We start from the raw sequence: 143,649 nt of genomic DNA on the forward strand, positions 1-143,649 counted from the left end.
AGGCTGAATCCTTAGATGTGACTCAGACCTTATCAGACCTTTTTTTTTTTTTTTTCCAAAACAGAACTAAGGGAAAGACAATAAGATACCAATAGAGAGGGAAGTATAGTGCAGCCATATCCTTGACCCTAACCCACAGAGCCTCTTATTCTCAGATTTGGAAACATCCTGCCACCAACAGGATTTAATTCAGCAACACTATCACTGAAATGGGCATGGTGATAGTTTACCTGCCTGAGGCCTTTAGGCCATCCCAGCCTCAGCTTTAGAATCTTTCTGAGCACTTCTATTTAACACCAGAGACAGATAAGAGGGGAATATTTGGTTGTGAAATACCACACCGCAGCTCCTTGGGCCCAAGACATGGGACTTGGAAATGAGTGGGAACAGAGTAAAGTACTCTGGGCAGGAGGTTGTCTGAGTCTATCTGGAAAGTCTGTTAATATAGCACCTCTGTTAATATAGCCCTGCTGCGACTCTTGGTATTATAATTTTGATGTAGTCCTTTTGATGTGGGCCCTTAAAGAGATTCTCTTCTACTCCTTGTCCAAAATAGGATTTTCCTAAAATCACAACTTTTAACATTTTTATGGAGGTGTATATGATGATTAATCCCACTCAGTAAAATTTTATTCTGAACACCTTCAGATTAAATTATCAGAATTAATAAACATACATATGTATATTCGTGGCAATGTTCTCTCAAACTTGTTCCTTCCTCTAGTGGAGCTCATACGGTTCATGTGGATGGCTCCTTGTCATCTTTTGGGTCTCAGACAGACGTCAAAGAGGCTGGGCCTGACCACTCACTCTAATTAGTCCCCTCCTCCTTTCCTCTCTTTTGTAGACCCTGTTATTTTCTTTCATACCATTTATCACAAATCTTCATATATTGTGTTCATTCATTAATTCTGTCTATTCCACTAGACTCTAAGGTTCCCAAGGGCAGGAGCCTTGTTTGTTTTGTTCACTTTTGTATTCCTGGGGCCTAGCGCAGTGTTTGACATAGAGTAGGTGCTCCCCAAAAAACTACTGAATATTTCCTTTGTCGTTTCACTTATACTTGTTCCTGCTACTGCACTTTACTTCCCACTACTGCATCGTAACTCCCTGGGGGAGGAAACAACTACAACGCCCCTTCCCTCCATCATCGCGCCAGTAACGAGAAAGCAATTCCCTCGTTGACAAGCCACCGGCTTCTCCCCAGGCGGCTGTCATGCACCCAAAGGTGTCCAGAATTCTGTTAGTGATAGAGTGTCTGAGTCAGGAGAGCTGTCAAATGTTTTTACGGTTACACTCACAGTTCTTGGGCATTCGAAACTGCGAACTACTGTCATTACAATTAAGTGGCAATTAGCACAATATTGAAGCGTGCCTGCGTGCGTGTGTTACTTTGCGTAACCAACCGAGGCGTCCTACACCATCTCTCTGAAATGAAATCCAGATGGACAGACACGTCCTCCCTTCCTTGCGCGCCAAGAAGCTGAGTCTCCTGCAGCGGCAACTCTGCCCAATGGGGGGCGGAAGCATCCCAATAACTCTCTCCTTTAAGATGTGTAGGTGGGTGGAGAGAAATCCGCGTTCAAAGACTTTTTGACTCTATTCGCTCTCCGTAGCGCCTTAGCCCGTTTGAGTTTCAATGCGCGTTGTTGTTTGACGAAGGGAGTACTATACACCGCCCGCTGCTCTCCTGATCATGGCTTCTCCGAGTTCCTTCACCTACTATTGCCCTCCATCTTCCTCACCTGTGTGGTCAGAGCCGCTGTACAGTCTGAGGCCGGAGCACGCGCGGGAGCGGTTGCAGGACGACTCGGTGGAAACAGTCACGTCCATAGAACAGGTGAGGCGGCCGGGTTGAGCGAGGCGCCCGCGCGGGGGCTTCTGGGAGCGAGAGTCCGGTCCGCAGGGCCGTCGGGGTGCGAAACTCACCGGGGAACTACGACTCCCACAGTGCACCGCGGCGCCTCCCCTCTGGGAAGCTCTGGGCAGTTCTGGGCGCCCAGGCTTCGGCTTGGGAATGGAGCATTTGTGGGGCCGGGTTGGGGAGGGGTCGTTCTCAGGGTTGGGTTTGGAGGAGAGGACAGTACCTGGGTCCTCTCTGCTTAAGGAAGCGGAGAGAATAGTGTTCTGTGCCTTGGAGGACTGAAGCACCCCGGGCGGGTCAGGCAGCTTGTTTCATTCCGCCGGGACATTGGGAGGTTCTCGGATGGATAGTGCACTTTCCTCACCTTGCTCGTAGTTTGGGGACATAGAGGGGAAGAGGAGCGGCCAGACTGCGGTCATGCCATTCCATGATCTGTTTAATTACTGACCCACGGGGCCAGATCCTGTAGGGCCTACCTCGTGGGTGGGCATGTTATTTGAGCACCAGCAAAGTATTGGACACACGATGTTCAACGCTGGAAGTACAAAGAAATAAAACCTTTCCTGACCATGGGCATGGCACAGCCTGGTTGAGGAAAACAGGAAAACAGTACTATTTGAAAAGCGCTAATTAAAATGAAATTTTAGACGACTTATCATTCATTGAGGCCTCAAACCTATCACTTTGAAAAGCGCTTGAGGAATGAGTAGTGAACTCTAGTTTTGTTTTCCTTTTCTTTCTGCAATTGGAATTGTTCCCAAGTTCTTGTGGAAATGTTTGCCTGTCCTTAGAAGTGGTTGAGATGGTTCTTTTTAGCACTAACAAATAAGCATCAGGCTGCTTTCTAAATAAGATCTCTTATTAAGATCAGTCTCCAGGCTTAACCTTGGAGGGACCTGCTTTGACTTTCATACCTGAATTTGGAATCCTGTATTTAGGAAAAATTCATAGTGATAGTTATCATATTGTATATTTATGACTATAAGTATAATTATAAATTAAAAACAAAAAAAAAACAAAGACTTGAATAGACAATTATACACATGGTAGCAGAAAGAATATTGTAACTGGAATTTATGCTACATAGGTTTTAGGATTGAAAGGAAACCCTTACCTTTTGAATCTAGCCCCCCAGCTTAGCCCACCAGTGTGTCTTTGTACAGAAACCTTTTGTAAAAGATTGCAAAGAAATCTTCCACCAATGGAACCTACAGGATCTTTGCAGTGTTCCTAAGTAACAGACTGTAGAGTTTATTCAGGTCAAGCTTGTTCCTTGGTATGTGATGTAACACTATTAAGTTACTTTTTATATAGTTAACTGAACTGACTCAGCACTTAAGAATATGGATAGAATACTAGCAGAGAAAAGGGAATCAGAAGTTGGTCTGTTCATTTAGAGACCAGAACAGACTTCCATGTTTAAGGGGCAAGTCAAAAACAGGAACATTAACAGGAGTTTCACTGATCTGCTCTCTTTTTCCTGTACTTTTTTTTTTTTTCAGTGAAGTGCCCCTGCTTAGTTCCTGCCAAGAAACACTAGCACTTATATTTTAAATGTCTAGGCATAATAAGTGATGCAAAAATGGATGCAGCAAGGGGTGCCTGGGCGGCTCAGTCGGTTGAGCATCTGACTTCAGTTCAGGTCATGATCTCACAGTTCGTGAGTTTGAGCCCCGCATCAGGCTCTGTGCTGAGAGCTCAGCGCCTGGAGGCTGCTTCGAGTTCTGTGTCCCTCTCTCTCTTTATGCTCCTCCCCCACTCACGCTCTGTATCTCTCTCAAAAATGAATAAACATTTAAAAAAAATTTTTTTTTTAAATGGATGAGCAAGATTCTGGGCTGCCAAAGGGTCAGCCAAGGCCTGGGCCAGGTGTGGAAGCTAGGTTTCTGATATGGAACATGGTTATAATATGGTGTCTTTCAAATCTAGGCTCTACTGTGTGTTCGATAATAGAGCATCTTATATGTCTTTTCCGTGTCATTCTTCCAGCTCACATTTTAAAAGTCTGGGATAAACGGTTCCAGAGAGTAGGAAGATGATATAGTATCTCATACTAATGGTTACCTCAGTGCCAGCACTAATAATCAGTAGTATCCATTTACTGGGTCCCAGTTCTGTGCTAAATGCCCACCATATAGATTGTATCATTCAGTCCTTTTCCATTTCACAGACAAGAAAACCGAGGCTTAGAGAAGTACTAGTTTGGTAGGTTAATGATGATATATATTCATAAGAAACTTCGTCAGGAAGAGTTGTCTACAGAAGATACTACTGTTATTCTTTCAGTTCTGTCCATTTATTCATAGGGATTTACCAACAGGGTTCAATTTTGTGCCATTGCCAATAGGAACAAATGTTTGTCTCCTGATTCCTATCTGATTATCAGGAGACTTAATTATTTGTTCAACAACACTTTGATTATAGGAATTTAAACCTATAAACAATAAAGAGCCCTTAGCTATGGATTCTTCTGTACTATTCATTCACATTTTTATTCAACAACTACTTGGGTGCCTTCTATGTGCCACGCACTGTTCAAGGCATTGGACATAAGGCAGTGAACAAAAGAGGCCAAGCTGGTGCCTTTATGAAACTTTGTTCTGGGCCAGGGAGGCAGTCAACAAAATGGGGGGAAATCTATCCGTCCATCCATCTATCTATCTATCTATCTATGTATCTATCTAATTTACTTAGAAGTGCTGTAGAGAAAAAGAAAGTAGGATAAGAGACATGGAGTATGCCAGGAAAGGGTCGGGTAGGAGCAGAAGAGTTTTATATAAGGAGGTAAGGGAAGGCCTCTGATGATGTGCCTGCCACTTGCACTGAGACCTGAAATAAGTAAGGAAGCAAGCCCTGTGTGTCTGGGGGAAAAGCATTCTGGGCGGAGAAAGCAGTAAGTGTAAAGGACCTGAGGCCTTCTAGTGCCCGGTGAGTGGAGAGCCACTGTGAGGAGAGAGATTAGTAAACAGGAGAATAGGAGATAAGGTCAGATCTTGTAGGGCCTTACAGACCATTGTAAGTATACTTTCGAATACCCTGATTGTGATGGGAAGCCATTTGGCTGGATAGTTTTCTGTTTACCTCCCCAGATCCACTCTACCCTTTTCCACCCTGTCTACAAATGTGCCCCAAGAGGTCACCTGCATGGACAGGTTCCCTTGCCTTATGTCTTCTGGGTGTATTTGGCTGTGTTTGTATTGATAGGGGATGAGAGGGAGGGAGAATGAGATCAGCACATTTACTCTTTTCCTGCAGGATTGCACGGTCTGCAGGGTGTTTAGAGTGGAGGCACTCACGACTCTTATCAGACACCTTCCATTGGAGCTCCCTGGTGCCCTCTTCACTCCTTCTCTTCACACTTCCATGCCTAGGAGGGGACCGAGTAGCCCTGTGTTGCCTGCCCCAGAGTACTGCACTCTCCTATGGTTTCCCTTAGGAAAGGAGTGTTTGCCCACACCTTTGTAACTAGTTCCTTTATAAACTCTCCTCAAATCACCCACTTTGAATGTGCCTTCTATTTTCCTGCCAGGAGTCAGACTGGTCTATGATCTGAGACTTTTGACTCAATCTGACCAGTATTTTAACAGGCCCATGTAGGTCCCTGTTGAGAGGAGATTGTGCGGAGGTGAGGACAGGTGCAGGGAAACCAGGTAGGAGGCTGTTGCAGTGCTCCAGGTGATGGGTGTCAGGGCTGTGGTAGTAGAGGCAGTGAGGAGTGGCCAAGTTCTGGGTATTTTTAAAGATTTCTACTTTGACAAGCTCTTTCACTGATGGGCTGGGTGGATGGAGAACCTTTTGCAACTCTAGAAAGCAGGATGTGGTCATCTTCCTTTTTTTGTGTTATCCGCAATCACCCCATGGCAAATGCTCTGTGACTCAGGCCATAGGTTAATACTGGCACAGTCTCAGAGGTTTGCCAAAAAGAGTTGTTTACAGAAGGCACTACTCCTGTTTTTCTTTTAGTTTGTCCTTGAACAGGGACCAAAGCATCCTCCACTTGAAATGGCATGAGGTCATTAGACAACATTCAGTCAAGTAACAATCAACTGTGGAGGGTATCTGGAAGGATCATTGGTCTTAGTTCCTGCTCTCACAATTATTTTCTCTTAGGAAAAAGAATATACCTGAAGCAACCACAGAATAATTTACAAGAGCACGTAAGTGCTGAGTTATGCCTGCGTTGCACAAGGGTTTGGGGAGTGGAAGCCAGGGTGTTGTGGGCTAAGGAGGTCGTCAGGACAGTTTCATGGAGAATGTTGGGTTGTACAGGATGGAGTTGGGGGACAGCTATTCCAGTCAGAGGAGCTGTTAGGAGGGAAAATTCCACTTTACTGGGAATGGAGGGAGCAGGTTGGCTGTGGTAGGAAATTAGATCAGCTGGGTGGGTGAGGCCAATGGAATTGGGGGTGGGTGGTGGGGAGGGATGCAGAGATAGGCAGAGGAGTTGGCTTCAAGTGTTGAGATCCACTGCAGATCCTGACCGAGGGGACGTCAAGGGTCCAGGAATGAATCCTGGACACCTACTGTTGACTTGTTTCAAGTTATAATCTCTGAACGATTATGAAATGGGGGTGAAACAAGTCACTAAATGTGATCAAACCTATTAGTTTTTTGTGCTTCTGATAGAAGGAACCAGAGCTTTGCTTGGTTATGTGGTTAGTAGGCTAGCTGTGGTGAATCAGTTTTGCTTTATTGAAATTCAGCATGTACCATGTTGCTCAACTATAAGACAATTCCAAATATAAAATTCCTCCATTTTTCCTATTAAAAAGGACAAAAAAAAAAAAAAAAAGGTTTGGTCCACTTGAAAATATGTGTATTTTTTTAATGTTAATTTTTTTTTTTTTTTTTGAGAGAGGAGACAGAGTGCAAGTGGGCGGGGTGGGGGATGGCAGAGAAAGAGAGGGGGACACAATCTGAAGCAGGCTCCAGGCTCTGAGCTGTCAGCACAGAACCTGACATGGGGCTTGAACTCATGAACCACAAGATCATGACCTGAGCTGAAGCTGGACACTTAACCGACTGAGCCACCCACGCGCCCTGAAAATACGTGTACTTTTAAGTATGTAGGTGAACATATCGAATGCCTACTTGCAAAATTTACATTTTAAATTTAGATACATGTACCTATTTAGAATCACATACTTTGTAAAATCACAGTAGTTTAGAAATAGTGTTTTTCCTCTTTATTTATAACAAATTTTTCTCCAAAATCTTCACATACATTTTTGCCCTTAGTATTTTTATCTTGCTGGAGCCACATTTTGGATCAACCAATGTATTTTTCCAGAGCACATTTTCAGGTTTTTGAGATAAATCCCTTTTGATTATGGGTAAGAATAATTTTATCCCAAGTTACAACTACCCAATTTTGTAACGGTAGAATTCTTTTACAATGTGTCCCGTAGGTGTATATCTGTGATCACTGCAACTCAGCTACTATTTACTTTTTAAAATGATCTTTAAAAGGGTTTACAGTGGGCGCTTAGTGTGAGTTCGTAGCCTCAGGAATAATTGCTAAATCTGTGCTTAATTTGTCATCTTTCCTTCGTACCATCAGCTTATTTTTTATAAGCAGCCCAAACCAGACCTTGACTGAGGTTGTTTTAGGCTGATACATCAACCCCAACTGGTATTTTGTATTTAAAATAAAGGGATTGGGAGGACTTCCTATAGGAAGAGGTACATTGTAAGGATTGCTTATAAAATGACTTCTTTTTCCTGAGGGTTTCCACCCCCACCCCGGGAAATCCTGGCCTTATATTGAATCTAATAATTCTTTCACTCACTGTATCTGCAGCATCAGCATGAGTCTCAGGCAGCAAATCTGCTTTTTGGAAGGGTCCCTCCGGAGAGAGGGAGAGATGTGGAAGAAGGGGCTTGATAGTCCATGATATGAAAGTTAGTGCATCATTAGACCGGCTTTGGATGGAAGCTGTGGAAGAGAAAGTACCAAATGCATTAGTTGGTTTTTACCACTTATCCGTGAATGGAGAGTATTCTGTGCTTCTGACTGGCTTTTTTCTGTCTGGCATTATTTTGGGGCTCCTAACAGTTACCAAGCCAAGTTCTTTAGGACTCAAAACATAAACATCTATTTATGGCTTCTGGGACCATAGTTCTTAGATATGAAATAAGCAGATGCACCAGAAGGTGGGCACTCAATTCTTTAGATTTTAAGGATCCCATTCGTTTATTTATTTATTATTTTTCTTTGACTTAAGCTTTTACTTCATGTGCACATAACAGAAAGCAACAGTACTGAGGAAATGGAACTGTAGACACCAGCAGTAACCAGAGAACTAGGGAGTGGGGAAAAGGTTGAACCAGCAGACGTCAAAGAATGGGGGCTGTGGGCTGATTCCAAACAAAGGGAGACTTGCAGCTGCCACCGGTAGTTCCCCGCATGGAATCTGAAGACGGAACCAAGGGCTGGGGTTTAGAAGTTACTGCAGATTGGCTCATAGCAGGCCCTGTGCATACCGCCGGTAACGTTCAGTCTGGATTAAGCCAGCAGACTCCATTAATGGAGACTGTGGACTAGAACTAGGGAAGGGATTCCAACATGGAATTGCAGATTGAACCAAGGGCTAAGGCCTGGGGCTAGACTGACCAGTAACCCTAGACTGGGAAGCCAATCATGGGGAGCTCCACGGAGAGGAGCCTGCCAGTGGCCCTCAGGAATGGTGAGAAAGACCATGAACTCAAAAGGGCTTGCAGGGCTGTGCTTCTCATTGTCTCCTCATGCCATCACAGGTTTTTCTTTGGATCCCACCTGATCTGTTAAAAACCGCAATTCAGGGGCGCCTGGGTGGCGCAGTCGGTTAAGCGTCCGACTTCAGCCAGGTCACGATCTCGCGGTCCGGGAGTTCGAGCCCCGCGTCAGGCTCTGGGCTGATGGCTCAGAGCCTGGAGCCTGTTTCCGATTCTGTGTCTCCCTCTCTCTCTGCCCCTCCTCCGTTCATGCTCTGTCTCTCTCTGTCCCAAAAATAAATAAACGTTGGAAAAAAAAAAAAAATTAAAAAAAAAAAAAAAACAAACCGCAATTCAGCTGAATAAATTTGAAGATCTAATTGGCTTTATTAAACAAGTCATTAATTGGGCAGCATCCATTCTAGCAGGTAGAAAGGAACTCCAAAGAGCTACAGAAAGGGAGAAGTTTTTAAAAGTAGAACAAAGAAGTCATACACAGAAAGAAAGGTTTATTTTGGGCAGTCACCCTTTCCATGGCCACGTCCATGGAGAGGGCCCATGTGACAAGTTACCTTATTGGCACTGACCAGAAAATGCTTGACTGGTTAAGATTACGTTTCTAGGGGAGGTTGAAAGTGCAGTTAGGTTAGATGATTAAGCCCCAGGTTGGTGACATGGCCTAGCATAAGTGACTTTATTTGGGCCTGTGGTTTTCTTTTTAACACAGTTGTTGATTTTTAAGATCTATTCCCCTCTTCTTGGACAACTGAGCTACTTCTAGATTTTGGATATTAGCTGCTGTCAATGCTACATCCTTGTAGAAGTCTTTTTGTGAGCATATATTTTATTTCATCTCTTGAGGAGAGACCTAAAAGTGGAATTGTTGCATCATGCGGTGGGTGTATGCTGAGTTTTATAAGAAACTGCTGGCCTTTTCCAGAGTGGTTGTACATTTTATACCCTCACCCACATTGTATAATAAGAGTGCTGGTTGCTCCACAACTTGCCAACATTTGGTGTTGTTGGTTTTTTCAACTTTAGTGACTCTGCTGGTGGGTGTGGGTGGTGGTGTGTTCTTTTTGTTTGTTTGTTTTTATTTTTGTTTTTAAAAAATGTTTATTTATTTTGAGAGAGTGCTTGCGCACGTGAGCAGGGGAGGGACAGACAAAGCCGGGGGTGGGGGGGAGAGAGAGAGAGAGAGAGAGAGAGAGAGAGAGAGAATCCCAACCAGGCGACAGAGCCCGATGCGGAGCTCGATCTCTCAAACTGTAAGATCATGACCTGAGCCAAAACCAGCTGAGCCATACAGGCATCCCAATAGGTAGTATTATGAGGAGAAAAATTACTTGTGACACTTGTAAAAGGAAGTCTGTATTCAAGACTTTATTACCATGGTGATGTTTGTGGTAGGGGAGAGAGATTGGGCTCAACTCTGAATACAAGGGAAAGTGGGAATTTATAGTCAGGGAGCAAGCTGGAGGGATTGGTGGATGGAAACCTACTAAGAGGACTCGTCAGGAGAAAGAAATTCTAGCTAACTCAATTTAGCAGGATTCCTCCTCAAGACAGGCCAGGGTAAGCAGACATCACTGGGGGGCAGTGGAGGATGAGGAACCCAGTCAGATACTGAGGATGACCAGATATTAAGGATCGGGGATTCATAAGAGATGAATCACCGGGTTCTACTCCTTAAGACTACGCTCTATGTCTTGGCAATCAAAAAGAATGAAATCTTGCCATTTGCAACTACGTAGTTGGAACTGGAGGGTATTATGCTAAGCGAAATTAGTCAGAGAAAGACAAATATCATATGACTTCACTCATATGAGGACTTTAAGAGACAAAACAGATGAACATAACGGAAGGGAAACAAAAATAATATAAAAACAGGGAGGGGGACAAAACAGAAGAGACTCATAAATATGGAGAACAAACTGAGGGTTGCTGGAACGGTTGTGGGAGGGGGTATGGGCTAAATGGGTAAGGAGCATTAAGGAATCTACTGAAATCATTGCTTTACTATATACTAACTAATTTGGATGTAAATTATAAAAAATAAATAAATTATTAGATAAAAAAAAGACTACACTGTGTGTTAACTTCAGAATTAAAAAAAAAAAGGATGGGGGATGCTGGCTGAACCAATTTGTAGGATTCTTGCTAAAATGGGGTGAGGCAAAGATGGCCACAGAAGTACAAAAGTCAAGGCCAGATTAGGATATGGATGCATTGTATATGTGTCTGCAAATGTATTCATCTTTTCAAAAATCTTTCTTATGCTTAGATAAAGTAGTCATGGTGAAATTTGGGTATTAAGTGTTTTGTTTTGTTTTGATCCTTCATCACGTCATCCAACATTTTATTATAAAAAATATTAAGTATACAGAACAGTTGATAGCATCTGTTTACCCTCTACCTAATTTCTGTCATATAGATGATTAAAGGATTTATTTTATTTTATTTTATTTTATTTTATTTTATTTTATTTTATTTTAAGTTTATTTATTTATTTTTGAGAGCGAGCAAGCAGGGGAGGGGCAGAGAGAGAGAAAGAGAGAGAGAATTCCAAGCAAGCTCCACGCTGTCAGTGCAGAGCCCAACACAGGGCTGGATCTGAGCCAAAATCAAGAGTCAGACACTCAACCAACTGAGCCACCCAGGCACCCCCCTCAAGATTCTTTCTATGTCTTTGTGTGTGTGTGCGTGTGTGTGTGTATGTGTGTGTGTGATTTGAATTAGTCAAAGTTATTTTTTTTTCCAGGCTATTTAAAAATTTTGAAGAGCTAATCCCTTAAAACTAAATCTTCTGGTGACTAATCCTGGTGACGTTTCTTGTAACGTTTCATATAGCAATGTTTCTGAAACAGATCAGATGCTTTAGGCCGTCATCCTCCTCCCAAAAGAGTCATATCACTTTCATTAACATGGTCATGAACTGTGTGCCCTGTGCCCAAGGGAGATGAACCTATGGGCCCTTTGCTATTTATGCAAAAGAAAATTATCTGTTGTTATGTGGCTGTTAATCAGCCTTTGTATTGTCCCCGTTGGTAACTGCCTTGCCTTTTGGGGTTCTCATGCTGAAAGGAGAGATTGACTAGAATAGAATGGTCTGTTCCTTTGGGGTGGAAAGGAAGTGTGGAAATCCAAGATAAAGTGAGAGTTCAGGGAAAGTGGGCACGCTTCAGCATCCCTATGCAGTATTGAAGCTGATTTTTTTTTTTAATTCTGATTTGAGAACTATATATTCAGAGTTTTCATGACTGAGGTAACTTTGGTTTTTTTTTCTTTTAATAGTTAATGTCATTTTTCCTGTATTTAAAGTGAGGATTTTGATAAAATTTTTAAAAGGAACTTGGTTACAGATCTTGCCTGTATATATTAAACAGTTGTTAGGACTGCTTCCCTTAATTCTATCCCAAAGGCTAAATTTCTAAATCTCCTAATGTGTTGGAGGTTCCCAAGACTATCCCTAGTTGATTCACTGCAGGGATTCAGAGAATTCAGTATATAGGTTGTACTCGTGGTTATGATTTATTACAGCAAAAGCCTACAAAGCGAAATCAGCAAGTGAAAGGCTCACAGGGTGAAGTCTGGAGGAAACCAGACATAAGCTTCCAAGAGTCTTCTGCCAGTGGAGTCACACAGGACGTGCTTCATTTCTCGGGCATCAAATTGTAACAACACATGCAAAGTGCTGTCTACCAGAGAAGCTTGTTAGACACTTGGGGCTCATGGTTTTTAGTGGGGATTCGTCACATACATACCTTCTGCCCAGCACGTCTCCACATTCCAGACTCCCAGAAAGAAAGTAGCTGTTCAGCATAAACAAGATTGTGTATGCAGTTTCGGGACAGTGAGCCACTCATCAGTTCTGGGAATGGTGGGGAGTGTCTCCAAATTCAGGTTTCCAGACAGCATCCAAGGGTCAACCTTTCAAGCTGGCCTTTCTAAGGATAGCAGCCTCTGGCCTGCTATGGTAATGCCTTTGTATACAAATAGCTTATCTGCTTTCCTTCTGCTACACAAATCAGAGCAAAGAATGCTTACGTCTTCTCAGTAACAAATTTACTCAGATTTTATATAACACTTGGCAGGCTATGTGGGGAGAAGGGAAGGCAAAAAAGGATGTTGCATGTTGTGGAGATTACTTTGATTTTTCTCTACACCAGATGAGTTCTTTATTAAGCAGGCTCCACGCCCAGCAAGGAGCTGATGCGGGTCTTGATCCCATAATCGTGATATCATGACCTAAGCCGAAATCAAGAGTTGGATGGATGCACGACCGACTGAGCCACCCAGGCGCCCCCTCAGATGAGTTCTTTTTAATTTCTATATTAATCCATTACTGTTTGTCAAAACATTTGCAGGCTAATTGCTAAGCATTATTTTTAAAGTTGTACTCTAGGGGTGCCTGGGTGGCTCAGTTGGCTAAGTGCCCGACTTCGGCTCAGGTCATGATCTCGCGGTTCGTGGGTTTGAGCCCTGCATTGGGCTCTGTGCTGACAGCTCACAGCCTGGAGCCTGCTTCAGATTCCGTGTCCCCTCTCTCTCTGCCCTTCCCCTGCTCGTGCTGTCTCTCTCTGTCTCTCAAAAATAAATAAACGTTAAAGTTGTACTCTAGAAACCATACTGTGAGCTCTAGTGATCCTTTTCTAAGGTATACCAGTTCCTAAAGACAACACATAGAATGGGAGTAAATTTTTGTAAATCATGTGTTTGATAAGGGATTGTGTTTAGAATATATAAGGATTATTACAGCTCAGTAATAAAGGACAACATAAAAAAAAAAAAGAATGAAGTATCTGAATAGACATTTCTCTAAAGATATACAAATGGCCAAAAAGCCCATAAAAAGATACTCAACATCATTAGCCATCAGAGAATTGCAATCAATGAAACATTGCGTCACAGCCACTAGGATGGGTATAATCAAACCCACAGAGAATAACATGTGTTGGTAAGGATGTGAAGAAAGTAGAACACTCATACATTGCCTGTGGAAATGTAAAATGGTATTCCTGCTTTGGAAAACAGTGTAGGGGCACCTTGGTGGCTCAGTCGGTTAAGCATCCAACTCTTGGGCTCAGGTCATGATCTCACAGTTTGGTTCAAGCTCCTCATCGGGCTCTGCGCTGACAAGTAAGGAGCCTGCTTGGGATTCTCTCTCCCTCTCTCTCCGCCCCTCCCCTCTGGCACTCTCTCTCTCTCTCTCAAAATAAGTAAATAAACTTTAAAAAAACAGACAGCCTAACAGTTCCTCAAAGAGTTAAACCTAGAGTTACCATATGATCCAGTCATTCCATGCCTTAGGTCTCTCTACCTGTATCTAAGTAGAAATGAAAACATATGTCCCGTCCAAAAAAACCCGTATAAGAATATTCATAGTGACTTTATTTGTAATAGTCCCAAAGTGGGAACGCAACTCAAATGCCCATCAACTGATGAACGATAAACTAAATGTGATATATCCATAAAATGGAATTTTACTTGGCAATAAAAAGAAATGAAGTAATGGTCCATGCCACAACCTGGATGAAGCTTGGAAACATGCTCAGTGAAAGAAGACAGTCACAAAGGACTGTATATCATGTGATTACATTTATATGAAATATCCAGAATAGACAAATCCATAAAGATAGAAAGTAGATGAGTGGTTGACAGGGGCTAGGGAGGGTGGAGGGTTGGGGGTGACTGTTGATGGGTGCAGCATTTCTTTCTTGGGTAGTGAAAATGTTCTAGAATTGATTGTGGTGATGGATGCACAACTCTTGTGAGTGGACCAAAAGCCATTGAATCATGCACTTAAGTAATGAATCAAATGATGTGTGTGAATTATACTCAATGAAGCCATTAGAAAAATATGCCAGTTCTTGGGTGCTGGGTGGCTTAGTCGGTTAAGCATCTGCCTTCGGCTCAGGTCACGATCTCACAGTTTGTGGGTTTGAGCCCCGCGTCAGGCTCTGTGCAGACAGCTCAGAGCTTGGATCCTGCTTCAGATTCTGTGTCTCCCTCTCTCTGCCTCTCCCCACTCACACTCTGTGTCTTTCTCTATCAAAAAAAAATAAACATTAAAACAAATTTTTTTTCAAAAAGAAAAATATGCCAGTTTTTTTAAGATTTTTTTTTTTTTTAGCATTTATTCATTTTTGAAAGGCAGAGAGACAGAGCATGAATGCGGGAGGGGCAGAGAGAGAGGGAGACACAGAATCTGAAGAAGGCTCCAGGCTCTAAGCTGTCAGCACAGAGCCCAACGCGGGACTCGAACTCAGACTGTGAGATCATGACCTGAGCCGAAGTTGGCCACTTAACTGACTGAGCCACCCAGGCGCCCCAAAAATATGCCATTTCTTTTTTTTTTTTAACGTTTATTTATTTTTGAGACAGAGAGAGATGGATCATGAATGGGGGAGGGTCAGAGAGAGTGGGAGACACAGAAACTGAAACAGGCTCCAGGCTCTGAGCTGTCAGCACAGAGCCCCACGTGGGGCTCGAACTCATGGACCGCGAGATCATGACCTGAGCTGAAGTCAGACGCTAAACTGACTGAGCCACCCAGGCACCCCAAAAATATGCCATTTCTTAAGAGAAGATAAAGGGAATTGTTATTTGTCCATTTTTATGAACAGCTGACCTATAACACTCAGGTATTTATTAGAATTCATAAGTTAGATTTTCAGGCATGATTTCATTACTAACTGCATTGGAATATCACTTGTTCATTCTGCAGAAGAGTGATTAGGAAATCCGAAGAGAAATGACACTGTGTTGGGAATATTTTAAGCACTTTCTGCTTTATGTCTGTCAGGTGTCCAAGTTTAGCGATAAACCTCCATTTCCCTCATCTAGTACTTGGCTGCTGTGTTGTACTAGGGGGAGCTGAGGTGGGTCTCTTGGCTGAATGCTTTTCTTCCTAGGGGTCTCAATGTCAGAATGCTAAGGAAGTGATGGGCTCATCCATTTGCCCTGGAATATTACTAAGTCGTGTGGATTTGTACTGGGGTAAAGGAAGTGAGTTTTCCTCCCACTTGGTTTTGTTTCATTCAGAACTCATCAATTCACTTAGCTCTAACAGTATATTGTAGGCAAATCTTTATGATCTTACTGACGTATGTTTTTTGTATATTTTTCTGTCCTTTCAGCTTATAGCTAAGGAAGGTGTAATTAAGAAATGCAGTCTGTGTTCCATTTAGGCTGGTGCTTGATGTTAGTCCTGTGTGAGTGTCTCGGAAAGGAATAGTGAAGAATTGGGACAACTTCCTCATACCTCCTGAGTCAGATTCTCACAGTGACTTCTGTTTTTTGAAGTATTGTGAACTCTTAGCCAGATTATCCCTCAAACTCATGTTCGGAGGCAAATACCAAAGTATATCCTAAAACCAAGTATAAATGATTTGAGACTGGCTGCCATTTAGATGATTCACATCAGCGCTCCCCTCCTCATCACAAATAATTCTTGCACACACGTCAAGGGACTAGATGCTCTAACTCGGTGGATGATTCGGAAATAAAGAATACATTTTGAAATTCCCAGAGAGGACATTATTATGTGTCTTGAAACCTCAATGAGGACATGCCTCACTACAAAGAACAGGGATGCCAGTGAAGGAGAAACCCTGTATCCTGTTAACCAATCCACTCCTGCATTGCTGGACCCTTTCCTTACAGAAGCTGAACTGTGTGACCGTGTTGTGATAGGTCTTCAGAGGAAATGGGGGATCCGCTTTTTTTTGTGACCTGATTTTCCGAGATCCTTCATGTTATGGGACTGTGGAGTCCTTTCCGTGACTTAGGACCAATGACCAGATGTGCTGTTTCTTTGGTGTTTCAGTGATCGATGATGTTCTTGTAAATCCCTTAGGGAATTTTAATACTGTTCAATCTGTATTTAAACGGTTCAATCTGCCAATAAGGAGTATGACCCTTGGCAGGAATTAATTTTGTATTTGTGAATGGCCAGTTAAGTGGACACCTAAAGAACTTCATAGAGCAGGCGAACGTAAATCTCTCAAGCAAGCCTTGTCTGCTCCCTAAGTAACTGATGCCAGTGTGCCAAACTCCAGAACTGCCATTAGTTTGGATATTTGGATGGTTTACTTCATAAGTCGATTGTAATGCCAGCCTGGTATAGATCATTCTCTGTTTCTTCTGTCCTGAGCCTGTCACCCTGCCGAGTCCCTGTTTCTAGTCTTACAGTATCGTGAAGTACAAAACCACACCAGGCAACTGCAACCAATGGGCATTTGTGGCAACAGGAAGAAAAAGTTGATAGAGGCTCATCGGTATTTGTTTTCTCTCTCTCCCATCTCCTGCGTTCTTACCAGGCAAAAGTAGAAGAGAAGATCCAAGACGTCTTCAGTTCTTACAAGTTCAACCACCTTGTACCAAGGTAAGCATTTAGGAGTTTGAGGGGATCTGGGAGAACACCCCCTCCTCTGTGAGTCTTTCTTCTTTCCTCCATGAGCCTGTTCAACCTTGGGGATAAGTCTGCCATGAGACGGGTTTCTTGACCTTGTGGCCCCCTGGATAAGCATGTGACCCCAAGCCCTTCCTCTGTTAGTGGTTTAGAGGAGATGCTCCCCTCACGCTGAGCCAGCCCGTGTTACGTGGGGGTACCCCTCAAGGCCTGAACTCTGAGCTCTGAAGATGGGGAGAGGAAATTCATGTTTCTGCTGCTCAGTTGTGACCTGCTACTCTGGTGGTTTTCTTTCTCGGATTATACTTTGAAACAGACGTAGAGCCCAAGGGGGCAGCAAAGGATGGATTCTCTCGATGTATGCTGTGATCTGATGGGAGGATGGGCCGAGCTGCGGCTTCTCCCAGCCTGGCCCCTGTTGCTAAGCGTGCAGCTGCTCTCAGGGATTCAGTTTCTGGGGAGAAAATAAACAGCGCCGTTTTGCTTTCCTTGGCACTTAGCAAGTTAAAGTTTTCTAAGCAATTTGATGTCAGAGATTCCAAAAAGGGGATTATAAGCAGAAACTTATTAGTTAAGTTGAACCTGTATTTTCTCTTGTTTCTAGCTTATACCGTATCACACTAGAGCTTTCTGAGGTTCTTTCCTCCCTTTATTAGCATGCCTCTTCCTGTCACGAGTTGTTCCTCTAGAACCGGACTGTATCTCCTTTCCAGCCATCAGGATGGATCAGTAGTCTGAAGCTGTGTGTGGCCATCATTTTACCTCAGTGACACAGCAGGCTGTCTGGACCATCTCTGGGCCAAGGCGAGCGGGGCTGCTGGCTGATTGGCTGTAGGGAGCGGAGGGCAGGTGCCCCTGCCCAAGCCCCTGCGCCTGGGTGCCTTCACTGACTGAAGCGTGACACATGGTTCTAGCCTGAGTGAACCTTGTGGCTTTTATTCCCCACCATTGTAGTGTGCCACTATTTCCTTGAAAAAGAGATTTTCTTCCGGAAGTTCTGATGAGCCAAGGCAGAAAATCATTGGAAAAGGCAAATTGGAAAAAAGGGAAAGGCAGGTAGGAAGGTTATCTTTGTTTTTCTTCCCTGGGGAAAGAAAGAGGGAAATTACCAACTAATGAAAGGAGCGTTTTCCCCCGAACTGCTAAACTAAATCTCTGTGTTAACCTAAAGGTCAGGCCTCAATAAATGAATGCCACAGCTGGAGATTAGGAAATGAAGCTCATTTGTTTAGACAGCTCGGGGGCTGAAACTAATATAACATAATATGTCACCTCTACTTAAATAATAAAATTTTTTAATTTTTTCTTAAACCTTTATTTTTATTTTTGAGAGAGAGAGACAGAGTGCAAGCAGGGGAGGGACAGAGAGAGGGAGACAGAATCTGAAGCAGGCTCCAGGCCCTGAGCTGTCAGCATGGAGCCTGATACGGGGCTCAAACTCAGGAGCCGTGGCATCCTGACCTGAGCTGACATCAGACACTTAACCGACTGAGCCACCCAGGTGCTCTCCCCGCCCCCCCACCCCCACTTTTTAAAAAAATTTTTTAATCCAAAGATTTTTTTTAAGTAGGTTTTTAAAAACATTTATTTTCTTCCAGGTTTTTATTTAAATATGGTTTCTATCTTAGAATAATCTCTTAAGATATATTAAATGGAAAACTAAAAATACAGAAAAATATATGAAGTAATCTACCATTTGTGCTAAAGATAAAGCAGAGTATTTTTACAGAAAAGTAAATAAACAGCTGAAGGGGGCAGGTGGGCACCAACTCTGCCCAGTCCAGGGGAGGCTTCCCCAGAGGCGGAGGGACTTGGTGGTGGTGAGGGGCGTGATTGCTTTCGGTGGCTCTTTGTGTTTAGCAGTTGCTTCCCCGGTGACTCACCTGATTGGGCTGAGTCTCTGTCTACTGTCTAAGGCTCTGTGCACACATACATGTCCCCAGGGTCCCCAAAGGGACCTTTGATCATTTGACATCCCTTTCCACCCACCATCAGAATAGAGCCCTGGGACTTTTCTTTTATTCTGAGGGGGAATGGGAGGTTACATAGTCTGGAAGGAAGAAGTTGTGTTTTGGAAGTGGTTGTGGAGGACAATAAAACCATTAAATCCCTGAATTCAGAGGTCTTAGGTCAGGTGTGGGTGGAAAACAAAAATGTTCCTCTTGGGTTTGGATCCTCTTAGAAAGAGAATATATCAGGGCTCTGGGTTTATTTCAGGAATCTGACATTTCCCATTTTGTCATTGTTGCCTCTAAAAATGAGTGTTTTAAAGGATGCCAGTAAACATTTCATTATGTCACAGCACACTAATTAATGTTAGAGATGTTACATATTTTGCTGAATGGCTGAGTGAATGGTGGATATAAATCAACATATCAATAGAAGGCTAAAGCCAGATATCACATCCTAGAACAAACTTCTAGGATGAAAGAATAAACCTGAAAATTTAGCAAATTTTTAAAATATTCTCACAATTTCAATATTCAACGTTTTAGATGTCAAATGTAAAAAGCGTGACACAATGCAGGAACAAAGCTTCTTTTTTAGCTGAGCTGAATATTCTGTTATTAGCAATAAATCTAAACGGCATGGCTTGTTTGTCTTTGAGGTATGATACCGATCCGTGTGATAGAATCGCACACACACTCAGGACCACTGACCATGCACAGACAGGTCCAGGGATGCTAGGAATGATGCTGAGGGAGACATTTGCCTATTGAACCTTCCAGTGCCACAGCCAGATATCTACCAGATTTGGCTGAAGTTCAAGGCTGAAGCTGAATGTTGATCCATCCTACAATTATTCCCTATTCTATAAATGATTTCCCTCCTTCTCTAAAACTGTGAAACCTGCATCCTGTCCTGGAGTGAGATGCTTTCAACACTTTTGTTTGCCAGTAGCCTGCTTTCCCGTGAAAGTTAATTTTTCATTCCCCGTGGTTATTCTCACTATTCCACACACTTGTGAATTTACTCTTTTCCACTTACTACATTAGCTTTAGTGAGAAATCTGAAGTGCATCAACTAAGCACGCACTCTCTCTCTCTCTCTCTCTCTCTCTCACACACACACACACACACACACACACACACACACACACATATTCACATGTAATTTTCCTCTTGGGAAACAGGGTGGTCAAGGCTGACCCAGGTCCTGCCCCTACTGGGCTCTCAGCCTCATGGGGCAGGTAGCCATTAAACAAACAAATGCAAATACAGAATTACCAATGGGATGAGTGTCAAAGAAGGGAACTGGAGGCTCTGAGAGAAGAACAGAGAGGATGTATTTTAGGTTGGGAAGTTAGAGAATGTGTCTGAGTCTATTCCATCTGCTACAACAATTTACCATAGACTGAGTGGTTTAAACAACAAACATTTATTTTTAGGGCTGGGAAGCCCAAGATCAAAGCAGCAGCAGATTTGATGTCTGATGAGGGCCCACTCCCTGGTTATAGATGACCATCTTTTTACTGTGTGCTCACGTGGGGAAGGGGTGAGGGAGCTCTCTGGAGCCTCTTTTATAGGGTCACTAATCCCTTCATGAGGCTCCACTCCTATGACCTAATCACCTCCCAGAGATGCCACTTCCTAATACCATCACACTGGGGATTAGGATCTCCACCTGAATTTTGAAGGGTCACGAACATTCAGTCTATAGCAGAAGGCCTCTCAAAGAAAGTGGCTCTCAGGATGAGACCCAGAGGGAGAGTAGGAGTTGGTCAGTTTGGGAGGTGGTTGGAGTGTTCCAGGCAGAGGGAACAGCATTAGCTGGAGTCCTGAGACTGCAAAGAAAAGGGCACAAAGAAGGCAGTGTGACTGGAGCTTGGTGAGGGCATGAGTTGAGGTTGGAGAGAAGTAGGTAGAGGCACATCACGAAGGGTCTTGAAACGCAATGGGATTCAAGCCATAGTAAGAAATTAAGTTGTATTTACAATATACAATTACATATATTTCTAAGTTCCTTTTTGGACAGCGGAACTGGACTCCCAATATCTTTAGCATGTTTACTTACTTGATCATTTCTCTTGTGTGTCCCCATCTCTTGTCCCCCTCTGCACAGCCACACAGATGGCCCTCTCATCCACTTGGATTCCCTGCCCCGCCGCCCCACTCCTGCACAGAGCCTGTGTTGTTCTGCTTCACCTAATTGCACGGGTTTAGGGCTGACTTATTCAGGAAGGAAAGGGAAGGAGCCCTAGCTTTTTGGTTTTAACTCGTTACACAGAAAAGATTTTTGGAAGAGGTGAATTGAGAATAAAGGAATGGCAAGGGTATTAGTTTGTTAGGGCTGCTATAATGAAATGCCGCAGACTGGGTGGCTTAAACAACAGAAATTTATTTTCTCACCGTCTTAGAGGCTGGAGGTCCAAGATCAAGGTGCCAGCAGGGGTGGTTTCTCCTGAGGTCTGTCTCCTTGGCTTGTAGGTGGCCGCCTCCTCATTTCGTCCTCACGTGGCCTTTCCTGTGTATGCTCCTCCCTCGTGTCTCTTCCTCTTCTTATAAGGTCACCAGACCTCATTTAACCTTAAATACTTCTTGGTTTTTTTTCAAGTTTGTTTATTTATTTTGAGAGAGACAGAGACAGCACAAGTGGGGGAGGGGCAGAGAGAGAGTGGGAGAGAGAGAGAGAATCCCAAGCAGGCTCCACGCTGTCAGTGCAGAGCCTGGTGCGGGGCTTGAACCCACGAAGCCATGAGATCATGACCTGAACTGAAACCAGGAGTCAGATGCTTAACTGACAGAGCCACCCAGGTGCCCCCTTAAATACCTTTTTAAAGACTGTGTCTCCAAATACAATCATACTAGGGGTTAGGGATTCAACATATGAATTTTGGGGGACACAGCTGAGTGCAAAACAGTAAGGCTCTTATACAATTTGTGGCTGGCCAAAAGAAGTTGGATATATGACCCTTTAATTTAAAACAATCATAAGCCTCAGAGAAGTTGAAATTCAGTCAATTAGCATTGTGGCCCTTGAAGTTCTATATAAACCAAGAAACCTTTTTTTTTTTTCCTTCAAATGTTTATTTTTGAGGGGGGGGGGCGAGTGAGCGCGCAGGCAGGGGAGGGGCAGAGAGAGAGAGAGAGAGGGAGAGACGGAATCTAGTGCAGGCTCCAGGCTCTGAGCTGTCAGCACAGAGCCCGATGTGGGGCCCGAACCCACGAACCATGAGATCATGACCTGAGTTGAAGTCGGATGCTTAACTGACTGAGCTACTCAGGCACCCCAACAAAGAAACCTTTTGCAAGATTTTAGAGTAATCTATACATATCGGCATTAGCATGTATGTGGGTGCATGCCTCTGTGTGTGTATTTATGATTAAGTGGACAAAAATGAAAGAGAATAGTTTCCCTGGTGGAAATGCTTTCCGCATAGAATTCCTCTTTTCCTGCGTGTGGCTGGTCTTCAGATAAAACAAGCCAGAGGAACTTACCAGTTCCCTCCTGGTAGGGCTGCTAGGGCCTGGCTGTGAGTGAGGGTCAGCTAGGAGGGCGCTGTGGGGGAACCTGCCCACAGGGGCCAGCCCAGTGCTGCATAAAAGGTGAGTGAGACTCCCTTCAATTAGGTGTTTCTGGGCATGTGAGGTTCCAAGTGTCCAGAGGCAGGATCCTGAAGAGTCAGTCAGACTCAGCAGGGAAGCATTTGCCCTTGAGGTCTTTCGCTTTGTAGTGACTGAAAGGCCCCTTGCTTGTCAAGTGAGGAGTGCTGAGAAGACAAGGAAAAGAGTTTCTTCTCCAGGCTTCCTGTTGCCGTTTTCCCAGGAAGAGGAGGGATTTACTTAGGTGCACGCTTAGGTGCCTAGTTGGGCTCTCTCAGAATCCTCAGTCCCACCATGAAGGTCAGCTTTGGCCGGCGGGTCTCCTCAGCACGGTGGGTGTGAGCGTGAACGAGAGCCGACCGCTGAGCCAGTCTAGCCGCCCCTCTCCTTGCTGTCTCTGAGTGAACCTGAACTCCCCTGGAGGTTTATCATTCTTTTCAGTTGAAGGGACATATATCCAGGGAGAACAGTCTCATTAGGTCTATCGGAAAGTGTCCTTACGGTGCCTTTATTCTTTCTTCTGTTCATTTGACAAACAGATGTTGAGAGCCTGCGCTGTGCTGGGCACAGGTGCTGAAGCCAGGTGTGAGCTCTCCTCAGAGTTACACGGATTGGAGTGGGGAGGCCTATTGACCGGGGAATCGCAGTACATGCATCCCTTTCTCACCTGGTCCCTTTCCCCCGCATTGTGCTCAGGATCACAGAACCTTCTTTACAGGAGACCTTTAATGCTCTCTGGCCTCCCATTTCCGAATGAGGTGGCTGGTGATCTCTTGGGCTTTCCCTTCTCCCCTCGCTCTGTGGCTTAGCATCTCAAGGTATTTGGTATATTCAAGTTCCCGTGACTGTTTCTTCAACAGAAGAGGGCTGACCTGTAGAAAACCCCACTGTGAGTCAGTCCTTTCCGAGTTAGAAATTGGGCGATCTGCCTCCACTTTCTGTATTTGCCCCCACCTGGCTTGGGGTTTCTCAGCCCGCCCTCACGGATGGCCTCGTGGACCCTCGCGGTTCTCCTCGTCTGCACTCCATCCTGCCGACCCCCCCAGCCTCACGGCCTGGGCCAGCATGACTGTGAGCTGTTTCACCAGTTCCCTGGTCTCGTTCCGTTCCTTCTCGTCCCACCCTCCTGGTCCTTCCCATGGCATCCGTCTCCCTGCTTCTGCTGAAGGGTCCCGTTGAGATTTCCAAGGAGCAAAGTGCTGTGACGGCGCCTGCCGTGTGGCTTCACCAGAAGTGGTACCACCCGCTCCAGTGAGGCCTTCACTACCTCCGCGCGCTCCTCTTATCCTCACCTCTTGTACGTTTCCTAACACGTTCCCCCAGTGGCCAAGCCACAACTCTCCCCTGCTCCTGCCCCTGACTCCTGAGAACTCCAGGTTGTCCCGCATAAGTTTCCTCCCCCCTCCCCCACTTCCAAGTCCTGTATTTGTCTAATTTCACACTCTCATTATGTCTGAGAATGGAGCATCCTTCCTTATTGCCAGACTCTCCTAGACTGCGCACCTAAGCAAATCCCTCCTCTTCCTGGGAAAACAGAAACAGGAAGCCTGGAGAAGGAACCCAGGACTCTCCACCCCAACCCTCCTCCCTCTTCATTGGGGGTCTTTGCTGGTGGATTTTCTCTGGGCTCTTGCATCTTCAGCATCTTCGCTCTCAAGCATTTTTTACCTCTTCTGTGGCTGAACCACTTGCCTTCCCCCCAGTGCCCCATCAGGCTGCCACTCTGTTGTCTTTCTCCCCCCACCCCACCCCCACACACACCACAGACACACTTAGATTGTGGGTTTGGTTTCCTGTCACTAGTCTTACCCCACCCCAGCCCATTCAGCCTGCTGCCACTCCTGCCATCTAGAAAATGCAGATCTGACCATGTCTTTCCCATGCCTAAAATACTTCAGCCACTGCCTTAGAGTTTTTTTACTTGGGGGGCACCCGGGTGGCTAGGTCTTGATCTCGAGGTTCGTGAGTTTGAGGCCCACGTCGGGTACCATGCTGACAGAAGCCTGCTTGGGCTTCTCTCTCTCTCTACCCCTTCCCCACTTGCACTTTCTCTTTCTCTCTCTCTCAAAATAACTAAACTTTAAAAAAAAAAAGAATTTTTTTTTACTTGCCTTTTATTTTTTTGTAACAGCTTTGAGATACAATTCAGATATCGGATATCATATAATTCACCCATTTAAAGTGTACAATTCAGTGGTTTTTAGTCTATTGACAGAGTTGTGCAGCCATCACCACGGTTAATTTAGAACATTCTCATCACCGCGCAGAGAAATTCTGTCCCCCTTAGCTATCCCCCTCCCATCCCTCTGTTCCCCGCCAGCCCCTGGCAACCACTTCAGCTGTGGATTTTCCTCTTCTGGACATTTCGTATAAACAGAATGATACAATATGTGGTCTTTCTGTGACAGCTTCTTTTACTTAGCATGGACTTTTCAAGGGCCATCTGATGCTTGAAGCACAGTGACTCCCGTTTGCTCTTCGGTTTAAAGTCAAACTCCCCACGCATTATAAGTCCTGCGTGGTCTGACGCCTCTGTACCTCTCCCGTCTGATTGCTCATGGCTCACTACCTTGTACCTCTGCTCCCGCTGAACTGACCCTACACAGACGTGCCACATTGTTCCCTTCCTGAAGCGCCTGCCCCATCCCCTTCTTTTTTTTTTTTTATTTAAATTTTTTTTTTCAACGTTTTTATTTATTTTTGGGACAGAGAGAGACAGAGCATGAACAGGGGAGGGGCAGAGAGAGAGGGAGACACGGAATTGGAAACAGGCTCCAGGCTCTGAGCCATCAGCCCAGAGCCCGACGCGGGGCTCGAACTCACGGACCGCGAGATCGTGACCTGGCTGAAGTCGGACGCTTAACCGACTGCGCCACCCAGGCGCCCCTGCCCCATCCCCTTCTTTTTGGCTGGCTAACTCATGTCCCGGGTCTCCTTCGTTTCTTGACGTAGTGCTGTGTCCTTTGGGAAGTTAGTTCTGATCCTCTGTGCCTTCCTGTGTGCTGCCAGAGCCCGTCAGGCTTTCTGTTTGTCGGATGGGGCCCCGGCTGCCAGTGGCTCATCTGTGTCCACCTCTGGACACAGGGCTGTAGCTCTGGGGAGCAGGGTCAGTGTCCACTGATCCGTGCAGGATGCTCGGCCCGCACAGAGTGGGCACTCCCTGAGTCCTGACCCTTGGAGCTCCTTGAAAGAGAAAGTGAGTCTGTCCTTCTCTTCTTCTTTGTGATCTGGAATCTGCTCTCCCTGCTCCCTGAACTCTCCTAAGGTCACCAGCCACTTTATCGTTTGTCCTCTTTTTCCTCAGTCTTGCCGCGTCATCTGCGACTGTTAAATACCTCCATGGAGGTCCCTCCTCCTGTTTCACCTGGGACACAACATTGCCTTTGTCCTCCTCCCACATAGGCAGCGTTCTTTAATTCTCTCCTCTGGCTCCTCAGCCTCTGAGCCCTTAAGGATGGGTCCTCCCCCAGTTCAGCATACAGATTTTTCTCTCTGCTTTGTCCTCTACTCCTGCAGCCTCACCTGTCACCTGCATGCAGGTAAATGACTCCTAGTCTGTCTGTGTCACTTGGAGCCTTCTCCTGAGTCTCACATGTGTTTCCAACAGTGCGACTGACGTCCTCACCCACATAGACTTCCCGTGCCATACAGCCCACCTGCCCATGGGTCACCATGGTGTTAAGCCCCGAGTGCTCTAAGGACTTCTACTCTGGTAGATTCTTGGCACCCGCCTTACCCAGTGTTCCCACCTCATCTCTCTCCATGCTTAGTGCTTTCACTCAGTCTACTTTGTAAATACATGTTGAACGCCTACTGCTGCCAGATAATTTTTCTAAAAGCTTAGTTTTTTTCATTTTTTTTCTCGGCTCAAAGCCTTCAGGACTTCACCTTATACATGGCTAGAATGAAAAAGACAAGAAATAACAAGCATTGGTGAGGATGTAGTGGGAAAAGAACCCTACTGCACTGTTGGTGGGAATGCAAACTGATGCAACCACTGTGGAAGACAGTATGGAGGTTGTTCAACATTTAAAATAAGAAATACCATATGATCCAGTAATTCCACTACTGGGTATTTACCCAAAGAGAGCAAAAAAACTAATTTGAAAAGATATATGCATCCCTGTGCTTATTGCAGCATTATTTATAATAGCCAAGATACGGGGGCACCTGGGTGGCTCAGTTGTTTAAGCGTCCGACTTCGGCTCAGGTCATGATCTCGTGGTTTGTGGATTTGAGCCCCATGTCAGGCTCTGTGCTGACAGCTCAGAGTCTGGAGCCTGCTTCAGATTCTGTGTCTTCCTTTCTCTCTGTCCCTCCCCCACTTTTGCGCCCCCCCTCAAATAAAGAAACATTAAAAAAAATTTATAATAGCCAAGATATGGAAGCAACCCTGAGTGTCCATCAATAGATGAATAGATAAAGATGTGGTATATATACATAATGGAATATTACTCAGCCATAAAAGAAGAATGGGATCTTGCCATTTGCAACAACATGGATGGACCTAGAAGGTATTATGCTAAGTGAAATAAGTCAGATAGAGATATTGGTGATAGATGGTAGCTTCACTTGTGGTGAGCACAGCGTAATGCATAAACTTGTTGAATCACTAGGTTATGCACTTGAAACTGATGTTAACATTGTGTGCCAACTATGCTTCGATAAAAAAATAAACACAGTTGAAGTGGAAAAAGAAAAAAAAAGAAGAAGAAGAAAACCTCCAGGGTCTACCTTTGCCTACTAAAATTGAGTAGAAATTCCTTAGCTGGCATCCCAGACCCCTATAAAAGGGCTTGCATTGCCTTTTTGGCCATTTGTCCTTTATTCCTAATATTCAGGCCAGATTCCCCCACACCTCTGGCACACTTTATACCTGTGCTCCACCATACAGTGGCCATTTGCCTCCCACAGCTATTTAAACTTAAATTAACTAAAATGCAACAAAATTTGAAATTCATCTCCTCAGTCACACTGGTACACTTCATGCGCCCAGTAACCGCTTGTGGCTGGTGGCTGCCTGTTGGACAGCACAGATACCGTTCCCATCATCGCTGACAAAGTTCTTTTGGACAGCACTCGTCTGAACCTGTTCGTTTCTTTTCCTTCTGGCTACTATCTCCTCACCCTCTCTACCAGTAAACATTTTTTCCCTCTACCGTGGCCACCCGCCTTATACTCCTCTTCTTCCACACGACCTTTCCTGATCGTTCCTTTCTTCATGAGATGCCCCCAGCCCCTGGCTTTAGAGCCTTGGTAGTATTTTATCTGTTTCCTTCATGAAATCTACCCATTTGTTTTTTATATTGTAGCCACTTGTGTCTTTAAGTCATTTCCAGTACTGAACTGAGAGACTTTCTGAGGTGAAGACTACATTAATGGCTTTACTCTGAGCATGGAATGGTGGGAGTTCAATAAACAATTTTTGTTTTATTTTATTTTATTTTATTTTATTTTATTTTATTTTATTTTATTATTTTTTTAAGTTTATTTGAGAGGGGCATCTGGATGTCTCGGTTGAGCATCCAACTTCAGCTCAGGTCATGATCTCACAGTTCGTGAGTTCAAGCCCTGCATCGGGCTCTGTGCTGACAGCTCAGAGCCTGGAGCCTGCTTCAGATTCTGTGTCTCCTTCTCTCTCTGCCTGTCCCCCACTCAGGCTCTGTCTGTCTGTCTGTCTCTCAAAAAACAAAACCAAAACAAAAAAAAACTCATTAAAGTTTATTTGAGAGAGAGCGTGCATGTATGTGAATGGGGGAGGGGCAGAGAGTGAGGGAGAGAGAGAGAACATCCCAAGTAGACTCCGCACTGTCAGTGCAGAGGCCGACTTGGGGTTTGAACCCACGAACCATGAGATCATGACCTGAGCCGAATCAAGAGTCAGAAGCCTAACTGACTGAGCCACCCGGGTGCCCCAAACAGTTTTGGAATGGATCACCTAGAAAACAGAATGGTTCTTTTTTAATTTGTGTTATCAGTAAGCACAGGGGATGTCTTGCCGTTCTGTTCTTTTTTCATTCCTTCTGTAACCACACAGGCCTCTTCTGTGAGACCAAGCAAGAAGTGTGGCCCCCTGCAGCCCCTGTCCTTTGCCCTGCTCATGCAGGTGGCCACAGGAGGCACATTCCACCTTACAGGCCAGTGTTGCTGACGTCAGTGCCAAGGAGAGCGGCTGGCTGCAGAATACAATTATGATCCCCCGGCCAGGGTAGTGGGTCAGCACACAGGAGGTGGAATTTCAGGGAGGGAATAACAGACGCACAGCTGAGGGGCAGGCAGGGTATGAACGACCCACCTCGGAGAAGTGACCCCAGAAGAAATGACTGAAATGACAGAGGCTAACCAAGTCAGGAAAGTGGTGAGGCTCAGATTGGGATTGCTTACAGGGTGGGGAACCACAAGATGTGTGTTCACAGTGAAACCCTTCAGGAGCTTTCTGGACGGTTTGTCATCGCCTGGCCTGTGTATTCACTGTGGCTTTTCACTTAGCCCAGAGTCACCTACCATGAAGGAGAGGAACTCACCCAGAACATTTGCCAGCACGTTTTCAGATGTGTTAGGGACATTCAGGTGCTGGCCGCCTCTCTCTATTTTAGCTACCCTTGGGAGCTGAAGGGGATGCTGGTTAAGTACTTGTTGGTGGTAGGGGGGTGGGGGATTGTCCCAAAGCTGGGAGTGTATGTGTGTGCACACGTGTTCTGCAGCGGGGTGGAGATTTTCAAGCTCCATGTCTTTCCAGGCTTATTTTGCAGAGGGAGAAGCACTTCCATTACCTGAAAAGAGGCCTTCGACAGCTGACCGATGCCTATGAGGTAAGTATACTGCCCAGGAGCTCTGTCAGATGGTCAGCCAGACGGTCCTCCTTTTTTCTGTTGGAATGTAAAACACCCATTGGCCTGGCCTCCTGCAGAGTCACTCTTTGTACCACGTGGCTGTGGCAGGAAGCAGGTTCATGGGGAGTGGGGAGCCTGGGCCACAGGGCTGGGACTCCCACTTCTGAAAGCGCAGAACCAGGTCTCTTCCAGTCTTCTCCTCCCCACCCCCCCCCACCCCCAACCCAAGGACAGAGCACCCTAGATGGGGTGGTGCTTTCTTGCACCGTTAGATCACAGTGAGGGGTTCTCGTGCTTTCTGCTGGATGCCCCTTGCCAGCTAGCTGAAAGGCAGTTACCTGTCCGTCGCTAATCCTTTGCCCTATAAGCCGATCTAATTCCTATGCTGGCCAAAGGATCAGCATATAAATCCCAGCGAGGGCTAACACAGTTTAGCACTATAAAAATGCCCACGCTTAGAGTGCATTTTAAATCCCATTCCTCAGAGGGTTCTACCGAGGGGCCTCAGGGGAGGGCAGTGGTGGTGGAGGAGGTGGGGGGGGGGCAGGGTGTTGGGAAGGTGGCAGGCAGAGGACAAATGTCAACAGGAGGGCCCCAGTCTTTCTGCCTTACTTTACACACAGCAGCCTTGCTTTTCATTTGCTTTTTATTTGGGGGTCTACATTTGATTATTTGCAGCAGGGATTGTCCAACTGAAATGCCGGTAGACCCAAGCAGGCGGCATAAATAAGAGAAGTGGGCGGGTGGGAGGGAGACTGAGGCAAACCAAAGGCCCTGTGCTTTTCCTCTGTTGCTGCCAGGTGCTGCTATCCAGGAACGTAGACCCAGGCTTGCCAGATTTCTCTCTCTCTCTCTCTCTCTCTCTCTCTCTCTCTCTCTCACTTTTTTCAAATGAAGCCAGATTTCTGTGTGAATCTCTCAATGCTTAAATGTTGCAACTAATTCTAATTAAAAAAACAACACGCTACAGGGAACAAGCAGAACAGGTCCCCGGGCTAGACCTGGCCTTGGCTCAACATTTTCAATCTTTGCTGTGAGTCCTCTGTAGTTAGGGTGCAGTCAGCCCTGATACAGTTAATACCGTACCAGGGAACAGTTGAACAGAGGGCTGAAAGCTTACCATGCCTTATCTCATTTAATCCTCACAGCTACTAGGTGAGGTAGGTGAGTATTTCTTACAGATAGGGAAACAGGCCGAGGAAGATTAAGTCATTGCTCAAAAGCACATAACTGTAAGCGGAAGAGCTGGGACTGCAACCCAGACAGGCCAGAACCACACCACTTGCTCCCCAGGTGGCGGCCTCACCACAGCCAGAATGATCAGCACATTTATGAGGAGGGCAGCTTGGGCCACTGGAAAGAGCAATGGTGTGGGAGTCCCAAAAACCTGACTTCCTGTCTCAGCTTTGACATTTGATGTCTTTGTAATCTGGAAAAAGTTCATCTCTCTGGACCTTATTTATATAACTTTTAATCTGGAAAACTGGAATAATAATACTACCTGCCTGCCTAGCCTTGAATGCTCAGTACAGGTTTGTGGGTTGAATCAGGATCCAAAGCTGTTCGCATATGACCTTGGGAAGCCTTTCCCAGCCCCCCAGGCAGAATTAGGCTCTTCATGTGCTCCCTCAGGATTCTGCTTCTGCCCATTACAGCATATACCGTTATTCAGGTACATGTATACATGTGGTATGTGCCATCTTGTTCTGTAAAGCGATAAGGTAACTTGTGCTTAAATGCATCTGTCCAGAGCCCTCTTCCTCTGCAGATAAACACACACATTCTATATCCGAAGAACCTCAACAGTAGGAACTGAATTTTATTCATTATTTTGCCCGCAGTATCTAATGCAATGCTTGGCCCACACAAGGACATGCTAAATATTTGTTGAATCAGTGAGTGAGTTAATCCCAGGAAATCCCTTTCTGAGAGTATATATCGACTTGGGTCTGCACTGAGAAGACAGCATCACTTAACTTCCCAGCATGTGGGCACTCCTCTGCTCAGCCTTCCTTAGGTGCCTGTCAGGGAAGGACCCAGTGGGGGCAAGGTAAACTTCTTTGTCCCATTGTCCTTTCTGCACATGTGTTCATTTCAGCTGCTGGCTGGGGCCACAAAGCAAAGTGTCCTTCATTAATTTATTGTTCATAGGGTGCCTTCCTCCCCCTTTCTAAGCTGCTGGGGTGAGACAGATGTTGCCTTGTCAGCAGCATCTTGGAATGATTCTGAACAAGGGGTGTGTTTTCTCCCCTGTGCCTTTCACAGTGTCTGGATGCCAGCCGCCCATGGCTCTGCTACTGGATTCTGCACAGCTTGGAGCTACTAGATGAACCCATCCCCCAGATGGTGGCCACAGAGTGAGTCTGGCTTCAGGGAACCTGGGCTGTTCTCTGAAATTCTGTTTTGAGTTGGGGGGTTCCTTGTGTTTTGTTTCTGTTTTACTGATTTTGAATGAAAAACAGATCATGCTACAAAGAAATCCTTGCCCTCCTCTTGACCCCAGTAACTTCCTGAAACTCCTCCACTCTAGAAGCCTATTGTGAGCTCGTGGGTAGAACAAGACTTTGAACTCCCAAGAGAAGGATTCTGGTTTCTTCTGTGGCCTTTTCTTTTGGCTCTTGCTCTGGTCTTGGAGAAAATTCTTCATCATCAATTCTGAGAGACGTGATTTTGCTAGAAAGTACAGTATGCATTTGAATAGCTTCTGTGAGGAAGCATGTGCCAAGCTAATAAGCAAAAATGCCTTTGCCTTTCATAAACACCTCCATAGACATCCCCCTTCACCAGTGCCTGGGGGATAGTGTAGCTCTTGATGTCCTAGATGGGTTACACCCTTGGTGCCCAAATGCCTTGACTCAGAATATTCTCAAACTTCTGATTTATGAGTAGAGATCTAAGCAACTAAGATTCTTCCCAAACTGCTGGTGCAGATGGTGTTCTGGGAGTGAGTGTGGCACCTCATCGCTAGAAGCTCATCACAATTTATACTTTAAAGAAGAAACTTTAGGGATACCTGGGGTGGGAAAGGGCAGCGAGGAATGGAATCTAATGCTCCAGGTCTCACTGAGAATAAGCACGTTCCCTTGGAGGCATCTTGAGTTCACCTGCTCCCCTGGTGCTCCTGAAGGAGGGGAGTCTGGGCGGAAAGGCCCGCGAGCCAGGTCCGTTTTTCCACAGCACCAGTGACAGCCGTGCAAGGGTGCGTGCAGGCTAGTCCAGGCCCCCCCCCGCTCTGGTCCCCCTGCCCCTGCCTGGGGTCACACTGTCAGGTCAGAAGAACAGAACCACACATTGTCTCATTCGTTCTGCCTTAACAATAACCTCTCATTCTTGCCTTCCTGGGCAGGGTGTCTTGTGATGACTATGGATAGGGAAGATAATGAAGAATTAGACCATTAACCCCTGTGATATGTACGGAGCTTTCTGAGAGAGAGGAAAAATATGCATTGTCCTCATCATGCGGCTGCTGCAAGCCTGGGTGCTTCTGGCTCTGGAAGTAGAATTGGACACAGTTTCTGCAATAACAGGAATTTAATTGTCAAAATAAAGGCCCATGTGTTTTTGAAATACCAGTTGGGGGTTGTGGATTGTTTAGAAAATTTCTCCCCCACACATACACAATCAGGATGCACACTAGGGGAAATGCGAGAGTCGTACACGAGAGAAGAAAAAAAGCGATGGAAGATTCTGGAAGAGGGAAGTATAGGTGGGACCCCGAGGAGGACGTAGTTGCTGAAGAGGAAGCACTCAGGTCAAACTGGGGTCAGCATCGATTTTGAGTTTCTTTCTAGGTTGTATACCTAGTGTTTGATAGGTGAGATTTTGCTGAGGAAATAAGTGTCAGAGCAGCTCTCGTGGCAACATCAGGTAGGAAGAGAGGGCCCCCTTGAAAGGGCTTTTCACAGTGAACAACTAGCGACAACCTAAACATCAACAGTAGGGATGTGTTAAAGTGTATATGAAGTTTAAGTAAAATATGGTACAATACATACAGTGAAATACTGTGCAGCCATTTAAAAACTTGACGATGTTAATTGTACTTATTATAGTGGTCATTTCACAGTATGTACAAATACTGAATTGCTTTGTTGTACACCTAAACTAACACAATGTTGTTTACCGATTTTACTTTAATAAAAACCAAATGCATATGAAGTATATATTTGTATATAAAAATGCATGTATTTACATAGAAAGATACCCATGAATTAAGTGAAAATAGTTAAAAAGATTCAACTTCTGTAGATTAAAAATATAGCTGGTTAGGGGCGCCTGGATGGCTTACTCGGTTGAGCATCCAATTCTTGATTTCAGCTCAGGTCATGATCCTAGGGTCGTGGGATGGAGCTCCAGTCAGGCTCTGTGCTGAGCGAGGAGCCTGCTTAAGATTCTCTTTCTCTCTCTGTCTCTCTCTCTCTCCCTCTCTTTTCCCTCTCTTCTTCTGTCCCGCTCCCCCATTAATGCACTCTTTTTCTTAAAAAAAAAAATATATATATATATACACATAAATATATAATAATAAAAATGTAATATTACATATAATATATAAATATATAAAAACATATAATATATAATATATTATATATAATACATATATATGGTATATAATATATAACCAGCCATATATATGTATGCGTATATGTATATATGGCTGGTTATATGCATAGAGAAAACCAGAAAGGTATATACACACTTGGCAATAGTTATTTCTAGATGGTGAAGTTAAAGGTGAATTTTCTTCTGTTTTTTTTTCCTAAGCCTATTTCCATGTTCTAAAACTTTATTTATTGTTTTTGTACTTAAAAGAATGTTTTTAAAACTAAAAAGCTACTTTGTTCTAATTTCACAAACCAGTTGGTAGTGAATGACTTAAGAATTTCTGCTTTCACAGCTGCCTTAAAATCTTTACGTGTGGTTCTTCTGATTTAACAGACTTTTAAAGAATTACTTAGGCTTTCCAACAACAATGTATTTTGTTTCATGCCTAGCAGACAGTTCAGTCTAGGTCCAGATAATATCTGTTATCAACAGAGCCTAGTAGCTCTGACCTATAAGGAAATGAACTATTTTTAGTAAGATATGAGAAATCTTAATGATTTCTGTAAAAATGCTGGGATTTTTAAAAGGCTCTCTGATATCGGATGTATTTTGCACAGAGAAAGGAAATGCTTTGAAAATATGGTCAGCTTTCTGTCCCCTTCTTCTTCATATAACTATTAAGGTGCAGAGTTTAGCTCTGGAGTTTTATTATTTTCCTGCCCTTTTCTTTCCCCACTCTGCCACTTAGTGCAGGTGACACGCACATACACACACATTTCTCTCTCCTATTCCGTTCACCTTTGCGCTTCTGTTTAGGGAACAAGATGGCAAGCTGAGTTCCCTCTAGTGGACAAAATCACTTTCTCAGCTACTGTGACTGTTAAGAGAAGCCAGCAAGACCAGGTTTTTACTGCTGGTCTCAGATCTTTCAAAAGCAACATATTCATAGGTAGGAACACAGCTTGCCTTTCTAAGAGGTTGTATCCACAAATTGATATGTATGTTTACCTGAAATAAATTGATATTTTGGTACCAAACTAAGTACATTTGTTAATGATTTTAATGGAAGGAAGGAAGCGTCCTTTAATGAGAATCCCATGCTTCGTTATTGAACAGTACTGTAACATAACACACAGAGTAAAGTGAAATCACAGGGAGACCGCTGCATTGTTGAAGTTAGTTTTCTAGCTTCTGTAAGATCTAAAAATTGTCTTTAACTTCATTGTTTTAAGACTTTTCTGCTTATAAAGTTTTTCCAAATGTTCATTAGTTTAAATTTTCGTGTGTCACTGTTTTGCTATTTCCCCTTCAAAAAGTTATTTGTAGCTGATCCCCTGAATAGCTCTTCAAATATTTTTCCTTTTAATTTTTAAATGTAATTTGTTGCCTTACCTTTCTGTGAAGATACCTTACCTAGTCCTCTGCGTTCTGGGCTTTTTTTGGCCAGGTGCTCCTGGTGTCGAGTAGGTAGAGGAGGGCAGGGGTGCTCCCAGATTTCCTCCACAGGTCAGTTCCCACAACGAACAACCACACAGTCCAAAATATCAGAGTGCCAAGGTGGAGAAACTCTGCTCTACAATAACCAACTTTAGACTTGACCTTACCTCCAGAACAGCAGCTTCCAGAGGATGACTGTGCTTGATGGAGTCAGACAATGTGTCAGACTCCATGGGCGGCTCCCGCCTCCTGGAATCGGTGAGGAGCCTGTCATTTCCACCTGCTCACTGCTGTGCTCTGCTAGGGAAGGAGCTCTTCTCTCCCTCCTACTAAGCTGGAGTTGTTTTATGGTATGAAATTCAAAAGCCTTAGTACTAGAGGAAGCTGGATGTCCATGCATCCATCTTCTATTGGCATCTCCCCGCAAGCCGTCCTGCTCAAGGATGACCATTCCTTTCCCAAAGCTGTGATCTTTCTAACTTGTTCTCGGCCTTCAGTCTGTCCATGGTAACCTACTGTGGTGCTGAAGGTTTTCTTAAATCTTCTCTAAATTCTGCTGCTGCAAACTAGCTTCAGTGTTTGTTTCTCTACCAGAAAGTTTGCGTACCTACCCTTTGTATACCTGAGGTATTTTTTTAAACTTAAAAAAATTTTTTTTAGTATTTATTTTTGAGAGAGAGAGTGATACACACAGTGTGAGTGGGGGAGGGGCAGACTCAGAATCCAAAGCGGGCTCCAGGCTCTGAGCTGTTAGCGGAGAGCCCGATGTGGGGCTTGAACCCCCAAGACTTGAGATCATGACCTAAGCCGAAGTCAGATGCTCAACCAACTGAGTCACCCAGGCGCTCCTGTATACCTGAGGTATTTTGCTGGGTAGCTTCCTCATGGTGGTGGTTGCCTGTAATATTAAGCCTTTTAATATTTGGCCATTTTTACAGTTATTATTTTTTTAAGTTTATTTATTTATTTTGAGAGAGAGCACATGCAAGCAAGTGGGGGAGGGGCAGAGAGAGGGAGAGAGAGGATGCCAGCAGGCTGAGCGCTGACAGTGCAGAGCCTGATGCAGGCTCGAACTCACGAACCGTGAGATCATGACCTGAGCCAAAATCAAGAGTCGGACGCTTAACCAACTGAACCACCCAGGCACCTGTGTTTTTATAATTCTAACCTGAACCTCCTTTTAGTTGGAAAATGGAGGTTTGAGCCAAATACAGTTGTGACCAGTGCTGCGTTTATGATGCTCTTAAGTGTTGTCGTTTTTGTCCACAACTCATGGGTCCTAATCTCTGGTCCTCTTTCTCCTGTATCCCTAGTCCTTTCCCGTTGTATATTGATATGCTGTACTCCTCCCCACTCCTGCCATCCCTGAGTATGTTATTTATTACTTGTACTTGTTTCATTTGTTGTATTCTTATGTGCTTCTGATTTGTCTTATATTATTCCGGACTTTAATTCTCACCTTGGCAGTGTTTCTCTGCTCCTTTTGTATTATTTTGCTTGTTCTCTGTACACGGTTTTGAGTACTTCATTCAAGTTGGTGACAGCAATGCCCATAATCTTCAGCCATCACCTGAAAGTCCTAGTAACTCCTTAGAAGTAAATCATTGATACTCTTGCTTTGAACTTGATCTTCTTCCAGGTTTTACATACTTTTTAATAGTTGAATGATAGAGTGTTGGTGTTCAGTAGAACTTCCCACAACAATGGAAATGTTCTCTATTCTGTGGTAGCCACTAGGGACGTGTAGCTATTGAACAGTTGCAATGTGGCTTGTATGACTGAGGAGCTAAACATTAAATCAATTCTTAAACGTAATTAAATTTAAAATTTAAATAGCCTCACGTGGCTCGTCACTACCTATTGGACAGCACAGATCTTTCACATTGCTACCAAAAATGTGATTCCCCACACCAGTGGCATTACCATCAACTGGGGCTTGCTGAAAGTACTGACTTTCTAGCCCATCCAGCCCTTCTGAGCCAGAACTGCAGTTCAGCAGGTTCTCAGGTGATTTCCATGTGCACTCAAGGTTGAGAGGCACTGATACTTGGCTGTACATTGGAGTCACATGGGAATTAAAAAAAAAACTGTGGCCACTTGGGTCTCACCCTCAGTGATCCTGATTTCATTGGTATTGGGTGTGACCTGGGCATTGGGTTTTAAAAAACATCCCCCAAGTGATTCTAATTGCTCAGCCAAGACTTGTGGTTCTCAAACTTTGTGTGTACACACGTCATCTGGGAATTTGGTGAAAATACAGAGGCCCAGGCTTGTTCCTGCTTCAAGAAGCCTGGGCCTCTCTTTTCTCTATTAGCTCTCCTGTGATTGTGATGCACACATTTTGGGTTTGGAAATCCCTAATATAAAAGATGGTTTCCCACTTTGCTGGAACAAAATAGGACTTGCTGACTTGAAAGAACACAGATCTGCTAGATCTTTTAGTCGTGTGACAAAATACTGCATAACGCATGCTCTTTACAAAGTCGACTGCTCTTCGTGTTTGCACCATGTCTCCTGCTTGTGAATTTTTTTTTTTTTTTTTTTTTTTTTTTTTTTTTACTAGTTGGTGAATTTCTGGTCTCTAAGATAAGTTTTTCCTTCCCCTTTTGATAGTAGAAGTCTCATTCACATTTTGGTTTTCAGAGTTGCTGAGAACTCTGCTAATGACGGCTGGCAGCTTCATGGTCAGTTTGCCAGTTCCTTAAGGTGTTAGTTGGAAAGCCTCTGGAGCAGAATGTTCTGTAATATGGAAGCGTCTCAGAGTCCAGAAAAGCCCAGCCCTGCTCCCCAGCATAGCCCCACGGCCAGTCAGATGCCACATATCAGCTGAGGAAGGTTGGCATCGAGGAATGATTTAAAGGTGTCTGGTACATTCAGATCCCAGTTCACCAGACCTTAGGCTACAGGGCCTGGGGTGTTGCATTTGGCAGGATTCTATCTGAGGAACTGTGAAAGAGAATGGGTAACTAGGTGACTCTTATCCTTTTCATTTTTTAGATGTGCTCTTAAGTTTTATATCAACTAAAACCTTTTGTTTTTGTGATACAGAGAACTTTCTGCACGCTAGTGCAGCCAACCTTTGTCAGGACATGAGTTTATTAGCTATTTGTTTCCAGGAAATAGGATATGAATTGATGAAGGTTTGGAAAATATGTTAGGAACAAATTAATTTTCTCCATGAAAATTAATTGCTGTTGCAAATAGGCCACAGAACTGTCTTTCTTCTCTGATGATCAACTTCAGCTTCAGTCCTTATGTTTCCTGTAGTAAAATTGCAGGTGCAGGTACAAGGGAATGAGTATTGTTTTTGAGACCCGGGAAAGCTTCAGGACCCCAGCAGCGAGTCAGCAGCATTTTTTATTGCTGTCGCTGCCAGATAATGGAAGGTCTGAAATCAAGTAATCAGATATGATGTGGAAAAGCAATAGTAAACTTGTGTCCTAGTGGAGATTCACTAGACTCTGTTTGACCCCTCTGGCTGCAGTAGAAAAGAAAGAATAAGATGAAGGAGTCCAAGAAAAGAAGGCTGCCTGAGCACTAGGGCACAGATTTCCAACGTATTCTCTTAAATGGAGGCTTGTCCTAACAGGAAGCCAGTGAGCCCAGCTGAGCTGTGGGGAGAGAGCGTGATGACCAGGGCTTTCCTGGGGCACCCCTTCCTGGTGAACTTCAGAGGACCTCGGATAAATAGGGGCTCCCTTGGTTTGACCTGAGGCAAAAATGTAACTTCTGGGCAACCTGATGCCATGCTTGGAGGCAAACCCTCAATAAGCAGTTTCCCTCAGTGAGGAAACTGGAGCTTCTGTAGATTAGTGTGAAAAATTCCCCAAAAGTCTACAGGCCAGGATGCATTTTTACGATATGAGTCAGCAGTGCCGCAGTTTGCCACATTTGGCATGAGCGTGACAGAAGCCCACTTCTGTTTCGCTCTCCTAACCGTGGGGGCAGAATCCATGAAAAGCTGGTTTGTTGGTGGCGGTAGGAAGAAAAGTCAGAAGCCCCTGGGGCTTAGGGGCAATGGGAGTGAGAAGACATCTCTTTAAATATTCTGGGTAAGCCTAGGTGGTGTCTCTAGACCAGAATGGTTAGCATAGAAAGAAGTAGTTGGGCACCACCACGGTTTGGGCAAAATTCAAAGCCTGGGGGAGACCCCAAAGGCAAGGAGAAGGGGCTGGTTCCACAGATCCAGGGTGGTAAACTGAGTGAAAAGTATGGGAAGAATTTGGTCAAGAAGTATGAGACTTAATCCCAATCCCATGAAAGTCTATTTGTTTCTGCTTGATTTACATCCCTTGCTTTATGGTTAGACAGGTGCTTAAACACAAAACTCAGAAAGATGGGCATTCAAAATAGGGCAGAGAGGCCCTTTTCAAAGGTTAATTATATTCAATATGTGTTCAGGAAGTGGGAGGAGAGGTTTTTTTCCCTTTTGAGGGAGGGGGGGACGTTGGAAAAGGCATAGACTCTGGTGGAGTCTGGTGTTTTGAAATGAATGTTCTCTGACTTTGTTTTTCCCTTTGGCTGTATACCTAGCGTGTGTCAGTTCCTGGAGCTGTGTCAAAGTCCAGAAGGTGGCTTTGGAGGGGGCCCTGGCCAGTACCCACACCTTGCACCCACGTATGCAGCAGTCAATGCACTATGCATCATTGGCACCGAGGAAGCCTATGACGTCATTAACAGGTACAGCCAAAGCCAGCAGTGCCGGACCCCCAAAGGGTCCCCGCCTGCTGCTGCTGCACTGACCATTGCTGTCTCCTCCCTCTCCCCTATTTGTGTCTCAGAGAGAAGCTTCTTCAGTATTTGTACTCGTTGAAGCAACCTGATGGCTCTTTTCTCATGCACGTTGGAGGTGAGGTGGATGTGAGGTGAGTGGGGTTTTCCTCAGGCCACTGTGTCAGTAGATTCTAGATCTTCTCTGTCATTAGAGATGCCAAACCCAAGGAACAACATGGAAAAGCTGCTGCTTTGTCTCACAGAATGACATAGAATGGCGTGTCAGTGACACAGCTCATAATCATTGCAAACATGACACAGATGTCCTCAGGTGTCACTGTCACTTGACCTCTTTTATGTAAGTGTCAGAATATAAGCAAGACAGGAACAAAATCAAATGCTTTTATTTTAAAAATCAAAAACATATTTGGTTGGTATAAAATGACATACCATACATAATATATAATAACGGTATAGTGTAATACAATCTTTCACCTCTCTGGGATAGGAAGGAAGAAGGAAGCCCAGTAGGAACTTAGTAAATATTTTCTGAATGAATTTGATGAACTCGGGAGAATGTTTATCACCTGAATGAGAATTGCTTTGGGAGGTGCAAAAATTTTGGGGGGCCAGTAGAGTGCAGCGAAATAGAGTTTCAGTAACTGATTGGAACCAGTTGGCCCAAAATTATTATTTTACTCTAGAATTGTCCAACATACCCCACAAGAAGCCCACTCATCTGGTGGGAGATTGCTGAAGCATATACGAAATTCACTGAGTCATTTCTCAAAGGCGGTGGATCACTGAGGTTTTATACCAAATCCTTAGAGAAATATGTGTTTTTGAGCTTTCTATAGCAAAGCCATCTTATTGCCTTATTTGTAAATGTGTTTAGCTTCTACACAAGTTGATTAATTTTCTGGGTTAACCGTTGGTTCGAAAGTAAAGGGGGAGAAAAAAACATGTAATGTGTCTGTTTGAACCTAAAATAAGCTCTTCACTGGAAAAACTGTTTCTTACAACACTTCCAACACCAAACAGGTGCTTTTTCCCTCATGTTAAATAATTCTAACATGAACTAACTAGATTTAACTCAAATTCCACAGGTTAAGGGCTCAGTCCCACAAGATCACCCCCACTTCAAATGCCAGTCACAAGTAGTGTGTCCCCAGGTTACCCACACTTCTGTCTGACTTAGCTGCAAATCAGAGGTTCCCATGACCCCCTCTTCAGGTTCAGTAATTTGCTAGGATGGCTCACAGTATGCAAGGAAGCACTTTACTTACTGGTTTATTACAAAGGATATTATAGAGGATACAAACGAACAGCCAGTTGAAGAGGTATATAGGGCAAGGTCGAGAAGGGTCCAAAGCGCAGGAACTTCTGTACCGGTGAGGTTGGGGTATGCCACCCTCCTGGCAGGTACATGGATGCATTCACCAACCTGGAAGCTTCCCCAAATACCTGCATTTACGGTTTTTATGGGAGTTTCATTGTGTAGACATGATTGATGAAATCATTGGCCATTGGTGATTAACTCAATCTGCAGCCCCTCTCGTCAGGGGGGCGATGATGCTGAAAGTTCCAACCCTCTGATGATGTGGTCAGTTCCTTTGGCAGGCAGTCCATCCTCCAGGAATCACCTCATTAGCATAACTCAGGTGTGCTTGAGCAGGCACAGAGCCCGACGCGGGGCTCAAACCCACGAACCGTGAGGTTATGACCTGAGCCAAAGTCAGATGCTCAGCCAACTGAGCCACCCAGATGCAGTTATTATGAATAACTGAAGACTCTCTTATCACCCCTGTCACTCAGGAAATTCCAAGGGTTTTAGGAGCTTTGTTCCAGGAATCTGGGAGAAAACCAGTATGGTAAAACCTTGGTTTGAGAGCATAATTCATTCCAGAAACATGCTTGTAATCCAAAGCATTTGTATATCAAAGCGAATTTCAAGAACCATTGGCTCAGTTGTGATCCTGTGACATCTGGCGTCACGTACTACTTGTATTGCAAGACATCCCTCGTTTATCAAGTTAAAATTTATTACACATGTTTGCTCGTCTTGCAGAACACTCGCAGAAGAAGTTGCTCGCAATCCAAGGTTTTACTGTGTATGTTTCTTATTATATCATAATATCCCAGTATCTGTTGTAAAAACAAACTGAAGCATATTTTTTTAAATGTAAGAGTTTGAGCAAAATCTATTCTAATCAGGCAGCATGTAATCTAGCAGATAGAAATGTACTCTGCGGACCTATACAAAACGAGAGATTTTTATAGGCAGAAAGGAGTGCGAAAAGGAAGTTATACTAGGCAAAAAAAGTGGGCCAGTTATTGTAAGGTTACTTTCCTTTAGGGGACAGCAGGGTTCTGTCAGGCCAGTGACCTAAGTAGTGCTCATCAGGTGATTCCTGATTGGCTGGTTTAAGATTTCATTTCTGGGGAGCTGAAACTGATTAAGATGTGGAGTTCAGCATAAGTGACTCCCTTTGGGACCTGTTGTCTTGTGTTTTTAAACCCTGAAAATGCCAACAAAGCCAATATAACTAATGAAGAAAAACAGTATTCAGTTGACTCTTTTTTAAAAATGTTTTAATGTTTATTTTATTTTTGAAGGAGAGAGAGAGAGACAGTGTGAGCAGGGAAGGGGCAGAGAGAGAGAGGAGACACAGACTTGGAAGCAGGCCCCAGGCTCCCAGCTGTCAGCACAGAGCCTGACGCGGGTCTCGAACCCACGAACCGTGAGATCATGACCTGAGCCAAAGTCAGATGCTCAGCCAACTGAGCCACCCAGGCACCCCTTGAATTGACTCTTCTTAAGGAAAAAGCTAAAAGTTGTCTCACCCCCGCAACCAAAAGACACTACATTTTCATTTCTGTTCTACAGATGGTACAACTGAGTGTGCACAGTCTCGAAATTTAGCTTTTTTAAAATTTCTGAAATTATTAGACAAAAGCAAGATTGCTTTGGCATTATATCACATACCTTTTCAGATACAATTATTTTCTAATTTCGTTGTTCTAGCTCCAGTGTTTTCTGTGTTCTTATTTATATCTGCTAGACAAATGCTAGGAAACTTCTCCACTAGAATCATCTGTGCCACCAAGGAACCCTGTACCTACGCTCTTCCAGTAATATGCTCTGTTCCAGCCATGCTCTCCACTTGCGTAGACTCAGAGATGTGAACGCTTCCGTGCTTTGCTTGGTTCCTAGTACCCCAATTCCCATCATTTCTTGCTTGTTATTTAATTGTCCTTTGCCTAAAAGTGTCAGCCAGGACTCCACAATGCTTGTTGAGTGGGTTTGACTTGGAGAGAAGCAGCAGTGATGGGCATCTGGAGGCTAGCATGTCTTATCCTGGCTTAGAGAGAGGAGTCTCTTGATCTTTCCTGTCTGTCACAGCTCCTAATAAGTGTCTGGGATGAGCTTATTCAAGTGTTTATGGCACTGGAGGGCTGCCGATAATCAGATTGTAGTGAACTCCTAGCAAGTACGATTTTTTCCCGGTTCTTAAGAAAGGAGTAATTATTTATTACTGCCCTCCTAATCCAGGTTTTATAACTTGGAGCATTCTTTGAGGATAGTAGGGAGACAGGGACCCAGCATTTGCAGAAGTTGAGGTGACAGGGAGTGTGTTCAAGGGTGTGTTCGAGAAAGCAGTTTAGTGTTGCTGAAGTACAGAGGGCATGGGGGGCAGTAGAAGTGAGGCTGGAAGAACAGGCTGGGACCAGACTGAGGGGTCCTGGGATCTCCTTAAGAGCTAGGGAGTTTATTTTAAGAGCAGTGGAAAGCCACGGACTAGGTTTAAGTAGGGAGTGACTTGATCTGGTTTTGTATTTTATGACAACTTCTCCAGTTGCAGTGAAGAGATTGTGGTGTTTTAGTAAAAGTCCTCCGGTTTCAGGGCTGGATGGAGAAAGACCAGGCAGGAGATTGACCCAGGTAATGGTGACTTGGATTTGGGGGACAGCAGAGCATATGGAGAGGAGTGGACAAATTTGTGAGATGTGATGAGCAGATGGGTGGAGAGAGGAAGAAACTGCATGAAAAAGGTGTGTTTGTTCCCTCCCCTTTTCAGTGGGGGACTTGTGGCTGCTGGCTTCACATCTCAGTTCTTCCCTTTGTGAGAAGCAAACTACTTTGTTGGCCACCTCCCTACCTCAGAGGTTCCATTAGGGGTCAGGAGCAAATGCTGTGAAACCCCTCTGAGAGGCTGAAACGCTGAAAGAAATTAGCTCAGGCCTCTGAAGTTAGCTTATGGCAGATGAGAACGTTGGCATGGGGGACTCTGGTGTGCTTCTGAGGCCTGCCGGGGTAACTCAGCCTCTGCTGTGCTGTGGCCAGCATGAGCGGGCTGATAAAGATGCTAGTCGCACAATAGGGCTTGCAGCTTCTGCAGAGATTTCTTTTTGGAATACCTCTGTAAGTTCGGCTTAGGAGCGTGTCCATGTTGAACAATGACGGACATTAGACCCTTCTCTTTCCTTCCTTTTGTATTCCTTAGGAGCCCTTAGAAACAGGATCTGTATGCAGAATTAAAACAAACAGTTGTCTTCAGTGTAAAATGGACCTGAGATGCTGGACATTAGAAAAGGGCATAGAAGGGAAGAAAAGACAGTTTGTAGCTATATTCGATAGTAGAGGGAGAAGCTGAAATAAGATGTGTCCTGGGAAGAATTAGGGCTGGCAGGGCAGAGTGGCAAGAATTATTCCAAATCAAGTAGGATAACATTAAAAAAAAAAAAAAAAGACGTTCTCTTTCTTTTTAATTTTTTTAACATTTATTTATTATTGAGAGACAGAAACAGACCGTGAGCAGGGGAGGGGCAGAGAGAGAGAGAGGGAGACACAGAATCTGAAGCAGCTCCAGGCTCCGAGCTGTCAGCACAGAGCCTGATGTGGGGCTCGAACTCACGAACCGTGAGATCATGGCCTGAGCCGAAGTTGGACGCTTAACCGATGGAGCCACCCAGGCGCCCCTCTTTCTTTTTCATTTAAAAATGTGTGTGTGTGTCTGTACTGGTGTCTGTACTGCTTGAAATCAAAGTGCTTCTCTCCCTTTAAAGGCCTAAGGAAAGTATCTGAGTGGACTCATCTGTTTCTGGCCATTAGGGTTTGGTGCCCTGCTTTGGAGTGTCTGTTGCAGAAAAAATATATAGTTAACCTTTAATGTGTCCACGCTATAAACAGAAATCCTGGATCTAAAACATGACTGACATCTCAATAAATGAGCGTATCAGAAATACTTGAATGACACCGTGGAAGTTTGGGAACCATTGGAGGTCTTTGAAAGAGCTAAATTCACTTTGGCTACTATTTCCTCTGATATAGATTTGACCATGTGGAGGTAGGGAGACTAGAATGTCATGTTCTTTCACTGAAGCCACGCTGTGAGCAGCCCTATCCAAATAGAATGTCACACCTCTCAGTTGGAGACCCAGGAGGACTGACCGTGTGCCAAGAGTGAGGACAGGAGGTGGTTACAGTTTACCAAGCAGAGGGCAACCCGCCTGAGAAGCTCTGTGAACCTTATTTCATCCCTTTCTTAAAGCCTCACGTTGTCCCCGTGTGTTTCCATCCTAACAGAAGTGCATACTGTGCTGCTTCCGTGGCTTCTCTGACCAACATCATCACCCCAGATCTCTTTGAGGGCACCGCCGAATGGATAGCGAGGTGAGAGATGCTGGGGTCTGTCCTGGCCTCTTAGAAGGCAGGTGGTCAAGATTCTGAAAAAGTAAAGAAAGTGGAAAAAGGAATGGAAGGGAATATAAAATGACAGGAGATGGATTAGGGTTGTAGGATTGTGCATTTCAAACATACAGTAAAAGTTTCCTTTTTTCTGAACTTTCTTCAGTGTTGTGTAATTGTATGGATTGGCAAGGCTCAAAACCTTGGGCGAGCAGTGTTTGTGGGCATCTAAGTGGATTTAACCAGTTTGGGGAGGATTTCGGTAATAAGATGCCCTTGCTGATGCCCCAGCAATCCCACTTCTACAGAAACTCACACATATGCATGAAAGACACAAACATATGACGTGGTTGTAATAGCAGAAACCCAGGAACTAGTTAAATGTTCATAAGCACGAGATGGAGAAGTAAAGTGTGGTAGGGTCACATGGCAGTATAAATTGGTTAAAATGAACAAACCAGAGCTACATGCATCAATGTGGATAAATCCCCAAAACAACACTGAGTTAAAATAAAGGATGTTAAAACATGCGGATTAGCACATTTATTTAAAATTTGAAAACATGCACAATAATTCTATATTGTTTATGGAAAGAATCACATGTGGTAATATAAAAACATGCCTGGGAAGAATAAACACCAAATTCAGGATGGCGGTTACTTCTGGGGGGAGAGCAGAGGACATGAAATCAAGAGAAGTTTACACATCTCCGCAGGAGACTTCAGCTGTATCTGTAATGGTTTATTTCTTTAAAATAAAAGAAAGACTTGAAGCACATATGGCTAAGTTAAAGCTAGGTGTTAGATGCATGGATGTTCTATATATTTGCTAGACTTTCCTAGATGCTTCAAATATTTTATAATTTAAAAGCAAGTAAAGAAAATGTATAGTAGATACCTATGTACTTGATATCCAGGCTGTATTATTTTGCTTTTTACACGTTTATTCTTATCAGAGTAGTACCTATTACTGTGAAAATATAGTTTGCAGGTAAATCAGATGGTAAAATATGATCAGATTTACTGTCTTACATAATTTTTATTTTCCTGGAATTAATCATTACCTTTTTTTTTTAAATGTATAGATCATGGACTTATTCCCAGATTTTCTGCCAGAGCTATAAAGTTACTCTCAATACAAACACTTTCGGTGATGTATCAGTTCTGTGTGTGTGTGTGTGTGTGTGTGTGTGTGTGTGTGTGTGTGTTCTGAGTTATCCTTCCTGGAGCCCCCTGCTCTCCTGCTTCAGTCTGGACAGATTGCTCTCAGCTTGCTGCACAGCAGGCATCCAGAAGCTTCCTTTCAGCATGAAATTCACTTCACTTCTCTCCTTTGTTGAAGCCTCTGTCCTCTTTTTTCTTGGCTTACTTACTCATTTTAATGAAGCACATACTCTAGTAGATTCCAAAAGAGAGCACTTGGGAGATGAATTTTTAAGATTATGCATTATTTTAAGATTAAGATTATTTATTCTACTCTCACACTTGATTGATAGTTTATTTGGTGAGAGATTTCTAAATTGGAAACTGTATAAATTGACATCCTTCAGAATTTTTTAGCGTTGCTCCATTATCTCCTGGCTTCCAGTGTCATTGTTAAAAAGGCTGATAATACTAATAACCAACATCTGCTGAAGACCTGATATGTAATACTCACTAGTAAGGTAGCTAGAGATTGGTAAGGTAGTTTAGAGATTGGTAAGGTAGTTTAGAGATAGGCTTTTGAGCTAACCTGCCTGGATTTGTTTCTTTTTTATGCTTTCTGTTTCTCAGTTAAGATTTCCCGTCTTTTTATTCTTTATAAGTATATATTTTTTTTCCTACTTCCCTGAGGTAAATATATAGTTATAACATCCGCTTTAAAATTCTTGTGTGGTAATTTCAGCATCTGGGTATCTTGGAGTTGGCATGTCCCATTTCCCTGATTATGCATATGTCAAGTAATTTTAGGGTTGTGTTTTGGACATTATGTTGTTACATTATAGAGACTAGTTTCTGTTAGATTGCTCTAAAGAGTGTTGTTTTTGTTTAAGCAGGCAATCAACTTGGTTAGATGCAAACTGTGAATTGTCACACCTGCACTGGGCTGTGGTTCAGCTCTTTGATCAGTTCTTGGGTCAGAAGCTGCTCTCATTTTGCCCAGCACCTGTGTGATTGGGAGTCATGTAGAAACTTCGTTGAAGTTTAAACGTGGAATTAGGAGTTTTCCTTCTCTGGCTCTTTCTGGTACTCCTCCTTAGTTTCTTTCAGCCTGGTTCTTCTTATCAGAAAAATGGTGGGCTTTCCATTAGTTTCGGCTGCCTTCCACTGACCCCTCTGACCTGCTGCTGCCACCACTGGGTCCCACAGCCATCCTCAGGGCAAACTGGGAAGAAAAAAATAGGGGAGGGGAGGGGAGGGGAGGGAAGAGACTGCCTGCCTGCTGTTGTCTGCTCCAACTTTTAAATCCCCACCAGAATCTGCCTGCCTTTTGTCAGTCTGCTGAGCCCTCAGGAATTGTTTCTGTGTATTGTGTCCAGAGCATGTAGCTGTTATTTGCAGGAGGAGAAAACTCTGGGTTTGAATCCCAGTCTCGTGATTTACTAGCTTTGTGCCTTGGACAAATTATTTCACTTCTCCATGTCATGGTTTCCTTAAATGTCAAATGGCGGGATATTGAATTTGATATTAAGCTGAATTACAAGAAATTTAGGTGACCAAAATCTGTTATGGTAACCACTGTGCTTTACTGCCTCCCAGTGCCATTGTGTTCCCAATCCGTTGTATGTTTTGGTTTTGTTTCTCTTTTTCTCTTTCCCACCTTATCCCCCTCCCTAGAAGTTGTTGGAATCTGTATTCTTGAAGTTTGGAAACTTCAGGCTGATGAACCATGATACGGATTTTTTTTTCTTCATTTTTTGGGTACTCAGTATGTATCTTCAATCTGGAATTGCAAATACTTTAGTTCCAGAATCTTTATTATACAATATGATTTCTTTGATAATTTCTTTCCCTCTATTTTCAGTGTTTGCTCATTTTATAACCTCCTAGCAGTAGGATTAGTCTTCTAATTTTTCACAATTTTTTGCCTATTTTTTAACCCTTAATCTTTCTTACTGTACTTTCTGGGAGAGTCCCTTACCTTTTATTTTCTAATCCTTCTGTTGAGTTTTTATTTCTGCCATTCTATTTTAAAATTTCCAGAGCTTATTTTATCCTCGTTTATAAAAGGAATACTTCTTTTTTTTTTTTTTTAATTTTTTTTTTCAACGTTTATTTATTTTTGGGACAGAGAGAGACAGAGCATGAACGGGGGAGGGGCAGAGAGAGAGGGAGACACAGAGTCGGAAACAGGCTCCAGGCTCTGAGCCATCAGCCCAGAGCCCGACGCGGGGCTCGAACTCACGGACCGCGAGATCGTGACCTGGCTGAAGTCGGACGCTTAACCGACTGCGCCACCCAGGTGCCCCAGGAATACTTCTTTTTTACATACTTTCCTGTTCTTGTTTCAGGCACATTTTATTCTTAAAGTGTTTTTATTTCATATAATATTTTATCTAAAGATACAATTTTAAAAAGTTTCCTTCTGTTCCCTACGTTATTTCTCCAACGTATTTTTGTTCATCTGTTTTGGTCTCTCTCTTCCATATTAGAGACTTTGTTGAAATGTCTCATATTCATATTTGGAAGCCAAGGGCTAAAAAGCTGATGGGGAGCTACATGTGCCAGAGTAGGCTAGGTTCAGCCTTTCACCCCATTGGGTTTTTCTCTTGGGCTTATCAGCTTCCCTTGAGAAGGATCTTCCAGATTTCTGGTTGGGGTATGAGGTTGGCAGCCAGCTTTGTAAACTAGTAGGAGGAAAAGGGGTAGGGGGTGTTTGTGCTCAGATTATAGATTCTCACTTAATCCCCTGCTCAGTGTGGTGCCTCCTTCCTGCTCTGCTGTGCTGGACATCCTGGAGTTCAGATCCTCTTGATTAAACTCCTGAAACTTCCTGTCCTCTGCTGCATACCCAGAGGTCTCATTGATTCCTATATACATTTGCAACCAATTAACTTGTTTCCAACTCATCCCACTTCTTTTTTTTTTTTTTATTTATTTTTGGGACAGAGAGAGACAGAGCATGAACGGGGGAGGGGCAGAGAGAGAGGGAGACACAGAATCGGAAACAGGCTCCAGGCTCCGAGCCATCAGCCCAGAGCCTGACGCGGGGCTCGAACTCACGGACGGTGAGATCGTGACCTGGCTGAAGTCAGACGCTTAACCGACTGCGCCACCCAGGCGCCCCTCATCCCACTTCTTGAGGCATCGTGGTGCCTCTAGTTCCTGGGCCTTGCACTGGAGCATGTCGTCTTGCTTTCTGCTGCCTCCTATCCCCGGGCTGGTTTAGGTTTCTCTGATCTGTTAAGTCCGTTAGTTCTTATCTTTCCCCTTTTCTGGCTTTCGAAATTTTGTTATTTCCTGTCTGTATTCATATCTTCTCCTATGCTCTTTACCCTTGTGGGTTTATCCCTTTTTTAAATTCTTTTCATTTTATTGGGCTTGTGCTCAGTCTGTTAGGGTTAGCTAGAAGACATTCCCAAAGAATTTTACTAAAATTACTAATTTACAATTATTAAAATTGCTCCCACGTATAAAAGGGAGGGAAAGTGGAATGTAAATCGTGCGTGTGTGCGTGTGTGCATGTGTGCGTGTGTGTGTGTGCGTGTGTGTGTGGAGAGAGAGAGAGAGAGAGGAGGAGACAAACTGACAGTGGTCACTGCTGGTGAGAGGGACTAGGAAGCCAGCTTGGGCAGGAGATTTACTTTTCATTATTTACTTGTTAACACTATCTGTTTGTTTTTTTTTTTATTCAAAAAAAATTTTTTAAAGGTAAGTTCAGAAAAGTTAAGAAAAAGGAAAATGTTAAGAGGTGCCCATCAGATTTTTCAAACTTGACTCTTCCTCTGCTCCACATAGCCAAGTGTGTTGGAAGGAAAACTCGACACTTAGGCAGCAGCAGGGTCATGGGATGGAGGTGCTAAAGAATCTGTACAGGGGGTGGTAGCCAGTTTTTGACTTGGCGCCCTGCTCTGTGATGTCCCTGGGCCTGCGGACTGCTCTGAAAAAGGCCTGTGAGTTCCCAAGATGCAAGGCCTCCAGGGAGAGGTGCCTGAAAGACAGGCGGTATCATTGCTTGTTTTCTCTGCCATCCGGAGGTTCTGCCGGCTCTCGGATCATGTGCCCATCCACCTGTGCACCTATACCGCGGTTGGGATTGTGAGGCAGACACACCTGTAGAGTGTGTACATATTCGGAGATCATCAGAAGTAAAGTCCTACACTGTCATATGAATATATACTAAGAAAAAATGTCTTTATTACACAGAAAAGCATATTTACTAAAGATGAGCACAAAGAAGAAAATCTAAGCCACTCGTAATCCACCATCAACCACTCTTTTGGTGTATGTCTTTCTAGAATTCCGGGAAAATTATACAGTACCTTACCATTTTGTAACTTTTTTTGATTGGGAACATCTTTAAATATCCTTCGTAGCATTATTTTATTTCATTTTATTTTACTTTAGTGTTTTTTATTATTTTTGAGACAGAGACAGAGTGCGAGCGTGGGAGGGGCAGAGAGAGAGAGAGAGAGAGAGAGGGAGACATAGAATCCGAAGCAGGCTCCAGGCTCTGAACTGTCAGCACAGAGCCTGATGCAGGGCTCGAACCCATGAACCGTGAGATCATGACCTGAGCCAAAGTAGGACGCTTAACCAACCGAGCCACCCAGGCGCCCCCATAGCATCATTTTAAATGTGTAGTTTTCTATAGTACAGATAGGCCATAATTTATATAACCAGTCCCTTACTGTTGAGTTCCTGAGTTGTTTCTAATATTTCACTGTTATATTATAATCTTATCTTTGAACACATTTTAACTTATTTCCTAGGATGAATTCCTAGAAATGACCCTATATTGCTGGTCGCAAGATGAAGCGTGTTTTTATGACTAGAGAATACACTATTAATATATAGTCTAACCCCCAAAATAATAATTGTTATAATAGTAAATGAGTAATTTGTTTTTTTGTTTTTTTTTTTTTTTAATTTTTTCAACGTTTATTTATTTTTGGGACAGAGAGAGACAGAGCATGAACGGGGTGGGGGCAGAGAGAGAGGGAGACACAGAATCGGAATCAGGCTCCAGGCTCTGAGCCATCATCCCAGAGCCCGACGCGGGGCTCGAACTCCCGGACCGCGAGATCGTGACCTGGCTGAAGTCGGACGCCCAACCGACTGCGCCACCCAGGCGCCCCAGTAAATGAGTAATTTGAATATATAGGAGGTTATAATTTAAAAAATAAGTTTACTTCGATAGTAATAAAATTTTATATGTTTATTATAGCAAGCTTTTGAAAATATGGAAGAATAAAGAAAAAAAATACCAGCAATAGACCTGCCCTAAATAGCAATTATTTTTCATTTTTATTCTAACCTGTGGTTGTCATACTGTATGTATGATTTTATTACTTTTTTCCTAAGAGATTTGAGGTACTGTGCATAAGTAGACTGTTTCTCTGAGTTCCGCCCCCCCCCCCCGCTTTTTTTTTTGGAGGAAAAGGCATTTCCAAAAGTTAATTAGCTGGCATCTTTCCATTCATAGTTGTGATGGTTCATGTCATTATCTGAACAAACTCATTCTTTGCCAACCTGGGTGGTTCTGCACTTGTGCCCACCCACTCTACCCGGCCACTCATGGGTTGACACCTACCACTCAATCTGCTCTTCTCCATCTCCTCCCAGGTGTCAGAATTGGGAAGGTGGAATTGGTGGGGTTCCAGGGATGGAAGCGCACGGCGGCTACACTTTCTGCGGCCTGGCCGCACTGGTCATCCTCAAAAAGGAACGCTCCTTGAACTTGAAGAGCCTATTGGTAAGTGTCTGTTGACTCCTCTTCTTCTCAGGCCCCAGGCTCCTGGTGATGTGACTGGTCAGACTCACAGTGCTTTGGGACTGTTTGGCTGTGGGAAGGACCAACAGAGTTCCTGCTCTGAGCCCACGAACTGAATGACCCGTAATGAAGCTTTTCAACGTAATTGCTGGGGCGCTCAGCACTGGTCGGAGAAAGTGGGAGGAGTGGGCGTCTGCCTGGGTCTTGGCTCCTTTCTTCCTGCCTTTCCATCTTTCCTGATCTGAACTTTCTATAGTATATTAGGCCAGCTCCACAGTCTTCCTGAGTCCCTCAAACATATGCAATGAGGCAGAGTACCTGCCTCCTGCTTCTGAGACTGTAGCTTCAGTCTCTTAAATTTGGAGGTCATCATGTATCTTAGAAGGAATCTGCTAAGAGAAAAAGTCATGAGAAGTGCTCTCAGGCCTTTTGAAGCCAAGCTGTTATTACCAGCTGCAATATGTGAACATTTAGTAACTACATTCAAATGAGCTGGGCAGAGCACAGTGGTTGCATCGAGCAGGTAGCCTTAGGCATTTATGTCTGGACTTTAAGCTCCTGATAGATATCGAGAAGGAAAGCTGACTGCATTCTGATTCACTAGATTATTCTTAAATTATCATCAGAGGCCTAGTGTACAAACATACACGCATGCAGTGCCACCGAGACGTCTTTTGGGAAGCATTTACTCCCAACCATGACCTCAAAGCAAACCAGCTGCAGTGGACATTCATCTCCTCTCCCCAAGCTCAGATGTCAGCTGCTCATCATAGGAACTGTCATGAGACCCATCATGAGCTTCCAAGAAAGTTTCTGTTAGACTCTACGGATATACGACCAGTAGTATTTTGTCCTCACCCACAGGATGCCTCCTATAGCACACTTTCCTTGAAGGTTCATGCTGAAATGGCCAGCTAGACATTTAAGAGTCTGATTACCAATAAGGCATGAAATTGAAAAGCCCCATTTCCTGGGAAGAAATAAGGAATATAACTAGCAGAAGGCTCGGTTACAATGGCAACACTCTAGATTTGAGCCTTGTCTCTCCCACTTCCACGCGACCTTAGGAAATTTGTCCGTTTTAACTTCAATTTCCTTTGTCCTCTGTAAGGTAGAGATAACAGTTCTTTGAAGGTTAAAGGAGGGGTTAGAACTCTGGACTCTGAAGGTTAAAGGAGATAACATATAGTAGGTGCTCAATAAATGCCAGTGTCCTTACCCAAACCACTCCATCCCCTCCTTTTGCTTTGAGAGAACTAGGACCCATATCTGAAGGATTTTATGAATTCATATGGCCGAAGGAAACAGAGTAAACCCGTGGGCTTAGACACTGGAAAAAATTATGTAGTCCAGCTTAAAAACCCTTAGTCTGGGCAAAAAACAAAAACCAAAAACCTTTGGGGCACCTGGGTGGCTCAGTCGGTTGAGCATCTGACTTTGGCTCAGGTCATGATCTCACTGCTCATGGATTCGAGCCCCGCATCAGGCTCTGTGTGCTGACAGCTCAGAGCCTGAAGCCTGCTTTGGATTCTGTGTCTTCCTCTGACCCTCCCCTACTTGTGCTGTCTCTCTCTCTCTCTCTCTCTCTCTCTCTCTCTCTCTCTCTCTCAAAAGTAAATAAATAAATAAATAAATAAATTTAAAAAAATATTAAAAAAGAACACCTTAGTCTGTGGTGTAAGTGAAAATGAAGAATGGACTCCCCACTGTAGTACCTGTTTTCTCTTTTCTTGAGTGATGCTTCACCGCTTTCATTAAATGGCATCATTCCTAAAGCACTGGCTCATTTAAGACTCACTGGTGATTTATTAGTGCCTACACCTGCAATGTAGTTTTTTTTTTTTATGTCTTTCTTCTAAGAATTTGGGATTTGACTCTTACGGGTGAGTATGGCCTTGAACAGGGATATAATCTAAACTCCACACTTGGTAACTTAAAGACATCCCCTCCCCCTTCCAAAAAGGGTCCTCGGTAGCTCCTTTCAGGAACTCAGTCAAGTAAGAGCCTAGGGGTGGGGGGAGGGGGAGACATCCTACTCTGCACCTTTCCGTTGTGAAAGCCCGTGGCTGGTGTCTGGAACTGCCTGGGAGGGAAATGGAGATGTCATTATCTGCTCAGCCAGTCGGTTCTGCTCGCTTCTGGAGGACGAAACCCCTGGCTATCTTGATCTTGGTAGCAGAGTGTGTTTAGAAAACGTGGAGATAAGCAGGGATGGGCAGCAGCATCATGTGTGACCGCTGAGTGACATCAAGAACCATCTTACAAGTTCAGAGTAAAAGATTGTCTTCTGTTAGCTAACCAGGTTTCCCTGGAGACGCAGAGAGGCTAGAGCTGACAGAGCCGTCCTTGGCGGTTGGGATAATGGCTTCTGCTTCTGGTCCTGCAAGTAACTTGCTAAGAAACCTTGGATGAATTTCTTCAGGTGCCAAGTCAAAGTCAGGAACAGTTTGAGATCATCTACTGAGACACAGCACACAATTCCATTTATCTGCTTTTAATAAACCTCCCTGAGAAGGGAAAGTGGTTAGAAATGAGCCACTTGCCTTCAACTTCCTCGTTAAGTCTTGTTTATTGAGAGACATTTGCAGGTCTCCTTATAGGCCAACTTGATGTCTTTATTCTGTCAGCATCAGAACCCATTTGAAACCCGGGAAAAGGTGGTTAGTTGTCCACTGGGCACGAAGCAGAGATCAGTACTGGCCGCCCTGCCAAGAGTCCAGCTTAGATGGTCCAGTCCGCATCCGCGGCAGTGAGGGGAAGGAAGGAACAGCCCCAGGACTAGAATTCCAGTGCCAAGAAGCCCAGAGATGGGAACTTGGCCTACACCCGCCTTTCCCTTCTCTGTCTCATTCTCAGCAATGGGTGACAAGCCGGCAGATGCGGTTTGAAGGTGGATTTCAGGGCCGCTGCAACAAGCTGGTGGACGGCTGCTACTCCTTCTGGCAGGCGGGGCTGCTGCCCCTGCTGCACCGCGCACTGCATGCTCAAGGTGAGCCCGGGGAGCTGCTGGCAGGGGCTGGGTGACTTCCCCTGGCTGCTAGCCCAAGTCAGGAAGCCAGAGTGTTTGTCTGTCTGTCCTGGATTTTGAGTGCCCTGTGTGAACCGCCCCCCCGCCCCCGCCATGTCTCCTGCACGCACATGCAGACTAGGCTTTAATTCCAGTGGTTTAGTTGAGTCACGGTTGCTGCTGCAAACTGTCTGTGGCTAGGAGGAGGTAGGTGCGTGTCCGGGCCCCAGGGTGACTGCCACCTCAGCCGGGTGTGAAGCCACAGTTTCCAATGCAGCGTCCCGTATCGGTCATATCGGAACTGAAAACCCACACTGTGTGCGTCGCGGTCACAACAGTGACTGAGAAGGCGATGGCACAAAGGGGCAGAGAGGCAGAACCCCAGGAGAAAAGATCCACCAGGTCTGACTGGCTTTGTAGTTGCTGCCGTGAGCACTGTTGTATTTTAAATTCATTGAAGAATCCTAAATGCAAGTCTGTTCCACCCATACCACTGGAGTGGAGAGACCTGGGTTCGTTTCTCTGGAGTCGCAGATCGGAAGGCAAAACCAAAGCAGTTAGACAGCAAGCACAACTTCGGGGAGCCTTCCTTTATTTGATCATTTGAAATCTCAGGTTGCCCACTGACTCCTGAACCATCTTTCTTATTTATTTTATGTGAGAGCAGCGTGTCTCTGAGGAAATTGGTGGGGGGAGGGGAAGTCATGGCTGTCCCGCTGGGTGCTGATGTGTTCTTGGAGTGAGACCCCTTGGCCCAGAGGGAAGGTTTTCTTTGGACTTAATAATTGGGTAATTAATTGCTCAAATGTGGAAGATGAGATTCTTTCCTATTGTCTGGCCCCCTGACCCATGCTTTTCTTCCTTCTTTGGCTGTTCTTTCTGAGCGCCTTTCTTTAGTCTCTTCGTTTCATCTGAGTTGTGGCCACTTTGGATGCTGAATTGAAGTAAACGCAGTCTCGGCCCTGTCTTCCCATTCTTTCTTTTTTTAATTTATTTTTTACTTTTTTAATCTTTATTTTTGGGAGAAAGAGAGAGACATTGCAATCTTTATTTCTGAGAGAGAGAGACAGTGTGAGCAGGGGAGGAACAGAGAGAGAGGGAGACATAGAACCCAAAGCAGGCTCCAGGCTCTGAGCTGTCAGCACAGAGCCCAATGCAGGGCTCGAACTCATGAGCTGTGAGATCATGACCCAAGCTAAAGCCAGACACTTAATGAGCCACCCAGGTGCCTCCCATTCTTTTTTTTTTTTTAATGTTTATTTTATTTTTGAGAGAGCGTGAGTGGGAGAGGGGCAGAGAGAGAGGGAGACAGAGGATACGAAGCAGGCTCTGCACTAATAGCAGAGAGCCCGATGAGGGCTCGAACCCATGAACCGTGAGATCATGTCCTGAGCCTGAGCCAAAGTCGGATCCTTAACCAACTGAGCCACCCAGGCGCCCCCTTGGCTTCCCATTCTGCCGGTGTCAGTCTGTCCTGAGATTCCTTGCCTTGGGCCCCTGGGCTTAGGGTCTCAGGGCGTTAGGATAGATCATCCCCCTGACTCTGGAGCCTGCACGGTCTCTGGCTTGACCACTATGATTGGGAGGTCAAGAATTCCCTGAAACTTCAGTGTTTTCAAAGCAAAAATAACTTAGAGTTTTAGTGATTTCTTTATTTGAAACTAGTGAGGTCAAGCCCTTGGTAAAATGGTCAGCCTTTCCCAAACCTGTCCCTGGCAGGGATGAGATGCCAGGAAAATCCAGGAGAGCTGTGAGAAGAGTGCTCCCTGCCAGCATCTTCAGAGGGGCCCCAATTGACATTCTGTTTATTGTAGCACAGGTCCTGGAGGAAATGACATTCAGAGCTTTGCCTGTGGAAAGCGCTGCCTATGAATCGTGGACCTTGCAGCTTTTGTCAGGGCCCAGGAGAAGGCCTGTGTTGGGCTTGAAGCTCACCCACTTCTCAGCAGCAGTGGGAAGGGAAGGGCAGTGTCTTGAGTGGTGGGCAGAATACTGACGTTGGGAGTCGCAAGGAGACGATGTGTGTGAAGATTTTCATGATACACTGTGATCAAAGGTTTCAAAGCAGTCTGTATATAATTCCATTTTTAGCGAAGAGTGGACTCCAAAAAATTACGAGAAGGCACCTGGACTGTGAAGCGACATGCAATATTTGTTTTCTTTCTTTTTTTATGTGTATTTTCTGATTTTCTACAATTAATTTGCATAAAGAAAAAGAAAATTCTTTTATAAAAGAAGAGAAATTCTATAAACAAAACAAGTAGCAAGGTAGGACAAATTATTTGTGACAAATGACAAAGGGCTAAATTTCTTTTAGTTGAGAGGCTCCTAAATCACTAAGAAACAGATGAACAGCCCCACTGAAAACCAGGCAGAGGATCTGAACGGGCAGATTCCGGACGGGCAGGAAAGAGCTACTACTTGTGTTACCCCCTCTACGACCACCGCTCCTCCCGGCCGCTGAGGCTTGCCAAGCGCTCAGCCTCAGCCAGGGACTGAACGGAGTCCTCCACAGGTGTTTTCTCATTTGATCCTCTGAGCAGTGCTGTGATAGGTGCTGTTGTTATCCCCATCTTACAGATGAGGAAACAAAGACCAGCAAGGGTGAGCAACTTGCCTTATAATGCCCGATCGCCACCTACGCCTCCGTCAGAGCCTTGCTTCTAACCAGCACAGGCGACATGCATGAAACGAAAAGATGGCAGTGAAAGAAATGTGAATAGAATCAGTGGGACACTGGTCGTTTTTACTGTCACGTTGGCAGAGAGGAGAAAACGCGGTACCCGATGTTGGGGAGAGTGTGGAAAAACAGGCACTTTTGTACTGTCAGTGTGGGTGTAAATAGCTGTATCGGTTTTTTTGGAGGGTAGTTTGGAGATTTGTCTAAATTACTTAAACCCAGCAAGTACACTTTCGGGAATTTACCTGCAGAGATATTAGCAAAGGATGTGTGTTGAAGTGGAGTTTTAATGGCAAACAACCAAATGCTCATTAAAAGTTTAATAGTTGAATAAATTATGATCTCCCCATCCCGTGGTTAGATGCAATGAGCTAATATTGGAAAACTCTCCAGGACACAACATAAAGTGTAAAGGGCCAGGCCTAGAGTGGTCTCTGTGCACACGGACCGACCTCTCCACAGCTTTTCCTGGAAGCGAGCAAAACCCCTTTAGCAATGGGCACCTTTGGGAGGAGGGTGGGAGATGAAGGGAGGGAGACATACGTGTTGAATTGTTTTTCCTTCTGTACTACACTCTGCCTTTTTTGTTGCTGTTGTTAACCACGTGCATTACTACTTTTATCTTAGTAAATGACCAAATAGATTTTGTAAAGGCGATGATCACGTTGCTGGCTAAAGAGATAACAAAGGACCGACACACGACCTCACTGAGCAAGTGGCCGTTAGTGGTTCCATGCAGGTGGCTGCCTTATGTGTATAGAAGACAGCAGTTGAGTAGAAGAACGAATTTTTTTTAAAAATTTTTTTTTAATGTTTATTTATTTTTGAGACAGAGACAGAGCATGAATGGGGGAGGGTCAGAGAGAGAGGGAGACACAGAATCCGAAGCAGGCTCCAGGCTCTGAGCTGTCAGCACAGAGCCCGACGCGGGGCTCGAACTCACGGACAGCGAGATCATGACCTGAGCTGAAGTTGGACGCTCAACCGACTGAGCCACCCAGGCGCCCCGAAGAACGAATTACTAAGATCTTAAAAATATTCAATGCTGACTAAATTAGTGAGTTATTTGGTTTCTGTGGAGCAGTAAGAAAGCAGCAGGCCCGTGAGTTTGGGTTTAGATTGATGGTTACTCGTTGCTTGTGTGTTCCTTGGGACATACTCCAGGCCTGGATTTGTCCACCTGTGAAATTGAGCGGCATGTGGCTGAACCTGTCAGTTACTGTTTGGGAAAACTTTTGATTTCTTAGATAAAAGGAATCTTTGAAAAGCAAAATGACATAATAATGGGGATTTGTAATTGAAGGGAGAGGTATAAAGGACTAAAAGGCCAATTGTGGTGCACAAGCAGCACCCGTCATCACGCCTGCTTTCATCTCTGGTTGTGTGAGCTGCTGTGCAGATTCAGGACCCCTGGAAGCTCCTGGTGGAGTTTGTGGACTCGGAGTTTGTAGATTTCCATAAGGTAGCAGGCAACCGACCCACTCTGTAATCTGTCTGATAATAAACATAGCAATTTCTTTTCAGATTCTGCTTTTAGCGACAGGTTGGCACTTACCTTATAATAGTCTTTTATTTCCTACAGGATATAGAATAAAAGGATATTTTGTACAGATGTTTAATGCAGTGATCCTAAAGTTTAGTAAATTTGCTTTTTAAAGAAAAAGTAACAGCTTTCTTGAGATAGAATTTACATACCATACAATTCACTCACTTAAAATATACAACTCAGTGGTGTTTAGTGTAATCAGAGTTGTGCAGCCATGACCATAATCTATTGTAGAATTTTCATCATTACCCCCCTCAAATCCCAGTAGCTATTAAATTTGCTTCTTTAAAGAAGAAATTACAAGGCAAAAATCAACAGTATGATAACAGCATAGAAAAATGTATGCCTATAGTGTTAAATGGAGAATGCAAAATATAAAATTATAATAACTATATAGAAAAATGCACAGAAACAGACTGGAAGAAGGAAAAATTAGCTTTTAATTGCTATTTACAGATTACTTGCTATCTTTGTAGTAGCCCGAGTATCCAAGTATAAAATTGACCAAGGACTTAATGCATGTGTATATTTAAAAAAAAAAAAAAAATTCCCACGTAAATGCTTCTGGAAGCATCCATCTGTTGGCAGTCTCTGTCATCTGCATTTGATAACTATGCAGCCCACGGAATTCTCCGACCATACTGATTCAGCTTCAGAATGAAGAAGGCCAGTTGCTTGTTCATACATGAGCGTTATTACCAGAACTGCCAGTTTCTGCTCCTGCTGCCATATTTTTTTTAAGTTTATTTACTTATTTTGAGAGAAAGCACAAGCAGGGGAGGGGTAGAAAGGGAGAGGGAGAGAATCCCAAGCAGGCTCCCTGCTGTTAGTGTAGAGCCTGACTCAGGGCTTGAACTCACAAGCTGTGAGATCATGATCTGAGCCGAAATCTAGAGTCAGACACTTAACTGATCCACTCAGGTGCCCTACCCTATTGTATGATGCAGAAATCCTGGCGGTTCCTAGTAATCCTTCTTAGGAACAGTTTTTGAGGCCAAGAGAGGAGTTGGAGGATGCCCTTTGGAGATACATTAAGTTGAGTTTTAGAAAAGTAGAAGGAACAGACATCACCCCTGTTGAGAGTTCTCTTAGCCAGTTAGAGTCAGGGATGTGCTAGAGGAAATGTCTTAAGAGGCCCAGAGGAGGGAGTTGTGGACTGAGTCAGGAGCAGTGAGAGGGTGGATCTGGAAGGCAGAGATAGCCAGCTGGCCCACGCCTGTCCATGATGTGGTTTAGGACAGGCATTCACAGTAAGGGCGTATACCCCAAGGTATCGTTCTGCACTGCTGCTCTTTGACTCAAGTCAAAGGTCGGGAGAAGGGACATATCATGGGACGTGGGCGTAGATATCAAGTGTCCCAAGAATGTAATTTTCAAAATTAGTCCAGGAATAATAGAGGGAAACCTTAACTGTCCCCAGTGGGTAATAAAATACAAAGACGTCATTCATACCGTGCTGGATGCCCACCGGGCATGCCCTGCCCTGACGCTATGCCTTTCTGCAGGCGACCCTGCCCTCAGCATGAGCCACTGGATGTTTCATCAGCAGGCCCTGCAGGAGTACATTCTTATGTGCTGCCAGTGCCCCGCCGGGGGGCTTCTGGATAAGCCTGGCAAGTGAGTGCCTTCTCTTGGGAGAGGGAGGGGCAGGGAGGGGAGAGATGGTGTGCCACTCAAGCCTCCCCAGAACCAGAGGGTGACAGCCGCTGACCTTTAAAAGCCTGGGGGGCAGGGGGGAGGGGGCTCCCTTTCCATCCAGCTGCTTGGTGCTAGTGTGTTGTGGGAAGAAGCCTCCCAGTGGGAGCACCCCTTCCAGTGCCATCCTGGCACCCCCCAGTGCCCATCTTTTCCCCCAGCTTCCATGCAGCCCCCTCTCTGGGTAGGTACATAGATTGCCAGGTTGGTGGCTTTTCTTGCCTTTTTTTTTTTTTTTTTTTAAACGAAACTGATTTAAATAGAACAGGATATAGGACTTTAAAACCCTTGAGTGTCATAAACAGAAATTATAATCACAACTATTGCAGCATAGATTAAATACCTTGAGGCGCCACAGTAAAAAGAAAAGGGAAATCAGATAAGTCCTGTTCCCTTTGCTACTGGGCCAGCACACACCCTGTGACTGTCAGCATCCAGGGGAAGGCCCAGCTGAAGGCTGGTCCCTAGCAGTTTGTCAGGGAGAATTTGGCTCATTTCTAGGCATTTTGGTAGGATTTTTTTTTTTTTTTTTGAGAAATACATTAATTTAGCACCAGCACTACCCTGGAGAGTCCTTTCTGGAAGACAGCTGGAGGAGACCCTGGGGGGACCGACTACAAGTCTACAAGACTACAAGGGTGCAGGGCTGAAGAGTGGGGCTCAGAAATGCCACGGCTTGACCTGGGCCTGGGATGTGGGGGTGTGCTCCAGGCCTGAGTCTCCTGTTGGAGGCTGTGCCTGGGGGGATTTGTGGGAGTGGAGGAGTCCCTGCTCAGAGCCACCTTGTCTTTGTAGGTCTCGGGACTTCTACCACACCTGCTACTGCCTGAGCGGCCTGTCCATAGCCCAGCACTTCGGCAGTGGAGCCATGTTGCACGATGTGGTCCTGGGTGTGCCCGAAAATGCTCTGGTAAGGCCGGGTGGGGGGCTTGATGGCGCTTCTCCACAGGGTCCCCAGGATGGGGGCATACCAAGAGAGGGGAGCAGCCATGCGTGTCCTGCACAACTATCCATGTGCCTCCTGTGGGCAGGCCTGTGAGCACGCAGCCCCCACCCTCCCTCCATTGGCAGCCGCCCCGGAGGGAGCCTGGGACCCAGGAGGGAACTATCTTAAGGCAAACTCAGGGTTCCAGGTGGGGGCATCCAGTCTGAGACAGAGGTTCTGTGCCTTTATCCCTGCCTCAGACCCAGACCTCTATTCATAGTTCCATTGAGGAAATGTACTAAGAGGCAGTAGGTTTCTGGAATCTGCAGCCACACAGTCCTCGCTGCATGGCTGGCTGTCTTCTGGAGCCTACAGTGACGTGCCGTCTCTCCAGAGAAGATTCCCAGACCACCTCTGTGAAGGAGGCCTCCCTACAGTGCTCCACCACCGCGCCTTGTTTGTGCCCCTTGTGGTACTCAGTTGCAGTTTGTAGCGTGTGTTTAACTTGGTTTTGTCTGCTGCCTCCCAGAGCTGTCAGCCCCTTGCGGGCAGGATGTTCAGCCCCACATCCAGCCCTAGACCAGCCTGGCCGCGGGAAATACCCCTGAGCCTAGACGTGAGCCTGTGACATGAATCCAACTAAGACCGTCCACGGCCATCAAATCACGGGGCCCGTGCAGACTGTCACAGAATAGTTCCAACAGAAGGAACACAGATGGCCAGTATGGATAAAAAGATGCTCAGCCTCACTGATAACCAGACAAAATCGGAGTTGCAACCACTCAGCTTTTTCAAGTCTTAACATTTTTCCATATTCGCCTCCCATGCACCCCTTTTCCATTTGTCAGTCTCCTTCCATCCCCAGCATCACCTTGTCCTAAGTTTGACATTTGGCATGCCTGCAGATAAGTTTTGTGCTATCACTACATATGTATGTATCCATAAACAATATAGACAGCGAATGTTTTCATGCCTTTTAGGACAGTAGCTATTGGATCACTTATTGTGCATTGCTGTTCTTGCTGACCGTTACACTTTTGAGGTTTACCCGCGTTCACATATGTGGCTCTACTTGAACATTTTAACAACTATATGGTATTCCCTTGTATAAATGTACCCCAACTGATTTTTCTTCTCCTGTTGGTGAACATTGAGATGGTTTCGGTTTGTTCCATTGCAAACGGAGTCACAGTGCACATTCTTGTGTTAGTTTCTCTAGGAGAGACTTGCTGGGTTGAAGAGCACACACACCTTCATCTTCATAGATAACACCCCCCCCCCCGCCACTGCCCGTGTGGCTTGTGTCGTTTTACACTCACACAGTACTCAGATGAGTTGCTCTGTGGTCCAACTTTTCCTCTCTGCCATTTGATAGATGGGAAATGGTATCTCAGTTTTATTTTTACATTTCCCTCATTCGTAGTAAGGTTGAGCATCTTCTCAAATGTTCGTTGACCATTTGTGTTATGTCTTCTGTGAATTGCCTGCCAGCTGCTTGCTTGCTTGCTGATTTGTAATTTTAATCGTTTGCCCTTTTCTTACACATTTGAAGGCGTTCTCTGTGTGTTCTCAATACTAATCCTGTGTCGGTGACGTGTGTAGTAAATCTCTTCCAGTTCGTGACTTGTCTTTTCACTTTTAGTGGGTTATTTGGTTGTTGAATAGAAGATTTTTAATTTTATAGTGAACAGTTTTACTGCCTTTTTGGTTTTTGAGGGTGGAGGGGTACTTAAGAAATCTTTCCCGGGGGTGCCTGGATGGCTCAGTGTGTTAAGTGTCTTCAGCTCAGGTTATGACCTCATAGTTCATGGGTTTGAGCCCCACGTTGGGCTCTGTGCTGACAGCTCAGAGCCTGGAGCCTGCTTTGGATTCTGTGTTTTCCTCTCTCTCTGCCCCTGCCCCACTCACGCTCTGTCTCTCTGTCTCTCAAAAAGGAATAAACATTAAAAAAATTTTTTTTAAAGAAGTCTTTCCCAGGGCACCTGGGTTGCTCAGTCGGTTAAGCATCCAACTTCAGGTCATGATCTCATGGTTTGTGAGTTCGAGCCCTGTGTTGGGCTCTGTGCTGACAGCTCGGAGCCTGGAGCCTGCTTCCGATTCTGTCTCCCTCTCTCTCTGCCCCTCCCCCGCTCATGCTCTGTCCTCTCAAAAATAAGACATTAGAAAAAAAAAAATCTTTCCCTACACTGAGGTCATACGTATATTTTCTTCCAAACCATTTAAAGTTTTGCTCTTCCCATCTGGATTTTTAATTCTCTTGGAATTGATTTTTGTCTGTGGTGAGGGTTGGATATAATTTTATATTTTTTCCATGTAGATGACCAATTGACCAATACCACTTACGGAAGTTTACAACTTTCCTACTGATGTGTGTCACATGTCTGTCACGTACTCGAGTTTCTGTATATGAGGTGACTCTGTTCTGTTCCTCTGGTCTGTTTGCCTGTCTGTACTCTCTTAAGCAAATTGTAAATGCAGGTAGGCAGGTCCCATCCCCTTGTTCTTTTTCTTCAAAATTGCCTTGCTATTCTTTCTTTTTGCTTTTTCCTATGAATTTTAGGATCAGCTTATCGAGTTCCACAAAAAAAAAAAAAAAAAAAACATACTATAATGGAATTTTTATGGGAATTGCATTAGATTTAAGATTAATGGGAGAGAATAGACTTCATTTCAATATTAAGGCTTTCCATTTGTGAACACGATTTTTCAGATTATTTTTCATGTCCATCAGTGGTCCTACATCATTTTCTCCATAAAAGACTAACACATCTTTTGTTAGACTTATGTCTAGGAAATTTGTACTTTTTGTGTCTATTGTGACTGGAATATATTTTTATATTTGTGACTGGTTGTTACTAATGTACAGAAATGATATTTATATTTTAATTGTATGCAGCCACCTTGCTGAACTTAATAGTTGTAATAGTTTGTAGAATCTCTTGGATTTTTTTATTTAGCATGTGATGTTATTTTCAAATAAGGACAGTTTTGCCTTTTTCTTTCTGATTCTTAAGAATTTTATTTCTTTTTCTGCCTTGGGATATTGGCTAAGACCCCAATAGAGTGTTGACTAGAGGTGGTCATAGGGGGGGCGCTCCTGTCTTGCTTCTGGTTGTAATGGGAAGGTGTCTATAATTTCAGCATTACGTAGGATCCTTACTGCAGGGTTCTGATAAATACCTCCTATCAAGTTAAGGATGTTACTTAACCCTCTCTTCCTGGTTTGCCAGGTTGTTTCTTGTTTGTTTGTTCCAATCATAATCTAATATTAAATTTTACTGAGGGCTTTTTCTACATCTGGTTTTTCTCCTTGACTGTGCTATATTTTGTTAATAAATGTTCTGATGGTAACATTACATTCCTAGGATCAGCCCTTCTTATGGTCAGAGGACAGCGTGATTGTGTGTGTTTAATACATTGCTGGATTCAGTTTGCTAGTATTTTTTTTAAGTTTATTTATTTGGGGGGGGGGCAGAGAGAAAGGGAGAGAGAGGATCCCAAACAGGCTCTGCACTGCTAGCACAGAGCCCAATGTAGGGCTCAAACTCACAAATTGTGAGATCGTGACCTGAGTCAAAACCATGAGTTGCACATGCAACCGAGACCCCCAGGTGCCCCAGTTTGCTAGCATTTTTGACTGGTATTTTTTTTTTTTAATTTGAGAGACAGTGCGAGTGGGGGAGGGACAGAGAGCGAGGGAGGGAGAATCCCAAGCAGGCTCTGCGCCACCAACACAGAGCCCAACACGAGGCTCAAACCCACGAAACCACGAGATCATGACCTGAGCTGAAACCAAGAGTCAGATGCTTAACTGACTGACTAGTATTTTACTAGTATTTTTACCTGGGCCACCCAGGTGTCCCTGACTAGTATTTTTATTTAGGATTTTTTTTTTTGCATGGTATTCATAAGAAAAGCTGATCTGAATTTTTATTTTATTGCATTGCTCTTTCCAGTTTATATTTCAGGATAATATCACAGCCTCATAAAATTAGATGGGTACTTCTCCACCCCCACCCCTGCCTTTTGTTTAGACTTTGAAAAAGTTTATATAAGTTAGAGATTATGTTTCTTGTAGGTTTGGTAGCACTTGCTTGAGAAACCATCCAGGCCTGCCTGATATTTTGGGGGAGGAATGGTGGAGCAGAATAAGCAACTGTTATTACTGATTTAATTTATTCATACAAGTTGGGGCGGCTCAGTTGGTTAAGTGTCTGACTCGATTTTGCCCCAGGTCGTAATCTCATGGTTCTGTGAGTTTGAGCCCTGCATTGGACTCTGTGCTGACAGCACAGAGCCTACTTGGGATTCTTTCTCTCTCCCTCTCTCTCTGCTCCTCCCCCCACCAAACTAAATAAATAAAAACTTTAAAAAAAATGTATTCATACAAATTTTAAAGAATTTCTTTTGAAAATTTATATTGTTCTATAGAATTATTCAGTTTATCTGTACTTTTATAGGTTTTGGCATAGAGTTGCTCATAGTATTCTCTCTCTCTTTTTTTTTTTTTAAACGTTTATTCAGTTTTGAGAGACACAGAGAGACAGAGCGTGAATGAGGGAAGGGCAGAGAGAGAGGGAGACACAGTATCTGAAACCTGATCCAGGCTCTGAGCTGTCAGCACAGAGCCCGACGTGGGGCTCGAACTCATGAACCATGAGATCACGACCTGAGCCGAAGTCGGACGCTTAACCAACTGAGCCACCCAGGCGCCCCCATAGTATTTTAAAAGTAGTTTTAAAACCTCTCCTGCATTTCTGTCCCCTCCTTCATTCTCCCAGAGTGGATGAGTCCTGAATATTGGCCTCCAGTTGTGCCCTGTCTCAGACCTAAAGTTTCTTTTGGATTTCTATGATGTAGTAGACTACTATAAAAGAGTTTAAATATGGCCTGATGCTTTTACTGCATCATAGCGTTGTGGTCCTTTTCCTTGATTACAAATGTAAATAAAGACATGTATGTTTTAATAATTAGAATATATACAAAAGTATAAGAAAATATCATGGGACCGATTTTGGCGTATGTCCAATTTCTGCCTATAAATCACATCTATAAACACATTTTCAAAAAGTAAGTTTGGGATAACATTATATATACTGTTTTCCTCACATGATACATTATAAGCATTTGCCCTTACCATTAAATATTTGAAAGCATGTTTTTAAACGGCTGTGTAATATTCCTTTGTATCCCATGTAGCGTTAAATGCTTTTACTAATACCTTGTTGTTGAACATCAGGGCCTGGGGTGATAAACCTCCCTGTGTATCTCTGATGATTCCTTCTTCTGATAAATTCTTACAAGTGCATGTAAAGGTTTCAAGTCTGTGCACGGTCGCAAGGACCACTGGGGTGATTGATCGGCATCTGTTCTCTTTGCAGCAGCCCACTCACCCTGTGTACAATATTGGACCAGATAAGGTGATCCAGGCCACCATGCACTTCCTGCAGAAGCCAGTCCCAGGCTTTGAGGAACATGACAACGAGGCACCAGCAGAGACTGCCACCGACTAGAAGACCCAGGGCCCCTGGCTCTATGTTCACCCACCTCCCCAGTCAGACCCAGGTTTATACATTTCGATACATACTGCATTCCGTGCTGCGGAAGCCTTGGCCACTAGGGAGCTGTGGTCCTTTGTCCTTTTCTTGTCAAACAAAACAAAACTGATGGTCCTGGGTTTGGAGAAAATAGTGGCGTGGTTTTTAAAAAATTCTTTCCACTTCCGTCAAACCAAAAATCTGTCAGCCCGTGCGGCATCTAAACCCGGCTCTGGCCTGGCCAGGATTGTTGGGGAACGGTGCATGCTGGGCAGGACCAGTCCCTCGCCGCCAGCTCTCTGGCCCGGACAGTCGTACTGAAATGAACGGTGTCTATGAGTCACTGCTGCGATTCCCCCCTGCACGCCACCATTAAGTCACCAGGAAGGTGCCCTCCCCTGAGTGGAAATAAGTCTATTCCGTGCCGAGGGGGAGGGGGAGCTTTGGTCCCATCACAGTGAATTCTCTAGAAAAAAATCATGGTGGGACTTCACTAGGAGATGCCCTACCTCTCACCTTCCACCTCAGTCATTTGCAAGGGAAAGGAGCTGGGGGTGGGGGAGAAAGATCTCCTTGAGTTGTGAGTCCCTCCCCCTCCGCACTGGAGAACTGAGCCACACTTCTCCCCAGGGCGGGACTCGCTTCAGCCACAGGGGTGGTGACTTAGACCCAGGAAACCAATTATGAGTGGAAAAGGAACCTCTAGTTCACTTCTGTGTCCGAGGAAGCAGCCCCAGTGCCCGCCCCCCATCATGTATGTGAAATACCCTTCTCGTGTCCTCAAGGCCGCACCCGCAGCCTGTGGCCATTGTGCGTGTTTCCATCTTTCTTCCCTCAGACTCCCAGCCCATCACCCTCCGAGACGGTGTTGTCTTCTCTCATCTGGAGTATTAACACTACTAAGTCTTTCACCTTAATTTGACTCAGGATTTATTCACATCCTGCCCACTCTAGTCTCACAGAGATAAAATCAAGTGCTAGATAGGCTGGCTGCTCAGCCGGCTGCGGCAGGGCTGAGTGCCGCCCGGCGTGCTCAGCCCGGCAGGGCCTCTGCTGCTCACGGGGAGCCCTTTCTCGGTCAGCGGGGCGTTGAGTTGGGCCATCTGTCCGCTGCTACAGTCACGGCACACTCCGTGCGGCTGACCTGGCCTTCACGTATGCAGCCCCGGACTGCGAGCAGACGGGAGCCTGGAGGTGCGGCACGGGGCTCTTCTCAAAACTCTGGCCGTCTGCTGCCTCTCATTCCCTATTGCTTTGGCGGATTGGGCTATGTATTACCTCCTTGAAATAATAAAAGAATAACATTTTCTCTGATGTCTCTCATTTGTGGACTGGTCCCAAGAACATTCCCTCAGAGTGTCCACTGTCGGGAGTTACTGAAGATTGCTCGCAGATTGCCGGTCTCCCGTGCGTGTGACATTTCAGACCTTGCAGGGATCTGACTTGGGTTCCACCCTCAGACAGCTGCTCCAGTGTATGCCACCGTGGGCCCAACAAGCAGTGGGAGAAGCTCTGTCTCCCAAGCTCCCCAAACCAGTTCTGTTTACTTTTGTCCCAGCCCTCTGTACGCCGCGTCTCATGGTGTCTGTGTGTCTGTCTGATTCTGAGCAGAGACTGTGCTCCTGAGTCCGAAGGCGAGAATTCAGCAACAGGTGGAGGTGGCTGTCCTGACCAGAGGCGGGGGGACTGTCACAGAACGGGCCAGAATCCTGTGGTCACCTGGCTTTCCTTCTCATCTGGTGAGAGACTCTCTCTCAAGGGAGGCCAACAAGGCAGATACTCCGTGTCCTGACCCTCCATGGACGAGAAGAGGGTATCCTCATCTTGGAATATAATTCCTGCCCCCGTGCTCTTTTTGCCCAGATAACAAAACAGTTTGGGCCACAAAGCAGCACATTGAAATGCATCCTTCCCATGACTGTAACAAAAGGCCAAACCCTCTAACACCAGCAGCCTCAAGGTATTAGGGGATTAATTGTAGTAATTGATGTGATTAGAGACAGAAGGGATTGCTTCGGTATGAGTTGGCTTTATACCAAGGGGAGAGGGTTTGAGCTGGCCCCAGGATTAGGTGAAGTTTGCCTAGGTAGAGGAGAGAGGGTCATTTACTGGTATTTAAAAAATTTTTATTAGAGAGAGAGGACACTATTGGGGGTGCAGAGAGAGAGGGAGAGAGAGACCCAAGCAGGCTCTGCGTGGCAGCACAGAGCGCGACATGGGGTTCATTTCATGAACCGTGAGATCATGACCTGAGCCAAAATCAAGAGTCGGATGCCAAACCGACTGAGCCACCCAGGCGCCCTGGCATTCTTGTCTCAGGGGGTTTACACTGGCATAACCATGAGACTCCCTTTCTGCTCCCAGTTGGGTCTGGAGGATTTCTTGACTTTTACAGCATTCAAAGTGGGTGCTGGAGATAAATTCTCAGATAAACAGATTTATCATGTGTATCCTTAAGTAGAAGGCACTTACGTAGCATTCAAGATGGGTTACCCCAAATATCTCCCTCACCAATAAAGAAATACAGAACTACCACAGATGTCCAGATGGACCCCAACTGCCCCCTTGGACCCATTTCAGACCCACGTTGAGTCCTGTGTAAGTTGGGAGGCCTGCTAGCTCCTCGTGTGAGCAGAAGGGGAGCCTCCTGGATAAGCAGACGCTCCTGAGATAACAATACCAGTCAATGATATTCCTAAACTGCCTTCTCTTCGCGGCATCATTTCTGAGTTAGAAGCCAATCAGATTCTGGCCACTGTGTTGGGGGCAATGCTGTACTCTACTTGATGAAGCCACTTCTCATGAAGACCGCCCACAAAAGCATATGCCATAATATTAAATAACAGCTCCACGATGGCCTTCCGTTGAGGACTAGCCTTAGATCTTGGTATGTTGCTTCCTGGTGACTTAACTTAGCAGAGAGATGGAGGTTAGAGACTCCTGGCAAGGTGGTTGCTTATGTGACCTTGGCGACTGCATCAATGTTAACCATCTATTGTACTTGTGTCAGGAGCTTGATAGAATTAAGAGTGGAGCTCTGAGTGCTCCATATTGTTGGCAGCAGTGGAATCCATTGGCCTCAGATGGTAGATGTACAGATAACGATGCTGACATTCCATTATAAAACGAAGAACTGGTCTCATCTTCCAACCAGGTTTTCATTCATCCAACCTCCTTATGGAAGTAGGTCACTGGGCTTCCTGCAGGAATTCACCAGTAGCTTCAGCATCCCAACTCTGAGAGAAGGGTAATGGTCTGGGGTGGGGAAAGAAATGTTCTTTATGTCTGCAGGCTTCCGAGGCACTCTTTGGCCAGGACTACTGTGTACGATGTCTGTCATTCACTGTCTGGGATAAATCCAGTTCAATGAAAGTTTGCTTTCTTAATGCTAATAATCAGGCCTGAGGTTAATGATACAGATAGAAGTCTATGATGGAGGGCTACTCAATGTTGCTTCCATTTGGGAGCCCAGGAATAACTTGGGGGTGGGGGGAATATTTGCTAATGTTTTATTAGTCTACCATCTACACCAGGGGGCAGCACATTTTCTCTGTAAATGGTAAGTATTTTAAGCTTTGCAAACAACTACTCAACTTTGATCGGCCATGGTAGGACAAAACAGCCATAGACAAAGTGCGGTCGTGTTCCAGTAAAACTTTATGAAAACAGGTGGTGGGCTAGATTTGGCCCATGGGCTGTAGTGTGCCTACCTGTGATCTAGACCAAATCCCATCCATATCCATTCAGCATTCTTCCACATCTTTCATGGCTGAGATGTAATGTAATACTATGTCCATGTACTGCTAGTCTCAAAAGGCAAATGGGCTTGGTAGAATTTGTACCAAATATTCCAGCCACCCACGTGTGCTGCTCGGGCATTCACTGCCACGAAACAGGAAGAACTGAATGATTTAAGACATTGTTACAACTTGCTTAAAACAAAGAGGAAACGTGTTGACTTGTAAACTGAGACGTCCAGGAATTAGCTTGGCTGTATGGCTTTAGCAGCTTCCTCGGTCTTTCTGTATCAGCTCCAACCTCAGGCTCTCTCCATGTGACTGTCAAATGGCAGCAGCAACAGCTGCAGACCATACATCCTCTGAGGGTGAAGTTCAGCAGACACGAGCAGCTGGCACTGTCCCAGTCGTCCTTCCCAGCAAGTGTCACTGCGTCTCACTGCCTTTGATCAAGCCACGTGCTTTTCTGAGAAGCAATCCAGTGGCCAGATTGAAGTGCACTGAATGACCTAAGTCTTGATCACATGCTTCTTGCATGAGTGGGAAATGGGGCTCCATCAGAAGCACACAAAGAATGGGGAAGGAATGAAGCCCCGAGTTCAAATTAGGGTTGTAGTCAAAGGGGCGAAATGGATGCTAGAGAGACAAACCACCACCGCTGTCTACAACAGTGGATTATTACTGGGATAGAAACCTGTGGTGGACACGGTTGGCATCCATTCCTCCCCTCCCCAACTATGGCAGCCAATAGGCTCGTGTGAATGTGATCCCCTTCTGACCTCCAGGACCAGGCCCTGATTGGCCTAAGGCGATCATTTTAATCCATCCCTCTTTGGCAAGAACAGAAGCCTACACCAATCAAAGGGCTTGCCCTGGCCTCATTGATTGATGCAGAATAGAGCATGTGGCCTACAAAAACCGGAGAGAAGCCCAGGACATTTGATGATAGAGGAAAAGCACCTCTCTCCTGTTAGGGATGGTAGAATGTGTGGCCTGGGACTCCTACAACCATTTTCCTACCTACAAGGAAGCCAGTCTCAGAAGCCAGTACACACAGACTCCCTGACTCACTAAGAAGCATGGCCAGAACCCTGATCACCCCTCTCCTGCAGTTTGTCTTGCTTCTGGGTTTTTCAGCTACGTGAACCAACCTGAGGTGGATTTACTCTGACTCGCAACCAAAAGCATCCTAACACATACAAAACTCTATCCGTGAAAGTTCTTACCTGCTGCCTGAAGGGCACGGATCACCCTTGCCACATCCACCCGAAGAATAACCCCTAAGAGAGTTCCTCCTGGTCTACTGCCTCTCCTCATTTGATCCTTGACTCAACCTCACGAGGTGGGTGAGGCAGCCGTAGTATCTGCGTTTTACAACTGTCGAAACAGGTCAGAGAGCTTACGTGAATCACCCAAGGTTTCTGGCGATCAAGGAGTGGAGTCTGAACCTGAACCCAGACCTGCTGCCCAGGAGCTTCCAACCCCCCAGGTGTCTAAAGGAAGGTGGAGTGCATGGTCTCGGGGATGGAGGCAGTACCGAAACGTGTGTGGGTTACCTCCGGGGCTGGATGACAGAGACCCCGAAGGCCAGCCCCCATCTTTTACCAGGACGCGCATGCTGACAGCAAGTGGCCGGGGTAGGCTGGCCTCGCTCTTCGGTCTTCGTCTCCTGCTCTGCCAAATCTTCAGCATAGAGCGACGATCCCCACACCAAATGGGTGCCACCCCAGTGCAGAGCGAGGCTATGGTGAGTCAGTCTTTCTGGTAGCTCTGAAGACAGCCCGCCCCCTGCAGCCTGGCCCGGCCTGCCTAACCGGTTCCTGGACTGGACATCCTCTTTCACTTCCCGGCAACTCTGCTTTTCACCAGCTGGTGCAGGAGGTTCAGAGAACGAGGCCAGGTGGCCGATGCTCCCCTCCCACTGCTTGCGTACGTCCAAGAACAGCCAGGCAGGCGGGGACACAGTGCTCATCCCTCACCTGGCTTAATGGAAAACTTTCCCTGCCCTCTGCCCCTCCTGCATAAACACCGCTCCTGCAAAATAATCATAACGATGCATTTAAAAAAGACGACCTTTTTATTTTAGGATAGTTTTAGATGGACAGAAAAATCGCAAGGATAGTAGGTCCCTATGTCCCTTAAGCCAGCTTCCCCCACTGTTGCCATCTTACGTGAATATGGAACATTCGTCGAAACTAATGAACCAATGTTGATACGTTACCATTAACTAAAGTCCATAGTTTATTTGAATAACTTAGTTTTTACCTAAATGCCCCTTTTCTGTCCCCAGATCCCATCCAGGACACCTCATTACATTCAGTCAACTCTCCTTAGGCTGCTCTTGGCTGTGACAGTTTCTCAGGCTTTCCTTGTTGTGGGTGGCCTTGACAGTTTGAGGAATACCGGTCAGGTATTTTGTAGATGGCCTCTCACTTGGAAATTGCATGAAAACATTCTCATGTCGGAGTAGGGCTGTGCGTTTTGGGGGCAAGGCCACAGAGGCCAGGTGCCCTCTCATCACATCCTGTCAAGGGTGCGTGTGGTCCACATGGCTTGTCCCGGGGGCTTTTAACCTTGAGACCTGGCTGAAAGCATGTGTCAGGCTATCGCACTGCAAGATTCCTCTTTCTTCCCCTTTCCAGACTGTGCCCTTTAGAAGGAAGTCCACGTGCACAGTACACATTTAAGGAGCGGAGAGCTATGCCCCACATCCTTGAAGGTAGGGTATCTACATAAGTTATTTGGAATTCTGTGGGAGGTTTGTCTTTTCTCCATTTATTTATTTTTCTACTCATTTGTTTATATTGGTATGGACTTGTGAATACTTATTTAATGCTTTGGGTTATGTTCCATACTATGTTGTTTATTTTATTGCTCAAATTATTCCAGCTTTGGCCATTAACTCTTTCAGTTGTTTCCTGTGTCCCTTTGACATCTCCACACTTCCTTACTTATAGCGTCATCATCATCATATCCTCATTCTGTCGTCCCTTTTCTTTCAAGAAGTATGGGCCTGTTGATAATCGTTGACACTGGATAACGGGTGCATTGGGGTTCAGTATACTATGCTCTTCAATCTTTGGTCACATTACATTCTGTCCAGAATAAAAAGTACTGCACGCTGGTGATCTTGGATGTGAGACTTCATGCCATCTGCTGTACCTGTGTATGGCTTGAGCTGATAGGACAAAGGTGGTGATAGAAGCCTAGGACTTCAGCTCCCGAGTCAGAGCAGGCTAGATGTCATAGTCTTCTCAAGGGGAGGACCAGGGGGGACCCTGGGACTGTAGGGGGCTCTGCCCCCGAGGCGTGCGGACTAAGTGCCTGGCAGGAAGGTGGGGAGGGTCCTGCAAGTGGCACCCCCAGAGGGGGATGACAATGGTATGATGGAATGGGTACCCGGGAGAGCTATGCTGTGCTCCCGGGAAGGCTGACGCTTTGCTGGCTCATCCACTCAAGTCCTCCCCTCCCTCTTGGGAGCAGTGGTGGCCATGGTCTGGATGCCAAGCTAGCCAGTGAATGTGGTGGAATGTGAAGGGTGATCCTGTCCCCGCAGAGTGGAGGCTCTGGCCCACCTTCCCTTCACCCAAAGCCTCTGCTGGGCTCTTGTGGGGAGGGAGGAAGGGGGCACACCAGAGCTTGGGAAGCGATGGCCTGGCCCTGTTCCTTGCCAACTTTCTCATCGCCACATGCCAACTTTCTCATCGAGGGCCCAGCTTCAGAACTCCTTTGGTATCCATGTGCTTGAGTCTGGTTTCTACCTCCTCTGAGCTTTCTGCAGGCAGGGCCCGGGCTTCATTAGCTGCCTGAGTCTCCCCAGTGCCTGGCACAGTGCTGGGCTGAGGATATGGGCTGCTCAAACACCTGTGGGTTGAACTCAGGTAGAGGCAACCCCAGAAGTGACCTAAAAGTGTGCAGAAATGAACGTACACTGGGAGGCTGGAGTCCCTGGGCATGCACTCATTTGTGTATTTGTAGCGTACCCAGTGACAGACCAGGCACTGTGATAGGGGTGCAGCGGCGAGCATTAAGACCAGTCCCTGGCCTCATGGGAGCCCCCAGTTGGAAATGCCTGCCTAAGTGTTCACGGCCCGGACTCATTTCCTGCAGGGAAACCTAGTCAAGCTGTTTGAACCAGAGTTCCTCTAGCTGAAGTCTCCCGCTGGCTTTGTGGTAGGTATTTGCTGTGGACGTGACATTCCTTCTTTCAGCTGGCTGGCCTTGCCGTGGCCTTTGGCCTAAAGCCATCGGCCACTGTCCTTTAGCCCCAGATCTGCCCCTGCCACCTCCGAGCTGTTGATGGCACCGGGAGATAAGAAACAATGAAGCTCTCAAGCATGTGCGTGGGAGCCACGTTGCCAGCTGGACTCCTCCGGCTGGTGAGGAGGGAGGGCGTGGGCGGCAGCTCTGCACGCCCATTTGGTTATTTCTTGAACCAGACTTTGCACAGCTCATTGGGCCCTTGCAGGAGCCAGCTTATGGTATGTACCTTTCTCTACTGGCCTGCTATGGTAGCCGTCAGCTTTCTGGTTTTCTTGGCGGGAGGCTCAAACTCTTAACCGTGTTCGGCACTGGGGTGGAAGGTTGTGGCACAGATTTCTCAACGTTGGATCCTTGATTCTTCCCTCCTCCCCCGCCCACGGCCTTTAATTTACTGGGAAAAATTAATAGACACTGTGCTGGACAATTTTGCCCAGAGACGGCTCTATAGGTATGAAAGGACCCCACTTCTGCCATGGACATCAGAGGAAAACAATCCCAAATGGGGCCTGGCAGTCAGAACAGGCCTGCTGGTGCAGCTGGCATCCAGCACAGGGCACAGGAGGGAGCCTGCCCAGCTGGTTGTGAACTGTCCAGGGCCACCTGTTCGGCTCTTTTCTAGACACGCCCATCCTGCTGGGTGTGCGTGTGTGTGCACAAGGTATACACGTGTCAGCCAGCGTGAGCTGGAGCCCGTGGGCCCTGGGGTCTAGTCGTCAGACCACGTGGCGCCAACAGGCTAGGCTGTGCCCGCCTCACCCCTCCAGGCAGCTCTGCTCATGGTGCCCCAGGAGGGAAGGCTGAAAAACAAGGGCTCAACCACTATCGTAACCAGGCCCTGGCAGGAAACATCCAGCAGTCACAAGATGGGCTTTTGCAGTATCTCTGGGCGTGGCATGATGTGGGCCAGCAGGCACTGCAGAAATCCAAATTAAAACCAGAATGGAGAACGGGGAGAAGTAACCGGTATGGTAATGGTAAATGGTTCTGATCCAGCCAGCAAGGATATATTTCATTTCCCAATTCCAGATTTTTTTCCACAGGGAATAGATCTGTGGTGTTGCTAGAGTTCCATCAGAAGTCGCCCCTTGGTATTCAACATGTATTTACTTCCTTTGAGGAATTTAAATTCCTTAAATTTAAGTAAGTAAATTTAAATTTACTTTCCTTTAAGGATTTTAATGCGCTGAAAGACAGAATTTATTCACTCCGTATTTCAACAAAACGCAAACAGAAATGGTTGCACGGCCCAGGACCTATGATGGCAGCCAGACCTAAGTACATCGGAGTACTCACCAAGCGCCAGGCACAGTTCAAGGACTTTCACACTTAGGCCTTTACGCCTCACAATGGCACTTTGTGCCACTGCTGTCTTCATGTTGTGCCTCAGGAAACCAGGGCAGTGTCACCCAGAGCCAATCCAGATGGGCAAGTTCAGAGCCTGTGGCCTAACCCAGCCAGTCAGGCGCTAGCCCTGAAGCTCCTCGGGCTTCCCGCCCCACCCTGACTGACCCTGATGAAGCAGTGACGACACTTAGCAGCTGGTGATGGTTTGCTGGGAGAGCCTCCAAAACTCAAGTGGGGGCCTGCCTGATGCCGTCACTCCGGTCCTGGGTACGGTTAAGCCTGCTTATCCAAACTTGTCCAGGAATAGGGTATTTGGCCAATTTGACTTCTACCTCAGGAATTAACTAGAAAATATTTTTGTTGTTGTTGTCTGTCCCCTTCCCAAGGACAGCCCGGCGCTGTACGAATTAGTCCGTGCCTTAGTAAAACCCCAAACGCTGAGGGACGTCTCTCTTTGCCTGTTCGTGATCCACGCTTCAGGACCCTTCAGAAGGGGCCCAGTTCTCACCATGGGTTTTTGGTACGGCCGATGTAGAGGTTGGCAAACTCCCGCTCCCTACCCAGGTTTCCTCCTCAGGCTAGAGAAACTGTTTTGAACAAAGAAAGGCTCTAGTTTCGTGTTCCCGGAGGCTGTCCAGAACGGAGCCTGGCAAACAGTCCTGAGACACTGCCTTGCTCTGGCTGGCCTGTAGACCTGCCCGGCAACCAGAGAGGCGGCCGCCAGCGTGTGGCATAAAAACGGGTGTGGCCCCGTGCCATCGCCTTTGCTCGGGGCTTCAAAAGTGGGTGGCTAGACAGCCCTCAGCCGGCCCTCAAGAGTGTAGAGCCCCAGTGGGACAAGGGCAACATCATCAAGGCAGTCCTGTCAGGTGGGTGGCTCCCCAAACCCCTCTTCCTTCCCCCCGCTTTTCTCCCAAGTGTAGTCTTAAAAAGAGCCTGGCCTCACACCCACTTGGCTAATTCAGCTCGGCTCTGCCTCTTTCCTCAACAGCTTTTCATTCTCTACATCATTTTGCTTTTGGGAGTCAAACCTTGTAAGGACAGGGCACATCTTGGGGGGGGGGGGAGACACCAAGATACCCACCCTCACGTACTCCAGGGGAGGCTGACCGCAGGAGATAATGACCGCCAGCACCTGAGTGCTCCTGTGGACCTGAGGTCAAGCACATCAGAAGCATTCTTTCATTTAACCCTCACGGCCACCTTGTGAGGGTAGCACTATTATTCTCCTCACTTCATGGATGAGGACACTGAGGCTGGGAGAAGGGACTCCCCGGAGACTACCAGCGACGGACAGAGCCAGGATTTTGAACTCAGGCAGTCTGCCTTCAGAACCCAAGCATAAAGTACTCTCTTATTAGAAACAGAATTCTGCTTTCTTCAGCCAGGGTCAGAGCTCCACTCCGATCATCTACTTAGTCTCGTTCTTCAAACCTCTCCCAGCTAAGATGATAACTCTGCGAGCTGAGGTAATTCTTTGCTAAACTCACAACTACTCTACATATGGGATTAGCATACCAAGAACTTTGAGGGAGCGCCTCGGTGGCTCAGTTGGTTGAGCGTCCGACTTTGGCTCAGGTCACGATCTCACGGTTTGTGAGTTTGAGCCCCACATCGGGTTCTCTGCTGTCAGCACAGAGCCCGCTTCAGATCCTCTGTCCCTCTCTCTGTCTACCCCTCCCCCATTCACGTTCTCTCTCTCTCTCTCAAACATAAATGAAAACATTAAAAAAAAAAAAAGAATTTTAAAAACTGGGCCATTTTAAAAAAAAACCCTTGCACTCAGGGCAATTGTAAAGGTAGGAAAATATCAAGCTTACCATTGCAAACGAACAAGGGGTGGCTTTCAACAGGACCCTCGGTGAAGCCACCTGCTACAGTGACCAGGCAGGTCACCAGGTTCTCTGGCTTTGTGCGGGCCTGCCAGAGCACCATGACTTGCTGTGAAAGCAACCCGTGGTCAAACGCCGGTGTCCTGGGGGGGTACATACACTGGCTTCCTAGACAGACCAGAAGAAACTTGGCTGGGACTTTGGGTCATCCCCTGTAGCGAGCAGCTTGGGTCTCTTACCTTGCTTTCCTTTCCAGGCAGCTGCTCCCAGCGGCACCGGCTTTCCTCCACCACTTGCCAGTCTGCTCGGCACGTCAGTCAGTTGGATCAAATTTTCCCCAGAACCAGCTATCCGTTGTGGCCCTTTTCTTCCAACTGGTTTACTGAAATTTTGAGAAGCCTAAAGCTCAACTTCTTTGAAAGCCAGGCTCTCAGGGACATCACCTATCGTCGTGCTGGCTCGACTGGTCTTCGACCTGTTCCCCACCTCCTAGGAGCCCAGCTGTACATTCCCTCCATGTCGGGACCACGTTTTCCTTCACCTGCAGCTTGCTTCTAAGGCCCACCCTGACCAAGCTAGCTGTGTCTGAGATTTATAATTAAGGCCGGACATATAAAGAGATATGGTAAAGGGCAATAAAAAAAAGGAAGGCATCCTAACTTAGAGGGCTTACTACCCTCTTCGACCTTATCACTCGACTTCGTTCCCATTTTCTTATTCTTGTCTCTTTCCTATCTTAGAAAGGAGTGCCTTTAATATATGGGATGTTGTTCTCCCAGTATCCTTGGTTTCCTAATTGCAATCATGGTTTTGGGGGCTTGGTTTGGTCATGTTCCAAACTGCCTGTTGTAGAAACACAGCCTACGTGTCAACTCCCATTAACTAAAAAGAGATACTCTGAGTTTGACATCTGGTTGACAGAAGCCCCAGCATTACCATTCTAAAGACAGGGACAAATCGAAGAACTGATTTAACTTCACTCCCTCCCTTGGTCTAGGAATAGCAGTATTTCTTGTCAGCCAGACAGGAAAACCAAAGCTGAGCTGTGTTCCGGCCATAAACTCTCCTCCTTTCGAGGTCAAACGAGTTGAGGCCAGTGTTGGTCCCTAGGCCGAGTAGAGCTAACTCAGTGCTGTTGAAGCGTCCTTTACCACTAGTGCTTGGCAGCTCTGCTGCCTCCTCTTACTGTGGTGGAACTCTCTAGAAACTCAAAGGACCTGGAGAACACCAGTCACTTCTGAACTGGGCATTCATTACCAGGAGAAACCCAAACACACAGCTCTGGGCTACCAATTCCCCAAGGGCCATTTATTTACCAGGAGCTGTATCTAGAAATGTTGCCCTGGTTAACCCCATCCCTGTTGAAACTAAAAAATCTTCTATCCAATGAGCAAAGTCACCACCACTGGTTTACCCACTCCCTGGCCGGCCCAGCGGAGCTGAGCCCTGAGAACAAAAAGGGGGGTGCTCTGGCTTAGAGGAGCTCCTCATTCTGCAAGCCCACGTAAGTGACCTCTGCTTCTCTCTCAGGTTTCCCCCCATGGCCTCCAGAGGGCTCTTTCCTTAACCGTCTTGGCCTCTACAAGGGCAAGAAGACACCACCACCAAGAAGGATAAAATAAGTTTTTATTTATAGTCTTATAGTAAAGGGGAAAGCCTTAACTTGCAAGACAATTCTTGGGCAGTATGTACAACATACTTTTTATTTCCATGGAATGGAATCAAACACGGACTGAGACTACAGAGTACACACTAGAAATCAGCAAATGCCAGGAACGGAGTAGGAAAAAGACAAAGAAATGAGGCCTAAACACACAAAACCCTTCACTGGGATCTGCTGACCGCAGCCAGGACCAGGGCTGGATCACACAATGGGAACGGGGTCCAGGACAGTTGGAACAGGAATGGGGTCAGGGTGGGGAAGGGTCCGCACTGGGGTGCGGGTTTAGTACCAGGTAAATTGCTCTTGGTATTTACATACAAAATCAGTTGGCTCTATTTCTTAGAAATACACACGGAAAGAAAGGAAGATTTGATCATTACTTTATGAATCTGTCGCTTTGCAATACCGACGTCATCAGAAATAGGGACAATTCACTCAGATTCAAATTTCAGTAGCAGGAAATAAATATCAAAACATCATCACTGGCCCTCAATACAAAACCTCTACCCGACCCGATCCTCCCTCCTTGTCCCACCCCCTACCACCCCCTGGCGGCTACCACTTCACTGCTGCCCGCTGTCCCCCACACATACCACACGAGTGTCACGCAGCCCTCCCTAAGGTTGGCTGGGAGAAGCAGGAGTGAAACAGGCCAAAGACTCTGTGCTGCAAATCTGTCCCCACTTGTATTTATACCACAAACTTCTTCAAGGATCTGGCCTTTCAATAGGAGCGATAAATAGCTTTTTAGAAAAAAACAAAAACAAAAACTTAAAAAGAAGGGGGATTAATTCTGATTACTCCAAACTGGTCATCTTCTTAAAGTAGAGCAGTCCACAGATTCACAAAGTCTATCAAACGGAGGTGAGGGTGGCCTGGGAGGAAAGGCCTGGGAGGGGCAGGAGTCCTCCGGGCATGTGCCCGGCGGGGCTGGAGGAGCTGGTGGGTGGTCAGGACACCATGTGCTCAGAGGTCCGGCCGGCCGTCTGTCCTCCACAGAAAAAGCTGCCAAGTTGGGGTATTTTGGTTTAAAAATTCCTGGTGGGGACAGGGAATCCCTGAAGGGAAACATTAAAAAAAAGCTTGTGGAAATGGGGAAGGAGAACGAGAGCTGTTGTCCAAGAGCTTCTACGTAAAAATAAAATTAAAAAAAAAAATAATAAGAGAAAAGAGGAAAACAAGAGTCTCTTAAATGGTTCTGAGGGTTCTAAGGATGAACTGAAAGGAGGATGGGACGATGGAGGAGACAGACAGTTTGTATTGCTGGCCTGCCCCGCGGAGCTTAGCTGGCCTCCATCCGGAGCTTCTTCCTGCTTTGGGGCTCTTCGGGCTCCGACTCCGAGCTGGAGTCTGAGCCTCCATCGAAGGCAGAGATGGTGCTGCCCTTGGCGTTGGTGTAGAGGCTGTTGTCTGAGGAGGGGTAGTTGGTCTGCAGTTGGGCACTCGACCTCGCCTTCTCCAGTGCACGGACTGAAAGGCAACCAAGCGAGCGGGTTACAGCCTTCTGGAGACTAGGGAAGCAACCGAGTCTCAGCTCAGGGTCCAGCCTGTTCTTCCGAAGGGCTTGCTGGCCCCCGAGGCTCAGGGTGGCTCAGAAGTAACTCCCTTCTGGTGCCTGTTCCACCCACACACTTCATTTCCTTCCTCCTTTCCCAGCCAGACCTGGGGGCCCAGTGGACATGGCCAGCCACTCTGCAATGCCTCCCAACCCTAAAGAGAAGGCTTGTGATGTCACCGTCCTGCCATGGAAGTCGACTGTAGAGACAGGAGCATACGCTCCCTGTGGGACCCAGCAGCACAATGACAGAGAAGATGGCCTGGCGATGCCAGGCTCCACAAGGGTGTGAAGGCCACACAACAGCAGGGAAGGATGACATAAGATGTCGGCCAAAGAAAAGTTCTGGCTTAGCTCTCTCGTACAAGATCCACTTGGAAAGACAAGCTGGACACTTGGAAGCAAGTCGCCAATGCACACAGCATACCTGGGCCTCTCGACACACAGCCCCTCCATGCAGGCTGCGTGGCCCAGTAACCAACCCGATACTGCCCCCCACTGCCCATCCCTCGGGGTTCAGCTCATCTTGAGCCTGGAAGGTCAACCCACTCATTTTATCTTATTTTATTTTATTTTATTTGAGGTGTTCTAACCCAGGTGGTTACTTGCATTTCCTTTTACTTGCATCTTCCATGAGGGAGGAAGAGAAGTGAATTCCCCAGGAACAAAGAACTTGATCAGCTCTCGCTTTCCCCTGTGGTTGTAGGAAAAGGTGGGTGTGAGCATTGGAGAACAGCATGGGCCTGGCCCATAGGCTGCCCTGATTGGACTACCATTGACAATGGGGAGGGCTCACTGTCCCTGAAAACCTGGAGTTTCTGGTACTTACAAAGCACACTCCAATCCAAGGACCTCAAAGCTCTTTTGAGACACCTGATGCCAGGTGTGACCCCTACCGCAGGCAGAGCACCTGAGCCCCAAGAAGGGGAGAGATCAGGTCAGAAAGAAAGTCTCCAAATGTCCAACCCCTAGACTCCACTGTTCCCTCACTGGCGGCTCAGGTCCTTCCTCAGGATGGTTCTAACACTCAACTATTCAGGCCCAAGAAGCAGGGCTGCCGCTGCTTATGAGCACGCGCTCCGTGACTGGTTCTGACTCTGCAGGCCCAGGTGCGAAGCCCTGACCTGGCAGGAGCACAGCAGGGCCGGCTGCCCCACCGGCTCACGTGCTCACCTTGCTGCTCCAGGAGAGCATTCTGCCGCTTGAGGTCATCGATATCTTGCTGGTGTGTGTGGTTTTTCCTTCGCATATACTGGATATACTCTGTGGCTTTGTCTAGGATTTGGGCCCGGGATGCCTGTTGCAATATGAAAAAAAGCAAAGGGGACAAAATAAAGACCTAGTCCAAGCGGTGAGGAAACCATGCCTTTCTGCAACAGCAGCACGGGGGAATGGAAGCAGGAGGGTGAGGTGGGACAAGGCTGAGGAAACACAGGAATCGCTGCTAAGAGCCTTCTTTGTGCCAGTCAAGGCGTCAAGTGCTTTATGCAGCAGCACTCTCTGAGAGGCGGCTCCACCAGGGACCCGAGGCTCAGAGAAGTTTACTCGGTTAGCCAAAGTCAACAGCTAGATAGTGGCAGAGCCTGGAATTCGAACTCGGATCCATCTGACTCCTGAATTTGTACTCCCCCCATCCCCTTTGGTTCTTTAGATTGCTTTCAACTTTCGGCCTGGCCATGTCTGAAAACACTGAACTACTACTTAGCCGAGAGCTTGGGCTACTCACTCTCTGCTAGGGTGTGACTACGGGCAGCTGGTCCAGTGAGACAAGAGCAAGATCTCGGTGGGAGCCAGCTCGGAGTTGGAGGAGGCTCAAAATTTTTCCCCAAGGTCCCTAGATTTCAGACAAACCCTGACTGTGTTACCTATTTCCAACTGAGCTGTGCTGCTGTGTCACCATTTCAGCCTTCCTGGCTAAAGAGGCTTTTGTGAAAGCTGTCAGAGCTTGATGTCAACACAGGAAGGGCATGAGATTGGGCCATTTCAGGAAGCAACCACACCTTTACCACAGCCGTGGGCAGCCTAGGCACTGCCCTGTTAGAGGAACAAGTTGATAAGCCATTAAAATGGATGTCAGGTTACTCTGCCCCTGAAGGCCAAACATGCCTGGAAGATTCCCTCCAGGTTGCAAGCATGGCCAGAGTTACTCACGGCCAAGCAGCCAACTAGCCAAACAGGTAGAATGGTACAAAGCCAAGAGGACTGATGCCCAAGGCAGGGCAGTCTAGAAGTTGAGTGTGGCATTCAGGCCACCGAGGCTTCTGAGGAGTAGCAAAATTTCTTACTCGGGGTAGGGCAGTACTCGACAATTCTGTGTTACAATCCTGGCGGGTCCTTGACAACCAGAACACAACAGGGGGGAAAAGGCAGAGAAAACATCCACACTCAGGATAGCAAAACTAAATCCACTTGTATTAAATCCTGACAATCTCAATTTATATACCTCGGGCTGGGCTGGGCATCAGAGAAGTTTGCAAGGCCTGGATTTATTCACCAGTCCTCACAAGTACTAGAATTTCCAGGCTTTCCTCTTATAGCATGCTTAAGGCAATTTCCTCAAAAGGAAATTGTTCATATTCAACCATTTTTATCTGGTGCAAATTATATGCAAGGAACTGAGCAGACACTGTGGGGAAACAAAATGTATTAGTCATGACTTCTTTAGCTCAGAAGCTTACTTACTATCTAGCCGAGGAGATAAATATATCCATACACAGACAAACCACAGGGCAGCACCAACAACTGTAACTTGAGTAGCACAGATTAGAAAGGCCATGGGAAAGATGGCTTCTGGCTGGGGTGATTACCTACTGTGTGCCAGGCATGGGCCTCGGCCTCTGTGTGTGCGCAGGCGCACACGTGAGCGCTCCCATCTGAAACAGTGAAGCCTGGTCTAACCCAGGGTGACATCTGTGGCAACGGGTCACTGTGGGCAGGGAGAACAGCACGGCATAGGCATGAGAGTGGAGACTGAGCCAGGTGTGCTTCTTGAATAGGGCACCTTCCGTAGCAAGAATGAGAGTACCGTGCCACCGGGGCTTGGAACTCTGGCTGCAAGGCTACTTCAGTTGCTGTTCCCCATTTCTGCTGAAGGGGACTTATTAGGTCTAATTATTAGGGGATAAAAAAAAAAAAAAAGGGGGCACATAATTAGAAAGGAGTAATGAAAATACTCTGCTTCTCTAGATACTACGGAAGGAATTTTTTTTTAATGTTTATTTTTGAGAGAGAGAGAGACAGACAGAGTGCAAGTGGGAGAGGGGCAGAGAGAGGGAGACACAAAGCAGGCTCCAGGCTCCGAGCTGTCAGCACAGAGCCCGACATGGGGCTCGAACTCACGAGCTGCGAGATCATGACCTGAGCCGAAGGCAGACACTTAACCGACTAAAGCCACCCAGGTGCCCCTAGAGATGGAATTTAGAAGTAGCACTGTAGGAAAGGTGGCAGAGTGGCAAGGAAGAGTTTAGGCATCCAGGAGACAGTTGCATTCTGGGCTCTGTCATTAATGCGCTCTGTGACTGCAGATATAATCTTTCTCTCTGTGGCTTTTTTTTTAAAGCTTATTTATTTGAGAGAGAGAGAGAGAGAGCGTGAGCAGGGGAGGGGCAGAGAGACGGGGAGAGAATCCAAGCAGGCTCCATGCTGTCAGTGCAGTACCCGATGCGGGGCTCAATCCCAGGAACTGTGACATCATGACCTGAACTGAAAGCAAGAGTCGGATGCTGAACCAACTGAACCACCCAGGCGCCCCTCTCTGTGGCTGTTTCTTATCTGACTAGAAATTCTCTGAGACCCCAATCAGCCTTCCAAATTCTATGCACCCCATCAGGATCCAGTTGCTGTGCATATTCACATCCCAGTCTCTAAGTCTGCCTATTTTTCCCACTAACAGTTCCCAGAAAGCAACACTAGCCCTTATTTAACTACTCATTTGCAGCTGGGACGAGGGGAAAGAAGCAAGATTGAAAATGTTTGGTGAGGACTCTTAATGAAATACCACACTGAGTAGCAGCCTGTGTGCGACCAGTTTCTTCTTCACATATTTACACATGAAACCATGAAGTGAAAGTGAGCAGTAAGCAGAGCACAACAAACCAAAAAGGGAAAAAGATCCTGTGAGTGGTGCAAGTTTCCATTCCAGGGCAGTTTTCACATGAAGATAAAATTCACAGATGCTCAGAACACAGAGGTCCCCAAAGAAGGATTGGTATACACCCGGCTCAAGGCCTCCAGAGGGCTAAGCACAGCCCTTCCATTATCGCCTGAAGGCAGAAGCGTCCCAGGCCACCTCTTAGCCAAGTCCAAAAGAATGGTTCAATTAATTTATTAATTGTGCCCTTCCCAGAGTACTCACCAAGTAAAATCCAACGAGAGAAAACTTAAAGCACAGAATACAGAATTCCCCCAAATTTACATGCGTATCTAGTCCGGGGTGGGGGTGGAGGGTTGGCGCTGGAGGGACTGCAAAAGGTTGAGATGAGAAAATGCTACACATCTAAAATCCCCTCTTCCTGACTTTCCAAACCATATGATCACATGCCTGGCCACAAGATTAAGGTGTGGGCAGGCCCTTCGCGCCTTTAGGAGTTTCTACTATGTGAACAATAAAAAGAAACAGACAAGAACCTTGGGCTTTATGGTAGGACTGTGTGCGGCCCCAGGCTTTAGAGCATGGACTATGGAATGGCCCGGGGCTTTCGGTTTCTGTTTTTTGAAATGCAGGGTTAGCTAAGTCAGCAATCTGTGAGTGAGTGACTGAGCAGACCGAACTTGGTAAGTCATTGTGTCCACAGATGGACTGTTGCCTTTGGATACCTGTTAGGAACTGGGATAATTTTCTCCCTGCTAGGTTTTACAGTTAGGAGGCACAAATTCTGATTCCGCCTTTCTGAGCAGAAGCCGATCTCTTTAATGGTCTGGACACAGCCCTGAGACAGCACACACTGTGGCTGGGGGGACCAAAGAGGTACTGGGCCTCTTATGTGACCGTGCGAGTCAATTTTGTAAAGTGGCTCCTCGGGTTCCTCCTTCACCTGTGGGAGCCATGCAAAAATTCACTGGACAGCCCTGCCAGGTCCTGTTCCAAAGCCCCAGCTGCATTACAGCAGTACAAATGATGACGATGATAAGAATGGCAGCAGCTAACACTTACTGAGCACTTATTTAATGCCAGGTGTCTTCATACAACCTTCTGATGTATTACGTCCCCTATTTTATAAATGAGGAAACAGAGGCACAGTGCTCTAACTTGCCTAGTAGCAGGTAGTAGAGTCAGGATTTGAACCAAGGCCTCCAGGACACCTCTATTTTGGGAGCACAGAGGAAACTGTGGAAGTAATAAAAAAAGATGGACAGAAATGCATTGACAGCATGGTCTGAGAGAAGAGTCTGAGCAGGAGGGAAAGGACTACGAAAGAGTCATGTGATTTGTCTACACTGATGTCGATAAAGACCCAGGGAGGATGGTTTCCTTGGAGGAGTCAGAGTTTAGGTAAATCACCTCCGCACAGTTAATGAGTGCAGGGATAGAGCTGAAGCTGAAGACTAGTTTTTTAAAATTAGGTTGACAAAGTAAGAAATGAAAAAAAAGTAGCTGGTAATAACAGCAGCATTGAAGGAAGATTGTTTTTCTTTTTCTTTTAAAGACAAGTAAAAACCAAACAGGCTTCTAGCAGAGAAGAAACAAATAGAAAAAGCCTAAGGATGCAAGATAGCTTGCATCTATCTAGGACTGAACCTGACCCCGGAGGAGGGGAAACACCAGCCTCAACAGTGCGGTTAGCCTCGTTACCTAACAAGGATAAAACCAATATGGACAAAGAAGACCCACTGTGGTGTGGCCAAGGGGCCTAGCAGGTTCCTGCCCCTTTTCCAGCTTGTGCCACAGCAATAAGGAGACAGAAGAAAGGGTCAACTCAGCCTCGAGAGGCACCCACTTGACTAGAACTCCATTTGGGAACACAGTGCACCCACCTCATGTGTTGCAAGAAGTGACTACATTATTTCACAAAAGGATCCAAACCCAAGAGTTTCATTCTAATTAGAACCTTCTTAAGGCCCCAAATGTTTCTTGAAGTAGTTAACACTGACATTAGGATAAAATCCAAGGTTACTAAATCAAAACTTTTTACATAAGGCACAGTTCCACATGTTTCTGGAGATGTAAAGCTTATTACAGTAATCTGGATTTGTGTAAAAAGCCACGTTATTTTAGAACGCAGGCGGAGAGAGGTAAGGAAGAGAAGAGTAGTGCTAGAATGTTCACATTAGAAACACCATTGCTATTCCCTGGGGTTCTAACCCTGACTCGAGAAGTAATCACCTTAGTCGTATTCATCACTTTTCCTCCTCCCTCCTCACTGTCAAAATCAGATGTTACCACTGCCTTGCTCCCTCAAGAACCAAAATGCCACATCCTGGGGAATGAAAAAAGAACTACTCATTAACTGACATTTGTTTTGCACTACATATTTTAGGAAACATAAAACCTTTATTTTCTGACACCTTGCACAACCTTTTACACATATTAAGGTAAAGAGAAAGCTAGGGCAAAGCCTATATACATTTCCATTTGAATAGTCATCTTCTGAAAATAAAAATTAAAGAATCTGCACAATAAATCTGGGCCTGCATTAAAGTGGTTCATTCCAAAATGGAACCCCCATCAATGCCAACAAGGGAGGCTGTGGGATCAGAGCCACCCTCAAAGCTTCCTGCTACCAAGCCCTCCCCAGACTAGACTATTTTGTGGCTTACTATGGGAAGGCATCATACCCTTTACGGGGCTTAGTTAAAGCCAGGAGTCAGACATTTGTTGAAGAGTCAACACAAATCATGTTTCAAACATGTTGTGCCCTTGGTAGTTTGAGATGAGGGTGTGACACTTATTCATCAAGGTTTCACCATGAAGGACAGGAGCACACATTCCCCAAAGAGGAAATACAACTAGTAAATAAACATGTGGAAAAGGATTTAATCTTCCAGGTAATAAACAAAATACAAAATTAATTACTAACTCTGCCTACTAAATTAATTCCCCCTCTTCAAAAAAATTCCAGTGATGGTAATACTGGTACTTTCAAAACACTGTCAAAAGACTAGTCTTTTGTTTTTGTTTTTGTGTTTTTTTAAATAAGGTGTCTATTTATTCTTTTTTTTTTTTTTTAATTTTTTTTTTTCAACGTTTATTTATTTTTGGGACAGAGAGACAGAGCATGAACGGGGGAGGGGCAGAGAGAGAGGGAGACACAGAATCGGAAACAGGCTCCAGGCTCTGAGCCATCAGCCCAGAGCCCGACGCGGGGCTCGAACTCACGGACCGCAAGATCGTGACCTGGCTGAAGTCGGACACTTAACCGACTGCGCCACACAGGCGCCCCAATTTATTCTTAATGTTTATTTATTTTTGAGAGAGGCACAGAGTGTGAGTGGGGGAAGAGCAGAGAGAGAGAGAGGGAGACACAGAATCCGGAGCAGGCTCCAGACTCCGAGCTGTCAGCACAGAGCCCCACGCGGGGCTCGAACTCACGAACCATGAGATCATGACCTGAGCCGAAGTCGGACACTTACCGACTGAGCCACCCAGGCGCCCCTAAAAGACTAGTCTTTTGAATTTGCTTTAAAGAATAAGAAAGGAAAGAATGAAGACATGAAAACAATCCTCTCTAGAGGAATTCTGGCAACAAATGGCAAAACCCACATGTTCTTACTCCTAGACCTAGCAATCCAACTTCTTGGAATCGACTCTATGGAAACAGTCACCTGCAACAAAATGGTCATCACTACATTATTTATAAAATCAAAAAATGAAAAGCAACCTAAATAGCCAACAGAAACATGCCTAATGACTAAATATATGAATACATCATCAGCTGGGCAAAAGGCATGGTACGTGAAAACAGCAAGCTGTAACATTTCTCCCATGTAAGACGTGCAGAGGAAGAAACCAGAAGGGAATACACAGATTGGTAATACCATCATCTCCTTGCTTCTTAGATGCCATCAATTATTCCATGGATTTCATAATAGCAGCTTGTTGGGGGAGAACTAAAAAAGGCAAGTTTCTTTTGACGTTCACTTTAAGATGGCACCCAATGTCAGTCATATTAAAGTGGGGTGTCCAGTGGGGAGACAGGTCTTTAAAGTGCATGGTCGTCCAAATAGCTAATAAGCACTTGAAATGTGACTAGACTAAATTAAGCTGTGCTGTAAGCATAAAATATACTGGATTTTGTTGAAGTCATATTTATTTTTGCATACTAGGTTAAATAAAATATATTATTAGAATTAACTTCATCTGTTATTTTACTTTTTTACTGTGTCAACTAGAAAATTTAATTGTAGGGGTGCCTGGATAGCTTAGTCAATTAAGCGTCTGACTTAAGCTCAGGTCATGATGTCACGGTTCGTGAGTTTGAGCCCCACATCAGGCTCTCGCTGAGGGTGCAGAGCCTGCTTCAGATCCTGTGTTCCCCTCGCTCTCTGCCCCTCCCTGTTCACTCTCTCAAAAAATAAACAAACATTAAAAAAATTTTTTTTTAATTGTATCTGTGGCTCACATTAAACATCTGTTGGGCAACACTTGTCTTCAAATCTTAGAACAAAAGAAAGCTATAGGTTGGAGGAAGGGGAGGTTTTCTTCTTCCCGTTTTTCCTAAACTTTTGTAATTTTGCTGCAAGGAAAGAAATGCTGAAGGGAAGCCCCGGAAACCAACTGGGTATCCTTCAAATCTCAAGATGGAAAAGCATTAGGTATGGTTTCCTGGCTCTCTAGTCCTCTCCATAGGAGTGAACCTTCCCCTGCTCTGCACTGCAGAGACTTCCAGAAGAGTGGACAAGGCTTCTGCCCTCGAGAAGCACACCCTTTAGCTAGGTGATAAGATGGTCACAGAGAAAAGGGAGACACAGGCAAGGCCCCATGAAGCCCATGACCACTGGGGCTGATGGGGGAGCAATACTGTAGGGTTCTCTGGGTGGTGAACTGCTTGATATGAGCCGTGAAGGCAGGCAGGCAGACAGGCCCAGGCAAAGAGAACATGGAGGCACTCCAGCAGCCAAGAGTGCACAGGCTGGGGGGCCCTTGTGAGTGGGTCTCTTCACTGTGAAACCCTGATGTCATCCGGGTGGTAAGGCTGGAGTTGGGCCTTGAGAGAAGGAAGGAACTCCAACAGATGACATTTCTGGGGGAGAAGAGGAGGGTGTACACTGCTCCACAGTCAGGGAAGGGGGAGAAAAAGCAGGAGGGCAAGGTGGGCACCTTCTTTAGAGAACATAAAATACCAATCCTTACCTTGAGGGGCACTGAAAAGCCCTGGAAAGGTTTTCAGTAGCACAGAAACAGTTTACAAGGAATTCAATAAATCAGTACACTTACATTTGCTGAACCCAGGGATTAATGGAGACTCGGGCAACCACGGACAATAAATTTAACGTAGAAAATTAAATTTTTGAAAAACCTAGTTGTGAAGCAAATTATTGCACAGGTTGGAGTCTGGTCAGGTAATAATGAGTAAGGTGGTGAAAAGGGCAGGGATGTGGTTTACTTTCATCTACAACATAATCCCTTCAACAGCCCCATATGATGTAGAAACAGTGTTGCCAAATGAACTGCACGCTTTAAGAGGCGCCCACCAGAATGAGCCTCTCCCAGTATAACGTGGCCGGAGTGGATGGACAGGGGGCCTCTTTGCTTTAGTTAACAAATACTCTGCATAGTTCCTGTGCCAGGAACTGAGGGAAGCAATATGACCAGAAGCTGTTTTCCCTGCCTTCATGGTACTTCTTATGGTGTAGTGTGGAGGACGGGCAGACATTCACCGGGTAACTACACAAACAATTAGAACTGGGATAAGTGCCCTGGTCACAGTGCTGAGTGACTTTAACAGGACACTGACCTTCAGCTATAAGAACTGTCAGGTTCCCTGTCACAAGTGAGTTATTTGACAGACGCCTTAACATGTTAAGGAAGCGGGCTTTCATGGAAATGAAACAGACTAGCTCAGTATTTTAACCTCTCCTTCGATGCTCAGCACGTTACCTTATTATTGCTAGGTATTACATATAATCCTCTCTCCCAACAAGGGAGCAAGACCTTCAAGAGAAGACACTATTATACCTTTTAAACCTTTACAGCACTCACATAGGTCTTGGGTCTTAACTAAACAGGTGAGCACAACCATGTTGGCTGATGTTCTTTTGTTCAAGGACTGAGCAAACCCACAGTTTCCTCTGGCACTCTCACTCCACAGCTACGTACTGGGAATTACCACATGCCAGAGTCTATAGCAGGAGCTGACTGGGGCGGTGCCCTCATGCTCTCATCCAAAAGGAAAGAATTCTGAACTTAATGCTCACTAAAAGAAACCCCGATTTTATTTTCATCTTAGGTTATGTTCTCTTTTTAACACAGCTCTATCCAGAAAGGAGAAATCCATAGCACAACTGCCTGAAACCAATCAACATTAAGATAAACACATTTAGGAAGAGACTTAAAAGATGAGAAATTTCTATAAACCACCATACAGCTACAAATGGCAATGTTGCAATAGAACCTTTTATCACTAAAGTCAACCACGCTAAGGAGACAGTGTGATTGGATGCTGGGGCTAACTTATGGGGTGGAGGGAAGAATTATATCCCCATGTGAAGGCAAACTAATGGGCTGGCCACCAGGTCTTGAATCTACATCAATAGGATGAGTTCAGTGCCAGCAAGCCATCAGGTAACCCTCCCTAGCACCCAACCTACTGCCCTTAAAACAAAGAATAATTCTGTTCCAGAAAAGTAATGTCTTCCCAGAGAACAGTCGTTACTCCCTTACTCTGGTTGACTGGCTGATGGTTCTAATTCCATCTCATCTTTCCCTGTGGGATGTCCAGTGGAAGAACTACATGGGAAACAAGAAACTTACACAACAGAATTCAAGAGTCTACTTGCTAACGCTGCGACCTATGGCAAAACCCAAATGGACCACCAACTACAATGGTCTATTTCTCAGAGAAGCTATGTGGACTCAGAAAAACGTACAGAGTTAAATGATCCTCAACTGTCTGCACTTCAGTGGCACCTACATATACCACCTCAGAGGAGAGTATTCTAGCAATAGCCCCTGAATGACATACTGCCAAGAATACCGGCTCTACCTTGAGGGAGCTCCCAACGTAAAGACAAGATATGGTAGAAAGACTGACCTTGGCAATCAGCAATCCCGCGTTCTAGTCCCTGTTCAGCTACAGACAGGGACCATGATCTCAAGTTGCTTCCTCATCTCTGACACAGTAATGACGGCAGGAACAGCAGTAATAGCAAACGTCCAATTCTATTAGCATAATACCTCAGAGAACCGTTGTGCTTACTTTTACATTGCATCACAGATGTTGATTACTGATTTTTTTTTTTTTTTTTTTTTTTTACTTACACAGAAGGTGATCATTTTCTATAATGTTTATGATAACAGTATAAATAAAGGAAGCCGAGGATAGAGTTTGGGTCTCACATTTAAAGCTATTTTTTTAATACAAGTATCCCCCATTCTTGGTTAGGATCCAATTCATTCAGTACTGGTTTTGCATTAAAAATCAAAAGGCTTAGGACACGTGACAGATGATTCAAATATTGAGAAGTCACATGGAAGTTAAAAATGCTCAAATCAAAGGAGCCTGGAGGCTTTCCTGCAAGAATCCACTTGAAGCTCACCCAAACTCACGATTATTTACACAATGTCACAACCTTAATTACTGCAATCCAAATCAAGAATTAGCCAATTTCCTTTAGGTTCAAATACCGTATTTTTAAAAAATTACAACATTTAATGAGCACAGGGAAGACTGAGAGACAAAGCACTCTTCCTGCTAGACTCCCTACAGTATCTATGAAACAATGCTGGCAGATAAGGAAAACAATGTAGACGGTGGAATTCAGATGCGAAGGGGCTCAGGGTTACTTTACTCATGCTGCGTGTGAAATATCTGGATTAGAACACAGAACAGGACTCTGAAATTAAAAAGGCACCTGGTAAATTCCCACACTAGGGCTTTATTAATGGGCTCCACATAACCTGGCCCCTTGACTGCTCTTCTCCCCTATTCCTGCTACTTCTCTGACCTCATTTCCTGTCACCATCCCTGCAGTTCCAGCCTGGCCACTCTGGCCTCGGCTCTGGACAGGCCCGGCAGTGCTCCCAGGTTCCTGCCTTGTGGCTACTACACTTGCCTTCCCTTGGCCTGGACTGCTCATCACCAGATAGGTACACGGTTCTTTCTTTCACACTTCCTTCAAACCTTTGTTCAAATGTTGCCCTGCCAGTGAGTTTTGTCTGGCTTATTGAAAACTGCAAACCTTCCTTCCCTGTTTAATTTTCTCCACAGCACTTAACTGAAAGGCTATATATATTTTACGTTATTAGCTCATTTTCTATCTTTTCCTCACCAGAATAAGCGCTTCTGCTTGTGTGTTTTGTTCATGGCTGTCTCCCTAGTATCTAGAACAGTTCCTGCCATGTAGAAAAACCTCAAATAAGCATTCGATGAACAGACTGAGTGAATAAATGAACTGGCCACAATGAATGACTATTCAGTTTAAGAAGCTACCAAATTCAAATCATCAACTTCATTGAAGAAAGGAGACAACAGATTTAGGATACTGTGATTTTAAGGACTTAAGGAAGATTATTATGGTAATGTAAAATAGGCTGGATAAGGAAAATGGTACAGCTGAGCTCCTATGACCAACCTCTCCCAAAGTGTCCTCAAACTTAAGAATGTCTAAGAGTCAGTAGTGAATCTGACATGAGTGATCCAAAGGCCACTTCTTGGGAAACATTGCCTTGGTGCCACTCCTGGTTAGATGTGAGACCTAAGAGAAGGGAGCTCATTCCATTTAATTCACCAAAGTCGTTTTAATCGATACCATGGCATATGAGTAAGCACTGACTGTCAACAGCTCAAACAAACACAAGAGATAATCCTTTGCATGTGTGTACTTTGACGAAAAGAATGAGTCTGTCTCCCCATCATAAAGATTTCCTGTGCTGCTTAGACGGTGTTGTGTCTAGGAATGCTGTTATCCTAGGTAAGCACCTTAGTTCAAGGACACTTAAAGCAAGTCCACGTTAAGTAGGCCTAACCCATGACAAATTCTGGTTTTGCAATACTAGGTATTCACTGGCCTGTTTTGTTTTTTCATAAAGGTCAGACTTACTCCATGCTTCAGCCACATACAAGGCCACACCTCAGATAAGGTATAAAGCACATGGTTTACCAGAGTGACAGTATAAACAAAGTGAAACTATAATGGTTCCAAATTTGGCTCTGGATAACCAAACTCAGGACCCCCACCCACAGAACTGAATCAGGAGAGCTACGGAAAGTATACCTGAGAGCAATGATTTTTCTTAAAACAGCTGTTTTTTTAAACACTGTATCACTAAACAGAAATACACAGGTCCTCTTTCCAGTCCGCCATTTCTACCACTGAACTGCTGCAGAGAGCAGCTGGCTACGTTCTGTGTTCAGGATATAACTAACTGTGCAAACAGATGTTTTTTCCAAATTCCAAGAAGTGACCCCAACCCATAGGCTTTTTACTCAAAGCTTCCAACTTTGTTTTTCAAATGTAGAAACAGCTGGTGCCTACCTCTCCAGGGAAAACATTAGTTTCTGGAAGGCCATCAGTGGGGCGGAGGGAAGCAGGAGAAGATCAGTTACTATTTTCCCTCCATTTCGTATGAACATGTCTCTTTCCTTAAGTCTTTTGTCCCATGGCTTAACACGCTCTTTATACGCCTTGAAATAACAGCTGTTGGAACTGGGAGATCACTAGTGTCCAGGTTGGTTCACATACATTCCTGAGAGGTCTCATTTAAAAGAAGTACTAACTTCGAACTATACAAAAGAAATTCTCATGGAGGTCTAGGGAATCACTAACCTCAGAAATCCTTAGTGTTATCCCAAACTTCTATGGGCTGCTCCCTATACTATAGTTATAATAAATTCTTGAAGGAGTAATTTTTTTTTTTTTTTACAAGTAATACTGATTTTAAAAGAGAACTCCTACTAATGTCTTACAAGCAGCTCCATTTTGTCTGTCGTTATTTGCTAAGGACAGAGTAGGTGTGTAATGATACCCCAAAAATCAAAAAGTAAGGAAACCATGTAATTTCCTTCCAGATAGGTGAGTGGCCTGGTAAGCCCCACAGCAAGTTCCAAGTTAGTTGTGGCCATCAGTTTCTCCATAAACTCACCTTCTCTCCTTGGAGTGATGGGACCGAGTCCCGCAAACTGTGAAAGCTGTCTTTGATGTGGTCCCTACGTTTTCGTTCCAGTGCGTTATGATGAGCCCGTTTGTCAGCCTAGAAGAATGGGAAAAAGAGCACATTAGCAATGTCGTTCCTTTTGCTTGGTATAGGTGGGTGGGGAATAGCCTGGAAGTATATGCTGTCAGCGCTGTCCCTGGCGATTGGGCTGGGAAGGATTTGTCGAGGTGGGCAGTTAGGAGTCTCCAGAATTAGGATCTGCTAAAGGGGGAGAAAGGGGTGAGCAAGGCTTGCGACAGGAACATCCAAAGTAGCTCGATGCATCCAGCTCATGCATAAGTAAAATAAAAGTTATTCATGGGGACAAAGTGCAACTCTCCTGCAACATCAGTCTTCCCCCACAACTTACTTATGTGACAGAACAGCCGCCAGTCCATGGTTAGGAAGTGACCAGGGAAAAGCTCCAGAGGGGCCCCTTCATAAAATGTGATCACCCCCACTGTAAGAGATTCCTCATGGTGGGTGCCCAGGAAAGGAGTAAAGTCACTGGTGCAGTGCTTTTCATGTGAAACCCATCACCATGAGTCTGCTCTGGGCTCCAGCTTGCTAAAAGGGACTAGTTTAAGACCTGCTCACCAAATCATACAATCGAAACTAAAACCTCTAGAAAAGCCAGATGCGTGAATCTGAGATTATGACAGAGATGATAAAGACACCAAGTACATTCTGAGTTCCTGTTTTTTAAAGTGGATCCACGGTGCCATCCTGCCAAGGGCTTCCCCTCACACAGGCTATGCCAGAAAGTTTGTTCTTAGACAGCAAATCATCTGACACTCACAGGCTCTGAATAAATTTCCTCAGGCACCTGTGGCAGGTCAAGCTTATTTGGCAGTATCTAAATACCCACAGACTGGACCGAAGTCTTTATCCTGTCCTGCTTAGAATCACAAAGAACTATCAGCTGGAGAGCGACAAAGACTGGTGACAAATCACAAGCGGCAAAATACACTGGCTTCAGGCAAAAGAGAGTGCTGGAGAGCACTGCAAGAGAGCTTCAGCAGGTCCCTACTAAAAGAGCATTTCCTCCAAATGGAACACAGACACTTAACTTAGTCTAAAGCAAGAACCTTGATCACTTCCACACTTTGGGAATTATGGAGAATAATATACTCTGAGAATTTACCCTGAATACACAAGGTTGTGCTGAGCTACTCAAAGAGCAAGTCTGTATATGGAAATTTCGGGTAGCTTTAACCTACCCAGACAGAGCACCGGGCACTTTAGATATGAAGCAACAAGAGTAAATAACTTGGCTTAGACAAGAATGCCTCAAATGAATCCTTGTACTAGACAAGATGCACAGGCAAAAATCTATAAAGACAAGTCATGGGAATGAAAGGACTTAGAATTCTACTGTATAAGCCTAAGTCTGAGTCATTACAGAGGAAGAGGAGGCTGGGAGGAGCTGTGGTAACCAAAGTCCCTTCCTGGTGTCTCAAGCACAACACCTCACCTCTAGCTCTGCTGAATCGGACACCTGGTTCCCATCATGGCCATGGTTCTTTCTACATGGCATGGCAACTCACCTTCAGGGCAGATGCCTGGGCACTTCTAACACCCTCCTAACCTTGTTAAAGTCTGAATTCGTGGTAAAGTGAGTGCTTGCTGAACTCCAATGACATATGAAATCTAGGGGGACACCGAGGGAATGATCAAGCTTGGACACCAGATAACTTAAGGCTAGAGGCAGGTGTGCTGCACCACACAGCATTAGAACAAGAATGCCGATGCCTTCTAACAGCAGTATGAAATAACTTGGAAGTATTGAACATATTTAAGTACCCAGTCCTTTCCTAACTTACTGTCCCCTCTAGTCACCTACACAGGTAAGGTGGGCTGGGTTCTAACCTTGACTCTACCTAAAGCACTGAGAAGGTGGAAATGACATCTGCCTCTCTGGCATTTGTTACCTACTCCCTAAGATGGTTTATTTACATGCAAATTAATTGCACAGCTTTGGTCTCCAGCAGCAGCCCAAGATACTCCTGTCTACTAAATCACCCTGATTCCTGGCCCTCCTCCCGGCTTAAGAGCTGTGCACAGAAGCAGTGACAGCAGAGTTACCCACAATTCCTCTCGTTGATACAAATAAAATCCTAATTGTCTGTTTTCTTTCTGGGAGAGTCCTGCATATCTCAAAAGGTTAGAATCAAGTTGAACTTGGTTTCACTCAGGCCTGCACTAGACAGGTGGAGCCAGGTATAATCTAACACCAAAATCATCCCCACAATGCACTACCCCTTCCCATTCACTGAGCCTTGAAAGGACTCAAATGGACAAGTCTTTTGGTTAGAGGATTGTTAAGTGAACTTGGCTGTGGACCATCAGCAGAAATCTTGGCTTCTTATCTGGGGAGCCAGCCAAGTTTGAGAAGTTGGCTCAACAAGGAAAGGCAGCAGTCCACTGCCTGGTAGAAAGCCTAGGCTGGGGACTGTTGTTCTCGAAGTAGTGGATGGAATTTCTGTGGTGGTTCCAGGCCCAATTTAACTAGCAGAAGGGTAGAATCTTAGACCAATCCCTGTTGCCATGTCCATCCCAAGCAGTTACTCTTAACCAGAGTCAATTTCAAAGCTCTCAGAGACAATGGCAATGATGTATTGTCTCCTCCCTAGGCCTCATCTGAAAGAGCAAATTAAAAATATGCAGAACTAACATGCCTAACTCCAGGCAACTCTAGACTAAATGATACCTCTAGTGGCTTGAAAGACCATATGAAAAACCTTTACACAATGCTGAGAATTCTGTTCAGGAAACATTTCCAAACCACAGAGATCCATCCAGCCTGATAATAATGTTCCCCTGCCCCCCCCCCCCCGCCCCAAATCATCCAAATGGAGGGCCAGTTGCCAGGCTTATCACTACTTTGTTAACAGTCTTCACTTGCTGGAAACCTTTTTCGAAAGAGCCAAGATTTCAGAGTTGAGAATGAAAAACAGGGTAAAGACTTCCAGTGTAAAGCATCTGAGATCCTCCCACAAACTCAAAACTAGTTTAAAACAAGGGGGTGGGAGTGGGGTGCGGGAAGGGCCAAACAACTGTGTGTCTTAAATAAAGCTCAACTCAAGAAATCAGCCAGCTTTCTGTTGCCCATACTGAGATGTTAGAGAATGAAGATGAATGGGACCAAACAAATTCTAGAAGACAGCAGAGGTTTTTCTGGGCTACACAGCTGGCCCGCAAATGCCTTCCTCCTTACATCCTATAGGAGCAGTGGCTGGATGCTGCCACTCTTCAACTACACTCAATTTGCAGCTTCTGCCAAAAAACCTTTCCTTCAGGGCATCCCAGGCTAACAGAAATCCTAAAGGGTTGTGCGATACTGAAGAGTGGCCCACAGATGCTCAACAGGAACTCCAGCACCAAATCGCTTCCAGCTTTGACATCTCTGCCAAGGTTTTTATCCAGCCTCTCAGTTTTATTTCCACCAAACTTTCCATACTGGCAGCCAGAGTAAAAATCTTCACCTACAATTTGTCCACCTCTGACACTAACAAGCACGTGTATCTTAAGTGTTATTATATGTTGAAAGCAAACATTATTTTGCTAGCCAAGAAGTTGCTAAACTGGCAGGAGGTCATTCAAGCTAAGGAGGTGTGTTCAAAATCAAGGGAAATCTCTTTAAATTATTTCCTTCCAACTTACTGCACAGAGAATGTATCTTCCTTCAAGGCCTTACATCAGTTAGCAGCCTCATTTCCTACAAGTTCTAGGTAGGCAAACAGCAGGGGGAAATAAATGCTCCATTATTCAAGGATGCACAAGGTTTTCGAGAACGATGCCATTTCCGGGCTATCTGACATCTAACCCCACCTATAAGGAGAATCTTCTTAACTCCAATACAAAGAATGCTCAGCATATACTGAAGTTGCTCACTAAACACGTACTGCCTTTAAGAAATTCAAAGATTGCATTTTAGAGGAGAGATAATGTTGCTTATTGTTAATAAGCTACTCTTATTAAACACAACCATGGAAAATACACAGGTTCAAAATTCTCATCAGAAAAGATCTATTTATTACTTCTGATGGGAAGCAAATAGGAGAAATAAAACTGAATTTCTAAGCAACTTAACTCATTTTAATCAACATGAAAACTGCAACATGAAATAATGGGCAGCTGCGACGAGAAACCACTAAGGTCCTTAATAGGAAGATATAAATTTCAAGTTCCCAACACCTCTCCTGCTAGAAGCCAAATGCCTACTATACATTTCTAAAATCAACTAAATACATGTGTTTTTGAGGTTTTTTTTTGTTTTTTGCTTTGTTTTGTTTTGTTTGGCATCATTTGGTGCCTAAAAGAACTTGGGAATGCTATTATCCAAATATGCTATCAAACTACAGCCATTTGAGAAATTAAAAATGCCTTGGTCATGAAATTTTAATCGAAAACCAAGTTAGATTCCACGATCAACAATTTCGCCATTACGGGCATCTTGAAAAAGGACTTTAAAACATAAGAACACCCTTTAGTCTAACAAACAGGCGTATTTAAGAAGCAAGCCTGGCATTTCTGTACCACTGTCAACACTCTGAAGCACACACAAATTACATGCAGCGTGCAGCACTTCTATGCAACTAATTCCAGGTAAAACAGACAGTGGCTTCCAAGTAAATTCCAATCTCAAAGACGACCGAGCTCATTCCCTTCTAAATAGACTGTAATTCCCAACAAAGCACAGAGCACTACGAAGTTAAAAATATTTAATAGGAGGAAGACCCAGACGTGAAACTGCACAGATCTGTTTTTACACCCCTTAACAGATATACTGTAACTCTAACACCTCCAGCTGATATGGATAATAAGCCTTGAGTTTCCTAACACACTAATCCTACATTTCTCGTCTACTTTCACTTTTTTCCAAAAGTAACTTCCCAAACAGAAATAAAACAAAAGGATTTACTTCGTATGAAACATACCCGTCCCAGAAAAGTTTCTCTAAAATGCAGATTTTTCCCTCCAAAAAAGAGTAAGATAATACCAGTGGGACTGTGAGATGCATAAAATTTAGTAATAAAAATATTATTTCCTTTACAAAGCTTACTGGTCACTGGAGAAGCTGTTTTCCGTTTGCACTGAGGCAACAGAAAAAAAAATTCACCAAATCAGTTTCACTTTCTGTTAGAGTTAACCTCACTTCCTAACTATTCTTGCAGAGAATCTTAAATTTCTCACACAGTAAGGCTGTATCTACTGTGACCTCATAAAAGACAAATGAGGGTCTCTTTTTACATTAGGACCCACAGAACCTTCCAAATAACTTGTTAGAAGTTCTTCTGTAGTCCTGAATATTTGGTTGTTCACAGTCCACAACCTTTTCTGAATACAAAGCTTATGAATAGTTCCCTCCGAATTAAAAAATATATATATTATCTATACTAAACGACAGGAAATAAAGTGATGTATTCACAGAGAAAAGAACCCCAAAATCCTTTTTACCCTATTTGTTCATGATAATTGTTTGATATGCCATAAAAATTTATCGGTTGCTTCTTCTTTCCATGCTCTTATGATTATTTTGTGCCAGATAATGTTTAAAAGTCTCGGCAAATAGGCATGCCTGGATGGCTTAGTTGGTTAAGTGTCCGACTTTGGCTCAGGTCATAATATCATGGTTTGTGAGTTCGAGCCCCACATCGGGCTCAGTTCTGACAGTGTGGAGCCTGGAGCCTGCTTCACATTCTGTTCTCCCTCTGTCTCTGACCCTCCCCAAACCGCGCGCGCGCGCTCTCTCTCTCTCTCAAAAATAAACATGAAAAAAATTTAAACAAAAAAGTTTCAGCAAATAGATGTGTCAAATTAAAAACAGAATCAAATCCACTCCCACTGCCCACTTCCCAAAATCAAAGAGAAAGATCTTAGGCACCTTAACACCAAACTAAAAATATCTAAGAAAAACAATGACATTAGCATTCTAGGAGAGTGGAAACATTTTAATAATTTAATAAAGCAATTTACATCAATACCCATGTGGATGGATATTTTGAAAAGCAGAAAGCTTTCAAGAACTGTAAGCCAAACTTTCACAAAGAAAACTCTCTCACTGGAAAGCCAATGTAATTCTAATTCAAATAATGATTCTGCAAAGGAGGCCTAACCAATCCCTATCCTCCAACCGTGATCAAGCCCTGGAATACATTTTATAACTGGAAACTTGGGGGGGGGGAATGTTTTAAAAAAGACTGGGTTCTAAACACGAAACTCAACATTCACACCATTAAGGGTAATAGTAACTAAAAAAAAGGAACTGAATTTCCAAATACATGTGTAAAGGTAAGTATCTGACAATACTTCAAGGAAAAATAGAGCAAAATCTTTTTTGTGACTATTACCCAGGGATAATTTTTTAAATCTTATGGAACAACTTCATACTCCAGATTTTATGGAAATATTAGCTCTCAATAAACATTTTTCTTAATGCCTATCTGCTTGGAGAACCTGCAGAAACTTTGCCTGCTCTACTGAACAGTAGGTACAAGGCAGTGGACATGCTTTTATCCTGTGATAACAGAAGCATCAAAGTGGCATCCTGCAAATTCCAACAAGTCCCCAAACATCATGTCAACAATCAGAAAAGTAAAAAAATCTGGATTTCTAATCTTTCTTCAAAACAGGAAGATCTGGCAACAGTGAGCCCTCACTCCCACATAACAACAACCCACTGGAGTTTAATGGCTGTCTTTTCAGTAAAGACATGTGCTGTCCAGAGCCCTAGTCCTCACCTCTGCTCTCTACTTTATTCCTGATGATCTTACTGCCTGGGCCCCCCAGAGGCATCTGAATTTTTGACCCCCCATTCTATAAACTCTGTACCATTCCCATTTGTCAAATGTTAAGACACTCTGATGTACTTCTCTTCCTCTGACTCTGATTTATTTTGTGTCTATTCTTTTTTTCTTTCTCTAATCTCTTCATGGAACACCCACCGCACTGTCCCAGACTGGAAAGGCATGAGATTAGTGTCTATCTAAATCCACAGAACATCTACTGAGAACATTAATATCAAAACCCTGAGAAATTACTGATAACATTGTATGGTCTCAACCGCCACCTTTTAGCAAATCTGTCTCTACAATGCCACGCTTTCCTCAACAATTTTTCTATTTTCTTTATACCTCTCCTTCACCGCAAATAGACCACAATAAGCTGTTTGTGACACTTTCCTATTCAACCTTTGGCTCCTCTACATTTCTAATTTCTGCATTAGAAAAATACCAGGTTGTGCTAGACTCTATAGGCCTATAGAAATCACATGACTTTTGGTTAAAGATGATTTTTCACATGTGCCTTCAGCCTCACACAACTACGCATGTATTGTTTAGAACCTACTGTTCCAAAGTAAATCTGACAACTTTGACCCAAAATAATACAATTTACTTCAGAATGACACATTTCTCATTTTACACTTACAAAGTGACAGCTAGATCACCCACGTGAAAACTACTGAACGATTCATTTCTTTGCAAACAGCTCCTTTCACTCACCTACAGTCCACTGAAACTTATCACCTGAGTCTAGAATGATGAGATTTGCAAACCCGACCCCCCCACCTAGAACCCCAGAACAAGGCCCCGCCTCACCTTAGCGGTTAACAGGAGAGTTTACTACAATATTAAAAATAATAGAACAATCTCTTTTTCTCTCTGACCCCAAAAAGGACTAGAACTGAACGGAAATGAAAATGAAATGGAGAGTAGGAGACGTACCGCAGATTGAAACCTCGGTTGCTCTTCCTGGAATAAGAGAGAAAAAAAATAGAAAATATAGAAGTTATTTTTACACTTCACATTCAATAATAAGAAAGAAAATGCCGGCGGCGGAGGAAGCGGCGGGTGGGGAGTCGGCCCGACCCCCCTCCCTCCCTCCCCACCCCACGCCGACATCACCCCAGCGGGATCCGGTAGCGGGGCAGGGGGGTCCCGAGCGCCGCCCCTCCTTCCAGGATCCGACATCAGCCGGAGGGGATTTAGAGCACTGTCTCCTCCCCCTCGCACCCAGCTCGGGGTATCTGGGCACTCCCAACCCCTGTCCGCTCTCCCTCACCCCCCAGGATCCGCGGGTCACGGGAAGAGGGTGATCGCGGACCCAGGGGGCAGGTCCTGAGCGTCGTCCCCTTACCCGGGATCCGGACAATGGGATCCCAGGCGCACCCCGTCCCAGTCCCCCGGATCCTGAGCGGGATAGGGTGGGAGCGGGAGGCCGCAGCACCCTCCTCCACGGGGGGAGGTGGGGGTCCCAAAGGCCGCGTGTCTCCTCCCCACCTCCAGTCCCAGAAGGCCGCTCCGGCTAGGAGCCCGGAGGGGAGCGAGCCGGGAGCTCGACAGAGGCGGTCCCAGTCAAGGGCGGGGGGGGGGGGGGGGGGGGGTTGGGGGAAGAGGAGGAGGCTGCCCGACCCCCTGCCGCCGTCGCCCCGCGGAGAGCCCCGGCCGCTGTCCCCGCCTGACAACCCGTACGGGAAGGAAGAAGCCCCAGGACTCACGTCGCTCTCCACCTCGATGTCATCGTTATCGCTCATTTCCTACGGCCCAGGGAGCGGCCACTGCAGCGGCGGCGGGGAAAGGGGAGGGGTGCAGGGGAGGGGGAAGTCACCGACAACAACAAGCCGAGTCCCCCCACACACACACTCACTCACTCACTCACTCGCTCTCTCACTCACACTCACACACACACGCACACACACACACAACACGGGCGAGAACCACCTCCTCACTGCAGCACCGGATCAACGGCGGCACGCACGCCCGGTCGGCCCCCTGCCACGTGACCGGGCCCGTCACGCTGGGGCCGCCGAGACTTGTAGTTGTCGTCCCTTTGACTGACGGCCCAGCTGGAGCCAGTAAAACTACAAATCCCATAAGGAACTGCATATAGTCGTCGCCAGCCCAACCTGTTGACGGAGCCCAGGGCGCCTGCGTGTCCTGTGGAGGGGGCGGAGAGAGAAGCGGCGCGATGCCTGCTGGGAGTCGTAGTCCGCAGACCGCGAGTTGTCAGGAGGTTTTCTTCCCAAGGCAGCAGAGGAGGCTGCTGGGAAGATAGGACACGTGGAGGGAGTTGGGGCTCCAGGAGCCGGGCTTGGTCTGAGCGCTGGGCGCCGGGCCCAGGGGGCAGGGTGGAGGCTCTGGGGGAGTAGCCGGCTGCCTAAATAACGATGCCTCTCCTCGTGCGACTAGTTTTACTTTGTCTTTTTGGTGCCTGAGTTGCTCTGCATTGCGCCCTGGGGCGTAACCCACTAGGGCCGGGGTTGGGCGGAGGAGGGGAGGGGGGTGCAGATCTTGCTGCTGCAGACTAGGGGGCGCGGCTCCGAATGCCCGTGCGTACCTTTGGGATCTGGCTGTGGGGAGGTGTCAATGGCAGGTGTTAAGTGGTGTTACAGGACGGGCAGGATAACCGGCCTTGCTGACGGACCGCTCCCAGCCTTGAGAATCTTGTATTCATTCACGCGGGGTAACCATGCCTGCTACTCATCGTGAGGCTCCTGCATTCATTGACCCCATTGGTTCATCAACCGTTTACTTGAAAGTAAAACCCCTTCTGAGTTTGTCGTCGCCCACGTAGATTAGGGAGTGCCCAGTTCAGAGTGCCGTATTTAAGAATTGCAAAAAGTATCAAAACGGGAAACCGCACTCTATCCAGTTAAAATCATATTGAACACCTGGGGCGCCTGGGTGGCGCAGTCGGTTAAGCGTCCGACTTCAGCCAGGTCACGATCTCGCGGTCCGTGAGTTCGAGCCCCGCGTCAGGCTCTGGGCTGATGGCTCGGAGCCTGGAGCCTGTTTCCGATTCTGTGTCTCCCTCTCTCTCTGCCCCTCCCCCGTTCATGCTCTGTCTCTCTCTGTCCCAAAAATAAATAAAAAACGTTAAAAAAAAAATTAAAATCATATTGAACACCTACGATGTGCCAGCACGGGGATGTCATAGTGTATGAAACTGGACGGGTCCCTGACTTCATGCAGCTCACATCTGTAGAAACAAAAACAATACTGCGGCGCCATCATTTAAAGAGTGTACAGCAAGTCCTAGAGGAAGGAAAAACAAGACACTTTTCAATCCTGAGGTAAAGTAACAACTACTCCTGTACATCCGGTGTCCAAAATGAAGGACATTTCGAGCTTTTCCGTTAAGTTACTGATTCCCTAATGAAAACCATTTTATCACTAACCTTTGAATCCAGAAATTTGGAGATATGTGACATATCTCCCCATGTGAGCATATCATCAGTGCTTAAAAGACAGATGTCAACATGGTAATCTTCCCTTTACATTTTTCCTTTAAATAGCTGTTGTATTTTTTTACTTAGTGATTCAATCCTAATGAAGTCTGCATATCCTTGCAATTAAACTCATCTTTTCTAAATATTTTGGTCTCCTAGTCTTCCTTTCACATCTAGTGGGGGAATACAGACCAAAGCAGATCTTTGTAAGAGCTGAGGGGCTGTAAGGGAGACAGGGAAGGTAGTTCTGGGTGAGTTAATTAGCTGGATATTAGAAACAAGGGCTAACTCATATTAGAAACTAGAACAAACAATTATTTGGTGCCAGTTATGTGCAAAGCATTATAGGACAGCACTGGCTACAAGTTAAAGTCACTCTGGGGCTATTAAAAATTCTGATGCTCAGGCTGTACCCCAAACCAATTAAGTCAGAACCTCTGGGGGCAAGAAGCGGGCAACAGTATTTTTTAAAAGCTCTCCAGGTGATTCCAATGTGCAGCCAAAGCCACATTACCTTGGCACTTACTAGAAACACACCCCAGACCCACTGAATCAGATCTGCAATATGACACTAGTCCCAGGTGATTCATCTGCACAGCAGAGTCTGAGAAGCTCTGATGAGGGACGAGGGGTCAGCCAGTGGGGAGGGCAGACTACCTCCATTTTCTCCTGAGCTCTTCCACAGTGTGGCTTCCACTCCATCACTTGGCTAAAATCACTCTTATCCAGGCCACCAGCTACCCTGTATTGCTAAATCCACCACTCCTCTTTCTCAAAGGCCAAGAACTACCCCCCTCCTCAAACCTCCTTATCTGCCTCCTCTGACTCCTCCCACTCTGTTGTTTGAGTTTCAGCGGCTCTACAGTGGCTCTGGTGGCTCTCCCTCTTCCCCTCCTACCCTCTGCCTCATGGGATCCTCCGCCTCCTGCAGCTTTCACGGTCATCTCTCTGATGGTGACCCCAAGACTGAGTCTCTTCAACTTTAGATTGTTATTTTCAATTTGTTTCTGGACACATCTACTTGGATTATCCCACGGGCAACTCAGAACTTGAGGCTTATGGATGAGTGAGAAAAAGTAGGTTTGATACAGCATTTGGAGTATGACTCACTCAAAATTGAACCTATCTGTAGGAGTATATATCTGTAGAGAAATGTGTAGAAGGATAGCCAGCAAACATTTAATAGCATTTGTTTCCGGGAGGTGGGATTTCCGATGATTTTTCTCTTCTTTTTAAGTGAGCGGCATCATTCTCATTCAAACGGTAGGGCTATTAAAAGACAACCACTATCTCGGGAGGTCTGTTATCTTTCCTAAACAGCAAACTTCTCAAGCCATTATCCTTAGGAAGACTGTCCCATCCTTTTCCCGAGTCACTTATGCTTGCTTTCTCCTTATTTAGGGGAAAGGGTATAACCTTGAGGGGCTCAGCAGGAACCAGCTGGCACACTCAAATTAGGATGTTCAAGGAGCTTTTAATAACAAGGTTGTTTACAAATATGTGGGCAGGGTATAAAGAAACCACAAGGAATTGCACGGAACCCCTGGGGTGCCTACCCCAGACCTGTAGGGGAGAGAGCATGAGTGGTTATCAGAGCTGGGGTGGGGGCTGTATGAAGAGGGCCCTCTGAAAGGAGTTCAGACCCGGGGCCCAGGACAACTGGATCTGGAAGGTCAAGACAAAGGTTTCTAACACTGCAAAGGACACTTGATTCCTCTTCTTACAATTTCAGAGAGGGCTGGAACCTCCAGTCCTTTTCCTGCCTATTCCCCACTCCACAGCCCAGATGGATCTATCAGAAATGAAGTATCTTTACTCTTTCTATTAAACCTTTCTATCCCTCTCCATGACCTCAGGATAAACTTAGACTCCATAGTTTAGCACCTAAGTCCCTTTGTGATCTGGCTCCTTTGCCAGCCTCATCTCTTAGCTCCTGTTCTCTCACCCTCTACAAATCCAGCCATGCAGAATGTCTTGCCTGTTCCCCCAAGGGCCATGTTTTTTTCTGCATCCAGGGATTTCCACATACTGCCCCTTCTGCCCTGAGGGTTGCCTCCCCTAAACTACTACCACTCACCCTCCTTTTCTTCTCATCCTTTGGGGCTTAGCCAACACCTCCTTTAGGAAGTCTTCCTGGATTCTGAAAAGCTGGATTTAGGAGACTGGGCTGAACCAGGCAGCCAGTTTCTCCTCTCAATCTGCAAGCCCATGAGTCATTCCTCCTCCCAGGGGGAATAAAAGAGGGAGTAGAAAGGCCAGAGTATTCCTCCCATACATTTCTTCCCTGTAGACTAGACTATGCAGTTCCTTGAACTTTCAGCCTCCAGAACGGGGAACAATAAACATCTGTTGTTATAAACCATCTAGTCTGTGGTATTTTGTTATAGCAGCACGAATGGACTAAGACAATCCCCTATCTGTTTTGATTTGGTGTTTGTTGACTTATTTATGGACTCTCACTCCACTAGACCATAAACTTTATGAGGTCAGGGACCATGCCCATTTTGTTCCTACGCATATCCACAGCACCCAGCACCGTAGCTGGTGAGTGGTGGGGGGGTACAACAAATAGTGTGGGAACTGAAGCTTGTAATAATTTATTTCAACCCCATCATACTTTATAGACTACATGGATAAATGTTAATGCACTCTTGGAAGTGTCTGAGAAAAAAAATCACGAAGATTGTACTATCTGTATTACCAGCCTTGGGGGCTGCGTAGAGCTTCCCTACCTGACCTAAACATCCCTGGGTTGATGGACAACGATGAGACTGTTTGGGTCTCCACTCCACACAGTGTGCTTGGGGCAGGGCGGTCCCTGCTAATAATGCCTGGCTCTGAATTCTTCTCAGAATGCGTTCAACAATTCAGAGGACTTAGGGGTCAAGATGGAGAGGAGGAGATTATGTCGAGGGCCAGTCTGTGTTTAGCCTATACTTTACTTGTAGTCCTTGAACTAATTTGATTCCTTTGTCAGGAAACCAGAGGCATTGGTTCATAGCTTTTAAAAGAAAGAGCCAGCAGGGGGTGTTTTGTTCTTTCGCGCCAGGGTTAGCCTCCTCGTTGACATCGGAAGCTCTTTCGTTGATTGGAATTCGTTTCGTTGATCATTTTGGCTGCTATTAGCGATATACAGGACTTCACCATTTTCGTTATTTCACAATTTTCATATATCATGATTTCAGGGTTTATATCCTCTAGGAGAAATTTTAATATAATGAAACGATTTTACATATATTATTCGTTCCATCATGTAATGAAAGCCCCAGTTACAAAGAACAAACAAACAAAAATCACAGGTTTTTAATGGAGAGGTTTGAGGTTGAATGGGACAATAACCTATTTTAAATAATTTAATCAGTCTCCATTGTGACACGCTCCAAAAGGCAAAAATGTATTCCAAGAGGTAGTTTGGAAGTCAGTGTTTCAGTGTGACAGATTCTGCAGCTTTGATCCTGCTGCTCGCTTGCCGCTTACCGTAGCAAGAGTATTTGCCTATTAAGCCCCAGGTTCCTTTTACTTCAGGGGAACGTGCATGCCCCAGGGCCTGTGGGTCCTCCAAAGGGTGTCCTGGGTCTCTTCCTCGTGACAAAATTAGAGACCTTGGAAGAAATACGTTTTTCTGAAGCTTTGTGGAATTCAGATACTCACTGCCAAAGTTTTAATTAACAAATTCATTGATTAATTATTGGCGTTATTTAAGTGGATGGCTTAAAACATTAGACATTCATAGGAAAGGGAGGATGAGAGAGAGACATACAGGGGCTACAGCACTGAGGCGTCTGATCGAGTCAGAATGGAAGTAGTTCCAAGGAAGGAGCCCTGGGGTCCTGGTTCCACTTTCCTACATCAGCCTCACCTTCCTGCAGCAAAAATGAGAGAACTTGGCCCAGGTGATGAGGATGTGGGAATAAAATGAGAATATGTGTGCACCAATATTTTCTTTTTTTTTTTAGTTTATTTATTTTTGAGAGAGAGAACGTGTGTGCACGAGCAGGGGAGAGGCAGAGAGAGGAGAGAGAGAATCCCAAGCTCTGTCAGTACAGATCCTGACAAGGGGCTCGATCTTGCGAACTGTGAGATCATGACCTGAGCCGGAACCAAGGGTCGGACACTTAGCCGACTGAGCCACCCAGGTGCACCTGATTTTCTTTTAATTGAGGTATAATTTACATAAAGTATAATTTGCCCTTTTTAGCATATATTTCTGTCAGTTTTGACGATGGGTATAGTCATGCAACCTAGCACCACAATCAATATATAGAATAATTCCATCACCCCCTAAAATTCTCCTGTGCCCCTTCCTGGTCAACCCCTTAGACCTTGAAAACCACCACTGACCTGTTTTCTGTATCTATAATTTTGCCTGTTCTAGAATGTCACAGAAATCACATCATACATTATATAGCCTGTCGGCTCTAGCTTCTTTCGCTTTGCATTTGGGACTCATTCATGCATAGGTCACTGGCCCATATTTTTGACTGCTAGGTAGTATTTCACTGAGAGAGGCACTAGTTTGTTTAGCCTTTTACCAACTGAAGGACATTTGGGTTGTTTCCAGTTTAGACCAGTTTTGATTATGAATAGAGCTGCCATAAGCATCTGCAAACAGGTTTTTGTGCAAACATCAGTTTTCGTTTCTCTTGGATGTATACCTTCAAGTGGGATCATTGAGTCTCATGGTATGTGTATGTTTAACTGTATCAAAAACTGCCAAACCGTGTTCCAAAGCGGCTGTACGATTTTGCTTCCCCACCAGCAATGGATGAGTGTATGACAACATTTTGAAGAATAAAAATGTCTACGTAGCACTTATAAAAGCGGGTGGAAAGCAATTTCCCCAGGATTGAGAAGGGCAACTGAGAGACAGCTCTGAATTGTTTGCCAAACTAGCCCACAGAACCCGCAGAAATCAGCTGAGAAGGTTTACTGAGTCTTTGGAGCAAATGCTACAAAGAATATTGTTTATTTAGGAACACAGTGAACGCTAGCAGACATTTATTGAGCCCTTACCATGCCCGGGGCCTTGGGTTTCATGCTCTATGGGAATCTTCACAACGATCCTATTTATTATTCCACCTTACAGGTCAGGACACGAGGCCCAGAAAGGGTAAGCAACATGCCAAACAAAAGCAACCCAGCTTATAAGAGAACTAACAGGGAATAAAATCCAGGTGTATTGGATTCCAGACACTGTACCCTAAAAACTGCTCCCTTATGCTGGCCTTTTAGCTCCTTATAATTACTAGTTATTAGCGTTCATCAGAGTCTCCCTTCTGCTTCTCCTTGCACACAAAAACCGGGCCCAGGAACATTGGGCAGAACTTAAGTTTTGTGCCTGGCAACTCTAGACCTTTCTGTTGCTGTTCTTTCCATCCAAACCCACAGGGCTTCCCTACCAGGCTCAGTCCTCTGCTCTCAGCCTTCCCAGCTTCCTCCGAATCATGCTATAAGTCACACGTCATTTCTTTGGAGAATATTCTGGGAAGAAAGCCTCTTGCCATTGAATGCAGCAAAGTCCAATGGAATGACCTTTCCCTTCCAGTTTGAGAAGGTCAGGCTAAGAGTCTTCTGCCAAGAGCTGGAGCTGGTTCTCCCTCTCCAGCTCTTGCTTCTTTAAAAGTAAATTAAATTAGTTTAGTTAAAACTTTTTTTTGATGTTTATTTATTTTGAGAGAGACAGAGAGAGAGAGAGAGGGCCAAGCACGCGTGTGAGTGGGGGAGGGGTAGAGAGAGTGGGGAGACAGAGACAGAGCATGAGCAGGGGAGGAGCAGAGAGAGAGAGAGAGACACAGAATCCAAAACAGGCTCCAGGCTCCGAGCCATCAGCACAGAGCCCGATGCTGGGCTCGAACTCACAAACTGTGAGATCGTGACCTGAGCTGAAGTCTGACACTCAACCGACTGAGCCACCCAAGCTCCTGCTTTGATGTGGGTCCATTCCTGCCAACACACAGAAGCACAAGGAGGCAGAGTTTTAGGGGGGCAACCTTTCATTGTTGGTTGCCTCAGAGTGTCTTGGAATCCTAAGGGCCATTTAGCTGTGATTTAGAGCTGACAGGGACCCTGTAAATCACACATTCTAACCCCTCAGACCCACAGCATCAATTCACTGTGGAACTGTGACTCTATCAGTTACTGGCTGTGTGACCTTGGGCAAGGTGACTAACCTCTCTGTGCCTAAGTTTCTCCGTCCATAAAATAGGGAAGTGATACACACAGGGTGTTTTAAGGACTGAATGAACAACGATTAGACCACAGTGCAGGCAAATCGTAAGTGCTTAATAAATGATAGATTAATATTGATACAACACAGACACTGTAAGGGATACTTCTAATGTCAATGTTTTCTCAGAGCAGGGCTAGAGTTAGGCTGTGTGGTACCTCAAATGAGATGCTTATCTGGGACACAGGAGAAATTTGAGGCTAAGAATGGATTGGCAAATTAGTTAGCTTTGTGATCTTGAGCAGTCCCTGAACTTCTCCCTCACTTATCTTCAGTGATTACCTCTGACAACTGCTGCTTATGGCTGCCACTCAGATCTCCTAAAGTAAAAAAATAAAAAGAAACTGACCAGTCCTTTCCTTCAGATGATCACATCCTCCTTTATTCTACTCAGGATAGTTTTAGAAGAAAGGATCCTTGCAACTAGAAAAACTTTCTGTGTGTACTCCCAGAAAGATGAAGCTCTTACTGTGTAATAGAGATTGTAATAGCCACGGCACCGAGCATTTCCTCTGAGTTGGGTGCGGTGCTAAGCCCTGCCCAGCGAACATGACAGAAGCTGGAGTTGAGCAAGGTCAAGTAACTTGCCCAATGTCATTTAGCTGGTAGGTGGCAGAACCAGGGTCTGAAACCAAGTCTCTCCGATGCCAAAATGTGTGCTCTTCACCGCAGCACTGCTGCCTTGATTAGGAACATAACAGAGAGCTTTAGAATGGAAAGGAACCTTGGAAATGACCTAGTCATAGCACCCCAAACCATTCCTTTTAATCAACAATAGCATAGCTGCCGTTATTTCTATTAAGTTACTCCCTGCTGGCTCCAGTTCGTAGAATAGCGAGTTGGAGAAGCGCGGCTTGCAAAGGCTTGCAAATTCCTTGTGTGGCTTGAGACCCCTTCTGTGGTCAGTGTAGTTTGAAGTTGTCATGCACTTGACAGAGGTGGCCATTCAAGGGGTGTCAGGGTATTGAAAGGCAGCAGTTGGAGATGCTGGTTCCCTGAAGCTGCGAAGGAGATCTTGAGGTATCTAGAGCATTCAGATGCTCTTTCCAGGGGTGAGTAGGGAAAATGCTGCTGGAGCTGTCATATAACTTTCCAGAATCCAACCATTTCTTCCAAATGTCAGCGCTGAACTCCGTGCTTCTGGCATTCTGCTCCGGGCTTGGTAGGGATGGCAATGACTGGCACAACCTGTTGCTGGCTGAAAACAACACAGTCACCCCACGCTCTTCCTTCCCGTCACTGCCGGGGCCTGTGTGACCTTGAACAAGTCTCTCGAGGATCAATTGAATAGTTCAGACTGCAAGCATACTGATTAAAATAAATAGATAAATAGAAATGATAATGTGTGAACAATTGTTCTGTATTTATAGAAAGGTATTCCTCTAGGCCACACTTCCCCCACCTCTGTAGCATGATTACAGGCCAAATGTTGTGGCAATTCAAGGAGAATGAGAGGAAATTTGCTTTGAAATAGGAGGAGAAACTGACCTGGCTGGTTTGGTAACTGGTCCAAAGAACACAGTGTCCTCTGGAGGCTGACAGCTGCTGGAGTAAGTCTGTTCCTCTTGACGGTCAGACCGACCCTCTCTGGCCAGTTGACTCATGGCAAGCGGAGAAGGTCAACGACATTTCTGGAAAGCCCACTCTATCCTTCACAGTCAGATGTGCTGAGGTGGGAGACGATAGAGATTTTTATGTATTGATGAATAACGGGAAGATGTCCACAGTGAAAAGTGATTCCAATGAGGCAGGTTACAAAACAATACATGACATAGCATCACATGTAGATTCTTTTTACAAAGGAAAGAGCATGGGTAAATTATCAGAAAGAACGTATACAAATGGGATTGAAGAAGGCAGAGTGGGGATTTTCATTATTTTACTGAGTATACTTCGATATTATTTGAATTTTTCCTAAAGAGAATGCATTGCTTTTCTCCCCCCAATTTTCTTTGGTATTTTCTTTAAAGTCAGTTTTACTCACTACTAAGTATTTGTCCAAAGGACACAAAAATGCTGATTCAAAGGGACACATGCAAGCCAATGTTTATAGCAGAGCTATCAACAATAGCCAAATTATGGAAAGAGCCCAAATGTCCATCAACTGATGAATGGATAAAGAAGATGTGGCGTATATATAGACAATGGAATATTACTCGGCAATCAAAAAGAATGACATCTTGCCATTTGCAACAACGTGGAAGGAAGTAGAGGGTACTATGTTAAGCGAAATTAGTCAGAGAAAGACAAATATCATATGATTTCACTCATATGTGGAATTTAAGAAACAAAACAGGTGAACATAAGGGGAAAGAAAGGAAAAATGAGATAAAAAGCAAGAGGGAGACAAACTATAAGAGACTCTTAAGTAAAGAGAACAAACTGAGGGTTGTTGGAGGTGTGTTAGGTGGGGGGTTGGGCTAAATGGGTGATGGGCATTAAGGACGGTACTTGTTGGGATGAGCACTGAGTGTTCTATGTAAGGGATGAATCACTAAATTCTACTCCTGAAATTGTTGTCACACTGTATGTTAACTAACTTGGATTAAAAAAAAAAAAGAATTATAAAGAAAATAAAATCAGCTTTACTGAAGTCAAATTTACATATAATTACCAAGTAATTATACATATATATGTAAAAACACTCTTTTCAAACTGTGTGGTCACATGAGTTTTGGCAAATCTATACAGTCATGTAACCACCATCCCAACCAAGATATGGAACATTTCCATCACCCTTGAAAGTTCTCTTCTGCCTCCTTGCAGTCAATCTCCTACCCTTACTCCCTGCCCCAAGTGACCATCGGTCTTATTTTTTAAAAATGGTAGGGGCACCTGGGTGGCTCAGTTGGTTAAGCGTCTGACTTTGGCTCAGGTCACGATCTCGCGGTCCGTGGGTTCGAGCCCCGCGTCGGGCTCTGTGCTGACTGCTCAGAGCCTGGATCCTGTTTCAGATTCTGTGTCTCCCTCTCTCTCTGACCCTCCCCCGTTCATGCTCTCTCTCTCTCTGTCTCAAAAATAAATAAACGTTAAAAAAAAATTTTTTTTTTAAATGGCAATAAATGGGATCATACAGTATGCAGGTAGCTTGTTATGCCTGGCTTCTTTCAGTAGCTTAATGATTTGAGATTTGGCCATGCAGTTAGTTCTTTTTCATACTGATTAGTATTCCATTGTATGATAGTTTATCCATTCACCAATGTGGCTTGTTTTCTGCTTTTGCGAATTACAAATAAAGGTGCTGTAAACATTTTTGTACAAGTCATTGTGTAGATACAAGTTTTCTCTTGGGTAAATACCTAAGAGTGAGATTGTTGGGTCATATATTAAATGTATGATTAATTTTATAAGAAAGTGGCAAACTATTTTTCAGAGTCACTGTACCATTTTGCATTCCCACAGTGCCCCACATCTTCATCAGCTTTATTTATTACCAGTTGTTTGGATGAGTCATTCTAGTAGGTATGTAGTGTTATCTCATGATGGTTTTAATTTGCATCTTTCTAATGACTAATAATATCGAACACCTTTCATGTGCTTATTTGCCATGTGTATATTATTTTCAGTGAAGTGCTTCAAATCTTTCATTTATTAAAAAACTGAGTTATCTTCCTAATATGGAACCGTAAGAGTTCTTAATATATTCTGGATATAAGTTTTTTTTTAAGTTTATTTATTTTGAGAGAGAGAGAGAGAGAGAGAGAGAGAGAGAGAGACAAGCAGCGGGAGGGGGGGGTGCAGATGCAGGGCTCAAACCGTGAGATCATGAACCACGAGATCATGAACTGAGCTGAAACCAAGGGTCAGAGGCTTAACCATCTGAGCCACCCAGGCGCCTCTGGATATAAGTTCTTTATTATAAATGTGTTTTTGCAAATATTTTCTCCCAGTCTGTACCAGTTTTTCCATTTTTCTGAATGTTGTCTTTTGAACAGCAAAGGTTTTTCATTTGGTGAAGTGTAATTTATTCTTTTTTTTTTTTTTTTTTTTTTTTTTTTTAGTTTGTCCTTTTTGTGTCCTATTTAAGAATTATTTGCCTAGGGGTGCCTGGGTGGCTCAGTCAGTTAGGTGTTGACTCTGGCTCAGGTCACCATCTCACAGTCTGTGAGTTCAAATTCCATGTTGGGCTCTGTACTGATCCCTCAGAGGCTGGAGCCTACTTCGGAGTCTGTGTCTCCCTCTCTCTCTACCCCTCCCCACTTGTACTCTGTCTCTCTCTCTCTCTCTCTCAAAATAAATAAAACATTAAAAAATTAAAAAAAAAGAATTATTTGCCTAACCCAATATGACAGATTTTTTTTCTGTATTTTCTCTTAGAACTTTATAGTTTTAGCTCTTACATTTAGGTCTATGATTCATTTTGTGTTCATTTTTAACAGCTTTTTAAACAGATATAATTCACATACCACACATTTAATCCATTCAAAGTGTACAATTCAATGTTTGTTTGTATAGAGTTGTAGTCATCAGTATAATCTGATTTTAAACATTTTTATCAAAACAAAAAGAAACGTCATTACCCATTAGTAGTGTGACTTCATATTTCTCCTCCCACACTCTTAGGTCTAGACTTTCTATCTCTACAGACTTACCTACTGAGTTAGTTTTTACGTATGGTAAAGGTAAGGGTCAAAGTTCATTTTCGTACATGTCTGTCCAATTGTTACAGCATTGTCATTTGCTGAAGACTATCTTTTCTCTAGTGAACTACTCTGTCATCCTTGTCCATAATCAATTGACCAATATGTGTGAGTCATGTTGAACTCTCTGTTCTGTTTCATTGATCTATGTGTCTGTCCATATGCCAAAACCACACTGTCTTTATTAATATAGTCTCGTAAGAGATTTAAAATGCAATAATGTGAGTCCTCCAATTTTGTTCTTTTTCAAAATAGTTTTGACTACATTCTTTGCATTTCCATATAAATCTTAGGATCAGCTTGTCAATTTCTTAAAAAAAATAAGCAAGGCGGGGATTTTGATTGGGGTTTCTTTGAATTTTTAGGTTAATTTAGGGAGAATTGACATTTTAACAATATTGAGTCTTTTGATTCATGAACATAGTATATCTCTCTCTCTTTTTTTTTTTTAGGTCTTCTTTAATTTTTCTCAGCAATATTTTACAGTTTTCAGCAATAGGTATTACATTTTTTCTTAGACTTATTCCTAAGAATTTCATGGTTTTCCGATGCTATTGTAAATGTTATCTTTTAAATTTTAATTTCTGATTGTTTACTGTTAGTATCTTGAAATATGCTTTTTGTATATTGACCTTGTATTCTGACTTTACTAAACTCACTTATTTTATTCGTTGTTTTATAGATTCTTTGGGATTTTCTACATGGATGATAATATTCTTGTTTTTTTCTAAAGTATATGTCTTTTATTTCTTTTTTTTGCCTATTGCACTGTTAAAGAGCACTGATTCAGTGAGAACAGACATTTTGCTGAGTCCCTAATTTTAAAGGAAGAATATTTTTTTCACCATTAAGTTTGATGTCCTCTATCAGCTTGAGAAAGTCACCTTCTATTCCTACTTACCTGAGTATTTTTATTATGAAAAGGTTCTGGATTTTGGCAAATGCTTTTTTTTTTTTTTTTTTTTGGTGTGTATGTGTGGAAAGTTTATTTATTTTTGAGAGAGAGAGAGAGAACGCGTGCGCATGCATGCATGCACATAAGTGGAGGAGGGGCAGAAAGGGAGAGGGAGACAGAATCCAAAGCAGGCTCCAGGCTCTGAGCTGTCACAGCTTGATGTGGGGCTTGAACCCACAAACTGTGAGATCATGACCTGATCCAAAGTCGGATGCCTAACCGACTGAGCCACCCTGGTGCCCCTTGGCAAATGCTTTTTTAAAAAATCTATTGAGATAACCCTATGTTTTTTCCTTTTTTAGTTTACTGATATGGTGACTTTACACTATTGATTTCTTTGAATGTTGAACCAACTTTGCATTCCAGGGATCAATTCTGCTTGGATAAATATATATGTTTTTTCCCTGGATTTGATTTGCCAAAATTTTATTAAGAATTGTCATGTTTAGACCTCCCACAATCATGTCTGGAGAGTGGTTGGTATTCTGCCAGCTTTGGAGATGAGAGGGAAAACAAGCTTGGCAGAGGTACCCATTCCATTCCCAGCTTGCTCGGTAGCTGGTGTTTGGAAGACTCTCTGCAACAATGTTCAAGCCCTGAGCAGGAAAGCCTCCTTCCAGGACTCTTTGACACCATCTCTGCCTCGTTCTTGAAGGCATCATGGCTGCCTTCAGACCTCTGGTGAAGCCCAAGATTCTTAAAAATAAGACCAAGAAATTCATCTGGCACCAGACTGATAGGTCAAAATCAAGCGCAACCAGCGGAAACCCAGAGGCATTGACAATAGAGTGTGCAGAAGATTCAAGGGCCAGATCTTGATGCCCAACGTTGGTTACAGGAGCAACATGAAAACAAAGCACATGCTGCCCAGTGGTTTCTGGAAGTTTCTAGTCCATAACCTCAAGGAGCTTGAGGTGCTGCTGACATGCAACAAATCTTACTGTGCAGATTGCTCACAATGTCTCCTCCAAGAACCACGAAGCCATGGTGGAAAGAGCAGCCCCGTTGGCCATCGGTCCCATTGCCAGGCTGTGCAGCAAAGTAAATGAACAGACAGCTTATGTGCATGTCGTATTTGTGTTAATAAAACCACAAACCTACAAAAAAAAAAAAAAAGAATTGTCGTGGTTAGATTCATAAGCATATTATCTCAGAGTTTTTGGTAATATCTTTTTCTGGTTTTTATATCAGGATAGTGAAGGGAGACGTGTTCTGCCTCTTCTGTTTCCTGAGAGGGTTTGTGTAAAATTGGTACTATTTCTTTATTATTTTCTTCCTCATTTTTTTAGTTTGAATACTTCTACATTATTTGAATCTTGCCTAAAGAGAATGCAATAGTTAAAACTTTTTTTTCTATTTTGAGATAATTTTATACTTACATAAAAATTGCAAAAAAACAGTATGGAGAGCCCATTTATCTTTCACCCAGATTTTCCTAATGTTAACATTGTACATGATCATCAAAACCAGGAAAATAACATTGATGTATTACTGTTAATTAATTTATATATCTTATTCAAATTTTACCACTTTCCCAATAATGGCCCTATTCTTGTCTAAGATTCCACAGTCCATTTAGTTGCCATGGACCTTTTTCCCCTCTCTCCTTTCAGTACTTTTGAATAATTTATTATAAAGCCATTAGCTTGTGCCAAACAAAGTATTCATCAGTGGGGAGTGGGAGTTTCAGAGACCTGTCATAGACATAGGAGCCCAAATGTGGTGAGGCACATCAGTGGATTGGAGTGGTGAGGGCCCAACAGGATTGTTAGGGACTTAGTTGAGAGAGGAGGGCCCTCTATGCAAGGGGAAGGGGTAAGGATGGGCCCAGAGTGGGTGAGATGATGAGGGCGTCTGTACAGGGCTATGATGGTAACAACAGAAGATTGGTTACACATGGGGCTTGATAAAATAAATAAACATACTGAGAATAATGAAAGATAGGTGTTTCTCTATCATAAAAGGCAATTATGATATAGAGAGGAAGGTAACTAAAATGAATGAATCTTGTGGTATTGGAATAGAATTGAAGGTAACTGTGTAGACTTACATTTTTCACATGTATCAATAGATACAGAAATATAGATCTCCCGAGCTTCTAGCCTCAGAGCACCTCTGGGAGGAGTAACATCCCAATAGCAATAAGCATACCTACTACCCAGATCTTGACTTCTAAATAACATTCTCCACCAAAGGAAACCTAGGCTCTTTAGACAAGTGACTGATTTAAGGGCTAGGGCAGGGAAAGTATAAGATGAGTCTGGAATATGTTTTTGCGTCAGAAATTAAGGAGTTCTAGAAGAATAATGGAGATATGTCAAAAGAACAGAGAAGCCAGTGTGATGGGGCTCCCACTTGCCAAATCTGAAATAATTTGAGCATCAAGATAAATAATAATAATTGCAGATCATAATCCATTTAATAAAATGGAAATCAGTGAGTCTATGCTGAAATAAGTCAATGAATAATAAAGAGGGAGAGGGAAAAGCTCTCCTTTATCATGGAATGCCAACTAATGAATGTAAAATAATGATAGAATTAGAAAATCACTTTGGCAACCAAAATAATAAAAATAATTCAGTCAAGAACCCTCATGAAATGCATGCTGGGTGAAAGTTGAGTGAGGAATGATTTATATCACTTCAAAATACCTCCCAACAAATATTTGATGATTAAGAAGGAAAAAGAGGGTAAATTTACGATGGAGAAGTCTGGCACAGAGCACCTAATCAAGTGATCAAGATTAACGTCACAAGTAATGGGACGAATGGGCTTTAAGCACTTGTGATAGAATGTAGTCAAGAGCACAAAGCATCTCTTTTATGATATCCCTGGCAAAAATGCATAATCTAAATCTAATCTTGAGGACACATCAGGCACACCCAAAATAAGTAACTTTCCAGGAAACAGCTAGCCTATAATCTTCAAAAGTTTTGAATCTGTGAAAGACCAGAACGACTGGAGAACAATTTCAGATTGAAGCAAGTTGGAGACACACAGTAACTAAATGCTATGCACGATCCTGGCTTGAGTCCCTTTGCTATAAATGATGATATTGGGACAATTAGTGAAGCTTGAATGGAGCACGAGAATTAGGTAACAGTAACGTATTGATGTTGGTTTGCGATTTTAATGGTTATAATATTGTAAAGAGAAGATAGTCTGGAAAAAGAAGCAATTTGTCTACTCAAGACCTGCTACTTCTCTGGTATTCTATATCTTAATTGGCATTATTGCCATCTATCTATCTACCCAGAAACTTAAGCTTAAAACAAGGGAGTCATCCTTCACAGCTTTCTTATAACCTAAAAGTCCATTTGGAGTAATCTAAGTATCTATTAATAGATCAATAATATTATGAAACATCTGTGCCTTGGAATATTATATGGTTATTCTGAAGATTGAGGTAGGTCTATGTAGCAACATAAAAATAAAAGAAGAAAGTCGTAAAATAGAATATGAAGCAAGACCCCTTTTCTGTCAACTTTTGTACATGCAAAGATCAAGAGAATGTATTCTTTTTTAAAAATTTTTTTTAATGTTTATTTATTCTTGAGAGAGAGAGAGAGAGAGAGAGAGAGAGCCTGAGTGGGAGAGAGGCAGAGCAAGAGAGAGACACAGAATCCAAAGCAGGCTCCAGGCTCAGAGCTGTCAGCACAGTACCCGACGTGGGGCCCGAAATCATGAACTGTGAGATCATGACCAGAGCTGAAGTCAGATGCTTAACTGACTGAGCCACCCAGGTGCCCCCAAGGGAATGTATTCTGAAATGTTAAAGATTAGTATCTCTTTGAGTTGGAATTATGAATTTTCTTCTTTTCTGTTCTGTTTGGGTTTTTCTTAGAGTGACATATTTTTTTAATAGAGAAAGACAGAGGGAGATGCATGTGCACCAACGGGAGAGGGACAGAGAGAGGGAGAGAGAGAATCTAAAGCAGGCTCCACACTCAGTACAAAACCTGAGATCATGACCTGAGCTGAAATCAAGAGTTCAACATTTAACTATCTGAGCCACTTAACCATCTGAGCCACTTAGGTACCCAAGAGTAGCGAATTTTTATTTTATTTATTTATTTTTAAAAGTTTATTTCTTTATTTTGAGACAGAGAGTGCGAGCAGGGGAGGAGCAGAGAGAGAGAGAGAGAGAGAGAAAGAGAGAGAGAATCCCAAGCAGGCCGTGTGCTGTCAGCACAGAGCCCTACAAGGAGCTTGATCCCACGAACTCTGAGATCATGGCCTGAGCTGAAATCAAGAGTTGGACGCCCAATGGACTGAGCCACCCAGGCACCCCAGTGATGCAGTTTTAAAAAGAACAATAAGATATTTTACTTTTGAAAACTTTTTAATATAAATGATGTGGCAGAGACTTACAAAGGAGATAGAAGCCATTCATCTTCAAAGAACTTCAAATCTAATAGGACAGTGTAAAAATTATTTATGTGGCACAGAATACTTACAAAAACAACACAGAGAAAACACAAATGTAGAGGCAAACTGCAGCTCTAAAAAATGTTTGAAGATATAAGAAAGAAGAAAGATGTATGGGAGGACTGAGAGGGACTGAACAAACAAGGCACAACTGGAAAGGTCTTGGTTATGAGATGGATTTTGAATAGGAAGGGATCGCAGGAGGCAGAGAGAAGACTGTTTCCTGAGAGTTGGGGATTAGGCCCCTGGATCAGAGGTTTGAACCAGGAGGATGGCTAGAGGGAGACCCTTAGGGGACATGATAAGCAGATTCCTTCCTCAGTTTTTGTCTTTTCTTTAATTTCTCTCATTTTTTATTCCTCCTTCCCTACTGTTCAGAGCCCTAGGGAACATGCACCCCTTTCACTCCAAGGGAAGCATGGACAAAACTCCCTTAATAGAGCTGAAGGAGTTAATATGAACAAAATTTTTTATAAAAAAACAAGGTACTATATAAAGAAAATAATGTCTGATAATACAACATAAAAACAAGCCACCCATGTCTGGTTTCTTATTCTAAATAAATTCTGTGAAAATATCTGAGATTTGTACGTAGCCAAAAGTTCCCTGCACTTAAAATAATGTCATGTTAATTCTTAAAGGCCTTAGAATCACTTTGCAGGCATCTGGTTTGGCTTCCTCTCCTCCCAGTTCCTCTGTCTGAACTTAGCCATGTGGTCACTGTGGTCGCCATCTTGTTTCCTAGTCCAGGGAAACTGGTCCAACAAATGCATCTGGTTCCATGTAAGGACAAACTCTAACTCCATTAAAACCCAACCTTGCGGAACCTCTAGAAGCTTCTCATTCTCTTTTAGTACAAGTTAGTAATAAGGGCACACCTAGTTCACAGCTGAGCTGTCTGGCAATACTGATGGTCATCTTTAAGTACTTCCTACTTAGGTCTTCTGAGATGATTCACTCAAATAAGTCTCAGTACACAAGGAAGGGTCTTGTAAAAATCTGCCAATTACAGTTTCACAACATGGTAATAACTGCATAGTAAACATCCAATTCACACAGTATGAATTACTATATTTATAGTACAAGGATGGTCATTCTCATTTACCCAGTGAGGTGGTGAAATCTTGCCTGGAGGGCTCATGTTGGGCAGATTGGGAATAGCTTTGCAAGCAAGTGAAAGCTTGAGATACTGTTTCCAGCAATTTTCTCAACGAGGTGGTTTAAAGATTAAAAAACAATCGTGTGAATTTCATCTCCATAAATTAGTTAAAAAAATACCCAGTTGTGTTCATGTCCAAATCAATATAGGGATATCTGTAAAACCCACCTCAAAGTACAACTAATTTAAATTCCTTCTGTTAAAATAATTACTGTTTATAGTAGTTTCAGGGAGTAATTCAATTTGTACAGGGCTTATGTGAGGGTAATTTTTGCATAGCTTTTTCTAAGATGAAGGTCTACATCAGGTGTTGTTTTAACTCCGTGACTTTGTTCAGCTCTGTGATGCTGACATTATGTCTTTGAACTTCTGTTATGGGACACCCTTAGGAAATCGCCTATGGGGCCTGAGCCCTCCTAACACTACCAAGAAATGATTTTAATCTTATTGTGGGAGGCATATAATATGAATAGACTTGTAATTATATATTAATTTTACAAACTCTTTTATAGTACTAACTATATCCTTAGAATTGTATAAATGGTACCTCATGCAAACCTCTAATAGCTCTCTGAGGCGAGACTGTCATTAGTTCCATACAGGTGAGGCACAGAGAGCTTGTGACGTATCCAAAATATCATAGCCAGCAAATGGCCGAGCCAGGATTTGAATCCAGTCGGTCCAGTCAGGCTTCAGAGTCTATGTTGTTTAAGCATCATGTTATGGTGCTTATCCATTGCGATTGAACATGGAACTCCAAGAGCTCAGTGCCCTTCCCAGAAGATAGGCTGATAGTTGCCATAAAAAAAAGAGAAACAACGTCTCACAAATTTCCTGTTAAAATAGCTCTTTGCTTAGACATCATACATGCCTTACATTTTAAAACGACACTCATAGCTTGTCAGGTCCCAATGTGGTGTGAGAGTTTGACAGAGTCACCATGGGAGGACAATCTCTGTTCTGAGGAAAGTGATAAGTGGAGGCAGACCAGCTCTCCTCCTGACAGGTATGGGCTGCCCCCCTTTGTCCTCCACCCCCAATCCCAGTGAGCTGCCTAGTTTTGGGACCAGGGACCGTGCAGGTAATGGAAGAATCCCACCCTCAGGCAGGGGACAGGGAACAGTGTGGATGTTGCATTTAATACATTTTGATCAGCCTTTGTCTCGAGGTTCTATAATGCCCACCTTATTCCTATAAATGGAAATGAAAGCACCATCTAGACCAGAGCGGACAGTGCCTCTCATTTTGCCAGTCCTTAAAAAAAGCCACACCGAACATATCAGCTGTATATATTTTGAAACTTAGAAAGAAAAATCTTTATTAGCTGGTGGTATACTCATGTGGTTCGGTCTATCTGGAATAGACTTAAGACACTGTATTGAACGCAGTCATAGTTTTTGCCCTCCACCACATCACATCTTGCTATGAAAATAGCAGGTATGCATTAAACATGGTTATTGATAATGCCTTTGTTATAACGGTTTTTCTGTGGCTACACAATTGTCTTCACCTACTCTCCTTGCCACTGTTCGGAAGAGAATTTTTAAAGCAGGTCAGTTGGGTTTTATTTGAGAGATCAAAGTGGAATTTTACATGGCATTTGATGAGGACGAAAGCAGAAGAAAAGAATGGGCTCTGAGAAGTCTGACTACCACAGAAAAATAGAGGAAGCTGCGTGGTGAGGGGTGTCCTGCTCATTTTATTTCTGCTTTGCTGTCAGTGACACAAATTGTCCCATAAGCAATAGAAATCTCATGTTCTCCTGGCAACAGCAAAGATGGCTGATAGGGCAGCTCCCCGATGCTTGTGACCCACACCCTGAGCTTCTCTGGAAGGGAGATGCTCAGAAGTGGCTTCCTTCTAGGAGCAGAGGGTGATACTGGTGCCTTTTTTTTTCTTTTCTTTTCTTTTTTTTTTTTTTATACTGGTGCCTTTTGAAGGCAACCAGAACAAAGGAAGGATTTCCTCAGTACATGTGGCTGAGAAGGTGGAGACGAGGGTGAAATGCTCCACGTTGTAGAACGGCATGTAGCTTCCTTCATAGTCCAAAGACACTGGAGTCTTCCTGGGTCTGTCTTCTGGGAAGATGTCAGTGAGGAGGTCTGTGAGAGCCAGATAATGACTCCGTGGAGCCCTATACCCCAGGCTTCTTCAGGTTTTAGTTGAAAATCTTTCTTTTTTACAAAATTTTTTTTTCATGTTTATTTATTTTTGAGAGACAGAGAGAGACAGAGTGTGAGCCCGGGAGGGTCAGAGAGAGATAAAGACACAGAATCTGCAGAGGCTCCGGGCCCTGAGCTGTCAGCACAGAGCCCGACGCGGGGCTCAAACTCACAAGCTGTGAGATCATGACCTGAGCCGAAGTCGGACGCTTAACCGACTGAGCCACCAAGGTGCCTCAAAACAGTCTGTCTGATACACAGGTTCTTTGACCATGCCAAGCCCCCAGGAGATGCCACAGGCCACCTCTGTGTCCTAGGAGTGTCTATGTGAGGAGACCCCATAGTGTCGAGGGCAAAGAAGCCGGAGTAGCACTGCGGGTTGGAAGGCACGGACAGTCTGCCCCTGTGTTCATTCTGCTCAGGTCACCCACCACTTGAGGTACACACTGGCTGTTTCTGGGGCTGGGATCACATCCCCTGGGAAGAGAAGAGCAGACGGAGTGCCGGGCAGGCAGCTGAAAGTAGGGATGAGGTCAGTTTGGGAAAGCAGACTTGAGTCCCACAAGGCTGTGGCCCGATGAGTGCTCCTCCGGAGAGGGAGGCCTGCTCCAGGCTCCAGGAGCCGCTGGCTGTCAGAGGACTGCTTCTCTGCGGCAGCCGTGCCTTTTCCTCTCGCAGGACAGGGCACACCTGGGAAATCCAGGGGTGTGTGGTCAGCATAGGGTCCCAGAAACACTTGCTAGGCAAGGGCAGGCAAGCAGGGTGCCTAGGGCGTGGAATTTAAGGAGGTGTTCACTGTTGGGAGTTGGGCAAGTGCCCCACGTCCCCTGGGTTCTGGCTCCTCTCCCAGCTGAGTCCTCAGGAGTCAGTCTTTCTCAGGCTTGATCTTTACTGCCATCCTGAGGCCAACGGCTCAGCCTGACCGCTGTGCCCGCACCCACTGCTCACTGCTCCTTCTCCCTGGGCCTGATTCCCTGCGTTGTCCCTCTTCACCGTGAGTATTAATAACCTAGGTGCTTTTCTGAAGGGTTTCGGGACACTCTGGGATTGTAAGAAATGTGAGCAGGAGGCCTGCCTGGAGCCTTCTCTGCATACTCAGGGCATCAGACTACTGTCAAACCTGTCCTCATTTCCAGGGTTTGCCAGATATTTTATTCCCCTTCCCTTCCATAAGTAGCACAGGCTAGTGCCCATTTAGATAGCTTCACCGGGCTTGTTATCCTGAGCAATCTCTAGGGACAGAAAAAGGGAAATGCTTTGAGCTCCAGCCAACAGGTGCCTTCCACATGTATCTTCCCTTAGAGTTAAAAAAAAAAAAAAAAAAAGAAGTCCGGGCTGCTTCCCAGCTGCAGGGAGAAGTCTGGCCTCCCTTCTCTGTTTCTAGATCAACAGTGGCCACCCCAAGAGCAAGCAGGAATTTTCATTACCTTCAAACTTGTGTAGGAGATGACTGACTTGTTTGCTCTGACACAGTTGTTTACTCCAAAGTGTTGGTCCTCTGGCCCAGTAACTTGGGAAATAATGGTTTAGCTCAAATGTTTTCACCCCTGGGAGTACCTCTTAAAAATGAAGGATGAGCTGATTTTCTTCTTAGGTATAAGAGGGAGACAGGCAAACTGAACACTCTGCCTCCCAGAAATGGCATACAGAAGAGAGGGGTGCAACCGAGGAACAGCCCCGGCCTCACATTTGCAGGGCCCAGAGCAAGAGATCCTCTCTGGGCCCACACACCATATGTCTACCTCTTTAAAAGTTATACATCAAGCCGGCGACCTGCTTCACAAAATAACACGTATTCATGCCACAGATACTTTCATAACAACCTAGAAGGTCAGGTTCAAATGGAAACAATTCTTGGACTTCTCAGGATTCTGCACAGGGACACAGCAGCCCAGGGAGTGCCTGCCCAGGTCCTACACCACCACCTCCTTCTCTCCCCCCCACCACCCCGTCCTGGCTCTGCTCTGCCTTGTGAGAGGGCCTGTGTACATGTGTTGTAGACACCCCCGCCTACATGTCCAAGCTCCTTGGCCACCACTTGGTGGCCTTGGGTTGGGGGACTATTTGCTCGAGTGCAGTTCTATCCTTAGAAGAGCAGACCCAAAGAAGGGGTGAATGCAGGTCCTGGAAGCAGGCTCAGGGCAGTTTGGGCAGGAAATTCTGGGTTTGTTTTCTAGAAGAGAGGGCTGGGTCTTGGGTATATGATGAGCACATCTCTTTGGCTCTGAGGGAGAGCAGCTGCCCATGGAGGGCCAGAGAGGGGGCCAGAGGGGGCAGTCCCTGCCAGGAATAAACAGCTCCCCTTCCAGAACCTCCTCTTCTATGGAGACCACAGTTTTCAGGTTCTTACACTCATGTGTTCTGGACTACCACAGAAGAAGTCCGGAGGGAGGCCCTGGTCCAGAGTTCAATGCCACATGGACACTAGTCTAAAAGGAATTCAGTGAACCATCTTCTTATCAGCTCCAGGCTTCCAGCGGCTGATAATGACCAATACATTGGATTAGAGCCACTACTCCAGTGGAACAACGGCCATTCCCAAGTTCTATGGAATCCGGTCTAATGCCTTAAATGGAAAGGAGACAAGGGAGGTGTTGTTAATCATATCGCAGCCTGCCAGCCTAATTGTTCATTTTCAGATGGTTTCACTCTCTAGATTGGGAAGCAAAAGCAATTATGACATCTTGATGACACCACAGTCCTTCCCCCTTGCCCTGCCCCCGCCAATACCTATTTAAGATGCTCCCTGTCTTCTATAAAGCCAACTGATGGTTCCCAGAGGGGAGCAAAGTGTGGTGCGAAACAGGTAATGGGGATTCAGGAGTGCATTTGTTGTGATGAGCACCAGATGAGTATGAAAGTGTTGGACCACTACATTGTACACCTGAAACTAATATAACAGTGTATGTTAACTGGAATTAAAATAAAAAGCCAGGAGCGCCTGGGTGGCTCAGTCAGTTAAGCATCAGACTTCAGCTCAGGCTATGATCTCACGGTTCACGAGTTCGAGCCCCGTGTCAGGCTCTGTGCTGACATCTCAGAACCTGGAGCCTGCTTTAGACTCCGTGTCTCCCTCTCTCCACCCCTCCCCAACTTGCGTTCTTTCTCTCTCAGGAATACACATTACAAAAAGTTAAAAAGCAAAAAATTAAAAATAAAGAAAACATATTAGGCTCAGGTAGCTGCCAGTGGCAACCCCAGGCTTGTTTTGCATGAGACCCCCTGATTTTTCCTAGATAATCCACAGCCTTCGTAACAAAGTAAACCAGCATTCATCCTGTGCCTTTGCTTCATAGTCTCTCTTATGACTGGAAATAACCTGCTTATTGTAAGTTTCTCTTGTGGGATTTGCAGAGGTGTTATCTGTTCTATTTTCCTTTTTCACATGTTTATTTAACTTCCCTCATTACTCTGCAAGAACATTGCATATTCTAAGTCTTAATTATATAAGAAAGAAATAGCGCCCAACAGACACAGCTCTTCTTGTATTGATTAAGGTTTTCTTAACTTAAAAGGTGGGGTTTCTCCCTCCTTGATAGTTCTTCAGCTTTTAAAATATATTTTCTCTATGAAGTTCTAGAAATGGCTCCTAAATGTGGTACATTTGAATCTGGGCTTCCAAGGCCGCAAAAAGCTTTCTTCAAGGCATAAACTCAAGTTTATTATTGCTCTGGAGTTTTACAAACTATCTTCTTTGCGTGGGAGGGACAAAAGTACATTCTGGTTTTCGTTTTTCTCAGTTGCTAACTCCAGCTTGGTTCCTGACGTCCATATCTGTCTTTGACCTCAAATTGTTGAGAAACCCTTTCAACCCCTTGCCTGGCATTTTTTGTGTATGCTTGTGTAAAATATATGTGATGTGTAATTTACCATTCTAAGCATTTTTAAGTAAACAATTCTGTAGTCTTAAGTAGGTTCGCAATGTTGTATAACCATCACCACTGTTTTCCAAAACTTTTTTATCACCTGAAACAGAAATTCTGTACCCTCTAGGCAATAACTTCCCAACCCTGGCATGGTCCCTAGCCTGTCTAGGGTTTAAGCGAATGCACTTTAGAGTCAGAGAATGCCAGCTGGAATACTTGTTCTGCCCCTTACCGGCTCTGGGACATTGAACAATTTGCCTGATCTCTTCAAGTTTTGTTTTTCTTATCTGCAAAATGGAGCTGATAAGAATCAGAACAACAGCCCTCACACGTTTGTTCTGTGCACATAATACCACCCTCAAAGGAATATCATCAACTCTCAGTAAGCACGCTGTCTCCTCCTTGTTGTCAGTGTCTTCATTGCATCTAATGAGAGTTTTCTGCTCACATCCCCCCAATTCCCAGATCCTCATTCCACCTGGGCTAGACCTGGCTCTCTCTTTACCCCTTGAGGTAGGGCTAGGAGGGCATTTCTTAATCTTCACAAGAATAACTAACATTTGTCAAATGCTTACAGAAGAGAAAAACCAAACCCAGAGACAGAGGCTGAGTAATGTGAAGAAGGCTCCCCAGCTTGTAGGTGAAAGACAGGATTTGGAATCTGTCTGGCTCAGAGCCCATGTTCTCCACCACTGAGCTACAGGGCCTTGATATGCTAATAAGCATCTTAGGGAAATTCAAGCTTAGCCAGCAAGTTAGTGGCACGGTTAAGGTGACAGTCTCTGTCTTCAGATTCACCACCCAGTGCCCCAGCCACTCATCACAGCAGTGGTTGTGCTGAGATGTAATTATTCTGAGAGTGGTATGTCAAAAGTGATCAAAGAGTCAGGTATTCAAATTCTCCTTCCTTCGAGTGAGGTCTAAGTTCTTCAGGGAGATTTAAACATGGATAATACCAATGGCTTCCCTCCTGGAGTATTGCTTTGATGGTTTCCCTCATATATCTTTCCACAGATCAGCCAAACCACATGCTTGCCTAAAGATAGTGAGTGTCACCAGCCAGCCACCCACCCACTGCTGCCATCCTGATTCTCAGTCCCCCAGTGCACCCTCCTTTAAGACTTTATTGACTGAGCGCGGGCAGTGAAGGAGACACCTCTCATGTAAGTCTTTGTTCACATTTTCATGTTGGTTTCTTAAAATGGCTTTGTGAATGCCTCTCAGGACAGATTTGTTCTGCATCCTTCAGGAATTGATGGAGTTTCTCAAACTGACGAGTGACTTTCTGTCATTCAATTGCTGTTGGTGTCTAAAGTAAGTAGAGATAGGGGCGCCTGGGTGGCTCAGTCGGTTGAGCGTCCGACTTCGGCTCAGGTCATGATCTTGCAGTTTGTGAGTTCGAGCACCGTGTCGGGCTCTGTGCCGACAGCTCAGAGCCTGGAGCCTGCTTCAGATTCTGTGTCTCCCTCTCTCTCTGCCCCTTTCCTGCTCATACTCTGTCTCTCTCTGTCTCTCCAAAACGAATAAACGTTAAAAAAAAAAATTTAAAAAAATAGAGATAAGATGCTGCATGAACACTAAGGCAATCACATACATCTTTCCTTTTCATCCCGCCCAAAGATGCTGCCCTATAATTTCCTCTGTGTTTGATTTTATTCCCATCACATACCCACCATAAGGAAATTAAAATGAGAGAAAACATAAATGTACTCAAGCACTTTACAGTGTATATCATGCAGTGTAATGTCAGACTGAGCTTGTGCAACTTCAAGGACATCTTCAGCTATCTTAGGGGATCATCTTAATTATGAACTTCTCAGAAAATTAATTTTAATTCATTTTGGTTCAAAAATAGATGTGCCCATGTATTACTAAGAGGAGAATGGACTGTGTCATGAAGTCAAGAACACGTGTCTGTGGGCGTAATTACGAAAAGACTGGAAATGAGCGAGTTCTCCGCAAAGCATGTGGCTGTCTGCCTTGTGGTTTGCTTTGTTGGCCCTGGTGTTGGGCTCTCGGGGAGTTACCTATCTTTAGATGAGCAAATGGGGAGAGATCAACGAACAAGACTACTTCTGCAGCATCCATTCCTGACAAGTAACAGAGCAGCTCCAGGGCTAGAATGAAGAGGGAACATGAAAGGCAGAGGCAGGCCGTCCAAACAGCTATCCTGCTCTGACCAGGAGGGAATGTGCTGAGTGATAGCTGCAGACGTGAGATAATTAAAGATTAACCACCAGGAGCTGAAACCATCTGAGCAGGAAATGGTAAAAATGCTGTAAAAAAAATTGCCAAAATATAAAATGATTAGTTAGAAAAAAAATCAAAATCAGTAACAGTTAAGGTAGAAAACTGTATCCAACTTGTGTTTCCAAGTAACTCTTTTTCCTTGGTCTTCTTCTAAGTTGGGGATTAGCAAACTACTGCTTGCTGGCCAAGAACCACCCACTGCCTGTTTTTGTTTGGCCCTTGAGCTAAGAATGGTTTTTACATTTTTAAATGGTTGAAACAAAATCAAAAGAAGAGTATTTTGTAACATGTGAATATAATAGGAAATTCAAATTTCAGTGTCCATAAATAAAGTTTTTTGTAACACAGCCAGCTTATACATTGTCTACAATGTCTATGGTTGCTTTTGAGCTACAAGGGTACAGGTGAGTAGTTGCAGAAAATGTATGGCCCTAAAAGCCTGAAATATTTACAATGGCCATTTTCAGAAAAAGTTTGCCAGTTCTATGGGAATGCTTGCAAAGTGGGCAGTTAGTAGCTATCCCCTGGCGGGGGGGGTGTGGGGGGGTGGGTGGGAAGAGCTCCATGGACAAATAAGTTGGGAGATACTATTTTAAATAAAAAAGACAAACGGTTCTTTTAATAAGCTAATGCGACTTGGAAATCGACAAAAAGTGTCAGGAAGGAGGAAAGCAGAGTATTTAGTGTTTCCCAAACTTATTGGCTATGGAATCTCTTTTTCTTTCTTTCTTTCACTTTATTTTGGTGGGCTCTTTTGTGGGACTAATGCTTCAGGGAATATCACTTATTAATTTTTTTAATGTTTATTGATTTTTGAGACAGAGAGACAGAGCGTGAGTAGGGGAGGGGCAGAGAGAGAGGGAGACACAGAATCCAAAGCAGGCTCCAGTCTGTGAGCTGTCAGCACACAGTGCGACGCGGGGCTCAAACTCACGAACTGCTAGATCATGACCTGAGCTGAAGTTGGACGCTTAACTGACTGAGCCACCCAGGAACCCCATCAGGGAATATAACTTATTAATAAATACTGCTGAAAAGTATTGGTGATTTCCATCTAGACAATCGGGAAAAATCCTGCTACTTAAAAATCTTGCAGATATCACTTTACACCTGTCAGAATGGCTGGGATAAAAAGGATGAGAAATAACAAGTGTTGGTGAGGATGTAGGGGAAAAGGGGAAAAGGAACCCTTGTGCACTGTTGGTAGGAATGCAAAGTGGGGTAGCCACTGTGGAAAACAGTATGGAGGTTCCTCAAAAAATTAAATATAGAATTATCATATGATCCGGCAATTCCACTACTGGATATTTACCCAAAGGAAATGAAAACGCTAATTTAAAAAGATGTATGCACCCTTAAGTTTCTTGCAACATTAGTTATGATAGCCAAGATAAGGAAGCAACCCAAGTGTCCGTCAACAGAGGAAAGGATAAAGAAGATGTGGTATATATACATACATATAATGAAGTATTACTCAGCTATAAAGAAAAGAGATCTTGCCATTTGCAATAACATGGATGGATCTAGAGTGTGTAATGCTAAGTGAAATAAGTCAAGGGAAGAAAAATACCATATGATTTCATTCGTAAGTGGAATTTTAGAAGCAAGACAAATGAACAAAGAAAAAAAAAAGTGATAAGCAAAAAACCAGAGTCTGAAATACAGAGAATGAACATGGTTGCTAGAGGGAAGGTGGATGGGAAGGATTGGTGAAATAGGTGAAGGGATTAAGAGTACACTTATCATGATTGGCACTGAGAAATGTACAGAATGTTGAATCGCTATATCGTACACCTGAAACTGTATGTTAATGATATTTCAAGCAAAAACCAAAACAAACACAACCAGACTCGTAGTAGAATTTCTGTCAGAGGGAACCTTGTTTTTTGTTTCATAAAGCACTCTAGCGGGTCATCTGGTCATGACACGTTAGGTTCCAGGAGCTGATCTGGAAGATGGAAAATGAAAACAAAGAGAGCATTAAGTAATTCTGCATAGCGCTGTGGGGGTGATTTGGAGTTTGGGGCTAGCCTAGGAGGAGGGATTGAGAGGTGAACAGGACAGAAAAAGAGGGAGATGAGGAGGGTCTATGGGACTTTGGGAAGCATCAAAGTAACCTGGCAGGGAAGTGGACCAGAAACTCCCGACGGGGGCAAAGAGGGCTACAGAACATCAGAATGATGATGGCGGGGACTGGCTGGATAATTGGTGGAGCCCACTGCAAGATGAAAATGTTCAGAAGGCAGCAAAGGTTGCTGTTAGAGGTACCAAAATACAAAGCTGTTTCCTTTCAACTACAATCTCTTTCTTTATTTGTCATGCTGTTTTTAATTTGCTATGTAATGTCAAGTCGGGCATAGGGAAACCATGAACACAGATGGTTGCTGGCAGCAGGGGTCCACTTCTGGGACTGTGGTGCATGTGCGCGAAGTTCACTGACTGAAGGCTCCCCCTACACCAGCTTCAGGACCCACATGCGTCACGCCCAAGGCAGGAGTGGGGAAGTCGGACCAGGCATCTCTCTTTCCCAGGTGCCCCTCTGCCCCAATGCATGGTGGACTGAGGAGAGGTAGGAGGTGGAGGGCAGGTCAGTGGGTGAGGGTGGGGAGGAGGCTGGGGACACCAGGCAGAGATGAAAGATCATTGTGGGTCAGCTGAAAAAGATCCAGAAAGGTCTCCCTGGTCCAGAAAGGCAGGGAGTTGGTGACAGGCAAGACGGAGCCTGAGTCCCGGGCACACCCTCCACTGACCTATCAGACTTCATTTACAAACACCAATTCAAAGATAAAACTATGAAGACTTCAAGATAGTGGCAATGGAGCCCGAAACCCCAAGCGCGGGACCCCTCTGAGCAGAAGGCCCTGTGAAACCTCACTAGTTGCACACCCATGAACCCAGCTCTCCTGACGCATAATCACTTTTCTTCTTTTTATTTAAAAGAAAACGTCCCCACACCTTTATTTCCATACCCTTGGTAGAAAGCTGCTGCACAAACAGCCTTGTGTTGGGCCAGACGTTGCCTTGGCAAATTAAAAGCAAAAGGGACTGCTTTCCTTGTTTGGGTTTATGCCAGCTGAGGGAATGAAACAGTAGTAAGGAGGCAAAGCTAGAACGAGACTCAGATTTCAGCATAAACAAGGAATCGGATGAAAGGTGGCCGTGAGAACATAGTCCCACTGGGAGCACGCGGACCTTTTGGGTTTCCAGTCACGCAAGTGACCAGAGCCAAGTGGAGGATTTGGAGACAGCCAGATGGCCAACACTTGGGTTCCCCATTGCATGACTTATGCTTTACGGGAAGCATGTTGAAAATATGTAAAAATCATCTGTGGAAATTTAACAGTCAATTTTTACTGTGTGCATTTCTCTATGCTAAAAGGAAATCTAACTATGGTCTTATGCTCCCTTAATTTGTCACTATTAATCACTGATGACAGGAATCAGCAAACAAGGATAGTAATAGATCTTAGCTCAAGTTCTGGTTCCTACTTCATGCTTCAGCAGCCATGTGACTTGGGGGGAGAAGTTGGTCATATGCCAAGAGGCACTCTCACCAAATAAAGAATATATAATGCATCATTTACAGGAAAAAATTCAAGACAAAGGGGGGTAGAATCTCTTCTGCCTGATCAACCTGGCTCTGATCTGAACAAAGTGATGGAGAACATGGGGAAAAGGAGGCAGTAACTAAGTTTAGTTCACCTGTCCAGGCTGAAGGCTTCGAATGAATAAGGAATAAATGATTGATGTCAGTGACTGTTTATTGAATACTTTCCAAGTGTCAGGCATTCTAAGTCATTCTTGTGTGTTATCTCACCTAATTGCCACACTGATCCTATGAGGTGGATTATTCCTTATTTTACCAATGAGAAACCTGAGACTCAGAATGGGGTGCACTTATACGTAGAGCCAGTAAATGCTGGAGCCCTGCTTTAAACCCATGTCTATCTGCTTGCAAAGTCCAACCTCTTCAGTCATGTCTTTTGCTAAGAGATGAAACTCTTCTTACCCTTAAATGTATATATCCAGAAGGTCCCGAAGCTGCTTTGAAGATTTGTTAATAGTTATAACCTAAGATAAATCACTTTTCCAAACACCGGATATAAACCAGAGTCAGTGGAAGGGACTGGTGGTATTACTATTCAAACACTATTCTTTCGATTTGAAGTATTTTACACCAAAGATTGAGGGCTGAGGTCAGTTCTCTCATGCCTCAGTTTATCTTCAAAGTCTTATGCATAGCAGTCACTCAAATACTAAGGAACATAATGCTTAGAGAGAAACCTTGAGAGTGTTGATCATCTTCTTGAAGCTTTTGGTAGCTGACATGACAAAGGGCTGTTTTAGGAAAGATAATAACTTATGAGGAAAATTTTGGCTATCATTTGTTATTAAGAGTTAATCTGTAATTTGTTTATTTATCTATTTATTTATTTAAAAAGTTTATTTATTTTGAGACAGAGAGAGAGAGAGAGAGAGAGAGAGAGAGAATGAATGGGGGAGGGGCAGAGAGAGAGGGAGAGAGAAAGAATCCCCAGCAGGCTCCCCACCATCAGCACAGAGCCCAGTGTGGGACTCAAACTCACAAACTGTGAGATCATGCGCTGAGTGGAAATTAAGTCAGAAGCTTAACTGACTGAGCCACCCAGGTGCCCTGTTAATGGGCAATTTAAAACAAAATGGTTTTTTTTTGAAATTTAATCCGAATTTAATAAAATATATGTAAAGCCCCCACCCTGGTATGATGCTTAGAACATAATCTTCGATAACTGGTGGCTGTAATAGTTTTTTATTTTCTTAATTTTTTTCTGCCATATCTCTTTTATTATTATTATTATTTTTAAAATTTAAATCCAAGTTAGTTGGCATGTAGTGCAATAATGATACCAGGAATAGAATCCAGTGACTCATCCCCTACATATAACACCCAGTGCTCCTCCCAACAAGGGTCCTCCTTAATTCCCCTTGCCCATTTAGCCCATCTTCCCACCCACAGCCCCTCCAACAACCCTTCGTTCTCTATATTTAAGAGTCTCTTGTGTTTTGTCCCCCTCCCTGTTTTTATATTATTTTTGCTTCCCTTCCCTTATGTTCATCTGTTTTGTACCTTTAATTCCACCTATGAGTGAAATCATATATTTGTCTTTTACCGAGTAATTTTGCTTAGCATAATACACTCTAGTTCCATCCACGTTGTTGCACACATCAAGATTTCATTCTTTTTGATTGCCAAGTAATACTCCATTGTGTATATATACCACATCTTCTTTATCCATTCATCCATCAATGGATATTTGGGCTCTTTCCATACTTTGGCTATTGTTGATAGTGCTGATATAAACATGGGGGTGCATGTGCCCCTTCGAAACAGCACACCTGCATCCTTTGGATAAATACTTATAGTGCAATTGCTGGGTCATAGGGTAGTTTTATTTTGAACTTTTTTGAGGAATTTCCATACTGTTTTCCAGAGTGGCTGCACCAGTTTGCCTTCCCACCAGCAACGCAAAAGGGTTCCTCTTTCTCCACATCCTCGCCAACATCTGTTATTGCCTGAGTTGTTTTTTTTTTAATGTTTTTCTTTTAATGTTTATTTATTTATTTATTTATTTAAAAAAATTTTTTTTTTCAACGTTTATTTATTTTTGGGACAGAGAGAGACAGAGCATGAACGGGGGAGGGGCAGAGAGAGAGGGAGACACAGAATCGGAAACAGGCTCCAGGCTCTGAGCCGTCAGCCCAGAGCCCGACGCGGGGCTTGAACTCACGGACCGCGAGATCGTGACCTGGCTGAAGTCGGACGCTTAACTGACTGCGCCACCCAGGCGCCCCTAATGTTTATTTATTTTTGAGAGAGACAGAGACAGAATGCAAGTAGGTTAGGGGCAGAGAGAGAGGGAGACACAGAATCCAAAGCAGGCTCCAAGCTGTCAGCACAGAGCCCGATGCCGGGATCGAACTCATAGAGCTGTGAGATCGTGACCTGAGCCGAAGTCAGACGCTCTAACCGACTGAGCCACCCAGGCCCCCCTAAATTTTTTTTTTTTACATTTATTTATTTTTGAGAGAGAGAGAGACAGAGCACAACCAGGGGAGGGGCAGAGAGGGAGACACAGAATCCGAAGCAGTCTCCAGGCTCCAAGCTGTCAGCACAGAGCCTGACGTGGGGCTCGAACCCACAAGCTGTAAGATCATGACCTGAGCTGAAGTCGGATGCTCAACCTACTGAGCCACTCAGGCGCCCCCTGAGTTGTTAATTTTAGCCATTCTAACTGGTGTGAGGTGGTATCTCTTTATGGGTTTGATTTTTATTTCCCTGATGATGAATGATGTTGAGCATTTTTTCATGAATGTTGGCATCTGGATGTCTTCTTTGGAAAAGTGTCTATTCATGTCTCTTGCCCATTTCCTCACTGGATTATTTGTTTTTTGGGTGTTGAGTTTGATAACTTCTTTATAGATTTTTGGATACTAACCCTTTATCTGATATGTCATTTGCAAATATCTTCTCCCATTCTATCAGTTGCCTTTTAGTTTTGCTGATTGTTTACTTCCCCATGCAGAAGTTTTTATCTTGATGAGGTCCCAAAAGTTCATTTTTGCTTTGGTTTCCCTTGTGGGGACATGTTGAATAAGAAGTTGCTGCTGCTGAGGTCAAAAAGGATTTTGCCTGCTTTCTCCTCAAGGATTTTGATGGCTTCCTGTCTTAAGTTTAGGTCTCTCACCCATTTTGAGTTTATTTTTGTGCATGGTGTAAGAAAGTGGTCCAGGTTCATTTTTCTGCATGCCACTGTCCAGTTTTCCCTGCACCACTTGCTGAAGAGACTGTCTTTATTCCATTGGATATTCTTTCCTGCTTTGTCAAAGATTAGTTGGCCATACGTTTGTGGGTCCATTTCTGGGTTCTCTATTCTGTTCCATTAATCCGAGTGTCTGTTCTTGGGCCAGTACCGTACTGTCTTGATGATTACAGCTTTGTAATATAGCTTGAAGTCTGGAATTGGTTTTCTTTCTCTGGATTGCTTTGGCTACTCAGGGTCTTTTGTGGTTCCATACAAACTTTAAGATTGTTTGTTCTATCCCTGTGAAGAATGCTGCTGTTATTTTGATAGGGTAAAATAAAATGGTTTTAAACAAAAGTGATTTGAGATGAAATAGTAAACACTTAAAACAGAAGTTATCCAGATTACCTTCTTCGTATAGCAAGGTAACAGTTCTGCAGGGGGCAAGCCGCCAGTCTAGGTCTCCTACCCAAGTCTCCACACTGACTCGCCTGTTACTTCACTGAGGATACAGAAGTCATTCAGGCTCAGTCCAGAAATGTGGCATTTGTCCTCTCCTTCAAGCTCTGTGTGCACCTGTCACTAGGTTCTATTGTCTAAGTATCTCTTGAACCTGTCCCTTTCTTCCCTTTCTCATCGATTCTTCCTGTTTTCACCCATAGTCCAAATACTGTGTTGGTCCCCATGCTCCAATGCAGCCTGCACACTTGGGTGTGATATTTCTGAAATAAAAAGGTGGCGGCTGATACTGAGAAGCAATTGGATCGAGGCAACCAAAGGGGTTTTGAGGCACTACTGGGTGAACACGGGGTGCGGTGTGAAGCCACAAAGAAGCAAGGGTTTGTTTTACTTTAGGGCATCTGTCTCGCGGTAGGCCACTTATGTTGGTGGCATACAGTGTGGTGGCAAAAGCATGGGTCTGGGGGCTGGAACTGAAGTCTCCCTCCTCGCTTTAGGGGTGAGAGACGTGGGTCGGTCTCAGTTTCCTCCCACGCCAAGCAGAAATACTGAGGACCCTTTCCAGGGTTAAATGAATTCATCCGCATGGGGAGATCAGCATTCAGCACCGGGTGAGGACTCAGGGCCACAGCCATATAGAGGACTTGCTTGCTGTGCCCTAGGCACTGTCCTGAGTTCCCATATTAACATACTTAATTCTCACAAAGCCACTCAGAACCAGGTACCATTCCCCTCCTTCTACTGGGTAAGGAAACTGAGGTACAGGGAGGTTAAGATCCAAAGGAGCATGAAAAGTTACCAAACGTATAAATGATGCCCGCTCTGTGTTGTGAGTTGCATGAGAAGAAGAAGGCAAGCACTGTTCAAACTCTTCTTGTAAATTTTTTATAAAGAAATAGAACACATTACTCCCAACATTCCTACTGTTTTAAATAACAGATGTACCATATAAGTATTAGTGTTACTATTTTTTTAGAATTACTGCTTTAAAAAAAATTCCTCTGTATTTAAAACTGATAGTAAGAGAGCCTTTCGTGTTTTGGCAACAAAAAAATTTTAAAGGTCGGAGAACAATTATAATTTTTCCCACTGACTACTGAGGTCACTTGGAATGGTGGCAGCTTACGTGGCCATTTTTGGGGAGGAGGATTTCCTGTACTTCCTCATGGAAAAGTGTGTAACAGACCAACTTTTGTGGTTGCTGTTCCTGTTATTTTAAATTGGGCTAGAATACACATGACATAAAATTTACCATTTTAATCATTTTATGTGTACAATTTAATGACACTAACTACATTGACAGTGTGGTGCAAACATCACCACTATCCATCTCCAGAACTTTTTTTTATCAGACCAAACAAACGCTCTACTCCATAAGCAATAGTTCCTCATTTCCCTCTACCCCTCCTCCCTGCACCTGGTAAGCACCCTTCTACTCTCTGTTTCTATGGATTTGCCTATTTCAGGGACTTTCTACAAAGTGGAATTCATACAACACTTTCTTTTGTGTCTGGCGTATTTCACTGAGCATGATGTCTTCAAGATTCATCCATGCTGCGGCCTGTGTCGGCATTTCATTCCTTTTTATGGCCCAGTAATATTCCCTTGTACATATATGCCACGTTTTGTTTCTCCTCTTGCCTGTTGAGGAACACTAGAGTTGCCTCTACCTCTCCAGCAGTTGTGAATAATGCTGCTATGAACGTGGGTTTCCTTTAAGAGACTTTTAAGAGTAGTTATCTCTGGAAAGTGAGATCAGGGCTCGGAGAGTACTGATGTTCCTCACTTTAGACCATTCTGTACTATGTGAATTTTTTTAAACTATGAGCACGTGATTTTTAAAAATAATTGCATCAATATTATATAAAGTTAGAGAACTTAAAAAAATCCTACCATAAAGGATTGGATTAAATGTGTGTGAAGACATCAAGCTTAAAGCTGGTAGATAGAAGGTGCATGATGCTTGCTACTAACATTGGAGTTAGAATCCCCTCCAGGCAAAGGGCATGGGAGTGCTGTAGGCTGGCGGGAGGATAGGGTTCAAAGGCAGGAAATACGGGGCTGCACTAGAATTTGCTTTGGTGACCCATCTGGAGGCGCTCCATTTCCCCAAGAAACCCAAGGAATGGGGCTGCTCCAAGACCATCCCAGCTTCCCATCTGCACCCCATCTGGGCTTGTCTTCCTCCACTGGCAACACCAAGTCTCAGGCAGCCTGCCATCCTCAAACCCCCTCATCAGAAAGTCCCTGTCCTGGGGCGCCTGGGTGGCTTAGGTGGTTGAGCGTCTGACTTTAGCTCAGGTCATGATCTCATGGTTCATGAGTTTGAACCCCGTGTCGGGCTCTGTACTGACAGCTCAGCGCCTGGAGCCTGCTTCAGATTCTGTCTCTTTCTCTCTCTCTCTCTCTGCCCCTCCCCTGCTCACACACTGCTTCTCTCTCTCTCAAAAATGAATACATGTTAAAAAAAATTTTTTTTAATAAAAAAAAGAAAATTCCCTGTCCTGACTCTTATGCCCTTAGGGCCCTGCTGATAATGGCTGTTAGTCATAACAAGTTCCTGTGTGTTCTCTCCCGGCTATAGAGCTGAAACTATAAATGGTGAAAAAAAATTCTAAGGATAACAATTCTGTAGCAAAACCCCTGGCTCTTCTTTTCCAGTGCCCACGAAAGACAGTGCTAACTGATCACAAACATCCTACTGCTAAGCCCAGAAAAGGTCTCAGAACCTTTCTGGAAAAAATTCTACTCTCAATTGCTTGGAGTTGGCGCTTACAGTGAAACCCACTTGTCAGCCCCGTAACCTGAAGAGTGACCTTTTTGGTCTAAATTTTGGGCGTCAGGACAAGGGTGTGGAGGGGAGATTTGGGGAGCAGTCCTTGCAGCACCTCAGAACTCATGCCACAGAGCTCGGGGCTCCTTTTTTGCCGCATCCCATCTGTAGAGCTCGAGACACTGCAATCCTCTCCCAGTTGGAAGATGTGAAGGTCGCCTTGTGAACACTGAGCTCAAAGGCAGGGCTTCAAGGGGCCAGGGCTGGGCCCACCTCCAGATCCCACAGTTCAGCCCCGAGGCATGAAATGTGTTGTGGCATTTTCATGACTTCTGTGCATATTTCGGGAGGAGCAGGAAGGCTTATAGCCCCAGGTACAGCCATGAGCAGGCCCGGGGGGACCGGCCATGTTGTGTCCATGCTTTCCCCATGTTTTCAGTAAGATTCTCCAGCCCTTGCAGATCCCATCTGGGAGGAAAGCAGAGAAAATTTACCATGAGGAAAAAAAGAACGAAGAAATAGGGAAATCAAATTGTCTGCTTTTGTCACAATGGAGCATGTTGGCCGTGGGTCTGGCTACACACTTCCTAGATCAAGAAGTGTCCACTGGGGGCGCCTGGGTGGCGCAGTCGGTTAAGCGTCCGACTTCAGCCAGGTCACGATCTCGCGGTCCGGGAGTTCGAGCCCCGCGTCAGGCTCTGGGCTGATGGCTCAGAGCCTGGAGCCTGTTTCCGATTCTGTGTCTCCCTCTCTCTCTGCCCCTCCCCCGTTCATGCTCTGTCTCTCTCTGTCCCAAAAATAAAAAAAAATAAAAAAAATAAAAGTGTCCACTGAACCCTGTAAATGGAACCATTAGTACACCACCATTAGCAGTTTTTGAATTCGGTTTTCTAGATCTGGTTGTTTTAGGGCTGGACACGCATCTTTCATAAAGGCTGGCCGTGGGAAGTGAGGCTCTGTTAAGGCAGATGCTTAGCCACCGCTAATGACAACGGCAAAAAATTAAAA

General features: G+C 44.7%; 2 protein-coding genes, 1 non-coding gene and 1 pseudogene across 8 annotated transcripts; 3 read left to right on the plus strand and 1 right to left on the minus strand.

The window, feature by feature from the left end:
* The first annotated feature begins 1,514 nt into the window (after positions 1–1,514).
* On the plus strand, positions 1,515–69,335 carry FNTB (farnesyltransferase, CAAX box, beta). 2 transcript variants are annotated; one of them, XM_030319319.2, is made up of 12 exons: positions 1,515–1,840; positions 16,879–16,943; positions 29,253–29,325; positions 31,612–31,703; positions 39,856–40,002; positions 40,104–40,187; positions 45,623–45,709; positions 52,489–52,618; positions 55,493–55,625; positions 61,375–61,486; positions 62,360–62,474; positions 63,019–63,379. In XM_030319319.2, exons 1-12 carry the CDS (start codon positions 1,697–1,699, stop codon positions 63,115–63,117), a joined length of 1,281 nt encoding a protein of 426 aa, XP_030175179.1. In that variant the 5' UTR covers positions 1,515–1,696; the 3' UTR covers positions 63,118–63,379. The 2 variants fall into 2 exon arrangements, with proteins under 2 accessions (XP_030175179.1, XP_030175178.1); XM_030319318.2 differs by lacking the exon at positions 63,019–63,379 and adding an exon at positions 67,871–69,335 and having other exon boundaries at positions 1,592–1,840.
* An 11,475-nt stretch (positions 69,336–80,810) lies between these two features.
* On the minus strand, positions 80,811–105,473 carry MAX (MYC associated factor X). 5 transcript variants are annotated; one of them, XR_004343710.1, is made up of 6 exons: positions 105,211–105,473; positions 104,438–104,464; positions 96,660–96,767; positions 83,594–83,717; positions 83,014–83,114; positions 82,247–82,335 (listed from the first exon to the last, which is right to left on the minus strand). XR_004343710.1 is itself a non-coding variant. In XM_030319327.1 (5 exons), exons 1-5 carry the CDS (start codon positions 105,244–105,246, stop codon positions 82,148–82,150), a joined length of 483 nt encoding a protein of 160 aa, XP_030175187.1. In that variant the 5' UTR covers positions 105,247–105,470; the 3' UTR covers positions 80,811–82,147. The 5 variants fall into 5 exon arrangements, 4 of the variants coding, with proteins under 4 accessions (XP_030175187.1, XP_030175186.1, XP_030175189.1 ...); XM_030319327.1 differs by lacking the exon at positions 83,014–83,114 and having other exon boundaries at positions 80,811–82,335; positions 105,211–105,470; XM_030319326.1 differs by lacking the exons at positions 83,014–83,114; positions 105,211–105,473 and adding an exon at positions 104,618–104,698 and having other exon boundaries at positions 80,811–82,335.
* Positions 105,474–119,210: 13,737 nt separating this feature from the next.
* On the plus strand, positions 119,211–119,350 carry LOC115517514. Its single transcript, XR_003969956.1, has one exon. It is a non-coding gene; the product is annotated as a small nucleolar RNA SNORA7 (small nucleolar RNA).
* A 72-nt stretch (positions 119,351–119,422) lies between these two features.
* On the plus strand, positions 119,423–142,867 carry LOC115517084 (annotated as a pseudogene).
* The last annotated feature ends 782 nt before the right edge of the window (positions 142,868–143,649 follow it).

This window comes from Lynx canadensis, chromosome B3, assembly GCF_007474595.2.
Source record: "Lynx canadensis isolate LIC74 chromosome B3, mLynCan4.pri.v2, whole genome shotgun sequence".
NCBI classification, from domain to species: domain Eukaryota; kingdom Metazoa; phylum Chordata; class Mammalia; order Carnivora; family Felidae; genus Lynx; species Lynx canadensis.

Bases quoted from the DNA above. Each gene is read 5' to 3' on its own strand.
- MAX (XM_030319326.1), bottom strand. From the start codon at position 104,683: ATGTCGGATCCTGGAAGGAGGGGCGGCGCTCGGGACCCCCCTGCCCCG. The intron at 104,465-104,617 runs GTGATGTCGGCG...CTCTTATTCCAG, and splicing joins CGCTACCGGATCCCGCTGGG to GAAGAGCAACCGAGGTTTCA. The intron at 96,768-104,437 runs GTACGTCTCCTA...CCATTCTTCTAG, and splicing joins AACCGAGGTTTCAATCTGCG to GCTGACAAACGGGCTCATCA.
- FNTB (XM_030319318.2), top strand. From the start codon at position 1,697: ATGGCTTCTCCGAGTTCCTTCACCTACTATTGCCCTCCATCTTCCTCA. The intron at 1,841-16,878 runs GTGAGGCGGCCG...CGTTCTTACCAG, and splicing joins CAGTCACGTCCATAGAACAG to GCAAAAGTAGAAGAGAAGAT. The intron at 52,619-55,492 runs GTAAGTGTCTGT...TCTCATTCTCAG, and splicing joins TGAACTTGAAGAGCCTATTG to CAATGGGTGACAAGCCGGCA.